Raw genomic sequence first — 144,179 nt, 5'->3', positions numbered from 1 at the left:
CTTGGAAGATCAAGGGAACACAGTATGCCCCTTGTCTATCATATCAATGGCCTTCCAGTTCCCCTGAGGGTTGTGGTTGCGTGTCCTCACAGGCTCAGTGAGATCACAGCCACATCAGGGACAACTTTCATCTAACATTCATAGTGCACCTTTCCTACCCCACCTTGTTCTGTTAAGTATTCTGAGTATTTGCAGGTAAAGCAGCTAAAATCTATTGAAATGGTTTCCTTCCATAGATGCACTGAAATAAAATCAGTACAGTGTTACTTCCATCTTGCAATTTTTATTTGCACTAATCTGTATGGCACATAATTGGCCTAATTATCCTAATGCTTCACATCAGAAATGTGTTTAATATGTCTTCATTCAACAATGAATCAGCTTTGCTGTGTCTAAAGAATTCAAAGTCAGACAAAGACTTGACCAATATCTGGCTAATAGGATCATTGAGAAAGTGGATTACTTAGTCCATAAATTTTTCAAATGCCAGTCCAGTTGGTTGAAACACATTCATAGATAATTTATTTTAGATTTACAGGCCTAAAAATTGTATATCAGAATATATTTAAGGAAATATTACTTTGGGAACTCAAAACCCACTACATATCAATGAAGAATTGAGGTTTGAAAAATCAGATTTTTCTTTATATATGTGTATGAAGATATAGCTGCATTCATAATAAATCTGAATGACTATCTCATTTTACACAGCCATGAAGCTTAAATTCAGTTACACAATTTTCAAAATATAAGTTAAAGCAAGCAAATTGATAAATAATGAAAAATACAGGTGCAAAAAAATGTAAATATCACTCAAAACAAAGTAAATATCACAGAAAAGCATATTTAAAATATCTCAAAAAGAGAATAATATAGAAAAATAAATAACAGGTATTAGTTATCCCCATATTTTACTCCTGTTTCATATTTTAATGTAAAGTTTATTCAGTAAAGCTTAATGTAATTGAATAAACTTTACATTATTATATAGGAACTGTAATATACATTTGTCAATTTAAATACAGCATGAAATAAAATTATGGCATTAATGAGAATAAAAATCAAGTAAAAAATTAATATGTACATATTTATCTTGGAGGAAATTCATCTCCTCAGTTAGCTGACTTTTCCACTACACTTGCTCTTCCATTTTAGGTTCTGTTAGTAAATTAAAAAAAAAAATGAACAATAGATTTTAAAAGTGAATTTGTGTAATAATAACATTAAAAAAAAGTACGAGAATATACCCCCCCTTTGTGTTTTAATTAACTGACATTCTTTGTACACTTTAAAACTATAACATTCTTGTTTTTTTCCCACTCAAAATAAATTGTGCCTTTTTGTTTCACAGCAACATCAATTAATATACTTGTAAATAAACAATATCTATTTTAGCAATACTTCAAGCCCCCTAGTTTACCCTTCTTTCCACCTTGGGAACAAAGAGTGAAGTTCTCACTTGGCAAATTTTTAATTTAAAATAACTTGCAATGTCATTTTGCATAGTTCATCCCAAACAGTTTCAGAGAATAAACAACTTTGTGTTTTTGTCTCTAGTAGATTAAGCCATGGTGTTGGCAAGAAAAACAAAGTGGTCTCTATTACTGATGTCATTCTCCATCCACATGACCTTATATGAATCATTTATACTATAACTTACCAAACCATTCTGTGCATCACTAAACAGTGCCTACAGCAGCCTATTCTTCCCAGTTTGGATTGTAAGTCGGCTACCATAGAAAAGCTTAGTGTTTGCAGTAGATTTTCTTTCACATTTTCCCATTAATTTTCATGGAATGTCCTTATCTTTATGGTTAAGATTGGTTGTATTAATATCCCTTTGTGATAAAAAATGATTGGGCCAAGGTACAGAACCCCTTACCCCCATTGTTCAACAGTCAACTGCGTCTGTAGGTTGTGTACTATCTCACTTTCAGGCATCCATTGGAGATCTTGAGACTGATCCCCTGTGGATAAGGGCATGGGGATGTGCTGTATTTGTAAGCTAAATCTAAGCCTGCCAGTTACATGACCCTGCAACTCCTGGGTCGGAGATGACATCATTACTTGTGTCACTGCAAGTAGCAAGAGTTTCTTGTTTGTGTCAGTTCTTTTTGCAAATATTAATGTTTTAGGGCATTTTGTTTTATACCTTTTATACGTGGTGCATAATTATAGCTAATATACATGGCGCTCTTTTGTATCTGTCAAGCTCTTTGTTCTATATACTGCATATTAAATACTTTATCACATTATATAAAATATTCTTTTATACTGAAGGGTAGTGGTTCTGAAATTCTTTGTTTCAAGATTTTTTTACATTCTTAAAAAAGTTTTAGAATGTCAAAGAACTTTTGCATTATATACATTGATATTTACTGTATTAGAAAATAAAACACAATGCTAAAAATATTCTTAATGAATTCGTTTTGAGATAACAATAATAACCCCATTCATGTTAATATAAATAATATAGGTTTCCTATTTTATTTTTTAGAGCATTTGTTTAAGAATTTTTAAATCTCTTTAAAGTGTGGCTCAATGAAAAGAGCTGTATGACATATCTGTTTTTCTTTTCAATATGTTTCAGTATGACAAAGAATAAGAAAATTCAGTCTCATCCAGATAAGGAGGAAAAGGGAGGTGTATTTCAACATTTTCACATAACTGTGAATAGATTTCTTTGGTACTATACAAATATTGACAAGTCATATTGGGTTGCCATGTGGAATCTGAAACCACACCCACAACCATTCATACTCTGTTATACTAAAATTCAATTATCCATCTTGCAGTTTGAATGCATTTTTTATTCATGCAAATTATAACACCATGACATTGTCATTTGAAAATTAGATGTCTATTAAGTTATGCAAATAGTCTAAATATTGCATTGGTATTAAGCAAATTAAGACCTTTGATTATTAATTGAATTTCGGGAAATTATTAGTATGCTCAGAAATTAGACAGAGTTATATTAAGTTTATTTTCATGAAAACATAGAATATCTGTGACTTGACCACAGGTATTTCCTACTGGTGCTTAAGTATTATGGATTGTATTCTTCATCCTTTATGTTCTTAAATAAAAAGAGAAAATTGTTCCTTTAAGTAATGTAGAACACGATAAATTATTTATGTGAGCTTATGTCACTACAGCAGCACCAAAGGTCACAGAAAAAAGTATCTTTAAGACTGAAACAACAAAAAAAAAATGTTTATGTATAGTTGAAGCTTCCATGATGATACTGGTTATACCTTGGATTTGGTTGGCATTCCAGTAAAAATAGGCTTGTTTTATTTATAGCAGTGCCCTTTGTGTACTGATGGTGCTGTTACACAGAGAACGTTTAAATAAATGTAGTCATAGAATCTTAGACCTGAATACAACCTCAGAGATTATCGAGGCCAACATTCTCATTTTGTGTGTGAAGAACCTGAGAAGTGAGAGATCATTTGACTTACTTAAATTAATAACTGGTTGGTGATACAGCTGAGACCAGAATATAGACCCAAGATTTCTGCTAAAGGTGTTACATTATTTTCCCCTCAACTAAGAGTTATGGTTGGTTTCAGTTTACTTTGAAAATGAGATAAGAAATTTGTGGTTATATATTTTATAAATGAATCAGATTAAAAATAAATCCACAGAAAAATTAGAAAAATAAATATCTATTTATATTTACTATAGTTATGGTTCTGCTAGTCCATGAGACTATCATTTCTTTTTATTTATAAATAAGGTATGACTGTATAAAATATCTGGTCTATAAGTGGAATTATCCAGATACCTGCCTGAAAAAGTTAATGTAAATCTGAAACTGCATTTTCCTTCAGAATCTAATTTCATTTATCATAACTTACAATAAAAGACAAATTCCTAACTTCTGAGTTTGGATTTGAATTAGCTAGATGTGACTGTTTGCTCCCATTCACCATTTAATAGAAACAGGCAAAAATGAAGAAAAAAATAAAAATGCGGAACAATAATTAAGTATTCACCATTTCCTTAGAAACTAACTCTTAATATAATTAATAAAAGCCAGATATGAAAAAAGCAATTTTTGAAGCACCTATCAATAGACCCATGAAAGATACCCGTTCATTGTTCCCACTGAATGTTAAGCCATAAGAGGATTGGGGCTGAGCTGTTTTGTGGAGCAGCTCTATAGTGTGGCTGAGACAATCTATTGCTCCTTGTTGGTCCATCTCCAAAATTACATCTATTTTGCATTCATTTAGAAGAAACGAGATGAGCAATGTACATGGAATCCTAAAAGATATAACCAACTACAAGTAAGGGCAGAGAGAGTAAGATGACTGTTAGCAGTATATTCTGTATACTTTATTTTCCATATTTCAATTCAAATACATAAACTGCAGACCATTTCACACCATACACAGAAATAAGATTCCCATGTCCTCATAGATTACTAACAAAGCAGAGGGGAAAAATACCTACTGAGCAAGGGAGGGTTAGCAGCAGGCCTGCATAATTGATACTTTTCTGTAAGTAGGTGGAGGGATATTAAGGAGTAACACATCAATATTTCTCATTTTCTCCATATAATAAGCACAGTTGTCTGCTGTGAATGAATGAAAGGAGATTGGGTATGGCACTTATGAAGATTCATTAAAGTTAAAATAATCATCATGGGGAAAGCACTGTAGCTGACCATGGAAAGTAGAGGGTTGGTGACTAGTACTGAAGGTTCTGTGGGTGTTTGAGACCTTGACTTACACTTAGGGAAAATTCAATATACCCATTTCACTACATTTCTACATCACATAGGACCAGAGACCAATAGCAGCTTTTAGTATGGTTTCAAGGTAAGGATTTTGCTTGGCTTTTGAAGAGAGGAGTGGAAGAGAATGCGATTCCAAGATACCGGTGCAGGGCAGATTCATGTCAGAAGTTAGAGCAGCAAGTAGGCTGATAACAAAGGGGCAAGGGGAGAGAGATAAACTGAGAGATTGGGGTTGACATATCCACACTACTATATTTAAAATCGATAACTAATAATAACCTACTGTATAGCATAGGTCTATAATGACCTATATGGAAAAAGAATCTAAAAAAGGGGGGATATATGTATATGTATAACTGATTCAATTTGCTGTACACCTGAAACTAACACAACACTGTAACTCAGCTATATTCCAATAATAATTTATTTAAAGGAAAAAAAAGGCTAAATAGACATTTTCAGAAATATAGAAAAAGGAGGTAGGCTGAGTGGAAAGGGAAGAAAATATAATAGAAGCAGATAACATGAAAGAAAATAAAAAGATTACATGTCTAGAAAGAAGACTTAAAAGAGAATTGTTTGGAGGTGAAAATGTGGAAATAATTTTGAAATCTAGATTTTGAATCTAATTTTTAAACATGGGGCCATAGGGAATTAGTCATGGGAGTTGAAGAAATAAATTAACTATGAGGAAAATTCCATATAGGTCATCTTCATGACAAAATAACTCCAGCCCTAGGGGGTGAGCCGAATAGTGAAGAAGCGCAAGAGCAGAGACGAATTTCTAGAGGATGTTGTGTCATAAGAAGGCTAGTGTTAAATTACAGATTCAAGAAGAGTGAGAAAACGTGTACTTTAAAGAAACATGAACATTGAAAATAAGCAGCAAAGTGATGTTGAGAAAGGGACCGTTGAATATCACAAGAATGCTGATCCCAACTTGGCTCTGAGGCAGATCAGGGATCCACAAGTGTCCAGTATCCAGTGCAGAGAGCTTCAGGAACTGATAATTCAAAGACTTCTTTTCTTTTTTCTCTTTGTTTTATTCAAAACAGTGGCCTGCTTTCCTAATTCCTTTCTCCAGTCCTTATAGTTAATTCAATATATTTTATCTCTCAAAATGCCCAAGAGTTTTGGTGATTTTCTTTGTTTTAATGAATAAAAACCGTGGGCAGTTTAGAAAGTTCAAAGTTTTGACTAGTAACTTAGCATTTGAAGATTTATCCTAGAGAAATAAGAAGATGTATTAGGTATAAATTATGTGGATGAATATTAGTTTGTAACATTATATATGCTAATGAAAATTTGGACATAATTTAAATATTAAGCAGCAATACAAGAATATATTATTTTATACCTATTTTGTATGATAAAATATAAAGCGTGACTTTATGATTTCACATAACATATTTTCAAAGTGTTTTAGTATAATATAAAATACTTAAATATTGTGTGAAAAAAGAATGCTACTAACAATATACTAAAAATAAAATATATTATGCCTGAATGTGATATATTCAAGGAATTGCACCAAAGCTACAAAAATAGTTTTCACTGGATGGTGTAATTATGAAAGTTATTATTTTCCTCTATGGGGTTTGACATTTTCCAAAGAACAGACGGGTCAAATTGCAAACAGCAAGAGGATAAAATTAACCTGTCTTTATCAATAATCACATTAAATGAAAATGGTCTAAACATTCTGATTAAAGGTCGATACTGTCAAATTGGTTAAAAAAGCAAAAATCAAATGTATGTTGCCTACATGTGGTTTAAATATAAAGACAAAAGTAGGTTAAAATTTTAAAAATATACGGTAATCAAGACTGTGGGATATTGGCAGACATATAGATAAGTACATTAGTGGAATTAAAGTCTAGAGAAAGCTGCATACATATTTGGACAACGGGTTTTGATAAAGGTGCAAAGGACTTTCAGAGGAGAAAGAAGTCTTTTCAAAAACTGGTGCTCCAGCAAATAGATATCCATATGAAAACAAACAAACAAACAACCCCACAACCTTTTTGTTTTACATCACACCATATACAAACATAACCTAAAATGGATCATGGAAAGAATTATAAAACCTAAATCTATAAAACTTTTAGAATGAAATATAGGAGAAAGTTTAATTTATTTATTTTTATTGAAATATAATTCACTTATAACATTTTATTAATTTCAGGTGTACAACATAATGATTCAACATTTGTGTATATTGTGAAATAATTACCACAATAAATCTAGTTAGCATCTATGATCTTTCACAGTTACAAAAACTTTTTCTTGGGATGAGAAATTTTAAGGTCTACTCTCGCAGCAACTTTCAAACATGTGATATAGTGTTATTAACCATAGTCACCATGCTGTGTGTTGCGTCCTCCATGACATTTATTTTATAACTGGAAGTTTTTACCTTTTGGCCACCCTCAACCACCCACCTTTGGCAACCACAAATCTGTTCTTTGAATCTATGAGCTTGTTTTTGTGGTTGTTTGTTTGAAGACTCCTCATAAAAGTGATAAAATATGGCATTTGTTTTTCTCTGACATATCATTTAACATAATACCATCAAGGACAACCCATGTTGTTACAAATGGCAAGATGTCCTTCTTTATTATGGCTGAATAATATTCACAGGATAAAATTTTATGACTTTAAATTAGGCAAAGATTTTGTAGACACAATTCCAAAAGCACCATCCATTAAAAACACATTGATAAAATAAACTTCATCAAAGCTGAGAACTTTTGCTTTTCAACAGATATTGGTAAGATAATGATAATACAATTCACACACAGAGAAAAACTACTTGCATATAAATATCTAATAAAGGACTTTTGATCAGAATATGTAAAACAACTCTCAAAATTCAATGACCAGAAGCCATTTCTAAAAATGGGCAAGTGTTTAAAGAGAAAATTCACCAAAAAACAATACTGAAGGCAAATTAGAACATGAAGGGATGCTCAACAGCATTAGAGATTAGAGAAATGATTGTACTTTAGAACTATAATGAGATCCTATTATACACCTATTAGAATGTCTATAATAAAACCATTTGCCAAATGTTGTGAGAATGTTGAACAAGTGGCACCTTCAGACACTCCTTGCAGGAATGTCAAGTGCTAAAGACATAAATCTTCATGTTGCTTTATTTTTGATAGCCAAAACTGGAAACAGCAAATGTATCCATCCAGAGATGAATTGAAAAACAGTTCTGGTATAGCCATACAATGGAATACTGTTCAGTTATAAAACAGTTTGAAACACTGGTATACAAACAACAAGATAAATCTCAAAATAATTATACTGAATAAAAAAACAAACAAAATAGAGTACATACATATGATTTTCATTACATAAAATTATGTAAATTGTAAACTAATCTATAGTTTATCTGGGAATAGTATGGGCAGAGGGTGGTAGGAGGGAGAGATTCTAAGGAGCTTAATGAAATTTTTGGTGGTGATGGGTATGTTCATCATATTGATTTTGATGATGGTTTTATGGGCTTATGCAGGTATAGAAGCTCATCAAATTGGACATTTTACATAAGTGCAGTTAACTTGTGTCAATTTTACCACAAAAACACTATAAAGCTTTGAAAAAATTAAAATGTCATAGTCATTGAAGTAAAATGCTACGTAGAAAAAAAAAAGCAATTTATTCTGGAGGTCAACTTACATGGCTTCTTTTTTATTACTCAATAAAATATAAATATAATTGATGTATAGTAAAATATAAAAAGAATTCTGATAAATCAAATCATATAGATAAACATTAAGTCTAATAAAAATGGTTAAATCAAAGACTAGCTTTCAAGCATACGATTACCTAATAGGATGTTTTGTATTAAATGCTTTCATTCAACAAACATTTCTTGAACATATTCTATGAGCTGAGTTCCTTAGAAGCACCTAGAATATTTTTCAGGGATTTAAGAATATAAATAACTAAAGATTCAATTATAAGATACTGTGTTGAAATTTGAAGTATGCCGAGGTTTATGTAAGGTGATAGAAGATCACAGTAATTTTTTTTCTACAAATGTTTTCCTATAAGCTCCAAGAATTGAATATCTGCTCAGAAATAAGTGTACCCAGATGAATGGCTTGAGAGACAGGAAACAAGCATGGCTTTCATTGAGACTAGGGAAAAAAGAAACCTTAAGCTAAATATGTTTATTAGGTTACATGGTACAGTGGTATGGAGTACAAAGGGGATTTATAAAGTCAAGAGTCATCAACACAGATGTTAAGTGAAATCATGAGACAGTATGAGTTGGTTCAATAGGATGTGTTAAATTAAGAATAGAAGACCACAAAGTTTAGGATTAACATATACATACTACTATATATAAAATAGATAACCAACAAGTACCTACTATATAGCACAGGGAACTATAGTCAATATCTTTTAATAACTTATAATAACCTGAATCATTTTTCTGTACACTTGAATCTAACACAACATTTTAAGTTAACTATACTTCAATAAAAAAAAAAAAAAAGAAGAGTACATAGTATAACCCTGAGAAAAGAAATATAATGATGGGACACAGCAAGTGCAGGTGGCAACAGAGATTGGATAGGGGTGATTAGAAAGGTAGGGGGGAATGCATATCTTCCAGAACATTGTACAACTACACACTATTTGCATATAAAGTATGCTACATATACTTTCAAAAGTTAAAAATATCTAATCTAAAATTTTAAATGTGTATTTATTTACATAAAAACCTACTTCCATGGATATATTTATGTCACTTGATAAGTATGTGCAGACATATAGAGCTTTCTTAGAAAATAAAGCATATTCTTTACTTAAAATAAGATCTGTATTCATATTAACAAATATGATCATGATTCTACATGATCCTAAATGTAAAATATCATTTTCCAAAGAGAAAAATTTAAAAAAAAATAACTTTTTCAAAATAAAATAAACAATACTAGATTCAACCCATAGTTTTTTTGAGAAAGTTGCAATGTTTTGGATCTTTGAGTATGTCACAATTCAGTCAGGTTTTTTTGTGAGATATAATTAATATTAAATTTGTTTTCTTTATGGTTCTTTATGTCAAATTATAATTATGGTTGCAGTGCTGTAAACTTTATTCAGAAATATGCTCCATTTACTAAAATAAGAAGCTGGTTTTTAAAAGAGGATTGAATTACCCCAAACACTCCATACACTCATTTGGCCCAGCAGGGATTTTAACAAGGATGTTCACATGATAATTATCATCTTCTTCCTGTTGGCAGATGCCTTATTTCAGAAATGTAGAATTTGTGATGTCCCCCGTGATATATTCTGTGCTTCTATTGTTGATAAAAAAGACTAAACATTTAAATTAAATTTAGAGAAATAATGACTCAAAGTTTAAGTACCTATATGCCAAATTTTAGGGAAAAGCAAATAAACACAACCAAGTTATAAATCATTCTATGGGGGATTTATGATGGAAACAATAAGCTGACTTTAACTATAGCTTCTCTGTTGGGTGCTGTGCTATAGAACAGTTATAATAAGTCAAGCAATGAATGAATAGAAATAGAATTACTTTAAATTCCTAAGGATAAGCTCCTGAGAATTATTTCTCTCTCACTGTGTGTACTTATACATGCACGTCTCTTTTTTCACTATGGATATTTTACACTTTATTAACTGTACCATATTTGCTTATTCCTGCAAACAAATCTCTGATCAGATGGATATTCGTGCTCTATTTTTTACTTTAAGTTTGTATATTATGTATTTGTACATACAGTGTTCAGTTTTCAGTACATTCTGCTACAAGAAAACTCTATTACCTGACCATCTTAGAAGAGCCTATGAAGTGTATGTTTTGTATTGCTAGGAACGTCATTTGCAATTTTGTAAACAACTGGAATATTATTAAAAATCTTGTATTTTCAAAATTCTAGAGTTCATTTTTAGGCTTATTAGAAATAACCTTCCTCTTGAATCATTGTTGCTAAATCCACTTTATGAAATAAATTTGCTCAAGAGGCAATCTAGGATGGGCCTGTACATATTTTTCACAACCAGTATAGTTTTTATTACCTCCATTTACACTAATCAAATTTTGTAAATTTTTAGGGAAAAAGTTTCTGGGAATTAAGCAAGTAAGGAAAGTAGTAGAAGAGAGAGCAGACTGGGAGAAGGACATGCAGTGACAAAGATATGAAGAAAATAACTTGAAAGAAATATAAGGAAAAACATCACCATAAATTATCTTTGAAATACAGTCATCTTGGTATTAAATTTTCCAGATACTTTGTGTGCATTTACCACAAAAGAAACTGGAATAGATACAAAAAGCTTAAGGAAAAGAAGACAAGAGAATAACTAAAAGGAAACAAAATTTAAAAGCTCATATCTCTGAAGTTTCCCTACAGATTTAACAAATACCTATTAGGTTGCTCTGTCTTACTAAGTTAAAAATACCATAAAAGATAAGCTTCTTGCTTATGCAATGCCTTGGATTCAGAAAGTTATAACAATTTTGTTACTTACTTTTCAACTTAATATCCCTCTTTACCAGGTAAACAGGAATAATTATTTTCTGGGAAAAATCATTTTCAAATAATTTGTTTCAAATTTTCAGTCAAGAAAATGATACTGTGTTAACTAAAGTAAGAACTATCAGAGACTTCAAGCAAGAGGTCTTTCTGCTCATCCTTTGAGTGGTGGACAAAGGGCCTAGCAGGTCAAAGTACTTTCTGAGTACTTTCTGAGAACGTTAGAGCAGGCAGATAGCTAGGTATGAGCAGAGAAATGGGGGTAGGGGCCAGGTGGTGCGAAATCATACATCTTGTAAACAAGTCCATGGAAAGAGAAAGAAAAGCAGGATCCTCCAGACTGACAGGAAACCACACATTTTGGGTGATAAGTGTCTAGGGGGCAGACAAAGAAAGGTGGGGAAAGGCGGGAAACTCCTGACTGTGAATGCAACCTGTTGCTCATTATATTACAATAAAATTAGCCTTGTAGATAAGAAGTACCCATCACGCACTGACCCCATGACACGTCTGATCTAAGCTAAATAAGGACAAAAATCCCTCCTCCTCTTGGGAAGATGGAGCTGGGACGAAAATCAGGGAACATGACCCCCAAACTCCTCTTTCTGCAGTGAATATTCCACCCTTTCATTTGTATGCCCCTCACAACCAGCTTGAAGAAGAAACTCAGGGCAGCATCTCCTCACCTGTCTACTCGCTCTTCCTCTGAGAGTGTGTTCTTGCTTAAATAAATGCTCACTTTACTTTCTTAACCTCCCTGTCTCATCTCCAAATTCTTTCCTCAGGAAGGCAAGAACCTCAAATTCACTGGGAACAAGAACAGTGCTTCCTCAGAGTGAAGAGGTCAGGAAAGGACACAGACCCTACCCACCATGTGAAAGTTTGCAGCAGAGTCAATGGAAAGAGCTTTGGGAAGTTCACCATGTGTGACTCACTTCCAATGCTTGTTCTTGAATGTGAGGATAGGAAGTGGAGAGAAACTTCACGATAGGAAGGTAGCAAGAAGTCAGGAGACAACGGGACAAAAGGGGAAATGCTGCATTATTCCTGATTTCAACGTGACTCAGATTCAGCGAAGGGCAGAATGCAGCCGGAGGGGGAAAGAGGTGTGCCCTGCACTAAATTATTATGTCAGGTTCACTGAAACGTGTTTGACTAGATGCACAGGCAATTACATATTCATTAATTGACAGCTGGCAGCCTACATAATTAGAAAAGACTGTCCCAATATTTCCATGCGATTCCGTTTGTAAACAACATCAAAACTTTGCTTTCTTTAGAGATATTTATAAGAAATAGAATAAAATAAAAAGAAATGCTCATGGAAATAAGGTGCTATTTCACACAACAAGACTTCATTTTTGACCCACTGTCAGAATGTATAGCAGATGAAGTGAAAAAGCAATGGACTAAGAATCGGAAGACCAGGGTTTTCATCTTGGTGTTGCTGTTAATTAACTATCTGACAAAGAACATCTCAGTGTCTTTGGATTTGAACTTTCTCCTTTGTAAAATGAGGCAGTAGTTGATCTCTCCTGTCCAGTGCTGAAAATCTATATACATTGCATTCTCTTTTCTAGCAGTATAGATAGATTTATGTTGACCTATCTCTGTGGGTTTTTCAGTTCTTTTGTGAGTACTGCTATGCTCCAGTTACCTTGACTGGCAATGTTTATAGGTATAGTCTGTGTGACAGAGGGACTCAAAATGATTCATGCAAAAATCAAAATCTCCACCCCTGCCAATTAGCAAAGGCCTCAGTCAATGAAGTCCTGTGCATACTGTGATGCCAATGATTCCTTGGGGATGTATTTCCATGAATGTCTGTTTGACCAAGAAAGAATGCATACACCGTGAAATAATCACATAGAATTTCAATAACATTTGGACAAAATACATTCTTTTGAGAGAAAAATTACAGCTTATATTGCTTCCTTTTTTCTTTATGATACAGGTAGAAAGATGAAAAAGATCAGTGAATTAAGGAGATTATAAATCAGCATCCATGAAGTTAAGTGTACTTCTGTGAGCTACAGTAGCATGCATAAATATGCCTAGATTTTAATAGCTCATCTGTGAGAGTGAATAGAGATGTTTATGTATACATGTTTATGTATACATTTATGTATAAATGTATGTGCATTTATATATATAATTATATATGTTATCATGTGTATTTTATATATATACACAAGTATATGATGGAGGACAGAAACACTATAATTGTCTGTTTCATTGACTATGTGATTCCAAGTTTTAGTTTCAGTCTTATCTCAAAATCACTGGTATGCCTGTGTCATGCTATCTTGAAATGTTGATATATTTTAGTAAAATTTTAATAAATGTGTTCAATTGTGCTGCATTTAACAATCTGAAAACGAAATGATTAGTGACAAATAAGGTTTTCAATAATACCTTTGAAATATGATACAAATAATGTAGTTTTGCCCTCTTATTAACCCATTTATCTAAGGCACATTGTTTAGGAGAACAAGGTCATGAATTTGAAATCAATGTGAACTTTATTCTGCTATGCAGTTACAAACTTTATTACTGATACCTTCAAAAGCTCTTTTTCAAAAGGCTTTCTTTTGTCTAATAAAAGACATTGTGAAAGAATGTGGATAAACTAGCAATAAATTTTCATGTTATGTATCAAGAATGATATACTAACAATGGATCAGTACTGGCATAAAATTCAAATTTACATATAAAAGACTGCATAGACCTTATGGTCCAACCCATTGTCTGTGGACCAGCCAAAACAAATTGTACTTCTCTTTTCTCTCCATTTTTTTCTACTTCACTCTTAGGGACTCTGTTATATAATTTAAAACATTTACTGCTCTGATATACAATTTGACTTGAAAAATACTGATCCAACCCAATCCTACTACAGATGAGTGTACTGAGATCTAGAGAGCTTAAGTAACTTTTGTCAACAACAAATTGGCACTTGCCATTGGCACTTGCCATCTACCTCTATAAGGATTAAATCATGTGTTGCTGCAGCTGCTGATTTTCAACCTCCCTGAAAGGAGTTCAGGTGGAGAGCAGAAATAGGCACTCTGTGCTCTGGGAAAACTGGCAGAACACGTCTTTAGATAGTTAGATATTTTCAGGAGGCAATTTTATTAGCCCAATTCTTATATCTCCTCATATCTAGAAAAACACTCAAATCCTTCATGGTGATGACTGCTCCTCGTGACTAGCAGAAAACTTCTGCAAAACAAATACATGCTTGATTGTATGTATGTACTCCCCCTTCACCAATGTCACATATATACTGACCTTTCCCCCTACCTCTTTGGAGCAGTTTCTCAGAACCATCTGAAATGCTGTCTCCCAGGCTATAGTCCTCATTTTGCCCCACATAAACCTTCATTCACACCTTTCACCTTGTACATTTTTTAGGGTCAACACTTTCTAGAATCCGTTTGTTAGTATCACAGTTGAAACCTAGGTCTCATGACTTCAAATGTAGTAATTATCTGTTAGACTTTGTATGGGCTAAAACCAAGACCGATTATTTTTAAAATGATTTTCTTTTGGTATAAATATTGTGAGTTTATTCAGGAAGTTAAAGCTGTAATTTTTATGGAAATTAGGTTCTTGCTCAGAAGATGAAATTAGTCAAGTGAGAAAGGAGAAGTTAAGGTTTTTAGCAATTGGAAACAGATCTAAAATTTAGAAACTTACCTGCCTAAATGTCCTAGAGAAGGTTCTCAGGACTTTTCAAGTAAGGAGCAGCACAGTCACCAGTCAACTTTAAAAAGGCAAATGACAATTAACAGAACCTTTTCCTTTCACAGACCCATGTATGTATAGGACTAACAAATGGAGACATAATGGGTGATCCTATTAAAGACGTAGGTAAATGAGCAGTAGGACTTTAAATGTCCAGCAACTTAAGTTTATGTTAAGTTCACAATTTGAAGGGACAGAGAGGTTTTAAATGGAATAGTTATATAAACAGAACAAATGCATAATATTTGACAAAGGAACACTTGTTAACTCCCAAGAACACTTTCATGTTGGCTTTTGCCCAATTTTGCACAATCTGGAGTCTGCCCCAAATGCCTCTCAGAGTATGTAACCAGACACTTTGAACACATATGAAGTATATTTAATTAGAACACTAAAATCTCTGCCTTCTGTAGTGGATTATCATAAAACCAAATATAATTAAAAACTCACTTTATGAGCATATGGTTAGGACTAAGTGTGTGATGATATAGACTTTCAATTTTTAACACTTTGTTTTGAAATAAACTTATGCAAAAGTCACAAGAGATAAAGTGAATGTTTAATGGCATCATGATAAATGAGCCTCATGCATTTATCTTCACACTGGGAACATTATTATCCATGTGACTGGTATATCAGTAGTCTGATGGTTTGAAAGGGATGTGCCAATTTTTGCTTCTGTGACACTCATTTTGCTTTTTAGCCCAATCCATTTATAAAAGGCCAACTATCAGTATGACATGCTGCATGTCATTTGGATTGTCTCCATGTTCAACCTCTGAGTTGATTCATGTTTTCATCTTAATGAGATAGAAGGCTATAAATAAAAATTGAAAGACCTTTTTTCCCTAAACCCTCTTTGCAAGATACTGGAGCAAGTATCCAGTCAAGTTGGTGCTTAACTAAAAGAATATAACTGTAGGAATGAAAAGTCTCCCCTGACTTTCCCCCAAAGCCAACTCTGTTGGGAGGTGGCAGCTTTCATAATAGTCAGGGGCGGCAGTGGGGTGCTGATATCTGGCAGGAGGTTGTGGTGCAGCCATGGAAGTTGCTCGAGCCAAGAGACTATCACAGTTGAGCCTGACCTGGTTTCACTGATGACAGACCAGAATTCTTCATGAGTAGGAGTAAGGAATTCCTTGGCATTCCTGAAAGGATTTGAGAGTGTTTTGTTGAGGATGAACATAAACAAAGTAGGGCCACAACCTATAAAATATAGGCTATTATTGGTAATATGGCACCATTTCAACAATTGGCTGTTAAAGACTACGGAAAATTGACTTTTAAATAATTTAATTTTCAAATGAAAACTTCATATCTTCCTGTATCAAACGCTCGACTCATGTGATGTTTTACTATTCTTAATCTTATGTGACAATATGTCCTGCAGCACCACCCCTTACCATAAGCCCTGGATAACTCATCTATTGTTGGGCAGTTCAGGAAAGCAGGACAGTGTAAAGCCTTATGTGGGATCCAGGGCAACAGTTTGAAATGTAACACCCTGGTTATTCTGGGCTTTAGGACTCGGGAGCAAATCCTTCAGAGTCTTTTGGTCTCACTGGGTCAAACATGCATTCTTCCAACTTCTCACTAGGGGAAAAAGTATTCCAGGCAATGTCAATTCCTGGGAGAAAAATGGAGACTTCTAATTTTTGAACAAAGTACAACATTTTAGAACAAAATTCCTGTGACGGCTGACATGGTGGAAATACTTACTAAATTCAGTCATTATTTTAAACTGCTTAAACATTTGAAGGGGGAATGCTAGTTTCATTAAATGCTGATGATTGGGAGAAAATTACCATTCACGAGACTAGTAATACATTTCTTTATTTGAGCATTATACCCAAAGAATTATTACTAACTTCCATTCAACTGTTGCCTCAAATTATCATACATCTTAATGTCCCATACTGACAATGCCTACAGGAAACTTCCTACCATAGCTAGTAGAATCCTACAATTTTTCTATGTAGCTATATGGCCTCAAGACATAAATTTAAGATTACCAAGATTCAGTTGTATTTATAAACAAACCTGTTTTTGCTGGTTGAACTTGTTAAAGCATTTAAGTGAATCACGCAAATTAATGAATTACAAGGAGAAAAAAATAGAGCTTTTATGTAAAAATGTTTTGAATGTGATAAAAGTGAGTTGTTAAAATATCTAATGAATGAGTATAACTAAAAAATTTTAAGTGAAAAAAAAGTAAAGGAATTCTGCATTTAATATGTCTTGTAAGTAAAGCATTAATTCATTTTTTAGACATTACAACTTGAAATCATAGATTTCATTTATTAAAGTTACATCTTTTTGTAATAAAGATAATAATAGAATTCTCCTTAAGCAAATTATATTCTAAGTTACAACTGTAGCCTCACACAACTAGGTTGGTTACTAAATATCAATATATTGATCAAAATATCAATATATATTATCATATATATTTTAATTCTAAAAACACATGGTGTGTTCTTATATTAATTGTTTATGATTTCCTGTTTAGTATCACTTTCAAATTTACTGACAAATTAACTATTTGAACCAATCACAAAAGTTAGGTAAGCCTAAAAATAGTTATTACGCAAGGCTTCTGCAATCTTGCTGTTATTGTTTATTTATTTGTTTTGCATCCAACATTATAGATATAAAGTAGGAAGATATGCCAGTCTATATTGAGCAACATCTCTTTACATTAAAGATATTAATTTTCTTATTTTTTAAACTAAAAACACTGAAGATCAATTGCAAAATACTTGGGAATGTTTACACTCACTGTTTGTATTATGGAGATTATTAATTAAGCAGATGATGAATTCCTAGTGTGATACCATATTTGCTTATCTTTTTCAGAATAAGATGAATTTGAAGAAAGACAAGAGAGGGACAAATCAATATGTAAGTCTAAGCACAGAGAAATAATGCTAACTAAAAAGTCACTGGAAAACACACAGCAGAGATGGGTCATGAAACTTAAAAGCTTTTGCACAGCAAAGAAAACCCTAAACAGCACAAAAAGACAACCCTAAGAATGGAAGAAAATATTTGCAAATGAAGCAACTGACAAAGGATTAATCTCCAAAATAAACAAGCAGCTCATGCAGCTCAATATCAAAAAAACAAACAACCCAATCCAAAAATGGGCAGAAGACCTAAATAGACAGTTCTCCAAAGAAGATATACAGATTGCCAACAAACACATGAAAGGATGCTCAACGTCACTAATCGTTAGAGAAATGCAAATCAAAACTACAATGAGGTATCACCTTACACCAGTCAGAATGGCCATCATCAACAAATCTACAAACAATAAATGCTGGAGAGGGTGTGGAGAAAAGGGAACCCTCTTGCACTGTTGGTAGGAATGTAAGTTGATACCGTCACTATGGAGAAGAGTATAGAGGTTCCTTAAAAAACTAAAAATAGAACTACCATATGACCCAGCAATCCCACTACTGGGCATATACCCTGAGAAAGCCATAATTCAAAAAGTGACATGTACCACAATGTACATTGTAAGCTCTATTTACAATAGCCAGGACATGGAAGCAACTTAAGTGTCCATCAACCAATGAACGGGTAAAGATGTGACACATATATGCAATGGAATATTACTCAGCCATAAAAAGAAACAAAATTGAGTTATTTGTAGTGAGGTGGATGGACCTAGAGTCTCTCATACAGAGTGAAGTAAGTCAGAAAGAGAAAAATAAATACCGTATGCTAACACAAATACATGGAATAAAAAAAATGGTTCTGATGAACCAAGGGGCAGGAAATGAGTAAATGCACAGATGTAGAGAATGGAGTTGAGGACATGGGGAAAGGCAAGGGTAAGCTGGGATGAAGTGAGAGAGTGGCATGGACATATACACACTACCAAATGCAAAATAGATAGCTAGTGGGAAGCAGCTGCATAGCACAGGGAGATCAGGTCAGTGCTTTGTTACCACCTAGAGGGGTGCAATAGGGAGGGTAGGAGGGAGATGCAAGAAGGAGGGGATATGGGGATATGTGTATACATATAGCTGATTCACTTTGTTGTACAGCAGAAACTAACACAATATGGTAAAGCAATTATACTCCAGTAAAGATGTTTAAAAAAAAAAAACAAAAAAACACACACACAGCAGTTAGGTAAGTGAAAAACATAACAAATGAATAAAACACATGCAGTTTTAAGATTCAGGATTCTATTTTGAGATTCAGGAATAAATGAATAATTGTCCTAAAAATGAGTTGGAAACACTTTAACTTCATATCATAAAATTGAAACCAAATTTGGATATATGTAGTTTTTAATACAAACTTGTTGCAAAAATGTTACTGGCTCTGACATCCTTGTCCACCTCCTGATTTACTGGAAAACCTACACAAATAATTGTTCCATAATAAAGAAGAAACAGGATGTGCTCTTTTTATTCCATATTTTATGTACCAAAGTATGGTGGGAAACTCCTCACAAAAGCTCTGGAATGAAAGCCCTCTAAACCACACTATAACTCTGTGGATAGTGAAATGACAAAGTAGTTTAAGACTACTAAGCAGCACTTGGAGGGAAAATCCTTCAAACATTTTCCTTATGGATTTTTAACTCCCTAGAACATTTGGTTTGGATTCTACAGTACAAAACACTGCAGAATATCGTTATCTCTTTTGTTTGAAGCCAATGCAGCCACACTGTCATGTTTTAGTTGACTGACTCAAGTTGTAATTCAGTTTGAGCATGGCTTTTGCAGGAAATCTGGGGCAAAGAAGAAGATGGTGATGAGAAGTCTCCTGGAAAGGTGAAAGGCCAACACACAGAGGATCAAACAGGCTTTGTAAATAACTTCACCAAAACTTCTGTATGAGAAACAAAATAGTAATCTCCACAATCCTAGCATATTACATTTTCTTCTCCCAGGCAGATAAATAACTTTTGTTTAGTAAATGTTCTTAAGGAATACTTTCTAATACTGTTTTTAAATTATTACATATGTGTCAGAGAACAAACTTGAGAAATTATATACTATAAATTTAACATTTGCTCTATTTCCCTTCTCTTTTACAAATAATTTTGTTTGCCAAACAATATAATATTATAAATATTAGGATGATGTCACAAAATTACATATAGTGAAATAATAAATAAATTATATATATATATATATACACATACATATACATATACATATATATGTGTATATATATATAGTTCTCAGTATATGGTTCCTGACAGAGAGCTCCTAAAACCCTTGAAAATAATGGTGTTAGGAGAATCATTTTGTCTAACATTTAGTCTTTGACCTCAGTCTTGACACAGAACTCCTAACACCTTTGTAATTTCCTGAGTGATAGGAGCATTGGGCACCATGCTCCTAAATCCCTTGGAAATTCCAGGGTGTTAGGAATATCTTTGTTTTAATGAGGTGACTCTTGGTGAGCTCTTGGATGGGGGCTGGTCACCAGAAAGACCAGCCACGAATAGAAGCTTGGGACTTTCAACCTCATAGATGATGAAGCCTCCATAAAAATTCCAATAGTACGGGTTTGGGGAGCTTCTAAGTTGGTGAATACATCCACATAATGGGAGGGTGGTGCACCCTAACTCCAGGGGGACAGAAGATCTTTCACTGAGGACATTTCCAGACCCTGCCCTATGTATCTCTTCATGTGGCTGTTCATCTGCATCCTTTATCACATCCTTTACTGTATCATTAACCAGTAAAAATAAGTAGGTGTTTCCCTGAATTCTGTGAGTTATTTTAACAAATTATTGAACCCACAAAGGGAATCATGAGAGCCCTGACTTATAGTCAGTAGGTCATAAATAGAGGTGACAACCTGGAACTTCCAGTTAATAAGAAATAACATTTCTGGTTATTTCACAATGTGTAAATGTAATTTTTGTGAAATTGTCCTAGTATTTATAATAGTAAATTTTTTGGCAAAAAAAAAAAATCTTTGTAAAATAAAAAAAGGGAAAGAGATCAAATGTTAAATGGATAAAATTGAGGGTATTCTTGTGGGACTGAGCCTTTAACTTGTGGGATCTGATGCTAACTTCATATAGATGTGTCGAAATTGAATTGAATTATAGGACACCCAACTGGTATCCCAGGAGAACTGCTTGGTGTGGGAGAAACCTCCACATATTTGTTTACCAGTGACAGAGATCCTTTGTTTGGCCAAACTTTAGGCAGGCTCACAAACCTTTTCCTATGCCTATCAGTACACTTACTTCCTTGTAAAATCCAGCTTTAACAAGAAGCCTGCTAAGTCAGTTTAACCAGAACCCCCAACCCTCAATATCTGATCACCTTTGATTTCTGATCAATTTCCTCATTCTCCATCATTGCCCAGGCCTGGCTTCAGCAAGAATCCTGTTAGGTCAGTGTAGACAGGATTCCCCTTACCCCTGATTTTTCCTCTGAGTAAATTTCCATTCACTGACCCCCACCCTAACGCTTGGCTGTAGATTCCCACTTGCTTGTGCTGTTTTTGGAATTGAGCTTAATCTTTCTACCACTGTGAAATCCCACTGCAGTGGTCCCTATCTACCATGATGGTCCTAAGCAAAGTCTGCCTTACCATCTTTAACAGGTGCTGTTGAATCCTTTTCTTTAACACTGGAAGTGTTAGCAGTGTTCTGTGCTAGCAGTGAAAGGAAAACACACAGGAGTGTTTTTTTTTCTTTTGCACAATTATATAGTTGACTCAAGTTTCAATAATTAAAGTGAATTAAATGTTTTTAATTCATTTTTGTTATGTAAGTTTAAAGACTGTACCAACATGGCAAATAGGTCACAGAGAATTCTCCATTAAATGTACTAGTTTATCTACTTCAGTAAAACCCAAGCATTCACAGAAGAATTTAAAATGTTTAGAAATATCATTGAAGAAAAAACTTATGTAGTCCACACATAGTGTATGTGAAAAAGTTAAGTAGCAAAGCCCCAGGCTACTACAGCTGGCTTGTTGGTAGGGTGCATGCCTTATGGTGTCATTAAACAACTGACATAGAATCAATTACTTCTGCCCAGTAGGAAGACTTCTTTTGAGCTAACCTCCAAGTTATTTTCTTCTCACAACTCGTAAATTCAGATCCCTCCTACTACTGCCCTAGAGCTGGGTAAAGACAGGATGTAGAGCAGAGATTTAACACACAAGGACAGTGTATTCCTGTCCATCCAGGAGGCATTGGTGAAATTTTGATGAAAGCTCCTGAAGGAGAGCAAACCTAACATTTCTGCATTGCATGGATCTCTGCAGAATGATATTAGGAGAAGCAGTAACTAGGGATTTGACATGCATTTAATGAAGACTCCATTTGAATCTTTGTTAAAAGATTAGCAGCTGAATTTTAAAATAGTTGTCTCATGAGATGAAGAGAATTAACATCCACAATGTATAAAAAAACCCAACAAATCACTGAAAACAAGTCATCCTGTAGACAAATATCAAATTATATGAACTAAGGTGTCAATCTTATTAGTAATCAGAAAAGCAAGAAAGGGTGGGGAGAAACATATTGAGATATAAATTTATACTCCTTAAGTATAACATTAATTTAAAAGAAAGTAAACAATATATTGGAAAGGTTTTGAATAAATGGAAACTCTCATACACTGTTGGGGAAAGGGTAAATTAGTACAACCACTGTATAGTGTGTTAGAGAATTTCTAAGAGAATTTAAAATGTTTCTAATGTGTGAATAAGCTTTCAGTTCTAGATATATCACCTACGTAAATGTTTACAAATGTGCCATAGAAAACCGTTATAGGAATGTATATTGGATCACTCTTTGTAAAGAAGAAAACTGGAAAAAAAAAAAAGTCTATCTGATGGGATGTAGATATATTGAGAGGTATATTAATAAAATAAATTATAATCCAGTAGTTAAAGTAAGTAAATGAAGCCCCTCTGTATCAATATGGATATAAATACCTAAAGATAGATGAGACAAGGAATTATGTAATAATAACAATTTATGTAAACTTAAAGACAAATCTTGCAAACTATTCCATATAATTAGATTCATTAAGCATATATTTGGAAAGACAGGGGTGAAAATGGACCAAGGAGGGTAATGGGGGAAATTTCTATTTTTTTCTTATTTATTTAAAAGCCTGAAGCTAATATAATACATATTTGTATTTACTATTTGTGGCTGTTTACATAATTAGTGGATTATAATCTTTATATTTTTATTTGTTTGAAAATTAAAACATTTATATTTAGATTGTATACTGTAATTTGTTAAAGAATGAAGAAAATCTGAAAAAAATAAAGTGAAAGGTAAGACATTTTCAGTTATGCAGATTCACAATGGAAGGTTTGTGGAAGAAGGGAAATTTAGTGCACACGAAAAAATAACACCACCCCCCAAAACTATTAAATGAGCAATATACATTTTGAATTAGGAGACTAATGTCCTAGATCATTTCACAATCTATCCTATCAGTCCATTCATGAACAGAAGAGCTTTTGTATGATGTTACCTGTTAATAACGCAAATGTTGTTTGCTTAACCATAACTATACATTTAATTTGGAAATAGTTATAGAATTACTAAGTCATTCTAATCAAGTTTTGCTTTGATTTTAAATGTTAATATTAAAAACTGACTGCAATAAGATGCATGTATGTGAACAAGAAGTATTTAAGATGATATTTAATCAATCAAACTATCTGTCCTACTCAAATTCTATAATAGGATTTATGTTTATTTCGATCCAAGGAAGAATTTGAAACTGGCTAAAACATAACATGTATGCTATTGGGTTATTTAATAACATAACTTGAAATGTAAAATGTATAATGACAGTTTCATGATATTATATATTTGCCCACAATTTCTAAGGTTCAGTGTTGTAAATTAAGGCAAGAGTTGTTGAATTATATCATATTTGTCTTGATAGAAAAAAATATTTTTTAGAATTCCCTTCTTGCCATAAGATACTGCCAGTAAGTCAATGGAATTAATTTATTTATGACACATAACTCTTTGAAGAATAACTGAAGAAATCACTGACTCGTCTCATCCTTTTAATTTCTTTAAAGTCAACTATTATCTTTATAAAGTGACAAAAGGAAAAATATGACAGCAGTAAAATGATTTATTTTATTGCACTGTTGGTCAGCTCACAACAAAGTGATTCTGTAGATATGAAGATGCAGAAAGAGCAGAATTATAGGAAATCAAAGTTGTAGTTCAGGACACATAGAAAACATATTTCAAGAAATATACTAGACAAGGCAGGCTTCAAAAATACTGTGAGATGCCATGAATATCAAGGGCAATTTATAGAACACGTGGGAAGTTACATCTTTAAACCCTTTTTATTTGTGTCAGTTCATCTTTTTCCACCTCAAGTTCCTTTGAACACATTTCCTAGTATGGTTTTATTATTTTCCTCATTTGCTAAGGATCAACTGCAGTATTCTAGGAAACTGGAAAATGTCTTTTTTGTATTTGTTCAAAAGATATAAGAATGAATTTATATACCCATATTTTGTCTGGAAAGAAAATAATAGAAATTCACTTTTGTACATTTTGAAATTGAAAAGTTTATATCACTCCTACCTGGGGCGGCAAGTCAGTTACACATACTTGTGACACCAGTGTTTCTTCACATGCTTGATGATTAGTCAGAAACACCACAATGAAATGATTATTGTCTCACATCAAGAAGCCACAATAAGAAAGATAATATGGCACAGATGTGTCTTGCTATAGTAATAGTGATGGATCCACACTGTGCTCTCTATGCATTTTTGCCATACTCCTCTAGGGTTCTAACATATTCAGGAGAAGCAAACCTACTACATTACATCAAGCCATCTTTAAACACATTGTCATCCACTTTCCATCTCTTAACAGTATCTTAAGGAGAACCTTTAGCTTCCTGGTCGCATTCATTTACTAAAAGGTAGTTATTGAAAAATACCATTAAATATTGCACGCAAGAACTGTGTGATGTTAATATTTCAACAAATATTTGTTTAATGAATGTTCATCAAGTCAAGTGCCAGGTTTGTGAATCAGCCAGACATGAATGCCATACTGATAAAACAAAACTTAGCACGTACTGTCACAGATTCTTAAGGAGAATCTTAGGAATGGAGATTACTTTCAGAAAAAAAAATAATAAAAAGCTACAATTGCCATCATCCTGAGTACTCTATAGTACTGAAAGCAATACATTCAGTGGGACAGGATCCAGCCAAAACTTGTTAGTATTATACCATAACTTTACTACAGAAACTTAGAGTAAACATTAGAAACCACAGTTTATCCATTTTCCTGTTGATGGACATGTGTTTTGTTTCCGTATTGTGGGTACTATAAATAAAGTTGCTGTGAACATTTCTGTACAAGGCTTTTTATGGACATAAGCATTATTTTCACTTCCACAAATACCTAGAGTGAAACATCTCAATCATGTGATAGATATATGTTTAACTTCAAACTGTCAAATTATAGTTGTACCATTTTACACATCCACAATGATATATTACAGTTTCAGTAACTGCACATCCTTGACAACACTTGGCATGATCAATCTTTACTTTTAGACATGCTGATAGGTGTGTCATATTATTTTGCTTTCCATTTGCATTTTTTAATAAATAATGTCACAGAGCATCTTTCCTTCTGCTAAATTGAATCCGTATGTCTCCTTATATGAAATATCTGTTAACAACTTTTGCCCATTTTAATTTGGTTATTCGTTTCATTGAATTTTTAAACTTAAAATATTCTGCATAAAACTAATTTATCAGCTATACAATTTACAAATATTTTTGCATATTCTTTGAATTATACTGTCATTCTCTTTTTTTTAATAACTTTATTGGAGTATAATTGCTTTACAATGGTGTGTGAGTTTCTGCTTTATAACAAAGTGAACCAGCTATACATATACATATATATATCAGCTATATATATCAGCTATACATATACATATATATATAAATATATATATATATATCCCCATATCTCCTCCCTCTTGCATCTCCCTCCCTCTCACACTCCCTATCCCACTCCTCTAGGTAGTCACAGGCACACAGCTGATCTCCCTGTGCTATGTGGCTGCTTCCCACTAGCTATCTATTTTATATTTGGTAGTATATGTAAGTCCATGTCACTCTCTCACTTCATCTCAGCTTACCCTTTCCCCCGTCCCGTGTCCTCAAGTACATTCTATAAGTCTCTGTCCTTATTCCTGTGCTGCCCCTAGGTTCTTCAGAACCTTTTTTTTTTTTTAGATCCCATATATATGTGTTAGCATGCAGTATTTGTTTTTCTCTTTCTGACTTCCTTCATTCTGTATGACAGACTCTAGGTCCATCCACCTCACTACAAATAATTCAATTTCATTTCTTTTTACGGCTGAGTAATATTCCATTTTATATATGTGCCACATCTTCATTATCCATTCATCTGTCAATGGATACTAAGGTTGCTTCCATGTTCTGGCTATTGTAAATAGAGCTGCAATGAACATTGTGATACATGACTCTTTTTGAATTATGGTTTTCTCAGGGTATATGCCCAGGAGTGGGATTGCTGGGTCATATGGTGGCTCTATTTTTAGTTTTTTAAGGAACATTCATACTATTCTCCATAGACTCTGTATAAATTTACATTCTCACCAACAGTGTGAGAGGGATCCCTTTTCTCCACACCATCTCTGGCATTTATTGTTTGAAAATTTTTTGATGATGGCCATACAGACTGGTGTGAGGTGATACCTCATTGCAGTTGTGATTTGCATTTCTCTAATGATTAGTGATGTTGAGCATCCTTTCATGTGGTTGTTGGCAGTCTGTATATCTTCTTTGGAGAAATGTCTATTTGGGTCTTCTGCCCATTTTTGGATTGGGTTGTTTGTTTTTTTGATATTGAGCTGCATGAGCTGCTTATATATTTTGGAGATTAAGCCATTGTCAGTTGCTTCATTTGCAAATATTTTCTCCCATTTTGAGGGTTGTCTTTTGTTCTTGTTTATGGTTTCCTTTGCTGTGCAAAAGCTTTTAAGTTTCATTAGGTCCCATTTATTATTTTTGTTTTTATTTCCATTTCTCTAAGAGGTAGGTCAAAAAGGACCTTGCTTTGATTTATGTCATAGAGTGTTCTGCCTATGTTTTCCTCTAAGAGTTTTATAGTGTCTGGCCTTACATTGAGTCTTTAATACATTTTGAGTTTCTTTTTGTGTATGGTGTTAGGGAGTGTTCTAATTTCATTCTTTTAGATGTAACCAGTTTTCCCAGCACCACTTATTGAAGTGGCTGTCTTTTCTTCATTGTATATTCTTACATCCTTTATCAAAAATAAGGTGACCTGGGCTTTCATCCTTTTCCATTGATCAATATGTCTGTTTTTGTGCCAGTACCATACTGTCTTGATTACTGTAGCTATGTAGTATAGTCTGAAGTCTGGGAGCCTGATTCCTCCAGCTCTGTTTCTCTTTCACAGGATTGTTTTGGCTATTCAGGGTTGTTCTTTTTTCATACAAATTGTGAGATTTTTTGTTCTAGTTCTGTGAAAAATGCCATTGGTAGTTTGATAGGGATTGCATTAAATCTGTAGATTGCTTTGGTTGGTATAGTCATTTCACAATGTTAATTCTTCCAATCCAAGAACATGGTATATCTCTCCATCTCTCTGTGTCATCTTTAATTTCTTTCATCAGTGTCTTATAGTTTTCTGCATACAGGACTTTTGTCTCCTTAGGTAGGTTTATTCCTAGGTATTTTATTTTTTTTTGTTGTTGCACTGGTAAATGGGAGTGTTTCCTTGAGTTCTCTTTCAGATTTTTCCTCATTAGTGTATAGGAATGCAAGAGATTTCTGTGCATTAATTATTTATCCTGCTACTTTACCAAATTCATTGATTTGCTCTCGTAGCTTTCTGGTAGCATCTTTAGGATTTTTTTATGTACAGTATCATGTCATCTGCAAACTGTCACAGCCTTATTTCTTCTTTTCCTATTTGGAGTCCTTTTATTTCTTTTCTTCTCTGTTTGCTGTGACTAAAACTTCCAAAACTATGTTGAATAACAGTACTGAGAGTGGACAACCGTGTCTTTTTCCTGATCTTAGTGAAAACGATTTCAGGTTTTCACTATTGAGAATGATGTTGGCTGTGGGTTTACCATATATAGTGTTTATTATTTTGAGGTAAGTTCCCTCTATGCCTACTTTCTGGAGGGTTTGTATCATAAATGGATGCTGAATTTTGTCAAAAGTTTTTTCTGCATCTGTTGAGATGATCATATGTTTTCTTACCTTCAGTTTGTTAATATGGTGTATCACACTGATTGATTTGCATATATTGAAGAATCCTTATATTTCTGGAATAAACCCCACTTGATAATGGTGTATGATCCTTTTAATGTGTGGTTGGATTCTGTTTGCTTATATTTTGTTGAGGATTTTTTCATCTATGTTCATCAGTGATATTGGCCTGTAGTTTTCTTTCTTTCTGACATCTTTTTCTGGTTTGATATCAGGGTGATGGTGGCCTGTTGAATGAGTTTGGGCGTGTTCCTCCTTCTGCTATATTTGTGAAAAGTTTGAAAACAGTAAGTGTTAGCTCTTCTCTAAATGTTTGATAGAATTCACCTGTGAAGCCAGCTGGTCCAGGGCTTTTGTTTGCTGGAAAGTTTTTAATCACCATCTCAATTTCAGTGCTTGTGATTGCTCTGTTTATATTTTCTATTTCTTCCTGTTTCAGGCTTAGAAGGTTGTGCTTTTCTAAGAATTTGTCCCCTACTTCTAGGTTGTCCATTTTATTGGCATAGAGTTGCTTGTAGTAATCTCTCAAGATCCTTTGTATTTCTGCAGTGTCAGTTGTTACTTCTCCTTTTTCATTTCTAATTCTATTGATTTGAGTCTTCTCCCTTTTTTTCTTGATGAGTCTGACAAATGGTTTACCAATTTTGTTTATCTTTTCAAAGAGCCAGTTTTTAGTTGTATTGATCTTTGCCATTGTTTTCTTCATTTTTTTTCATTTATTTCTGATCTGATCTTTATGATTTCTTTCCTTCTGCTAACTCTGGGGTTTTTTTTGTTCTTCTTTATCTAATTGCTTTAGGTGCAAGGTTAGGTTGTTTATTTGAGATGTTTCTTGTTTGTTGAGGTAGGATTGTATTGCTATAAACTTCCCTCTTAGAACTGCTTTGCTTCTTCCCATAGGTTTTGTGTCATTGTGTCTTCATTGTCATTTGTTTCTATGTATTTTTTTGATTTCCTCTTTGATTTCTTCAGTGATCTCTTGGTTATTTAATAGGGTATTGTTTAGCCTCCATGTGCTTATATTTTTTACAGATATATTCCAGTAATTGATGTCTAGTCTCATAACTTTGTGGTCAGAAAAGATACTGGATATGATTTCAATTTTCTTAAATTTACCTAGGCTTGATTTGTGACCCAAGATATGATCTATCCTGCAGATTGTTCCATGAGCACTTGAGAGGGAAGGGTATTCTGATTTTTTAGGATGGAATGTCCTATAAATATCAATTAAGTCCATCTTGTTTAATGTATCATTTAAAGCTTGTGTTTCCTTATATATTTTCATTTTGGATGATCTTGCTTGTCCATTGGTGAAAGTGGTGTGTTATGCCCCTTGCTATGATTGTGTTACTGTCAATTTCCCTTTTTATGGCAGTTAACATTTACCTTATGTATTGATGTTCTCCTATGTTGGGTGCATAAAGATTTACAATTGTTATATCTTCTTCCTGGATTGATCCCTTGATCATTATGTAGTGTCCTTCTTTTTCTCTTTTAATAGTTTTTATTTTAAAGTCAATTTTGTCTGATTTGAGAATTGCTACTTCAGCTTTCTTTTGATTTCCATTTGCATGGAGTATCTTTTTCCATCCCTTCACTTTCAGTCTATATGTGTCCATAAGTCTGAAGTTGGTCTCTTTTAGACAGCATTTATATGGGCCTTGATTTTGCATCCATTCAGCCAGTCTTTGTCTTTTGGTTGGAGCATTTAATCCATTCCCATTTAAGGTAGTTATAAATATGTATGTTCCTATTACCATTTTCTTAATTGTTTTTGGTTTGTTATTGTAGGTCTTTTTCTTCTCTTGTGTTTCCTGCCTAGAGAAATTCCTTTAGCATTTGTCGTAAAGCTGGTTTTGTGGTACTGAATCCTCTTAGCTTTTGCTTGTCTGTAAAGGTTTTAATTTCTCTGTCGAATCTAAAAGAGATCTTTGCTAGGTAGAGTAATCTTGGTTGTAGGGTTTCCCCCTTCATCACTTTAAATATGTCCTGCCACTCCCTTCTGGCTTGCAGAGTTTCTGCTGACAGATCAGCTGTGAACATTATGGGGATTCCCTTGTATGTTATTTGGTTTTTCCCCTTGTTGCTTTTAATATTTTTTTTGAATTTAATTTTTTGATAGTTTGATTAGTATGTGTCTTGGCATGTTTCTCCTTGGATTTATCCTTTATGGTACTCTCTGCATTTCTTGGACTTGATTCACTATTTCCTTTCCCATATTAGGGAAGTTTTCAATTATGATCTCTTCAAATATTTTCTCAGTCCCTTTCTCTTTCTCTTCTTCTTCTGGGAACCTTATTATTTGAATTTTGGTGCATTTAATGTTGTCTCTGAGGTCTGTGAAACTGTCCTCAATTCTTTTCAATCTTTTTTCTTTAGTCTGCTCTGCAGTAGTTTTTTCCACTATTTTATCTTCCAGGTCAGTTATCCATTCTTCTGCCTCAGTTACTCTGTTATTGATTCCTTCTAGAGAATTTTTAATTTCATTTATTGTGTTGTTCATCTTTGTTTTATTTGCTCTTTAGTTCTTCTAGGTCCTTGTTAAATGTTTCTTGTATTTTCTCCATTCTATTTCTGAGATTTTGGATCATCTTTACTATCATTACTCTGAATTCTTTTTCAGGTAGACTGCCTATTTCCTCTTCATTTGTTTGATCTGGTGGGTTTTTACCTTGCTCCTTCATCTGCTGCATATTTCTCTGTCTTTTCATTTTGCTTAACTTACTGTGTTTGGGGTCTCCTTTCACAGGCTGCAGGTTTGTAGTTCCTGTTGTTTTTGGTGTCTTCTCCCAGTGGCTAAGGTTGGCTCAGTGCATTGTGTAGGTTTCTTGGGGAGGGGACTAGTGCCTGTGTTCTGGTGGATGAGGTTGGATCTTGTCTTTCTGGTTGCAGGACCACCTCCAGTGGTGTGTTTTGTGGGGTCTGTGACCTTATTATGATTTTAGGCTGCCTCCCTGCTAATGGGTGGGGTTGTGCTCCTGTTTTACTAGTTGTTTGGCATAAGGTGTCCAGCACTGTAGCTTTCTAGTTGTTGAGTGGAGCTGGGTCTTAACATTGAGATAAAGGTCTCTGGGAGAGCTTTTGCTCTTTGATATTACATGGAGCTGGGAGGTGTCTGTGGACCAATGTCCTGAACTCGGCTCTCCCACCTCAGAGGCATAAGCCTGACACCTGGCCAGAGCACCAAGACTCTGTCAGCCACATGGATTTTACTTGTCAAATTCACACAATGGCTTCCACATTATTTTTTGGGTCTCAGTTCTCAGTAGCTCACCAGCGAAGTTCATCTGAATTGAGAACTCAACACCAGACACTTTGCATAAAGTCCAATCCTAGCAAAGGACTTGTTTCAAAATTTAATCAATCAGGTAACAGTGTGACTGAACAAAGGCTCACTGTCAGAAAGTCACAGAAGCCAGTACTATCTATAGTCATTCTCTTAACAGTGACTTCTATTGTGCTTTTGTTGGTATATTTTAAATATATTTTTCTAACTCATCTTACAGACATTTTCTTAAAATTTTTCTAGAGTTTTTAGAGTATTATTTCTTAAATTTAGGACTCAGGTTCATTCTGAATTTATTTCTATATATTTATTTCTAACATAAAGATTAGGGATAAATTTCTTTTATTTATTTATTTTTTAAAAAAATTTTTTTGCATATGCATATCCAATTGTTCCAGAAATATTTTTTGAAAGATTAGGTTTTATTGTCTTTCCACCTTTGCTGAAAATCCATTTTCCAAATACATATGGGTCTATTTCTGGAATCTCTATTCTGCTTGCTGGATCTATTTTGGTGTCAGTAGCAATTTCTTCATAATTATAGATTAATAAATAGTCTTGAAATCAGGTAGTGTTAGTCATGCAGCTTTCTTCTTCAAATTATTTTGTCTATTCTAATTTATTTGTATATTCATATAAATTTTAAAATCACAATGTCAATTTCTACCAAAAATAATTACTTGAGTTTGATTGGGAATACACTGAATCTTTATATTATTTTGGGAAAATTGACATCTAAACTATATTGAGTCTTCCATTCCATGTACATAGTTTGTCTCTCAATTTATTTAATTCTCCTATAACTTCTTTCAGCAATATTTTGTAATGTTCAGTGTAAAAATCTTGCATTTCTTAGTTTTTATTTATCCCTAGGTATTTTACATTTCGGATAATATCTTAAAATGACAATACTTTATTCATTCAATCTCCAACTGTCTCTTGTATGTAAAACACATACAAGTGATTTATTTTTTTGTGTACTTATCTTATATTCTGCAATCTTGATAAACACACCAGTGAATTCTAGTAACATTTTAGTAGATTACAACATCTTTTCTGTTATATAGATTATCATGTTGTCTGTTAATAAAAACATTTTTTGTTCTTTATAGTTTCTTTTTTTTAGTTATCTTTAATTCTTTCTTTTATTGAAATATAGTTGATTTACAATATTATGTTATTTTAAGTTGTACAGTAAGGTGTAAATTTACATATTTTTTCAGATTATTTTCCTTTATAAATTATTACAAAATATTGAATATATTTTCCTGTGCTATACAGTAAATCCTTGTTGCTTATCTTTTTTATGTATAATATTTTGTTTCTGTTAATCTCATACTTTTAGTTTATCCTTCCTCCCACCTTTCCATTTTAGTAACCATAAGTTTGTTTTCTATGTCTTTTTCTATGTGGAAAATGCCTGTTCGATAAGTGGTGTTGCAAAAACTGAATAGATGCATTCAAAAGAATGAAACTGGACAACTTTCTCATACAAAAATAAACTTAAAGATTTAAATGTAAAACCTCAAACCATACAACTCTAGAAGAAAACTAACATTCATGTTGGTCTTAGCAATACTTTTTTGGATCTCTCTCCTCATGCAAGGGAATCAAAAGGAAAAATAAACAAATGGGACCTAATCAAACTTAAAAGCCTTAGCACAGGGAAGGAAATCATCAACAAAAGAAAAAATAAATTTCCCTACTGGATGGGAGAAGATGTTTGCAAATAACTTATCTGATAAATGGTTTATATCCAAAATATACCAAAAAAACTCATACAACTCAACATAAAAAACAAAACAAAACAAAACAAAACAAAAAACAATTAAGAGGTGAGCAGAGGACCTAAATAGACATGTTTCCAAAGAAGACATACAGAGGGCCAATAGGCACATGAAAAGATCCTCAACATCCTTAAATGTCAGAGAAATGCAAATCAAAACCACAATGAGATATCACCTTACACCTGTCAAATAGCCATTATCAAAGAGACAACAAATAACAGTGCTGATAAGGATGTGGAGAAAGGGATCCCTCACACACTGCTGGTGAGAATATAAGTAGGCACAGCCAGTGTGGAAAACAGTATGGAGGTTCCTCAAAAATTAAAAATAGAACCACCATATGATACAGCAATTTCACTCCTGGGTATTTTTCCTAAGAAAAATAAAACACTAATTCAAAATGATATATCCACCCCGTTGTTCAATGCAGCATTACTTATAGTAGCCAAGATATGAAAACCACCTAAGTTCCCACTGATAGATGAATGGATACAGTCAAAGTGGTATATATATATATACCTCATATATTATATATATACAACATATATTTTATATATATATATATATATATATATATATATATAATGGAAAATTACTGAGCCATAACAAAGAATAAAATGTTGCCATTTGTGACAACATGGATGGATCTAAAGTTTATTAGACTACACAAAATACATCAGACAGGGAAGATAAATACTGTAAGATTTCACTTGTATGTGAAATCTAGAAAACAATAAACAAATGAACAAACACAACAAAACAGAAACAGACTCATAGATACAGAGAAAAAACAGATGGCTGCCTGAGGGGAGGGAGGTAGGGGGGATGAGAGAAATAGGTGAGAGAGATTAATAGGTACAGACTTCCAGTTGCAAAATAAATGAGTCACACATATGAACTTACAGTGTGGGGAATTTGGTCAATAATTATGTAATCTCTTTACATGGTGACAGATGGTAACTAGACATTGTGGTGATCATTGTGAAATGTATAGAAATATGGAATCAGTATATTGTGCATCAGGAATTAACATTGTGTTGTATGTCAACTATATTTCAAAACCAAGCAAACAACGAACTCTTAGAAAAGGAGATCAGATTTGTGATTATTAGAGGTGGGAAATGGGGTGAGAGGAACTGGATGAAGGTAGTCAAAACATACAAACTTCCAGTTATAAACTAATTAAGTCCTAGGAATATTGTGTGCAACATGATTACAATAATTAACACTGCTCTATATTTTATATGAAGGTTGTAAAAGAGAGTAATTTCTAAAAGTTCTTGTTACAAGTGACTTTTTTTTCTATTTACTTTGTATCTTTATGAGATGACAGATGTCCATTAAACCTATCGTTGTAATCATTTCATAATGTATGTAAACCAACTCATTATGCTCTACACCTTAAATAAATATGGAATAAATTTTATTATTTATTTATTTTATTCTTCCAATAATAATGGTAGAAAAAAACAGATTGTACAGAATTTATACTATTTTTCATTAAGTATTTGGTAGAGTTCACCACTTAAGCTATATAATCCTGAGTTAAACACACACACACTTATACATATTGTATAAAATCTTAAGTGACCTGGACAACCAAAACAATCTTGAAAGAAGAAAGATCATTGACCTCAACTTATACCTTAAAAAACTAAAACAGAAGAACAAAGGAAATGAATGACAAGGAGAAGAAAGGAAACAATAAGGGTCAGAGTAGCAATAAAATAAAACAAAACAAAACTGAGAAAATTTATGAAATCTTGTTCTTTAATAATAACCAAAGATAAAAATAAAGGTCATTCTTTTGCACGTAGATATCAAGTTTTCCCAGCACTGTTGAAAAAACCATCCTATCCCCACTGAATGCTCTTGTCACCCTTGTCAAAAACCATCTGACTATATATGTGAGGACTTATTTCTCGGCTCTTCATCTTGGTCTATATGCCTGTCCTTATGCCAATAGCACACTGTTGTGATTACTTTAACTTTGTGGTAAGTTCTAAAATCAGGAAGTGGGAGTCTTCCAACTTTGTTCTTCTTTTCCAAGATTGTTTTCGTTATCCAGGGTCCCTTAAGATCCTATATCAATTTTAGGATGATTTTTTAAAAATCTCTGCAAAATTATCATTAATTACTCAAAAGTACACAATAAACAAAATAAATTCCTTAAATGAAGGCTTGGACATTGAAACTGAAACCACACTTCAAAGGAATCATAATGATGTAAAGAAGAAAGATTTGTAAAGATGTTAGATTTATAATACAACAGATGACAGATTGAAGAGTAAAAGTCATTTTAGTTGATATATTCTAGTAAAATATCTTCTCTTCTCTAGACATGCGCTGTGGATATGTCAATTTGAAGCTCTGTTACAACTGGAGAAAAAATAAATAAATAAGGGATGAATTCATAACATTTGTTATATTGACTTAAAGCATTTTAAAATGTAGAACCTTCTTTTTGATAGCTTGATCATATTTTACTTGGTGAATCTGAGCAAATAAATATACAGAACTCAGCATACCCTAGTAATTACCAACATTCCTAGTATCATACATTTTCCACTACTCCTGAATTTCTCTGTCATTGAGTAATATAATTACTATACTAGATGTTCTTTATTTTCTACAAGTTATTCTTCATCTCCTGCTTTGCAATGCAGTTGAAAATATGTTGATACATTAAAAAATGCTCAATGTAAAATGCATACATCCCAGTTGCTTATTTTTAAGAGCAAATTATATTTCTATGATTTCAAACTGTGTGAGTCAACTTATACGGATTATACGAGGGCTATGCTTTTACCATCAAAATAAAGAGAATGATTTAGCATACTAGAAATTAGAAACAGAAAAATGTAAAGTTCAACATGAATATGAGGTTTAATTCTGTTTCTTCAGTTCATAGTTCTATATATGTTTTTAATTTTAATAGCAATTATTTTAATAATTTCCCTGAGAAAGTTTATGTTCTGTAACTTGAAAACTTTGACACATTTTCACTTGCTCCTATTCTGGAAACTCATAAATTGAACATATGTAAAAGAATAATTTTTTTAAATTCAAAATTTAACCAGATATGTCCTTAAGCCACTTGAGACAGATGAATTGTTGATATCTGAGTTCTTCTTTTCTCAATTTTTTTTGAAATTTAGTATCCATCAGAAAAATATATGAGGTTGTTGGACTGTCATATCTAATGTGCCCTTCTTGCTGTCTCTGTATTCTTCTGTGACATTAACTTTTTGTAGCTTTTATGTGGCAAACATACTCTAACAAGCACAAGTTTTTGCCTTATTATAGGGGAGGCCAAATGGATAAAGTTGAGACATTTTGCCCCTTTAAAATTAATATATTTTATTTTAATACAAAATGGACTAACTAGTTGCCATGAAAATGTACATAAATGATATCTAAATTTCAAGGTCATTTTTTTATGATGCAGCCATTTCAAAATATCTATCTATGAGTTTAACACTTACATACAGACAATCAAAAGATAAGATCATAAATATAATTCTGGAAGAATCAGTCAGCTCTTAAGAGAATGTAGGATTTTCTCTGCTTTAGCTGGGAAAGAACATAATCAAAAGAAAAAATATATCATTTCATTGTGATTAGAAGGCAAAAGAGATTTTTTAGAGACCAAATAAAACCTAAACCAATACAAACCTTCACAAACAGAGTTAGACAGGACTGTCCCTAACTGGCTTAAAGATGCAAGATTTAAGATTAATCACTCAACTTGTGTTTCCCTAACCATCTCCTCCACACATTCTTCATCAAACCTAGCAACCCAGAGAAATAGAAATGAAGCTAGCTATCTAGCTACCTAGATAAATGATAAAATATGTGTGTATGTCTATAATTAGTAGATATATAGTATAGGTAAATATATAGAGTAGATATATACATATATAATGTGTGCATATAAAATTTGAGTTATTTGATTATAATCAACATCACAGGTGCCTGTAAAAAGGGTTTAAAGTCTCAAATATAGTAATATATGCACTTTACTCTGCCTTGATGACTTGGGACTGATGGTGAGTATGGATCACCTAGTGGTGAAGAAGCCGTGTGTGTGTGTGTGTGTGTGTGTGTGTGTGTGTGTGTGTGTTCTCTAGATTTGTTTTCAGGTCCACTAGAAGATCTCTTTTAGCCTATTTCCCACTTCCTTAATGAAAATTCTCAAGACTCCAGTAATTGCAGTAGTGAGAGACCAGGTTCTGACTCTTTCTACCTTAGAGAAAACTTCTACATTTTGAAACATACCAAAGCTGAGCTTAGTCAAGGATTAAAACCTCTTGCATGTCAGGCCTGTACAACATCATCTCAGAGATGAAACCAGAGAATTAAGTGAAGGACATGAGAAAAAATGTTATCAAATCAACATTGGTTTAATCTTATAAAAATTCTTCTTGTATAATCAAAACTAAAAGTATTCCCATGATTGACCTCTCACAAACTTGTATTAAAAATTGTGACATTAATAAGCAATAAAATAATTTTGGTAGTTTGTCTTTTAAACAAAGAAAGCTTCCCCCATATTTCCTTGATCTCCAACTGGTCCATTCTTCCATTGTCCTCCCCTGCCTATGGTTTGATCTGTTTATATGGACTGGATCATATATACTCCAACAGAGTCCTAGTAAAAGCCAGTCCTGTTGTCATTTTCTCCTTTGTCTGGGACCCCTGAATTTCCACTTTTGAAAAATTTTGCAAGAGAGACTTTTGCAGCTCTAGGTTGGGGGAAAATTTACATGAGAAAGGGAATGTATTTTTCTTGTTGCAAACCTAGCTGTACAATATATCATTTGCACCTCTGGCCTTATTTGTTAGCATCATTGCTACTAGACATATGTACAATATCAGTATGCCTTCCAATTTGGTCAACTTTCTCCTGGTATTTCCTTAGGAATATAAAGTCAATATACGTTATCTTAAACTTACACTGAGATTTGTGTTAAAGATGACCTACAAATTATTTTAAAAGGAAAACAAAGAAAACTAATATTTTGAAGAAGTGTGTGTGTGTGTGTGTATGTGACTTTCAGTATGTGTGTGAAAGTGTGTGAAGCAGCAAAACACTGCATCTGCAAGGTATTTTTTGTTTGTTTGTTTGTTTATTTTTAACCATTCTAATGACAAAAAGAGAGAAAATATTTTATATTCCTTCAAACTTGCATTTTCATATCTTTATAAAAACAGCAAGCCTGAATCCAGCTGTATATTCAGGTCATCTTTAAAGTTTGGCCAAAAAATGGAGCTGTAATTTGGCAGGTGGTCCTCAAGATTCTTCAATATTTGTAAATGTATCCTCCATTTTCAGGGTATAATTCATTTGAAAACAACAATAAGAGTAATACTACATATCATCTTTCTCATGTCTAAGTTTTAAAAAGAATAAACTAATTCATTACTCTGAGATTATAAATGGGGTGCTTTCAATTCCCAAGCATTTTACTAATATTATACTAATCTTAAATTAAGAGTTTTATCTATGTTTATTTTAGTAGGTTGCCAGTAATTTTAATTATTACCTTTAAATATTAAATTATAGAATTGAAATACTTAAATCCTTATCTCTCCTGTTTTGCATATGATATGATTCTAAACTAGTTTTTAGATATAAGCTCTGAATATTCTCATCAATTGAATCTTGAAATATTCCACAGCAAATGAATAAACCACGTTGTATTAAGATTGAGAGAACATCTCTTCAGATCAATCAATTTGCTACTAAAATGTGTCCTGTGATAAAAGTAAATCATTCTTAAGACATAACTATGTTTAAAAAGCATACTTGAGAAAATAAAGAACTATTCCATTTTCTGCTTTCAAAGTTTGAATCAAAGCTAAACACTTTCTGGAGTACTAGGCATTCTGGCAGAACTCTACAGGAAGTGTCTTCTGCAGTTAGTATCACACTCAAATGACCACTTTCTTTTACAGCACTTTAAACTTTCATCCTGAAAATAATGATATTAACTCAGTCAGTGAATTTCTGCTTGTGCTTTTAATCGTTCTGACATCTCTGAAAAAAAACTTGCACATAGTTTTCAAGAATTTAATGGTGTGTCTGTAGTACAGTTTCACACTAATTGCTTTAGACTACTACTATGACTTGTATATAGAAACACATATATGAAGAAGACATTCAGTTTCTAATTAAGCAGTCCATGTTAAGGCTGTCTGCCAGATGTGAATTAGTCTTAAGGGCATTTATAAAGTGATATTGCTTGCAGAATATTTGTGGTCATATCCTCATAGTTGGAGAGTTATTTAGCAAAGATCTGGCACAATTTTTCTACTACGAGCAAGCAAGTTGCTTGCTTTGCTTATTAATTTTTGGTGGTTTTTAACAACTACATGGGGGTATGTATTCATGCTTTAGCCCTGAGGAGTAATCCTAATCAAAGAATTTTAGAAGAGATAATCAAAGGCAATGTTGCATAGCTACTGTGAAAGGAAATTTCTAGCAGGTAGGAACTTTCTAAGCATTTCAACATGAGGATTAGACCACCTAAAATGTGGTTGATTTGGCTATAGTTTCCATTTTCTTCCAGAGTCAGAAAACAGACTTATAAATCCAAAAGGAACTGGAAAGCTTGATTATATATATATATATATATATATATATATATATATATATATATGTATGTATGTATCTATCAATCATCTATCTATCTATATCTCCAAAAATCTTTTTCAATAGCCTGCCATTGATATTTTCAATTTTACCATTTATATGTTTATTCTTCTTACCCCTTAAATTATTCCATGCCACCCCAGTGCTGGGCAGGTTTTATCGGAGAAATAATATTGAGAAGAATAGAATATATAGCAACTCAATGTGGAATGAATTGGTTTGACAGGAAGAATTAAGAGTGACATTGGTGAGTTGGGCAAAGGGGGCAAAGACAGTAAATTACAAAATGAGTGGACTTGGAAATTGAATTAAAATTTTACCTTTTTTAAAACTTTGCTCAAAGCACTCTTCACAAGTGAATAATAACAGCCATTACTGAGCAATCATTTTAAACAGATTAAAACTGCATTTTAATACTAACCAATAAGATTTTAAGTCTATAACATTACTTTGTATTAATGTAATTAAAAACAATTTATATTGAATATTGATTGATTGATTGAAAGCATTAAAAGCACCATACTATTCCTACTATAATTAATTTAAATAAAAATAATTTTACTAATACATAACTTTATAATTACAGAAATTTATTAAGAGTATATGGTAAAAGATAGATACAAGTATTAAGATTTAAAGTTTATATGAATTTAAATTACTTTAAGTATAATAGACCATATTAAAATAAAATGTATTTTTGCAAAATTTACTGATTACCAATTGAAAGTCAAGTCAAATTGTGAAATTGTTTTGAGAGACATATATTTTAATTTTGAAAATTATTTCTTGTGTAATATTAAGAAGAAAGTAATCTGTTAGAAAAAATCATATTAACTGTTATTTATTTTAATAAGTGAAATATTTATTAAAAGGTAAAAATGATCTAATTAAATGTATTGATAACTTTTCTTTAATTTTTTACTCTCTAGTTTAAATTTTTTTGTATCATATGACGACTTACTTTCTATTTCATTTGTTTTGGTAGTCACTGTGAATATAACTTAAAACTTAGAGACCTTTACAATTAGAGATTTTTGTCATAGTAGTTGTCTAATACTTATGAGCTCTCTGCCCTTTGAACTGACTCATCCACACTATATTTCCTCCTTATTTGTGAACATAAAATATGAAAACAAGCAAATAAGAGGTCTCTTATTCTTTCTAATAGTTTGTGTGTGTGTGTGTGTATGCGTAATCAATAATGCTTTCTACATATAATATATCACCAGTCAACAGACATAATTCTACTTCTTCCTTTCTGTATAGATGTCTTTTATTTATTTTTCTTGCCTAATTTCTCTGGCTAGAACTTCCTGTACTATGCTGAATAAAAGTAGCAAGAGTGACCATCCCTGACTTCTTCCTGATCTTAGAGAAAGATTTATCATATTTTTACCACTGAGTATGATGTTAGTTGTGGGCTTTTCATTTATGGACTTTATTATATTGAGATAAATTTATTCTATACTTAGAAAATTCTGTAAAGGTGCAGGATATAAATCAACATACGAAAATTAATGGTATTTCTATACACTAACAACAAACTATCTGAAAAGGAAATTAACAAAAAATAATCTCATTTACAGTAATATAAATAAGAATAAAATACTTAGGACTAAACTTAGCCAAAGAGGTGAAAGACTTGTGCTCTAAACACTACATGATATTGATGACATAAATTAGACACACATAAATGGAAAGACATCCCATATTCCCAGATTAGGAGATATAACTGTGTTAAAATATCCATAGAAAGAAATCTACAGATTAAATGCAATCGCTATCAAAATCCCAATGACATTTTTTATGTAAATAGAAAAATCCTAAAAATCATAGGAAACCACAAAAGACCCTGGATAGTCAAAGCAAACTTGAGAAAGAAGTGGCATCGTACTTCCTGATTTCAAAGTATAATATGAAGATATATTAATAAAAAGAGTATGACACTGGCATAAAACAGACATATAAACCACTGGAACAGAATAGAGAGCCCAGAAATAAGCCCATGTGTATATGCAATCATCTGGCATTTGACAAGGTGGTAAGAATATACAATGGGGAAAGGATAGTCTTGTTAACAAATGGTGTTCCACATACAGAAGAACACACTACACAGAAATATCAGCTCAAAATAAAGACTCAAATGTAAGAATTATAACTGTAAACTCCCAGAAAAAACATGGGGTAAAAGTTACAGTTACACTATGATTGAAACAAATGACATCATGCTTAACATGGATTTGTTAATAAAATGTATTACATGTGAGTGTTATCTAAGCCTATCATAGAATTTCTCTATTTCAGTGACTGGTGACATTGTAATCAGCAGTGCTGATCAAGGTGGAATTTCTCTTCATTATTGTTTCTTTTACAGTCATCAGTGTGTAAGTTATTTTGATTGCTCTTTTCTTCACAACATTCTTTGAATTTCCCTCTTCCTATTTTTTTCCTCACTGGTTAAGTTAATCTGATTCCTTCCTGGATAACTCTATTTGTTATAATTTACAATATAGTATAATACCCACTGTGTACATAGGCTTGTACATTACTTGCTGCACTCTCCCAACAATAGCAAGAATATTATGTCTGCCTGCAAGTCCCTTTCACATCCATTCATTGTCATCATAACTTTTCCTATATTTAAACTCTCCAGAGTTTCCCTGCAATCCCTTGTCTTCCTTCATTTAATCTAGCAAGATCAGCTTTTCACAAAAAAGTATTCTAGAGGAAGTTATATCTAGAATGTGCAAGTTTGCTATAAAAAAAATTGTCAGTAGGTATTTATATTTATAAATATAAAAAATGAACAAGTATTTTTTTTCTTTATTACAAAGACATTAATATGCTAATACACATAGTAAACATTTAAATAGAAGGAAGGGAAGAAAGCAAGTAGCTATTCCCAAAATAATTTGACTATGGAGATACTTCAACTCTCTTTATACCAAGGCAAACAATTTGGGAATTGCTCACTTAAATCTACACAGACCGAATCTCTATTCCTTTATCAATTACACGTGCAGTTTATAATATTTGGTTTTAAAATTTGCCCCGAATCTCTCTTTATGTACTTCTATGTGTGCATGTGTGCATACATGTGTGTGCATTAGTGTGTATGCTAGAGAAAAAAACAATTCTGCCAACTGAAGACCCTTTCTCACCAATATGGGAAAGAGAGAAAACATAACGTATTATTCGATTGGCTTTAACAGACATGCATGCATATAAATTAACATGAAAGTGGCCATGAAGTTAAGACAAAATGTCACAGGTATCATATAGCAAAGCAGAAGAAAGAACAATGACTTCTTTATCCTTGACAAACAAAAGGGGCTCCCTCTTGTGACAATATTCTGTAAGTCTTCTAAAAGACCCCCGAGCTAATTCCAAAGGTATGTTTTTACAAATCTAGAGGGTGAGACAGACTCTAGAATGTTAGATAACCCTTGGAGATATGTCTTCATTGTAAGAACTCGAAACTAAGTTTATCCCTAGAGATATCTGTTTTTTTTTAAAATGAAAATTCAAGATTTACTCTGTCTCCGAGGAAAATTCTAAAAAAGAGGGGAAGTGGAAGGTAATTTCTTTGTCCTTACATATTTCCTATTCCACAGGTTTTAAACTCAGCAAAGTAAACTATTCCTTGATTTTTTTTCATATTCTTGCCTAATTATACTATTTCTGAATATTCTACTGTCTTGAGCACTATTTTTCACCCAGTACAGTGCTATATAGAGTGGGTCCTTGATAAATATTGTTCAATAACTCACTTAAATAAGTCTCATCAAAGCTCTAGAATAAAAATTGCTCTGAAATCTCTAAACATAATATAGATGAAAAGTACATCATTGCCACATTAATAGTGAGAGAGTGCATTTCTCATGATATTGGATATAAAGTGTCAACAAATTGATAATAGAGATTAATTCAACAAATGAAGTTTCTATACAATATATTCTAGATGAAACTTACACATTGCAGTATCACCAGTATGTCTCTTAGAGTGAATTAAATTATCCAATAAAATATATTTAAACTGAATCCATTAGACATTATGTTGGGCTAAAGAAACACTAAATAATTTTCATGTTTTCTATGCTAAATGATCTGTTCTTTATAATTTAATTAATATAAGAATGTACCAGTTGTCAATACATTTAGTTTGCTGATGATACAAGGAAACATTGGACCAAGAAACAAGCAGTGAAATTAAAAATAACTGTGTTCTTATCTTCTATGTAGCCGCTAAGACAAGATACTACGAATGTTTTAGAATTGTGATTATAAACGCTGCTAGCGCATCCATAAAATTTGTGATGCTTTTAAATTTTGAGCAAAGAAAATGGATTTGAGGCCACTCACTTTTCAGGCAGTGAAGAAAGGGGAAAATTTTGAGAGACGTTTTATGTAAACGAATTACAGAAACCTAACTTCTCCTTTGATTACAGTCACAGAGGTGACTGAATTGACTGAAAAGTTGTCACGTATTTTAAAGGAACACAAATGTTATTACCCAGAAGTATAACAACAACAAATGAAATAAAAAGAGAAATTAGAAACTCCAAAACCTAAAGTTGATCCCAAACTGCACAGTTATTATCAGATTCTTGTATTCTACATCCACATAACCATTGTAAGAATTGATATCAAGATTGGAACTCTTTAGGAATGCCATGAATGACTTATTGCTCTATGAGATTACGGAGGGTAATGGAGCATTAGCAGTAGTCCATTCTGATGTTTTACATTAGTATAACCCGGTAAAGTGTCCTACAAGTGGCTGAGTATAAAGGACCTTAAGAAGAAAGGCAGTGTAACTACTCACAAATATGAGGCATTTTTCTGGAATTTTCATTGCCATTTAAGTAACACTAAGATTATTCCCTGAAACTATTCATATTTATGAATTAATATGATTATGTCTATTGTCTTTATACTATTTTGTTGAAAGTTATGATATCTAAGTATTTGTCATTATTTTACTTCCTTTTCTCCTTTGGGTTGTTTATTAGTTAACAACATCAAGGTTTTTTTTTTTTTTGTCCTGTTAACTGTCAGAAGGTGAAGAGTTTGACTTCTGATGCTATTGGGAGCAAGATTCAGTTTACATTGCAATTGACCTTTCTGCAGATCTTCATGGAAGAAAAGAAAAAAGAAATTGTGGAGAATATCATCAAACTGATTGAAAAAATAAAATCCCTTTGATGGATTCCACTTAAAATAGAAATAGTATAAACTGAGCATCAGAGAATATGTAAATACTTGATTTCTTCTTCAGCAAATAGAGTTCAACTGCAAATTGTGCAGCAGGCCCTCTGCTAAATGGTTTAAATATGAAAAGAAATAAGGTGCAAAGAGCAATCTGTATTTTCAATGCAAACCAAATTAGGGCATGTGAGTGGGAGATAGACCTATAAAACAGATAATTACTATTCAATGTGCTAAGTACAGTAGTAAAGAACAAAATGCTAAGAAAAATATTGAAGGAGGCTAAATATGTATGAGGATTGTGGGGAAGGAGCTCCAGGGGAAGTTATGTCAGAAATGACCTGTAAAGGTAAAAAAGAGTTTCCCAGTCAGAGAAAGTACTGAGGAGAAAGTAATTCCACAAAGAGAGTTAACACACCATACAGAAATATGAATTGATTTTTTTAGAAAAGCCATAGGAGTAGTGAACTTGTAGCCTTCTTAGAGGGCTCAGAACTTAATCTCTAAGAGATTTCCAAATGTGCAGAGAATTTGAACCAGAGTGTTCATGATGACAGACTCTACTTTGGATTTTTTTAAGGCACCAGGATTTCAACGCATCAAACTTTGTATTCCTATTCATTTCCTCAGAGCCACAGAGATCTCTTCTACTGAACTACAGTGTTCTGGAGATATTTTAAATTTTATTTTGTTTTATTTATCCATTACTTACTGAGAAAGCAGCCATTCCTGAGGGCAAATGGTGGTCCAACTTTCTTTTATTTGTTTTTTCTTCTGAGTAAAGGATTCAGCACAGGTAAGATTATATTGAAGAATTTTAAAATACAGACTTAAAAAGTTGCAGTCAATGAGAACTTTCATTAAAGTTTTAACTCCTTTAAAATTAGTAAAACTTCCAATTCTCAACATATGTGAGTACCGAAAGAAACCATGAGTCATATTGAAAGTTAGTTTTGAACCACAATATATTATTATTGAATACCAGAGATTATAACTGAAATATTTAAAGTGTTTGTCTCTGAGATATTGTGATTTCAAAGATATAAAAACCAGTGTCTATGATTGTTTCTGATCAGGAGAATGTGCATATTCTACTAAATACAGATCTAAAAGAACTAAGATTATTTTCTGAATTTCAGACATGCACATAAAAACTAAATATGCATGATAGTTCTTCTTTCTCTGTTAAATAACTCAGATGTGAATAATATAGTGCTAGCATTTGTAACATGATTTAAAATGCAATTATTAAATTACCAACATTTAAGAAACAATATGCATTAAAATTTAGTTGCATCAAGAAAGAAGAACACAAGTAAAAAACTGATAATGTATACATCATCATATTAAAATATATATCCTCTATTTATAGAAATTATAAATATATTTAAAAATAGAGTACGGCACCTCAATAAAATGGGTTTGCAGTATAATCCTCCTTAATGGAAAAAACAAAACCCCAAACAATTATTACACTCCTCTTTGGCTAACTTGCTAAATAAATGAGACAAAAGGTTTTACACAATTCAAAATAAAAATGTTTCTTATTTAATTAAATTCACTTTAAATAAAAATACAACCAGCATAAACATATTATCAGTTTGGTGAATTTGCATAATTTTCTCTTTTGAAAAATAGCACTTACTAATACAGTATATAATTTGTTTAAACATTTATTAGTTAATTTTTATTAAAATCTATTCTTTTTACTTAGTAATATTACTTATTATTTTTAGAAATAGAAAATTTGTAATACACACAAAATGAGCAGTGTAGGTATAGAATATATTCAACCAAAAAAGAAAAATGTAAATATGAATATCTGTTCTTCAATCTAATCTTCTGGACTCTGACTTAATCAAGTATGCTCTCTGACACAAATTATAAAGCATTCAACTCCACTCTGTGAGAAACATTTCAAAGACAAATCTGTCCATGAAAAATATTAGCTTAGTAAATACCTTTCTATTAAGGTATGGGTGATATACAGTGTTAAGTAAATACTTGAATATATTCTTCTAAAAATTCAGTTAACACAAATAAAACTTCCTTTATGGTTGACAACTTACACTTTTCAAACAAAATCTAATATCTAGCCAACAAAACATAGCTAAATTTAATTTTCACTAATATAAACAGTAGTTCAATCCCTTTTAAAGAACTTACCTCTTCATGAACACAATTTTCTAGTCAAAAGTATAAATAATTAAACAAATTAAAAATTGAAATGTTTATTTTTATTCTTTTTCCAAAGATCATTTTGTTTTTTGAGACACAGTATGAGAAAATTTTTAGGCATTTTTCTAGAGTATCTCATGTTTAAATGAGTTACGTTGGGTTTAACTCTTAACCACCCTACAAGGTACATGGTTTTAATCGTCCTACTTTAGAAATTAAAAACTACAACTTTAAGAGATTAGACATAATGCCAAAGACACATGGATTTATAAATGGTGGAAAACATACAGTCAAAACCAGTTTGTTTTAATTTCCTTTTTTATTTTTTTTAAGCACAGGCTTGGCAATGAAATAAAAAAAATGTCTCCCTAGGGAACAATTTTGGACTAAGTATGAAACATTGTATTAACATTTTTTAAATTGCACGTTTTTCTTGAAGATGGGCTTATTTTTTATTGTTTTCTGGAAGATTCCCATAAATCATTTATATTTGGAAAGCTGATTTAACATCATAATCACTTTCTTGTCCCCAAGAAACTTCTTCAAAACTAGTAAATTCATCTTTGTTTAGTTATGCTTTTATAGATTAAATGGCTGCTTTTATTTGACAAATTAAGCACTTCAGAATTTATTAGTGGGTCTTGGTTTTAATGGTGTGGTTTCATTGCTGTTCTCTCAGTGCTCATGTAAAAAAGGAATATCTTTGAGCTTTGAAATAAGGCTGAAAAGTTAAAATGTTGATCATATTATGAAGGAAGACATTTAGTAAATAAGTAAGATTTTTAAAGTGAACAATGACATCTTTTTAAGTTTTTTCTTTATAGAAACAATTTTTATATGAACAAAATGACTAAAAGTGCTACACATAAAATAATCTAACATTGATTAAATTCATATGATGAATTAAATAGGCATATCTTATTAGACGTCATGAGTTGAAATCACAATTAAACCTGAGTTTGGAAATATACCTAGTGTAACAAACTTGATTCCATATTGGATCTCTTCCTTTAGCTCTAACCTCTGTGTTCTGTTGCCTGTTCTTAGTCAGGCTCTGCACCTTTGTAAAAGAATGTCACCTGTAGCCTGAAATATACAAGATAGCTCATTCTCAAGGCTCTGACCTTTAAAGTTATACACTTTTTCATTTATATAGAAATAAAAAGTTACAGAACAGAGAATAAAATTAGTTTTGTTGGAAGTTTACAGGAACATTGTGACCAGACATATGTGGACAGCTGCAAGAACAAAGGATTCAACACCAAGAAGTTTGAAGCAACCAGCTACACTCCCCCCAATTTTAGTATTAATATATAATATATATAGTATTAATTTAAAAGAAGCCTGAGTTCTACCTCAGGTAAGATTGTTTTTGGGACACTAGTCCACCAACTTCTTGGTCTGTTAGCTTTCTGAATAAAGTCACTATTCATTGTCCCAACTACTCATCTCTTGATTTATTGGCCTGTCATGTGCTGAGCTTGGCCTCTGTAACACCAGGACTAAGGGGTAGCATAGTGACTATGAAGCAGCATTCCTGAAGTATGAATCCACAGAAGGCAACTTTTCTAGTATATCCCCTTCCTCATCCACCAATGTTAAGTGGTCAAATAAGTTTAGGAAACACAGCAAATAAAAATTCCTCCATGATGATCATGTTACCATAAGCATATTAGTGATTCTGGAAATGCTCATAGTTGGTTTATTTTGTTGTTGTTTTTTTAACTTTAACTATACTTAAATCAAAATTATTTGACTATGTAATTTTTTAATTAATCACATTCTTAAATTTGTATCAATATATTGTGTTAAAACCCTTTTAAAAATGTTGCTATGGAGGGGACGAGGGGAAGATGGTGTAAGAGTAAGACGCGGAGATCACCTTCCTCCCCAGAGATACACCAGATATACATCTACACGTGGAACAACTCCTACAGAACACCTACTGAAAGCTGGCAGAAGACCTCAGACCTCCCAAAAGGCAAGAAACTCCCCACATACCTGGGTAGGGCAAAAGAAAAAAGAATAAACACAGACAAAATAATAGGGACAAGACCTGCACCAGTGGGAGGGAGCTGTGAAGGAGGAAAGGTTTCCACACACTAGGAGCCCCTTCGCTGTCAGAGACTGAGGGTGGCAGAGGGGGGAATCTTCAGAGCCATGGAGGAGAGCGCAGCAACAGGGGCGTGGGGGGCAAAGCAAAGAGATTCCTGCACAGAGATTGGTGCTGACCGGCACTTACTAGCCCGAGAGGCTTGTCTGCTCACCCGCCGGGGCAGGCGGGGCTGGGAGCTGAGGCTCGGGCTTTGGTCAGAGTGCAGGGAGAGGACAGGGTTTGGTGGCGTGAACACAGCCTGAAGGGGTTAGTGCACCATGGTTGACTGGGAGGGAGTCTGGAGAAAAGCCTGGACCGGCCGAAGAGGCAAGAGGCTTTTTCTTCCCTCTTTGTTTCCTGGTGCATGAGGAGAGGGGATTAAGAGCTCTGCTTAAAGGAGCTCCAGAGATGGGTGCGAGCCATGGCTAATAGCGCGAACCACAGAGACAGGCATGAGACACTAAGGCTGCTGCTGCCGCCACCAAGAAGCCTGTGTGCGAGCACAGGTCACTATCCACACCCTCCTTCCGGGGAGCCTGTGCAGCCTGCCACTGCCAGGATCCCGGGATCAAGGGACAACTTCCCCGGGAGAACGCCCAGCATGCCTCAGGCTGGTGCAATGTCACACCAGCCTCTGCCGCCGCAGGCTCGCCCCACACTCCGTGCCCCACTACCGCCCCAGCCTGAGTGAGCCAGAGTCCCCGAAGCAGCTGCTCCTTTAACCCCGTCCTGTCTGAGCAAAGAACAGACGCCCTCCGGCGACCTACACGCAGAGGCGGGGCCAAATCCAAAGCAGAGCCAGAGGGAGCTTCAAAGGGAGCTGTGAGAACAAAGAAGAGAAAGGGAAAACTCTCCCAGCAGCCTCAGAAGCAGCGGATCAAAGCTCCACAATCAACTTGATGTACCTGCATCTGTGGAATACCTGAATAGACAAGGAATCATCCCAAATTGAGGAGGTGGACTTTGATAGCAAGATTTATGATTTTTCCCCTTTACCTCTTTTTGTGAGAGTGTATGTTTATGCTTCTGTGTGAGATTTTGTCTGTGTAGCTTTGCTTCCACCATTTGTCCTAGGGTTCTATCTGTCCGTTTTTAGTTTGTTTGTTTGTATGTTTTTTAAATTTTTTTTCTTAATAATTATTTTTTATTTTAATAACTTTATTATATTTTATCTTACTTTATTTTATTTTACCTTATCTTCTTTTTTTCTTTCTTTTTTTCCTTCTTTCCCTCCTTCCTTCTTTCCTCCCTCTCTCCTCCTTTCTTTCTTTCTTTCCTTCTTTCTTTCTTTCATTCTACTTCTACTAATTCTTTCTTTCTACATTTTCACCCTTTTATTCTGAGCCATGTGGATGAAAGCTCTTGGTGCTGCAGCCAGGAGTCAGTGCTGTGCCTCTGAGGTGGGAGAGCCAACTTCAGGACACTGGTCCACAAGAGACCTCCCAGCTCCACATAATATCAAACAGTGAAAATCTCCCAGAGATCTCCATCTCAACACAAGCACCCAGCTCCACTCAACGACCAGCAAGTTACAGTGCTGGACACCCTATGCCAAACAACTAGCAAGACAGGAACACAACCCCACCCATTAGCAGAGAGGCTACCTAAAATCATAATAACTCCACAGACACCCCAAAACACACCACCAGACGTGGACCTGCCCAACAGAAAGACAAGATCCAGCCTAATCCACCAGAACACAGTCACTAGTCTCCTCCATCAGGAAGCCTACACAACCCACTGAACCAACCTTAGCCACTGTGGACAGACACCAAAAACAACGAGAACTACTAACCTGCAGCCTGCAAAAAGGAGACCACAGACATAGTAAGATAAGCAAAATGAGAAGACAGAAAAACAAACAGCAGATGAAGGAGCAAGATAAAAACCCACCAGACCTAACAAATGAAGAGGAAATAAGCAGTCTACCTGAAAAATAATTCAAAATAATGAGAGTAAAGATGATCCAAAATCATGGAAACAGAATAGACAAACTGCAAGAAACATTTAACAAGCACCTAGAAGAACTAAAGATGAAACAACAATGAACAACACAATAAATTAAATTAGAAATACTCTAGATGGGATCAATAGCAGAATAACTGAGGCAGAAGAACGGATAAGAGACCTGGAAGATAAAATAGTGGAAATAACTACTGCAGAGCAGAATAAAGAAAAAAAGAATGAAAAGAACTGAGGACAGTCTCAGAGACCTCTGGGACAACATTAAACACACCAACATTCGTATTATAGGGGTTCCAGAGGAAGAAGAGAAAAGGGAAGGGACTGAGAAAATATGTGAAGAGATTATAGTTGAAAACTTCCCTAATATGGGAAAGGAAATAACCAACTCCAGGAAGCACAGAGAGTCCCGTACAGGGTAAATCCAAGGAGAAATGCGCCAAGACACACATTAATCAAACTGTCAAAAATTAAATACAAAGAAAACATGTTAAGAGCAACAAGGAAAAAACAACAAATAACACAGAAGGGAATCCCCATAAGGTTAACAGCTGATCTTTCAGCAGAAACTCTGCAAGCCAGAAGGGACTGGCAGGACATATTTAAAGTGATGAAGGAGAAAAACCTGCAACCAAGTTTACTCTACCCAGCAAGGATCTCATTCAGATTTGATGGAGAAATTAAAATCTTTACAAACAGGCAAAAGCTGAGAGAGTGCAGTATCATCAAACCAGCTTTACAACAATTGCTAAAGGAACTTCTCTAAGCAAGAAACACAAGAGAAGGAAAATACCTACAATAGTGAACCCAAAGCAATTAAGAAAATGGGAATAAAAAACATACATATCGATAATTACCTTAAATGTAAATGGATTAAATACTCCCACCAAAAGACACAGATTGGCTGAATGGATACAAAAACTAGACCCATATATATGCTGTCTACAAGAGATCCACTTTCAAACCTACAGACACATACAGACTGAAATTAAGGGGATTGAAAAATATATTCCATGCAAATGGAAACCAAAAGACAGCTAGAGTAGCAATTCTCATATCAGACAAAATAGACTTTAAAATAAAGACTATTAGAAGAGACAAAGCAGGACACTACATAATGATCAAGGGATCAATCCAAGAAGAAGGTATAACAATTGTAAATATTTATGCACCCAACACAGGAGGATCTAAATACATAATGCAAATACTAACAGCCATAAAAGGGGACAACGACAGTAACATATTCATAGTAGGGGACTTTAACACCCTCACTTTCACCAATGGACAGATCCTCCAAAATGAAAATAAATAGTGAGACACAAACTTTAAATGATACATTAAACACGATGAACTTAATTGATATTTATAGGACATTCCATCCAAAAACAACAGAATACACATTTTTCTCAAGTGCTCATGGAACATTCTCCAGGATAGATCATATCTTGGGTCACAAATCAGGCCTTGTTAAATTTAAGAAAATTGAAATTGTGTCAAGTATCTTTTCAGACCACAATGCTATGAGACTACATATCAATTACAGGAAAAGATCTGTAAAAAATACAAACACATGGATGCTAAACAATACACTACTTAATAACAAATTGATCACTGAAGAAATCAAAGAGGAAATAAAAAAATACCTAGAAACAAATAACAATGGAGACATGATGACCCAAACCTATGGGATGCAGGAAAACAGTTCTAAGAGGGAAGTTTATAGCAATACAATCTTACCTTAAGAAACAAGAAACACCTCGAATAAACAACCTAAACTTGCACGTAAATCATTAGAGAAAGGAGAACAAAAATACCCCAAAGTTAGCAGAAGGAAAGAAATCATAAATATCAGATCAGAAATAAAGGAAATAAAGGAAATGATAGCAAAGATCAATAAAACTAAAATCTGGTTCTTTGCAAAGATAAACAAAATTGATAAGCCATTAGCCAGACTCATCAAGAAAAGAAGGGAGAAGACTCAAATCAAAAGAATTAGAAATGAAAAAGTAGAAGTAACAACTGACACTGCAGAAATACAAAAGATCATGAGAGATTACTACAAGCAACTCTATACCAATAAAATGGACAACTTGGAAGAAATGGACAAATCCTTAGAAATACACAACATGCCAAGACTGAATCAGGAAGAAATAGAAAATATGAACAGAGCAATCACAAGCACTGAAATTGAAACTGTGATTAAAAATCTTCCAACAAACAAAAGCCCAGGACCAGATGGCTTCACAGGTGAATTCTATCAAACATTAAGAGAAGAGCTAAAACCTATCCTTCTCAAACTCTTCCAAAATATAGCAGAGGGAGGAACACTCCCAAACTCATTCTATGAGGCCACCATCACCTTGATACCAAAACCAGACAACGATATCACAAAGAAAGAAAACTACAGACCAATATCACTGATGAGCAGAATTGCAAAAATCCTCAACAAAATACTGGCAAACAGAATCCAACAGCACATTAAAAGGATCATACACCATGATCAAGTGGGGTTTATTCCAGGAATGCAAGGATTCTTCAACATACGCAAATCTATCAACGTGATACACCATATTAACTTATTGAAGGAGAAAATCCAAATGATCATCTCAATAGATGCATAGAAAGCTTTTGACAATATTCAACGCCCATTTTTGATAAAAACCCTACAGAAAATATGCATAGAGGTATATTTCCTCAACATAATAAAGGCCATATATGACAAACTGACAGCCAACATCGTACTCAATGGTGAAAAACTGAAAGCATTTCCACTAAGATCAGGAACAAGACAAGGTTGCCCACTCCCACCACTCTTATTCAACATAGTTTTGGAAGTCTTAGCCACAGCAATCAGAGAAGAAAAGGAAATGAAAGGAATCCAAATTGGAAAAGAAGAAGTGAAACTGTCACTGTTTGCAGATGATATGATACTATACATAGAGAATCCTAAAGATGCTACCAGAAAACTACTAGAGCTAATCAATGAATTTGATAAAGTAGCAGGATACAAAATTAATGCATAGAAATATCTGGCATTTCTATACACTAACGATGAGAAATCTGAAAGTGAAATCAAGAAAAGACTCCCATTTACCATTGCAACAAAAAGAATAAAATATCTAGAATAAACCTACCTAAGGAGACAAAAGACTTGTATGCAGAAAATTATAAGACACTGATGAAAGAAATGAAAGATGATACAAATAGATGGAGAGATATACCATGTCCTTGGATTGGAAGAATCAACATTGTGAAAATGACTCTACTACCCAAAGCAATCTACAGAATCAATGCAATCCCTATCAAAATACCATTGGCATTTTTCACAGAACTAGAACAAAACATTTCACAATTTGTATGGAAACACAAAAGACCCCGAATAGCCAAAGCAAACTTGAGAATGAAAAATGGAGCTGGAGGAATCAGGCTCCCTGACATCGGACTGTACTACAAAGCTACAGTAATCAAAACAGTTTGGTACTGGCACAAAAACAGACATATAGATAGATCAATGGAACAGGATAGAAAGCCCAGAGATAAACCCACATACATATGATCACCTTATCTTTGATTAAGGAGGCAGGAATGTACAGTGGACAACAGAGAGCCTCTTCAATAAGTGGTGCTGGGAAAACTGGGCAGGTAGATGTAAAAGTATAAGATTAGATCACTCCCTAACACCATACACAAAAATAAGCTCAAAATGGATTAAAGACCTAAATGTAAGGCCAGAAACTATCGAACTCTTAGAGGAAAACACAGGCAGAACACTCTATGACATAAATCACAGCAAGATCCTTTTTGACCCACCTCCTACAGAAATGGAAGTAAAAACTAAAATAAACAAATGGGACCTAATGAAACTTCAAAGCTTTTGCACAGCAAAGGAAACCATAAGCAAGACCAAAAGACAACCCTCAGAATGGGAGAAAATATTTGCAAATGAAGCAACTGAGAAAGGATTAATCTCCAAAATTTATAAGCAGCTCATGCAGCTCAACAAGAAAAAAACAAAGAACCCAATCCAAAAATAGTCAAAGACCTAAATAGACATTTCTCTAAAGAAGATATACAGACTGCCAACAAACACATGAAAGAATGCTCAACATCATTAATCATTAGAGAAATGCAAACCAAAACTACAATGAGATATCTCACACTAGTCAGAATGGCCATCATCAAAAAATCTAGAAACAATAAATGCTGGAGAGGGTGTGGAGAAAAGGGAACACTCTTGCCCTGCTGGTGGGAATGTGAATTGGTTCAGCCACTATGGAGAACCGTATGATGTTCCTTAAAATACTACAAATGGAACTACCATATGACCCAGCAATCCCACTACTGGGCATATATCCTGAGAAAACCATAATTCAAAAAGAATCATGTAAGAAAATGTTCATTGCAGCTCTATTTACAATAGTCCATTGATGGAAACAACATAAGTGTCCATCATTGGATTAATGGAAAAAGAAGATGTGGCACATATATACAATGGAATATTACTCAGCCATAAAAAGAAATGAAATTGAGCTATTTGTAATGAGGTGGATAGACTTAGAATCTGTCATACAGAGTGAAGTAAGTCAGAAAGTGAAAGACAAATACTGTATGCTAACACATATATATGGAATTTAAGAAAAAAAATATCATGAAGAACCTAGGGGTAAGACAGGAATAAAGACACAGACCTACTAGAGAATGGACTTAAGGATATGGGGAGGGGGAAGTGTAAGCTGTGACAAAGCGAGAGAGAGGCATGGACAAATATACACCACCAAACGTAAGGTAGAAAGCTATTGGGAAGTAGCCGCATAGCACAGGGAGATCAGCTCGGTGCTTTGTGACAGCCTGAGGGGTAGGATGGGGAGGGTGGGAGGGAGGGATACGCAAGAGGGAAGAGATATGGGAACATATGTGTATGTATAAATGATTCAGTTTGTTATAAAGCAGAAACTAACACACCACTGTAAAGCAATTATACTCCAATAAAGTTGTAAAAAAAAAAAAAGCTATGCAGACAATATCTCACACAGAAGCATACACATACACACTCACAAAAAGAGGAAAAGGGGAAAAATCATAAATCTTGCTCTCAAAGTCCACCTCCTCAATTTGGGATGATTCCTTGTCTATTCAGGTATTTCACAGTTGTAGGCTACATCAAGTTGATTGTGGATCTCTAATCCACTGCTCCTGAGGCTGCTGGGAGAGATTTCCCTTTCTCTTCATTGTTCACACAGCTCCCGGGGTTCAGCATTGGATTTGGCCCTGCCTCTGCATGTAGGTCGCCGGAAGGCGTCTGTTCTTCACTCAGAGAACGAAGAAGCAGGCCCTTCCCTGGTCAAGCTTCAGATCAGAACCCAGAAGTGGCCAACGCTTTGGTTACAGCCTTATGATACTCCAATAGAGGACACAGCTAAGCCTGTATTTACCCACACTCCTGACTGATAGAATCTCTGAGATAATAAATGAGTATAACTTTAAGCTACCAAGTCTGTGGTAATTTATCATACAACATATAGAAAACTAATACAATAAATAATGCATAGTATTTGTTTCCTGGCTGAAAGTTCCATGTTGACTCGTTTCAATTTTCTCTTTATTTCCTCTCATAATATGATTCCCTTCATGTGCCGGATTTGATCATCCACCTGCAAATTCTCTCCAAACTCAATTCACATGGAAAATCTCTTTATACTTTTCCCTAAGATGGGAGAAAGAACTATCAGTACTATTATAATAGACTTTGCTAAAATAATATGCATAATCATATAAAGTTGAACAATTCTATGTTTCTTTGTTTTGTTTTGTTGTTGTTGTTGTTGTTTTTTAACTTCAGGACATTTCAAATCCTATAATACACTAATATGCATAGAGTTCTCCAACAGGGAAATATATAATATTCAGCACATCGTGAAATTCTCTGATCAAGGGATCCCCTCAAAGAACCCAGGAACAGTTCATGGGATACTGTGGTGCTTAGACCAGTTTAAGAAATATAGGTCCAGATTTTCTGTTGGTCACCATATTAAAGCAAGCAATAAATAGTATTGTAATAGGGATGAACAAATCTGACTCTACACGGGATCTGTTTCTTTTTACTTTAACCTTTTATTCTACAGTAAGTCCCCTACATATGAACGAGGTCCATTCTGAGAGTGTGTTCATAAGTTCAATTCATTTGTAAGTCCAACAAATTTAGCCTAGGTACCCATCTAACACAATCAACTATAGAGTACTGTACTGTAATAAGTTTATAATACTTTTCACACAAATAATACATAAAAAACAAACTCAAAAAAGTTACTGACTGGAGTTACTGACTGGAGGAGGGAGAGGAGGTGGGAGATGGTAGAGCTGAAGGATTGTCAGCAATAAGAGACAGAGGGCAAGCTGCAATTTCACTCATGCCTGACATTGATGGCACAGGTTCTGGTTCTTTGCTGGATTCAATTCTATCTACATTCTTGAAAAAAATGATCCAATGATGTTGGAGTAGTGTCCTTTTTCTTCTCATAGATGACACGGTAGCACTGGATTGCATTCTGAACGGCTGCTGCAACCTTCATGTACTGTTCTATGTTCAGGTCCTGTGCCTCAAAAACTAACAGTGCCTCCTCAAATAAAGAAAATACCCTTGCCATTTCCTGCAGTGTGAATCTCTTCAATTCTTCAGTTACTTCTTCTTCCTCTTGTCTCTCTTCATCCTTTCTCTGGGCCTCCAATTCCATCAAGTCTTCATTAGTAAGCTACTCATGTTACACAGTAAGGAGTTCAATGAAATCCTCTTGCAGATCTAGCTCCAGCTTCTCGTTGAGGGTCACTAAGTTGCAGAAGACCTCTTTAGACTCCTAATCTGCCTTCTCAAATCCATGAAAATTGTGAACAAACTGCAGGCAATGTTTCCTCTAAACCCCATTCCTGGTGATGGCCGTAACACCATGCCAAGCAAAGTCAATGTCCTTTATGGCCTTGTAGATGCTATAGTCCTTCCAAAATTGTCACAAGGTTGTTCCTGATTTGTCACTCATGCCTGATGAAAAGTGTGATGTAAATATTTCTTGAAAATCACTATAACTCCCTGGTCCATAGGTTGGATGAGTGATGTAGTATTTGGTGCCAGATGCACTACTTTGACATTGGGATGAAAGTCATCCATGAATGGGGGGTGGCCTGGAGCATTGTTGAGCAGCAAAAGAATGTGGAATGGGACGACCTTGTCCAAGCAATATTTCTCTACTTCTGAGGTAAAGTGGTTGAAAAACCAGTCCTGGAAAATGGCTTGTGTAACCCAGGCTTTGCAGTTACTCTTCCACACAACAGGAAGAGAGCACTTAGCTATGTTTTTAAGTGTTTTTGGGTTCTCTGAATGATAAACTGAGAGGCTTCAGCTTCATATCGCTGGAAACACTGCTACCAAACAATAGAGTTATCCTATCCTTCGCTGCTTTACAGCCCGGCATCAACTTTTCCTCCTTACTGATGTAACTTCAGTCTGGCATCTTCTTCCAGTACAGCTGTGTCTCATCCACTTTAAAAACCTACTTGGGTAAATACGAACTTTCATCAATAATTTCTCAAAGTGTTTCATGAATTTCCCAGGCAGCTAACATAGCTGAACTCACTGCCTCTCCACTTACTTTTACTTTGTGAAGGTTGGCTCTATCATTGAACCGATGAACCAGCCATAGCTGGCATTAAAAATGCACCTTCTGATTCTTCACTGTGTTTCTTCTTCAAGTCTTCATAAAGGCTCTTAGCTTTCTCTTGAATTAGCATTAAGCTGAGCAGGACTCAGTGCTGATGTTGCTCCTGCATCCGCACACCAAGAAGTTTCTCCATCTCCTCCATCACTTTTCCACACTTCTTCAATATTATTGTCAATGTCATCGGCACAGCATACTTCACATGTTCCATGATCTTGTCCTTGTTCATTAGAATCGTGCCAATGGTAGAACAATTCATGTTATAAGAATGAGTGACACCTACCATCTTTTCAACTGGCTCCACTCTCTCAATTATTGTCACTTTTGTTTCCATCGTTATCGCCTGGCACTTCTTAGCAGTATCAGCTCCATCACTGGTGCTTTTATGCTTGCTTCTGGACTTCCTGGGCTTGAAATAAAGATACTGTACTACTGTACTCTATACAATACTATATAGTAAAGTACACAAAAGCACAACCACCTGTAGAGGATGCACACACATGATAATATATGCCAGACACATGAACTAACTTATTTGATTGGACATGCAAACACATGTTCCCATCTTTGAAAGTTTGTAACTTGAAGGTTTGTATGTAGGGGACTTACTGTACTGCTTTTGCTACAAGTTAAGAATGCCTATAGCCTGAAATATACAGGATAACCCATTCTCAAGGCTCTAACCTTTAAGGATATAACACTTTTCCATTCATATAGAGGTAAAACATTGCAGAACAGAGAATAACATTTGTCATATTGGAGGATTACAGGAACATTGTGACCTCAACTACCTGGAAAGATGCAAAAACAAAGGACACTTGCACCAAGAAGCTTGCAACAAACAACCATGACCCTCCCTCATCTTGCGTTTAAAAATACTTTGACAAAACCCTTTGGGAATTCAGGGGTTTGGGGCACAAACCACCCATCTCCTGGCATGGCCGTGCAATAAACCTTTCTCTGCTCCAACACCAAGGCTTTGGTTTGTTTGGCCCCATTCTGTGTCAGGCACATGAACTTGTGTTCAGTGACAGTGTGAAATATGAAAGTAAATTTATTCTTCTCCCATAGAGCAAATTATCCATAAATGAGAAAAATCAGGCTAACTTTTATTGAAATTCTACTATGGGCCAGGCCCAGTGCTAGGCTGACTGCACTGATTAGATCATATCTTCTATGATGAGATATTTTAAGGAGATATTATTCCCACTTTACCAACTTTAGACTTTGAATATCAGTGGAATGAGGGACTTGCACAAGGTCTACATCTCCCAAGTGTCACACGTGGATTCAGACCCAGCTAGTCCTGAATCCCAATTTCACATTCTCACCACATAATTCTTTTTACATTTCAAAGGAAATGGACAAGTACATCTATTTTGTTTGTGAAGAAGAGCACTTAATCAAGAAATTATGTAAATATCGACTGCTTAGTCCCATTTGGCAAATGAATATAGTTTCATTTGTATAATTAAATGATAGTTAAAAATGCACTAAAATCCATAACATAGTTCCGGTTAACAATCAGTATTTCCTTGATGTCTTCTGAGAAACAAGCCATCATTTACTGATAATTAATTATGTTTTGTGCCTTTTGCACTACTTAACTAGGTTTTCAAATATCTCATATTAAAGTTTGGTTGTATACTAAAAAAAAAAAAATTGGCAAATCAATATTAAGAGAACTTATCAAAATGCCCACCTGCCTTTCTTCAAACTTAAACAGGTAGACAGAACAGCCCCAAGTAGCACGTATCTGCTCAAGTGTTTTCTTGGCACCTTTTCCCCAGGATAAATTTGGGAAATTTGCTGAAGAATACCCATCCTAAACTCAAGATTCAACAAAATCTGCTGTACTATGTTTAAATTTAATGTGAATTTTGAATTCTTATCCATGTTGATTTCAGTGTAAAATGTTTAAAACTATCTCAAGACAAACACTGTTGTAATTAGTCTATTGATTTGAAAATTTGGATAAGTTGAAGAGAACTGAACACACATCTCAAGATAAACATCCTGTTAATTTCTCTTTTCTGTCTTCAGATAACAATATTTGAGATAAGAGACTCCTGCAGATAAGGAACACAAAAAGCTAATATTTCCTCTCACTGCTTTATGAGCTGTGTCAAGATAACTTAGGAAATCTATTGCAATCCTACCATTAATAAAAAAAAAAAAATCATGATACTGTTAATAAAATGTTTGAAAAACAAATGCATTGTCTTTTGGAAAAGATATGTCACTAATTTCATACTGTGGAGTAAAAGAATATCTGATTCATTGATTAGTCTATTTCCTATCCCAGGGGAAACTGAATCCAATAACTTTTTTTTTTCAGTGAGGGTGGATGAGTAATGATCTTTATTTTAACACCAGTTTTCCTTCCATGGAAACAAATTGAGAGCTTTGGATGACTCATAGATCTCATTAGAAACTGTTAACCAACTATCAAACTTCATTTCCATTGCAGAGGCCCATTCACAACAATTCATTTTATTCTGAGCTGTCTCACATTTGATGATTTGTGCTGTGCTCTTGAAGAAATATCTCCTAAAGAAGTTGAATTTGAAATATTTCCTTAATAAATAAAGTAAAAAAATGTATGTAATTTATCTGAGTTTTAATAATATGCCTTAAAATTTGTAGTCTAAAATGAAAAATTGAGAACTTTTGGACAAGAGAGTATAATACGTTCATCCATAAATCTCTGCCAAATACATGAAATCTATGAAAATGATAAAGTAAAAATATATCTGAGTTACAAAAAAATATCCTTGGGATTTGTCAAAGCAAAAATTGCGCTGGACAAAGTTAAATAGACAAGGAAAACTATTATTGGCAATAGGGGAGAGAAATCAAAATGTTGTCTGAACTCAACTATGCTAAAACAAAGGGCTGGAGAATGCTCCCTGGGGTTGGGGTAGGTACATTCTGGGCCTTCTGGGTTTGTTAAGTGGCCTTACCCAAAGGGAAAGCAATTTTCTTGTAGCTTTAGGACAGGAGATAGTTTTAGAACTTGGGGTGAGGAGTGCATCAAAGTCATAAATTCTATCTCCCACACAGACTGGGAGATGAGGGTAGCTTCCTCAGTGGCTGAATTTCAAGGGTTTGGCTCGCAACTACTTGAGGAACATTGTCCTGGACTGTGACATTTTCAAGAGGCTTTTAAAAGTACTTACATTTCAAAAGGACAGATAAAGAATTTACAGGAACACGTTTTCTGAAGTAAATGATTTTAAGAAAAGAGAGGAAGAAGCCTCTGTATTAGGCCATCTGGATTCTGTAAGGGCCATATGAGAGAGAGTCGGGGCCTAGAGGTAAGAAGAAGTCTGTCTAATGTGACTCAAGCTGAGGAAAGCAACAAGGCCTACCGGGTCAGCCTAAAAAGGAAGAAGGGATTGTTCTTGAATCCATGGGCCAAATGGACCCAGATTCAAATGACTAAGAGAGGTTTGATTTCAGAAGGAAAATGGGGCTACAAGTGCTTCACGTAGGATGTGTTCTGAGTCAGCACCACTACTTTATACCAGGGCTGCATAAAATGTAGTCAGTTGTTGGTCATCACTCTTTCTGGATCTAGGAAGGACAAAAGCCAGGCAGAGAATTAAATCCAGGAAGTGAAGAAAGACATCTACAAGTCTCTGACTAGACCTGCAATATTTCCAAGACCACCTTGGGATAGGAATCTTGATTGACCTTTATAACACCACATTCTGAATGGTGGATAGGGGACTAGTAGTATACAACGACAAATCAAAAAGAGAACAAGCAAACAGACCATTGGAAATTAGTGGAAAAATGACAAAAAGAAAAAATAAATTCCATTCACTGTGTTTCAGACACTAGGATAATATAAGAGAGAGAAAAAGACCAATGAAATTTAACAGAGCTCCCCAAAGCAGATTCACACACAAAGCAGGGAATTAGGTTTAAGATTGCTTTAGAGGGGAGCTGTGATTTAGAAATTCAAATAGGGTGGTTGAAAAAGCCTCAGGGAGGGGAGAATATAACCTTTGAGCAAAGATATGAAGTAGGTTGAGAAGCTAGTCCTACTGTTCTCTGGGGCTGAGGAGAAGAGGAGCACAGGTGAGAAGAAACAACAAGTGCAAGGGTTTCAGGAGAAGCAAGGAGACCATTGTGGAGTTTGGAAGATGAGATCAGAGTTAAAATTATTAATTTGTGTAGGGTTTGTAAGGATTTTGGCTTAAAGAAAGTCTTGAGCAGAGGAATTCCATGATCTGATTTACCTTTGAAGAGAATCATTCTAACTGCTGTGTTGAGTCTAGATGGAAGGCAAGCCAAGTTCAAGGTGGAATGGGAGAGGAGGGTCAACTTCATTAACCCAGGTGAGCAATGATGGTGATTTGAACCAGACTATTGCTTGCAATGTGCGAACATGGTTTCATATAACATATAAGGAGTGAAAAACTATACCATCATTGCAGAAGAATAGGACACAAAATGCTGGTCATATTCCCCTGGATTAGTGTCTGGGATGGGCCACCAAGTGAGGTTACTTGGCTTTGTGAAGGAAAGAATTCAAGAGCAATCCATGGTAAAATGAAAATAAGATTATTTATATAGATACACAGGCCATAGGCAGAATGTGATCCATCTCAGAAGGTGAGAGTGGCCCCAAAACATAGGGTGGCTAGTTTTTATGGGTTGGGTAATTTCATAGGCTAACAAGTGAGAAGATTATTCCAACTATTTTGGGTAAGGGGGTGGAGATTTCCAGGAATTAGCCCACCACCCACTTTTTGGCCTTTTATGGTCAGACTTGGAACAGTCATGGCTCCTGTGGGTGTGTCATTTAGCTAAAATATTATAATGACTGTATAATGAGAATCAGGTCCACTGGAAGTTGAATCTTCTGCCATCTTGGGCCTAATCATTTCTAACCAATTTTTGTCATATCCTGTTCTTCCTGTTCTTCTCAAAGGCTATGCCATTCTTTTAATGGTTGTGCTCTGCCCCCTTCCTTCCTGTCTCACTATTTCATCAATTATCACATGTTTTCATATTCAGCTATAAGAATCAGCACCCCCTTAATTTTCCATTATGAAGAGAAGTAAATCTCTTTAAATGTAAACAATTTCTTACTAAACAATCCAATAATTTCCTTTCATTGTATAACTAAATTTTATTTTTTATTTGTTAAAAACATATTTTTCAAAAGGTGAAATGGTGACTCATAGAGAGACAAAATGAATATGCTTTAAGAGATTTTAACTCATTATTAATTAGAAAACAAATAAGATGTTTCAAGTTCAAAGGAGGAATAAAAGAAACAAAAACTAGTATGTAATATAGAAATAATTAAAAAATAAACATCATACTTTTTTTAGAGAGGATGAAGTCAATTGAAATTCCAGTATTTGGAATTTTATTTGCACATCTATAGAAAATACTATAATTATCTACAATTTACAAGATTATAAATTAGATTAAAGGCATCAAAAATCTAGGATAAGATAACCTGGAATGGTATGCTCTAAAAAATACATATATAGTTTTCCATTAAAGACACCCAATATTTATTTTTTGAATTCCAAATCTCTGTACAATTCCAGAGAGTGATATAGCTTAAAAGCAATTCACCGAATCATGGTTAGCGATAGTAATTTATAGAATCAATTTAGAGATAAAAAATATGACACCCAGAACAATCCCAATACTAGATCACTAATAAAAGGACACATACCTACAACCCATACCTATGCCAATACTTTGTTACCCCCCTGTAAATAATTAAAGCCCTTTATGGCGGCTCCTAGTTGTATGTGGTCAAAGTGAGTGAACTCTGACTTCAGATTATAATAATGTCCTTATTGGTGTCAAGCAATTATTCTTGACATTAACAAATATATATCCAATATGACAGAAGGCAGTAAAAAGTATTTTGCTGAAGAACACCAACCAGAAGTCAAGGTATTCTTTAAATTCAGTAGTTAAAGTGCTACATTGTGGTTCTCTAACATCTGAATTATCACTTAATTATATCTAGAAAGGTTTTCTAAAAAAGAAATTCAATATTTCTCTTCAGTGAAAAAAATCTCACTTATTTTTCCTTAGATGTGATTATGCTTCCCTGGTTTCCTGCAAAATAAAAGTAAACTCTTATTCTTAATCTATTTATTATAAAATTCTGGATCATCTTCTCTCATGTCCTAGTTCATACTCACTTCTAAATCACCCACCTATCATTTCTCTTACATTTTACTCCCAAACTGTGGCATTGTTATGTGATTTACAGTGCTTATGACCCTATCAAAACTATTAATGTGTCTTCTGCTAAATATTTTCCTTTGGAAAGCATCAAATTTTTCTATTTTGCATTTTCTTTTGAAGAAAAGACTTTTTCTTTAAAGTAGTGGTAAGAGATATCAGGCTTTGGATAAGGGTTTCAGTAGAAGTTTTGAAAGGAAACTTAGAGGTTTAGTGCAGTCACTGACATGTGATTCTTGATTCAGGGTCATGAGAAATAAATGTAACAAAAAAAAAAAAAAAACTTACACTTACTGAATCACAGAACATTGTGAGTTCAGACAACAAACCAGCCAAGAAACCTCTCTAAGTCTGCCTGGATTTAGTAACTATTATTTATAAAATTAAATAACATACCAACTAGACATTGTGTGGAGTAAAGAGATATAATTGCTAACTGCTATTATTCAGACTGCTTGGATAATTCTGGTCAAGAAACTCTCCCTGACAACAAAACGTCCTAAACCATAATTGGTTAGCATTCTTTATAAAGGGTCAAAGACTATTTGCTTATGACTTCAACTCATTGGATGATATTTCTGTAGAATCACAAAAAGTGAGTCTTTTAGATTGTCTGATAAAATGTATCATTTTAAGGAAAAAGAAACTAAGATACAAAGAGATTAGAAGCAGCTCTAAAGGCATAAAATGAATGGTGATGATAAGGAATAAAGTGGACAATAAGTGTATAGTACTGTATAAAGGTTATCTGAATCAGCTCTACATTATAAATATATACATATGTGTAAAAGTAGATATGTATCACATATGTGATGTTAAATGTCATGCTCTCATAATATAATTAAATCTGAAATTACCTATGAATAATACAAAATCCAACTAGCTGAATAATCCAAATAGTTATTTCAGTTTTCCCCTTTTAAATTGTTTAACTATAAAATCACATTTTTCATAAGATTCTGATATGCTACACCTGAATTCCTCAATCTGTTTATATTTTTACAAATGAGTTTGATATTTTACTCGTTAGAAATAAAGATAATTTACTAGAAAAAATCAAATATATATTGTACATTCATAATATAAATCTGAACAGTCCCTTGGTTTCTGTGATTTGAAATATTTCACAGTGACATGAATTTTTGTAAGTAATTGTGTCCCCCAAGCCAAAGAATTATAAAACATAATTTATATTTGGGAAAATTTTAGCTAAAGTAATAAGATTTCATAGGATAAATAAATAATGATGGATATTGAGGAAATGAATGGTTTTCATTTAACAAAATTAAACTTAGCACTTTGTGTATTGAGGAAGAGATTGGGGAAATGTCACATATTAACCACCCTGGAAGGTACCTGGAAAATGCTTCTTCTTTTCTGAAACACATGCCCACATAACATTCAAAGGTGATGTTCTGTTCTCTGCTCTGCACATGGCCTCATTTCCATGGCTGCCTTAGCACCAGGGAATCAGACAGAGCTCGAAGATGGATGGGGGAAATCAAGTGATGAAACTGAAAAGGCACATGCTCCGGAAGGAAAAATAATAGTCTGCTGAAAAGAAATGAAATAATTCATTTGCAGAATGTTCAACACACTCTTTATTTCTTAAATTCCTTGACATTTTAAAACGGTTGTTCAAGATGCAAATGTAAAATATTACAAAATGGGAATATACATTTGTCATAAACAGAGATGAATAAAATGATGTGTGTTTGTGTTTTTTTCAGTACGTAACATGTCCTCCCCAAAATTAAAATTGGTCTACACCTTTATAGTAAACACATATATGGGGGAACATGAAGCTTCCTTTCAATTGTCTTGAGAGCAATAGGGAAGACTAATCTTTACTTTTCTGCATGCACATTTGTACATATTAATATGCTAAGAGTTTCTAAGACTACCTTTGCTAAGTAAAATGAAAGCAGGAAATTGTAACTAATGAATGCTGAATCTACCTTAATGTTACATATTTTAATTGTACAAGATTTTAATGAAAGAACAAAATAGCCATAGTCTGACGCTGTTTTGTGTCTGTACTTGGTTCAAAGTTTTATGTAAAAATGATACATTTAGGAATGCCTAGCAAGTAGCCCCATCCCCCTCAACACACATAGACAAAATATTGTCACTAGAGGGTGGTGTTCTATACTATGTAGTAGGTGTGAAATGCTTTGTAAAGGGAAGATAGCTCTAGGTTTTTATTTGTTGTGGCAGTTATTATACTGTTTTTGTCATAATGCTTTTGTTTCTTCAAAATTATTAATATAGTAGGTACATATATTTGGGTAGGGACTTACCTTTTAATTACATAACTCATTGCTCATTTATTATCTAGATTTATCTTGTGAATAAAATAGTTCTTTCAGGAATTAGAGATAACTTGATTCTTAAAAAAAATAAATATTAAATCCCTCTATTTTAATTATTTTTTCAGGGTAAAGAGTTAATATAACAACCAATTAGAGTAGGTAGCAAAAGAGTCTTTGTCTTATTCCTCCCTATCTCTGTCATTTCCTTCCTTCCTTCCACTGCAGCTTTCTTTGATCAGAGTTTACATGGGATATCCTTTTTTTATTCTTTATGTTAACCTACTTATGTCATTACATTGGAAGTGAGTTGCTAAGGGACAGAATATTGTAAGGCAATAGTTTTGTTTTTGATTTGTTTTGTTTGTTTATTTCTAGCCATTCTGAAAATCTTTGTCTTTTAATTAATGTGTTTATGATCTATACATTTAATGTATTTATTGATCTATTTTGATATATATCTTCCATTTATTACATGTCCTTTATCTGTTTCCTCTAGTTTTTGTTCCTATATTTACTCTTTCCCACCTTATTTTGGGTTATTTGACATATTTAATATTTCATTTTAATTTATCCATTTTTATTACATCTCTTTGTATTATTTTTATTGCTTTCTGTTGACCCACAATATGGACAACTAATTTTTCAAAATCTACTTAGAATCAATAATTTATCACTTAAAGTGGAATTGTAAAAATTTACCACCATACAGACCACTTTGATCTTTCTTTTTATATTATAGGTATCATATATTATAGCTGCATACATTAAAAGCTACATCAGTTATAGATTTTGATTACAACTAAGGAATATAATTTAAGAAGTTTAAAAGAGAATACTTTATTTTATATATCCAGATAGTTACCATCTTTGCTGATCATCCTTCATTCTGATGTTTCACAATACTTCCTACTTATCATTTAAGTCCCATCTGAGCAACTTCCTTTAGCAATTTTTAGGACATGTTTATTGGCAACAAATTATTTTATTTTTCTGTCATCTAATAATGTCTTTATTTCATCTTCTTTCCTAAAAGTTATTTCTATTGGATATATAATTCTACATTAATGTTCTTTTCTTTCTGTAGATTAGCCATTGTTTCCAATTTCTTGTGACATACCTACAGTCACACTGTTCCCCTGTAAATAATGCTTTATGTTCTCTTGGTTATATTCAGGATTATTTTCTTCTATTTAAACTTTTTGATTGTGATGAGACAGGGAATGGGCTTCTTGAGTTTATATTGTTTGAAGCTATATTTAACTAATTTTTATTGGAGTACAGTTGCTTTACAATGTTGTGTTAGTTTCTACTATACAGCAAAGTGAATCAGCCATATATATATCCCCTCTTTTTTGGATTTACTTCCCATTTAGGTCACAACGGGGTACTAAGTAGAGTTCCCTGTGCTATACAGTAGGTTCTCATTAGTTATCTATTTTATACATACTAGTGTATATATGTCAATCCCAATCTCCCAAATCATGCCACCACCACCACCCCTTCCCACATTGGTGTCCATATGTTTGTTTTCTATGTCTGTGTCTCTATTTCTGCTTTGCAAATAAGATCATCTATACACTTTTTCTAGATTCCAAATGTGTTAATATATGATATTTCTTTTTCTTTTCCTGACTTACTTCACTCTGTATGACAGTCTCTAGGTCCATACAAGGCTCTGCAAATGACACAGTTTTGTTCCTTTTAATGGCTGGGTAATATTCCATTGTGTGTGTGTGTGTGTGTGTGTGTAAATATATATATACCAACTCTTCTTTATCCATTCCTCTGTTGATGGATAATTAGGTTGCTTCCATGACCTGGCTTAGTAAATAGTGCTGCAATGAATATTGGGGTGCATATGTCATTTTGACTTATGGTTTTATCTGGATATATGTCCAGTAGTGGGATTGTTGGGTCATATGTTAGTTCTATTTTTAGATCTTTAAGGGACCTCCATAATGTTCTCTATAATGGCTGTATAAAATTACATTCCCAGCAACAGTGTAAGAGGGTTCCCTTTTCTCCACATCCTCTCCAGCATTTATTCTTTGTACATTTTTTGATTATGGCCATTCTGACCAGTGTGAGGTGATACATCACTGTAGGATTAATTTGCGTTTCTCTAATAAGTAGGGATGTTGAGCAGCTTTTCATGAGTTTGTTGGCCATCTCTGTGTCTTCTTTGGAGATATGTCCAGTTAGGTCTTCTGCCAGTTTTTCATTGGGTTATTTGTTTTATTGATTTTGAGCTGCATGAGATATTTTTATATTTTGGAGTTTAATCCTTTGTCATTTGCAAATATTTTCTCCCATTCTGTGGGCTATCTTTTCATCTTGTTTATAGTTTCCTTTGCTGTGCAAAAGTTTTAAGTTTAATTAGGTCCCATTTGTTTATTTTTGTTTTTATTTTCATTACTCTAGGATGTGGGTCAAAAAGGATCTTCCTGCAAATTACCTGAAAGAGTGTTTTGTCTATGTTTTCCTCTAAGAGTTTTCTAGTGTTTGGCCTTACATTTAGGTCTTTAATGTATTCTGAGTTTATTTTTGTGTATGGTGTTAGGGAGTGTTCTAATTTTAGTCTTTTAGATGTAATTGTCCAATTTTCCCAGCACCACTTACTGAAGAGTCTGTCTTTTCTCCATTGTATATTCTTGCCTCTGAAATCAAAGATAAAATGACCAAATATGCATGAGTTTATCTCTGGGCTTTCTATCCTGTTCCATTGATCTATATTTTTGTTTTTGTGTCAGTACCATATTGTCTTGATTACTGTAGCTTTGTGGTATAGTCTGTAGTCAGGGAGCCTGATTCCTCCAGATCCATTTTTCTTTCTCAAGATTGCTTTGGCTACTTGGGGTCTTCTTTGTTTCTATACAAATTGCAAAATTTTTTGTTCTAGTACTGTGAAAAATGTCATTGGTAGTTTGATAGGGATTGTGTTGAATCTGTAGCTTGCTTTGGGTAGTACAGTCATTTTCACAATGTTGATTCCTCCAATCCAAGAACATAGTATATCTCTCCATCTGTTTGTATCATCTTTAATTTCTTTCATCAGTGTCTTATTGTTTTCTTCATACAGGTATTTTGTCTCCTTAGGTAGGTTTATTCCTAGGTATGTTAATTTTGTTGTTGTTGCAATGGTAAACGGGAGTGTTTCCTTAATTTTTCTTTCAGAGTTTTCATCATTAGTGTATAGGAATGCAAGAGATTTCTGTACATTAATTTTGCATCCTGCTACTTTACCAAATTCATTGATTAGCTCTCATAGTTTTCTGGTAGCATCTTTAGGATTCTCTATAGTATCATGTTATCTGTAAAGAGTGACAGTTTTAATTTTTCTTTTCCAATTTGGATTCCTTTTATTTCCTTTTCTTCTCTGATTTCTGTGGCTAAAACTTCCAAAACTATGTTGAGTGCTAGTGGTGAGAGGGGGCACTCTTGTCTTGTTCCTGATATTAGAGGAAAAGTTTTCAATTTTTCACCTTTGAGAACAATGTTGGCTGTGGGTTTGTCATATATGGCCTTTATTATGTTGAGGTAAGTTCAATCTATGCCTACTTTCTAGAGAGTGTTTATCATAAATGGGTGTTGAATTTTGTTGAAAGTTTTCTCTGCATCTACTAAGATTATCATATGGTTTTTATCCTTCAGTTTGTTAATATAGTGTATCACATTGATTGATTTGCATATGTTGAAGAATCCTTGTGTTCCTGGGATATATCCGACTTGATCATTGTGTATGATCCTTTTAATGTGATGCTGGATTCTCTTTGCTAGTATTTAAAATGTTGAGGATTTTTGCTTTTATGTTCATCAGTGATATTGGCCTGTAGTTTTCTTTTATTGTGACATCTTTGTATAGTTTTTGTATCAGGGTGATGGTGGTCTCATCAAATGGGTTTGGGAGTACTCCTCCCTCTGCTATATTTGTGAAGAGTTTGAGAAGGATAGGTGTTAGCTCTTCTCCCAATGTTTGATAGAATTTGTCTGTGAATCCATCTGTTCGTAGGTTTTGTTTGTTGTAAGAATTTTAATCCCAATTTCGATGTTAGTACTTGTGATTGGTATGTTTATATTTTCTATTTCATCCTGGTTCAGTCTAGGAAGGTTGTGCTTTTCTATGAATTTATCCATTTCTTTCAGGTTGTCTATTTTATTGGTGTATCATTTCTTGTATTAATCTCTCATGATCTTTTGTATTTTTGCAGTGTCAGTTGGTACTTCTCCTTTTTCATTTCTAATTCCATTGGTTTGAATCTTCTCCTTTTTCTCTTGATGAGTCTGGCTAATGGTTTATCACTTTTGTTTATCTCTCAAAGAAACAGCTTTTATTTTTATTGATCTTTGCTACCATTTCTTTCATTTATTTTCCATTTATTTCTGATCTGAACTTTATGATTCCTTTCCTTCTGCTATCTTCAGCTTCTTTTTTTGTTCTTCTTTCTTTAACTGCTTTAGGTGTAAGGTTAGGTTGTTTGAGATTTTTCTTGTTTCTTGAGGTAGGATTTTACTGCTATATGCTTCCCTCTTAGAACTGCTTTTGCTGCTTCCCATAGTTTTGGGTCATCATGTTTTCATTGTCATTTGTTTCTAGGTATTATCTGATTTCCCCTTTGATTTCTTCAGTGATCTCTTGGTTAGTTATTAGTGTATAGTTTAGCCCCCATGTGTCTGTATATTTTACAGATTTTTTTCCTGTAATTGATATAATAGCATTGTGGTCTCATAGCATTGTGGTCAGAAAAGGTACTTGAAACAATTTCAATTTTCTTAAATATACCAGGGCTTGATTTGTGACCCAAGATATGAGCTATCCTGGAGAATGTTTCATGAGCTCTTGAGAAGAAAGTGTATTCTGTTGTTTTTGGATGGAATTTCCTATAAATATCAATTAAGTCTAACTTTTTTAACGTATCATTTAAATATTATGCTTCCTTTTCTATTTTCCTTTCAGATGATCTGTCCATTGGTGAAAGTGTGGTGGTTAAGTCCCCTACTATCATTGTGTTACTGTTGATTTCCCATTTTATGGCTGTTAGCATTTGTCTTATATATTGAGGTGTTCCTATGTTGGGTGCATAAATATTTACAATTGTTATATCTTCTGTTGAATTGATCCCTTGATCATTATGTAGTGTCCTTCCTTGTCTCTTGTAATAGTCTTTATTTTAAAGTCTATTTTGTCTGATATGCGAATTGCTACTCCAGCTTTCTTTTGATTTCCATTTGCATGAAATATCTTTTTCCATCCCCTCATTTTCAGTCTGTATGTGTCCCTGGGTCTGAAGTGGGTCTTGTAAACAGCATATATATTCATCTTGGATTTTTGTATCCATTCAGCCACTCTATATCTTTTGGTTGGAGCATTTAATCCATTTTCATTTAAGGTAATTATCAATATGTATATTCATATTACCATTTTCTTAATTGTTTTGAGTTTGTTAATGTAGGTCGTTTCCTTTTCCTTTGTTTCCTGCCTAGAGAAGTTCCTTTAGCATTAGTTATAAAGCTGGTTTGGTGATGTTGAATCCTCTTAGCTTTTGCTTGTCCATAAAGTTTTAACTTTCTCTGTCAAATATGAATGAGTTCTTTACTGGGCAGAGTAATCTTAGTTGTAGGTTTTTCCCTTTCATCAGTTTAAATATGTCCTGCCACTCCCTTCTGGTTTGCAGAGTTTCTGCTGAATGATCAGCTATTAACCTTATGGGGATTCCCTTGTATGTTGTTTGTTGCTTTTCCCTTGCAGCTTTTAATATTTCTTCTTTGTTTTTAACTTTGATAGTTTGACTAATATGTGTCTTGTTGTGTTTTTCCTTGGATTTATCCTTTATGGGACTCTCTGGACTTCCTGGACTTGATTAACTATTTCCTTTCCCATATTAGGAAAGTTTTCAACTATTTATTATCTATTGAAATACTTTCCCAGACTCTTTATTTTTCTCTTCTTCTTCTGGAACCCCTATAATTCGAATTTTCATGCATTTAATGTTGTCCAGAGGTATCTCAGACTGTCCTCAACTCTTTTCATTCTTTTTCCTTTATTCTGCTCTGTGTTGGTTATTTTCACTATTTTATCTTCCATGTCACTTATCCGTTCTTCTACCTCAGTTATTCTGCTATTGATTCCTTCTAGAGAATTTTCAATTTCATTTATTGTGTTTTTCATCGTTGTTTGTTTGCTCTTTAGTTCTGGGTCCTTGTTAAATGTTTCTTGTATTTTCTATATTTTATTTTCAAGACTTTGGGTCATCTTTCCTATAATTACTTTGAATTCTTTTTCAGGTAGACTGCCTATTTCCTCTTCATTTGTTTGGTCTGGTGGGTTTTTTTCTTGCTCCTTTATCTATTACGTATTTCTCTGTCTTCTTATTTTCTTAACTTACTGTGTTTGGGGTCTCTTTTTCCCAGGCTTCAGGTTAATAATTCCTGTTATTTTTGGTGTCTGCCCCCAGTGGCTAAGGTTGGTTCAGTGGGTTGTGTAGGCGTCCTGGTGAGGAGGGGACTAGTGCCTGTGTTCTGGTGGGTGAGGCTGGATCTTGTCTTTTTGGTGGGCATAACTGTGTCTATTGGTGGGTTTTGGGGTGTTTGTGAACTTCGTATGACTTTAGGCAGCTTCTCTGCTAATGGGTGGGGTTTGTTCTTGTCTTGCTAGTTGTTTGGCATGGATTGTCCAGCACTGGAACTTGCTGGTCATTGTGTGGAGCTGGGTGTTAACCTTGAGGTGGAGATCTCTGGGAGACCTCTTGCTGAGTGATATTACATGGGGCCAGGAGGTCTCTGGTGGTCCAATGTCCTGAACTCAGCTCTCCCATATCAGAGGCTCAGGCCTGACACAGGGCTGGAGCACCAAAACCCTGTCAGCCACATGGCTCAGAAGAAAAGGGAGAAAAAAAAGAAATAAATAAAATAAAATAAGGAGAAAAAAATAGAAATAAATAAAATAAAGTTATTAAAATAAAAAAATTAAAAATATTATTTAAATTAAAAAATTAAAAATAATAAGTAAAGGAGAGAGCAACCAAACCAATAAACAGATCTACCAATGATAAGAAGAACTAAAAGCTAAACTAAAATAACCATAGGAATCTGAAAGTTGTCAGTTGCATTCAGCAAACCCCAAGTCTGCAGTTCCTCCCAAAGTCCACCACTTCAATTTTGGGATGATTTGTTGTCTGTTCAGGTGTTTCACAGATGCAGTGTACATCAAGTTGATTGTGGAGATTTAATCCGCTGTTTCTGAGGCTATATGGAGAAATTTCCCTTTTTCTTCATTGCTTTCACAGCTTCTGGAATTCAACTTTGGATTTGACACTGTCTCTGCATGTAGGTCGCCCTCTGGCATCTGTTCTTTGCCCAGACATGAGGGAGTTAAAGAAGTGGCTGATTAGGGGTCTGTGGCTCACTCAGGCTGGGGAAAAGGGAAGGGTACAGAATGCGGGGCGAGTCTGCAGTGGCATAGGCCGGCATGATGTTTCAACAGCCTGAGTTGTGCCCTGTGTTTTCCTGAGGAAGTTGTCCTGGGATCATGGGAACCTGGCAGTGGGGAGCTGCACAGGTTTCTGGAAGGGGATGTGTGGATAGTGACCTGAGCTTGCACAAAGGATTCTTTGTGGCTGCAGCAGCAGTATTAGAATTTTATGCCCAGCTCTGGTGTCTGAGCTGTTAGCCATGGTTTGTGCTTGTCTCTGAAGCTGGTTTAGGTGGTGTTCTGAATCCCCTCTCCTCATTCCACCCAAAACAATGGTCTCCAGACTTAGGCAGCTCCAGACTTTTTCCTGGACTCCCTCCCAGCTAGCTGTGGTGCATTATCCCCCTTCAGGCTGTGTTCATGCCGCCAACCCCAGTCCTCTCCTTGGGATCCGACCGAAGCCCAAGCCTCAGCTCCGAGCCCTGCCCACCCCAGCAGATGACCAAACAAGCCTCTCGGTCTGGTGAGTGCTGGTTGGCATTGATCCTCCATGTGGGAATCTCTCCGCTTTGCCCACTGCACCCCTGTTACTGCACTCTTCTCTGTGGTTCTGAAGCTACTCCTGTCACCCATCCCCTGTCTCCACCAGTAAAGGGACTTCCTAGTGTGTGAAAACTTTTCCTCCTTCACAGTTCCCTCTCAGAGGTGCGGGTCCTGTCCCTATCCTGTTGTCTCTGTTTTTTTCTTTTGCCTTACCCAGGTATGTGGGGATTTTCTTGCCTTTTGGGAAGTCTGAGGTCTTCTGCCAGTGTTCAGTAGGTGTTCTGTAGGAGTTGATCCACATGTAGATGTATTTTTTATGTATTTTTCAGAAGGTAGGTGATCTCCACGTCTTACTCCTCTGCCATCTTGAAGGTCCTCTCTGGTAGCATCTTTAGGATTTTCTATGTATAGTATCATGTCATCTGCAAAGAGTTACAGTTTTATTTCTTCTTTTCCAATTTGGATTCTTTTTATTTCTTTTTCTTCTCTGATTGAAGTGGCTAGGACTTCCAAAACTATGTTGAATAATGGTGGTGAGAGTGGACACTTTTGTTTTATTCCTGATGTTAGCGGAAATGGTTTCAGATTTTCACTATTGAAAATGATGTTTGCTGTGTGTTTGTTGTATATGGCCTTTATTATATTCAGGTAAGTCCCCTATATGCCAACTTTCTGTAGAGTTTTTATCATAAATATGTGTTGAATTTTGTCAGAATTATTTTCTGCATATATTGAGATCATCATATGGTTTTTATTCTTCTGTTTGTTAATATGGTGTATCACATTGATTGATTTGCATATATTGAAGAATTCTTGCATCCCTAGGATAAATCCCACTTGATCATGTTGTATGATCCTTTTAATGTGTTGTTGGATTTATTTTGCTAGTATTTTGTTGAGGATTCTTGCGTCTATGTTCATCAGTGATATTGGCTGGTAATTTTATTTATTTGTGATATCTGTGTCTGATTTTGGTATCAAAATGAAGGTGGCCTTGTAGAATGAGTTTGGGAGTGTTCTCCCCACTGCAATTTTCTTGAAGCATTTGAGAAGGATATGTGTTAGCTCTTCTCTAAATGAATGATAGAATTCACCTGTGAAGCCATCTGGTCCTGGACTTCTGTTTGCTGGAAGATTTTTTAATCATAGTTTGAGTTTCATTACTTGTGATTCATCTGTTCATATTTTCTGTTTCTTCCTGGTTCAGTCTTGGGAGGCTGTCATTTTCTAAGAATTTGTCCATTTCTTACAGGTTGTCTACGTTATTGGCATCTAGTTTCTTGTAGTAGTGTTTTATAATCCTTATTACTTCTGCAGTGTCAGTTGTAAATTCTACTTTTTCATTTCTAATTTCACTGCTTTGATTCATTTTTTCTAGGTATTTTTTAAATTTCCTCTTTGAGTTCTTCAGTGATCACTTGGTTATTTAGTGGCATATTGTTCAGACTCCATGTGTTTGTGTATTTTACAAATTTTTAATTTTCCTGTAATTGATTTCTAATCTCATAGTGTTGTGGTCCAAAAAGATGCTTGAAACGATTTCAATTTTCTTAAATTTATCAAGGCTCAATTTGTGACTCAAAATGTTATCTCTCCTGGAGAATGTTCCATGTGCACTTGAGAGGAAAGTGTGTTCTGCTGTTTTCGTACTCAATGTCCTATAAATATCCATTTAGTCTATCTGGTCTAATGTGTCATTTAAGGCTTGTGTTTCCTTATTCATTTTCTGTCTGGATGATCTACCCATTGGTGTAAGTGGAATGTTAAAATCCCCCACTATTATTGTGTTACTGTTGATTTCCCTATTTATGGCTGTTTACATTTGCTGTATGTATGGAGGTGCTCCTATGTTGGGTGCATAAATATTTACACTTGTTATATTTTCTTCTGGGACTGATCCCTTGATCATTATGCAGTGTCCTTCCTTGTCTCTTGTAATAATCTTTATTTTAAAGTCCTATTGTCTGATATGAGTATTGTTACACCAGCTTTCTTTTGATTTCCAGTTGCATAGAATATCTTTTTCCATCCCCTCACTTTTAGTCTGTATGTGTCCCTATGTCTGAATTGGGTCTCTTGTAGACAGCATATATAAAGGTTTTGTTTTTGTATCCATTCAGCCAGTCTGTGTCTTTTGGTTGGAGCATTTAATCCATTTACATTTAAGGTAATTATTGATATGTATTTTCCTATTACTATTTATTTAATTGTTTTGGGTTTGTTTTTGTAGGCCTTTTTCTTCTCTTGTGTTTCCTGCCTAGAGAAGTTCTTTTAGCATTTGTTGTAAAACTGATTTGGTGGTGCTGAATTCTCTTAGCTTTTGTTTGTCTGTAAAGCTTTAGATTTCTCCATGGAATCTGAAGAGATTCTTGATGTGTAGAGTAATCTTGGTTGTAGGTTTTTCCCTTTCATCTCTTTAAATATGTCTTGCCACTCCCTTCTGGCTTGCAGAGTTTCTGCTGAAAAATCATCTGATGACCTTATGGGGATTCCCTTGTATGTTATTTGTTGCTTTTCCCTTGATGCTTTAAATATTTTTCTTTGTATTTAATTTTTGATAGTTTGATTAATATGTGTCTCAGCATGTTTCTCCTTGGGTTTATCCAGTATGGGACTCTCTGAACTTCCTGTACTTGATTATTTTCTTTCCCACATTAGGGACCTTTTCAACAATAGTCTTCAAATATTTTCTCAAATGCTTTCTCTTTCTCTTCTTCTGGGACCCCTATAATTCAAATATTGGTGCAGTTAATGTTGTCCCAGAGGTCTCTGAGACTGTCCTCATTTCTTTTTATTATTTTTTTCTTTATTCTGCTCCACAACAGTTATTTCCTCCATTCTATTTTCCAGCTCACTTATCCAATCTTCTGCCTCAGTTGTTCAGCAATTGATTCCTTTGAGTGTATTTTTCATTTCAGTTATTGTTGTTCATCACTGATTGTTTGTTCTTTAGTTCTTCTAGGTCCTTGTTAAACATTTTTTTTTAATCTTCTAAGTCCATGTCTCCATTCTATTTCAGAGATCTTGGATCACCTTTACTATCATTACTCTGAATTCTTTTTCAGATAGGCTGCTTATTTCTTCATTTACTTGGTCTTGTGGGTTTTTACTTTGTTCCTTCATCTGCAACATATTTCTCTGTCATCTCACTTTGTCTGTCTTACTGTGTTTATGGTCTCCTCTCTGCAGGCTGCAGGGTCCTAGTTCCTCTTGCTTCTGTTGACTGCCACCTGGTGACTGAGGTTGGTCCAGGGGCTTGTGTAGGCTTCCTGGTGGGAGGGACTGGTGTTGGCACTCTGGGGTGTGAAGCTGAGTCTTCTCCTTCTGATGGACAGAGCTGCATCATGTGGTGTGTTTGTGACTAAATTTGCTTAGTACAATTTTAGGCAGCCTGTCTGCTAATTGGTGGGACTGTGTTCCTGTCTTGCTAGTTGTTTGGCGTGAGGTTTCCAGCACTGGAACCTGAAGTCAGTTGGTTGGAGCTTGGTCTTGGTGTTGAGATGGCTACTTCTGAGAGAGCACACACCAATTAATATTCCCTGTGCCCAGAAATTCTCTCACGGTCCAGTGTCCTGGACTCTACTCTCGCAATCCTGAGGCCAGAGATCCAGGCCTGACCCCTGGCTGGGGAACCAAGAGACCACAAGCCATGTAGTATGGTCAGAGAAAAAAGAAAGAAAAGAAAAAAAAAAAGTAAAAGAAAACAGACAAAAAACCCAAGACAAATAGCAAAAATAAGAACAAACAGCAAAAACAACACACACACAAAGAAAGAAAACAAGGGCTTCCCTGGTGGCGCAGTGGTTGAGGGCCTGCCTGCCAATGCAGGAGACATGGGTTTGTGACCCGGTCCGGGAAGATCCCACATGCCGCGGGGCGGCTAGGCCCGTGAGCCATGGCTGCTGAGCCTGTGCATCCGGAGCCTGTGGTCCACAATGGGAGAGGCCACAACAGTGAGAGGCCCGTGTACCGCAAAAAAAAAAAAAAAAGAAAGAAAGAAAACAAACACAGCAAATTCAAGACAAATGATAACAAAAACAAACAGAAACACACAAAGAAGTAGACAGAAAAGAAAAAGAAAGGAAAAAACCCAAGAGAACAAACAAAAGAACTCAAAAATGAGAACAATAAATAAGGACTAAACTAACAAAAACAAAAGAAAAATGAAAAATAAAACAAAAACAGAAGGCAAACTAAAAAAAAGACAAAGAAAATATAAAACACATTAAAATGATAAAAAAGAGTAAAAACAAGAAAAAGCACAAAACAACAAAAATGTAAAGTAAAATAGAAAAAAAAGGATATTAAAAAAATAAAAACATAAATAATGAAAATAAAAAAAAATATTAAAAAGAACAACACCAACAACTGAACAAAGTGAAACAAACAAAAAAACGAATAATAGTAATAAGTATATTTTCCTGGGGCCTCCTCTGTCAGTGTCCTTCCTCCCACAGTGAGCCACAGTCAACTGCTGCCTCTCCAGGAGGACCTCCAATACCTCTAGTTAGGCCTCTGGACCTGCTGTGGTCACTGCAGGGTCAGCTCAGACTCTGACCTGGCCCAACTCCCTCCTGTACTTGCCCCGAAAGTCCACTGCTGCTAAAGTTAGACCAGTCTCCATTTGAAAGCACCCATTGTCTATTCAGATCTTCCACAGACACAGGATTTTCCAAATCAATCACGGGGATTTAATCTGAGGCCTGTGCAGCTGCATAGAGAGATTTCCGTCCTCTTCTTTAATTTCACTGCCCCTGGGGCTCAGCTTAGCTTTTCACCCCACCTCTCCCTGTGTGCCACCCTCAGGTGTCTGTTTCCCACCCAGGTGAGAGGGAGAAAAAGAAGCAGCTGATTGGGGCACACTTACTCACTCAGGTCCAAGAGGGTTATAGCAGTCACAACTGGGGTGTGCCCGAAGTGCCTGCTGCAATGGGGACCAGCAGGCAATTACAACAGACTGGGGTGTACTCTCTCTAGTAGGCATCCCTCCCACTGCCCACAGACGCCAAGGAAGCTGGCAGGTGGGCAAAGGGGTTGCAATGGCAGCCCTACTTCTTGTGTGTCACTCAACATTGACACTTTGCTTCTATGGTGTCCCAGGCTTTTTCCACAAACTTTCCCATTGTGGAGCTCCTTACTCCTGTCCCTTCAGGCTGTCTTTTCACAGCCAACAGCTGTCCCCTCCCTGGGTCCATGTTTCAAGCTCCACTTTCCAGCACCCAACTCCCGCTCCACAGTAGGAAACAAACAACTCAGGCTGGGGTGCACAGGGCTGCGGCACAGACCATGCACACAGTTCTTACTTTGTCCTGCCTTCCATAGACCATTCACTGCATTTGATTCCCCAAAGGTCCCTTTCTGTCCCAGATGATTTCTCCACCATGAGGGTGGTTTTCTGAGTGTGAGGACCTCCCCTCCCTTCAGATTCCTGCCATGGTTGCTGGTCCCTTCTTTGATTCCTCTTTTTTTTTTTTTCTTTCATCATACCCTGTTACAAGGGGATTTTTCTTGTCCTCTTAGGTGTCTGGAATCTTCTGCTAATGTTCAGCAGCTGCTCTGTGAGAACTGTTCCATTTGTAGATGGATTCTTGATGTACCTGTGAGGAGACACAAATTCTGTGTCCTCCTATTCTGCCATCTTGACTCCTCCCCCCATTTGAAGTTTTCTGAGCTCTTTGAATCTGTTGGTTGTGTGTTATCCCCAAACTTAGGAATTTTCTGGTATTATTTCTTCAAGTATTATTGGAACCTTTCTCTTCTCTTTGTAATTGACCTGGTTAGTTTCAGGCTGCAAATCACAACCCAACTTCTATAGTGTAATCACAATGTTCGTTCAGTTTTCAAAGACTTTGCAGTGCCATTTGGATCTGTCCTTTGCATATACTGCCTATGACTCTGAGCCTAAGTGGTTTCTGTTAGTTCAGTTCTCTGTCTTTGGTGTGCTAGTTAGGGTCAGATTAATACATGCATAGCTTGGGGGTGACCTTTAAGATTTCATGAAAAATATCATGGGATTGTATTCCAAATACCACCCCTTTGTGTGGTTTCAAGTTCCCTGCAGCTCGCTTTTTGTTTCTCCAGCCAGAAATCTGAAGGTTTACTTATTCCACTCTGTGGCACACTTCTGTAATGTCCCCTGCATTCAAGATCAAGCAGTGGGATACAGAGAGAGAAAAACAAAAACAGGTATTTGTCCTACATTCATGAGTACCACTTGTGGGAGGAACGGTTCTCTCCCTCAGGGTTTCAGCTCCTATAGACTTCAATTGCATCTAAGCTTCTGCCAACATTGCCATGGGAGATCAGAGAGAAGAAAAGCATGGTGGTGGGGTCGTTCCTGCACTTTCTCCTAGCTGGCTTCTCCTGGAGCTTTCTCTGTCCATGATCATACTGATGTCAGAATTTCAGATTGTTTCATATACTAGCTAGGGAATACCAGTGGGCAAAGAATGGTAAATTTACCACTGGTTCTGTGGCATTTAGAATTCTGGTCCTTTGTTCCAAACTTCCTGCTATTATTTATTTTTCAGAGTACTCAAATAACTTATTCATGCATTCTGTCCAGATTTTACGGTTACCTTCAGTGGAAAGGCAAGGTGGTTTATGTTTATTTTATTCTACCCTGAACTGGGCAAGCATCAATAATTTAGATCAATAATAGACAAAAATTTCAGTTTTGTCTATTAATAGCAATTGTTATGTTCTAACTGATACATTATGCTGAAGTCCATGATATATGTATTTTATTGGCTACATTGTTCCTTTAATTAGTAACCAGTACATGCAAGTATTTCCACATTTGCCTGTGGGATTTTATGTCATCCCATAGCTATCTGATAAACTCTCAGTCAGGCTCCTTGTCACCTGATGAGTTTTTTGTTAAATTTGGGTTTATGGATGTCTCTCTTCCTTTTTGAGTCACTCTGTGAGTCATGACCCTTGCCATTTTCTTGTATGTCTATTACCTGGTTTGGGGAATTTCCTAATTAATAATTGATTACTACATACCAAGGTAAAGAGTACCTTACTGTAATTTTTAAAGTAGGACTGTTCAAGATTTCTAACTTCTTAGGTCATTTTTGTAATTTCTATTTTATTTTCTAGGAAATTTCAGTTTCATGTATGTTTTCAAGTTTAATGACACACTAATAATAACATCTCATTAGCTTTTAAACCTGGTTTAATAAGAAGAATTGCCTATGCCTATATTTCATAAATTTAGTGCCCAGTACTGTTCTAAGTATTTTGCAAACTATAACATATATACTTAATCCTCATGACTAAAGATTAACAATGTGCAAGATAGGTACTGTTGATATGATTCTCCCAATTTTAGAGATTGACACAGCTGTTGAATGGTAGAGCCAGGCAGTCTGGATTCCCAGCCTGTGATGTTTCTAACTTACCACCTGTTTATTACTGGATTAGGTGTTCTTCAATATCTCATTTTTCTTTGTCTGAGATTATTATTCCTCTTTGTATCTCTGTTTTGTGAAATAATGTATTTGATCTTATTTCTCAAAAAGAGTAAACTATTAATTATCGTGAATTTTTTTTTCAATTTGAAGACTGGGTTTTAGTTCTGAAAGATATTTTTAAAAATCCTTCAATAGCAACTCTTTGAGGACTGTCATTTTTATTATTAATATCCTTATCTTTCTCTCTGTTTAATAATCTTTCAATGCTGAGAAGTGCAACATTAGAGTGGCTGGGAAATATTTGCCTCTGAGCTGAGATATGTAGAAAAAGCCCCAGGTTAACTGTCCTCTATGGATGTAAGAGGCTATCTGCTTCACTTCTCATAGACTGAGTAATTAAGTTTATCAGTGACTGGGTTCCTTTGGATCCTAATCACAGCAGGATTGAGGATTACCTCCACAGATCATTCAAGGGGATGATACAGATGGACCTCCTTAATTTGTGATGAAATATACAGATCTCTTTTCATAATTTAAATGAGAGGGAAACCTTTGTTTTCTGTGGTTTTCCAGTTCTCTCATTGTACTGTAAAGAATGAGGGCCATCCCCTGGAATTTATCAGAATAAAAGAGGCATTAAGAATATTATCTAAGCTAAAAACAAGCATGCTTACATCTTTTGCTTGTTATTTCAAGGAGAGAGACACAGTATGAGAAGGATTCAGGAATGTATGTTCAGGCTGCATCTTTCCAGAGTCCACTATATTCACATTACTTTTTGCAAAGTATTTTTCTGACCCTCTTAGTTCACACTTAATATAATAAAAACTATTAAAAGTAGCTTCTTAGGCTTTCCATTACACATTTTACATTTTGAAATGCAAAATGTATTGCACTGTATTTTTCAAAAGTTTATGCTGTGAAACATTCACACATTGTCTAATGAACTATCCATTTATTTGCTCTTCAGTGTAAGAAGTAAAGCTAAAGAAAAACACTGTAAAGCAAAATTATGTTTTGCAACATTATGAGGCAAATTTAAATATTACTGTATAATATTCAAGATAGTGAGTTTATCATGCAGGAGTCAATCATAGAAATAGAACCACTAGAAATGATAGAGCTATGGAAATTATACAAAAGACTTGTAGTTATATAACTGTAAGGTGCTGATAACACTTTATAGACACCTGTTGTTTTTGCTTTTAGTTTTGGGTATGGATAGCAGGGAGGACTTTCAGGAAAGAAAGATGGACATAAAATGGAGGACAAAAAGGGCAAACTGGAACCCATGAAGACCAGCTAGAATCTGCACTAGTCTCCCAGTCTCCAATTTTGATGATCAGGTGACATGCTAGAGAAACTGATGCCCAGGACTTGCACAAAATGAAGATCTGGTGGAAGATGAAGGAACTATGGGCCTGGCTGTGTCCCAGGCCAACAAGGTAAGCCAGCAAATCTGCAACAATATGTGTTAACTACAACAGTACCAGGTCCTGCACTGCCCTTCTGAGCCTAAAAACAACTTGGCTGCTGCTTCCCTTTTGCCTTCCATATCCCACACAAAGTGTACCTTGTGGTGCATGTGATCTAAAAAAAGGAACTGGAAAACCTAGTACAAGCTCTGCTCAGTTGACCCAGTGCAGTTAGGTCCACAACAATGAGTAAGAGAATATATATTGGTCAATGGAGTTTTAAAAAGAAGTTATTGTAAAAGCCTATATTTACTCTAAAAAGCACCATAAAATATAAAATCCTGAGGAGTAACTATATCAGTGTACTAATGTGAGCTATTATATTCCTTAAAAAATATATTACTACATCAACAATTATATTCAGGAAAGAAAAACATGCTGCTGAGTGTATTTCTGAACTATATTAGGATTTGAGCACTCTGTGCCCACTATGATTTTTTTTTTTCAAATCTGGATTTTTTTTTCCTGATAATTCTTTCATGTCTTTAAAGGATAATTTCAGTACAGTCATGTAGAAACCATAATTTCATTAAAATATTTTTAGCAGAAGTAATCAAAAACTGTCTAGAGGGATCATAAAGTGCATACTTGTTCCAAAAAAGGTGACTTTGTTCTGTAACAGAAAACAATGATCTGAAGTTTAATCAAAATTACACACCTAATGTGGTATGAGAGTACTTTGCAAAACCCAAGTGCAAGAAACAGAATCCAAAGTTTATCTTACATTTTTTCACACCTATTTAATGCTCATTAAGGATCATGAAATATAATGTTAAATTGATTCAGCACTAAAATTCTATGGTGCTTTTCAAACTAATATAATGATAATGTATTATTCAGATTTTCGGTTTCACTGACACTGAAACAAAATGAGAGTAGAAGTTATATATTTTCTTCCTTGAAATATTAAAATGCTAGATAATTCCACTAAACATTATAGTATCAGAATAATAAAGAAATTAAGCCAAAATTAGAGTATTATTATTTTAAGTAGTGTGATGTTTTACTAATGATATAAAGTTTTGACCTGCATAATGAACTATTCTAAAAAGAACCAAATGTAAATAACAACAACAACAACAAAACAATAAAAACCTGTGTTTGTTTTTAAGCAGTGAGGAGCCTTTAGTCAATCACTGTTTGTCTTTATGTTTCTGCATTTTGTCCAGTCTCACCTTACTCTAGACTTCTTAACTAGACCAGGGGTCAGCAAAATAGAAAGCACAGATCCAAAGCTTTCTCACACATTTTTTGTATAGATCGCAAGCTAAGAATATATTTTACATTTTTAAAGGTTGTTTAAAAAATAAACCACAAAACAAACAGATCACAAAACAAAGAAGAAGATGCAACAAAGTTCATATGTGACCCACAGAGCCTAAAATATTTACTACCTGGCCATTCACAGCAAGTTTGTCATTCCCTGGACTGGACTGTAAGTTCTTGGACATCATGACATATATACTGTGATATACTTAGCCTAATACATGCTTGAAACATAATGAATACTCAATGGATTTGTTGAATTTGTGAAAGCTTACCTACCTTGTGTTCACTAGTATGGGAGAGTCACATCAAGTCTGGAACTAATGATACATAGCTGTCTAAAAAGTTCTCAAGTGGCAATTACCAGTACATTGCATGAAGGCGCTTGGACATGGATTGTGTGACAAAATAGCTATGGTACTACAAAGCTTATACTGCCCTTTCTTTAATATACAGTTGTTTTGGAAACTGTCTTCCTAGCTACAGTTTCTATTTCTTACCCAGACTGCTATGTAGATATGGACTTGGGACCAGCTCTTATTTGAGTGAGCCAGATTTCCCTTTTCCCTGCAGCAACCAGAATACAACACACATACACATGTGCACAATGCATAACTCAAAATGTTATGTCATGAACTGTCTGCATGTAGCAAACTGCATCTCAAAACAACTCATCTAAATATATCATTTGACCAACAGTGCCATAAGTGTATATGTATTCAGCTGAAACAAAAATAAATTGTACATAACAGATCTTCCTCTGGCAGAATCACCAGGGATGTGTAGCATACAAGTTGAAAACTACTGCCATGGACTCTCTAATTTACTGCCGCCTACTTGACTCCAGAGTGCTTATTATTATTATGCAATTATAAAATTTATGATTAAGAGGCTATTTTTTAAGAGTAAAAAATTAAGTTGAGCGCTTCCCTGGTGGCGCAGTGGTTGAGAGTCCGCCTGCCAATGCAGGGGACGCAGGTTTGTGCCCTGGTCTGGGAGGATCTCACGTGCCGCGGAGCAGCTGGGCCCGTGAGCCATGGCCGCTGAGCCTGCATGTCCAGAGCCTGTGCTCCGCAATGGGAGAGGCCACAACAGTGAGAGGCCCGTGTACCACACACACACACACAAAAAATTAAGTTGAACTGAATATCTAAAACAACAACAGCAACAACAACAACAAAAACACTATATGTAATTGATTGAGAGAAACGGGTAAAATGAGTGACAATCTTTAACCCAGTTTACTTTCTCTCTCATTCTTTTTTTTTTTTTTTTCTGACCAGACCTCTCTGAGGCATTGTTTTAATATCAAACTCAAGAAATCCATTACAGTTTAAGATATTGAGCATGATTTTTACACTAAAAGATTGTCCTCTTAAAAGTATTCTTTCCAGTGCTGCCACAGTAAGTAGAAGTACTTCAATATATATGGGCTTAAAAGAATGGTGGGACCCTACAAAAGTGCAGTACCGGAGGCAAGAACTTGCAGGTCAGTCTGCTGGTGCAGTGGATGTTATTTGCTTACCCCATGACCATTTACTCCTCTTTCCTGCTAAAAGTGCCTTGATTTTGTTTAAGAAACAGGTTGAGATCTCTTGATCTTAAGGAAGTTAAATCACTTATTAGCTCTCAAATCATCATCTGTCTAAACTTGTATGGGTTGTTGCATATCATCTGGTAATGTGATGTAACATTTTTTTTCTGGTACTTTCTAGGACGACTTTCTTTCCTATTAATAAAGAGTGGCTAAAAAAAGGCTGTGTTTTTGTGGTGCCATTTTCTGTTTGGATATTTGTGTGTGTTCTGATGCCTTTTTGTAGCCACCTGTTGATCGACTTGGGCTCCAAAAGGCAAAAGTATTGCATCAAATAGTTCCTTAACATAAGGACCATTTTTTTTTATAAGGACCGTTTTAAATTTTATTTCTTCTGGAAGTAAGAAAGCCAGGTTACTTCCACAACATTCCAAAATTGTGAGCTACTTCAAAAGCATATCTACTATCAGTATAGATACTGGCCCCTTCGCCCCTAGTTAAAGTACAGGCCTGTGTAAGAGTGTATAATTCAGCTTGTAGGGCCAAAGTAACAGCTATAGTTAAAGATGCTGTCTGAACAACATTGAAAGGAGTTGCAGTAGCATACACAACACAATATTTGTTAGTCACCTTTTAAAATAAGAATCATCAGTGAAATTAAAGAGTTATGTGAGGAGCAGTTAACAAAAGGTAAGGCTGCTGGCTGAGAAATGTTGAGTGTGACGAGAATGCAGTAGGTTTTCTACTGTGTGAGGCACAAAAATAAAGGGAATTCCACAGTGATTCTCTCAGTAGCCTTAACCAAAATGGCAATGGCTGTAATGGCTCTAAGGCAAAGGGGGTATCGTTGTGCCACAGGGTGCAGGTTGATGGTGATCTCTATGATTAGAGATGAGTTAACACAAGGGCATTCCCTTCTTTTTCATATACAAAAAAGAAAAAAAAGTGGATCTGATAATTGGGATGCCCAAGAGGAGGTGGGTTCACAAATTCTACTTCAAGTCCTTAAAGTCTATGTCATCAGGTTCTTCACATAAGATTGGGTCAGGTTGTTTTTCTTCAGTAAAATATACAGTGGTTTGGCTATAAGACTGAAATTTGGGATTCTGTTTCAGCAATAACCAACAGCCAGAGAAAACCTTGCAGTTAGGTCTTAGTTTTGGGTTTTGTTTAACTTAGGACACCATGAAGTCTATCTGGATATAGGGGTAGCCTTTGTTCTAATACCACGTGCCCTCAATTTTAAACATGAGTTTGGAAAACCTGCAATTTTTCTTTGCCAGCCTTATGTCCCTTTAAGGTTAAAAGCTTTAGCAAGTGAGGAGGCTTGGTAAGGAGCTTAAAGAAGTCATTCACATACTGCAAACAAAGTAGAAGCCCTAGGGAACTTTGCATAATCCAGATCAGCATTCAGGATCTGCAGGAAATAAGGACACTCAGTAAAACCCTGGGGCATTACTATCCAGATGAATTGTTTTTCTTCTAATGTAAAGTCAAAAAAAGGTATTGACTAGCTTTATCAACTGGAAAACTAAAGAATGCTCTGCATAAATCAATTACAATAGAGAATTTGCTTTTGTTCGCAATGGATGTTAGTAGCAGCCACAAGGCTTAGGGACAACACGGTGTTGAGGGATAATAATGTTTATTGTTTGAGGTCCTGGGAAAATGTCCTCCCTCAGCCCTTTGGTTTTCTCACTGGTAAAATGGGAATATTACGGGGAGTAGTACAGAAGATAATGAAACCTTGAACCTTATAATTTCTATTATGGGCCTTATGCCTTGAAGGGCTTTTCTGCCTCTTGATTGGAGGAGTGCTGTGAATTTTGTCAATAGCAGTTGGAAATTTTGGCCGTAAGAAGGTTGGTAGCTGACTCAATAGAAACAAATGATCATTGTTCCTGAATAAGCTCTAGTACCATCAGAGAGAGAGAGGGGGAATAATAAACATCAAAGTGTCATTTAATTCACCTAGTTGATTACTTTGATGATTACTTTCAAGTTCCAGAATTATTTCCCTCTTTTGGGAGAAAGACATTTCTGAATGATACTTCCTTGAGAAGTCTTGGCCTAGATGGATAGGGTTGGAGGAACTAAGGAGGAAAGGGTGTGTATCTTTCAAAGGACCTAAACAAAAGGGAATAGGTGGACAGATCCCCACTATTGGAACTCTGAGGCAGGGGCTATTTTATAGTAGTGGGATTGAGAACCAAGAGTGTGTCACTGGTGTCAATTAGGACTAGAAGAAATTCATCCCCTATCTGGAGAAATGTTCCTCCATGCCAATTATGAAGGAATATTGTGAAGAGATGCTGCAATTCCTTGAAGTCCATCACTGAGGATTGGGAGGACTTTGGAAAGGCTGGTTAAAGGGCTGGAGGTGCCTAAAGTGCTTGAATTTGTAACAATCTCTTTTCCAGTGTCCTGGTTCTTTGCAATAATAGCAGAAATGGAAGTGTTTTGGTTTCACTTAGGGGCCTCAATTTGCTGGAGTTGGAGATTAAGAATTTTGGCGGTCTTCCATTGTGCTCATCTAGAGTCTGGTTTGCCAGCTTAACTAAATCTGGAGTAGATATAGTTTCTGATTCCATCTTATTAGAAGGGACAGTTTCATGAAATTTTTGTGTGCAAACTTGAACTTTGTTCTAATCAGCAGGCTTTTCAAAGCCTTAGGAATTGCTCGATGAAGTCCTTATATTATGGTCTCTCAATTGTCATTCTAGAGAGCTTTCAGGATTTTCCCAATTAACAGTTTTCATCCAGTGCTGGGCCTGACTTTTACTGATAAGCATATGAAGTAGCTGATATAAGTCAGAGAAACCATGTTGATATGTTTGAATGACTATATTACATTCCTCAGAAAACCTGTGAGGATCTCCAATTACTTTGGGAAAATCTTTGACTATAGCTCGTGGTTCAGCATTGGTCCAGGGAACATAAGAAATGAAGGGTGTAGTCTTTGGATCTGCAGGTTCTGATAGGTTCAGAGGAAAAGGAGGTGGGGAGAATTTCAGAGAAAAAGTGAAGTCCGGTGCAAGAATTATTATGTGGGAACTGAGGGTCTAGAGGAGATGTAGGCAGCATAGACGGGAGAGAGGAGGATAGTGCTAGAGGGGTCTTGAGACAAAGAAACCAGAGAGGAAGAGCCTGAGGCTTCAGAGATCTTTTCTCTCTTTTATCATTAACTATTTTCCCCAGTTAATGTTAAGATCTTATTTTTCAGTAATTTTAGACTCCTGATAATATGTCAAGCCTCAAAATACCAATTGAAACAGGCATTCCATTCAGTTTTGGAAAATTTAGAGCTATGGTTGTCCAATTTGGTTGCAATAAAAGTAAGTTCCGGGCTTCCCTGGTGTCACAGTGGTTGAGAGCCCACCTGCCGATGCAGGGGACACGGGTTCGTGCCCCGGTCCGGGAAGATCCCACATGCCATGGAGCGACTGGGCCTGTGAGCCATGGCCACTGAGCCTGTGCGTCCGGAGCCTGTGCTCCGCAACGGGAGAGGCCACAACAATGAGAGGCCCGCGTACCACAAAAAAAAAAAAAAAAATTTCCTCACAAGGGCCATTGATATTCTAAATTGCCTTTGGTCAGGTCAGTCCATTTGGTTAGAAATGCACCATGATTTTCAAACATAAAATGGGTTGGGGTCTCTGTAGCAGACATGCCCTCAAAATATTTATATAACTGGGATCTTTCTCCTCAGGTTTTTCTCTAGCATAAAAGAATAATTTTCAAACAGCTGAAACAGCTCAAATATCCTGCAGCCCTAATACCAGCCAGTTCTAAGAGAACAATCTGGTCCCAGACCAGCCAGGCCAAAGGCTGCTCATCACAGTTACAATAGAACAGCCCGTATTCCAAAGGAATGGGCTGAAAGTTGAAGTGGCACAGTGCCAATTAAACAACCCCTATTTCAAAAAGAATGGGTGGAAGGAAAGCCAGATTCAGATGAACAGCCTTATTTCAAAATTCATGCCAAAGCGCCAAACAAATACTCACATGTGGAACAAGGTCTTAGCCAGAAAGAATAAAACCTTAAAAAGATCCCAAATAAAACCTTGGAGAACTTCAAACTGTAAAAATGGCAGAAGGTCAGATTCAGGAGGAAAACTTACCTACAAGTCCCAAGGTCAGTGAGAAAAGCAGTGAGCACAGTGGGCTCAGTGTAGGTACTGTACCTATTTGCTTACCAGCCTCAGATTCCTTGGGGGTCCTCTCTGGTCCCCATACAGGCCACCATAAAGTTGATCTAAATCAAATAGCCTGACAGTTATTTCTCCAGCAAAAATGGGTTTATTCTGTATCAGCAAAGAATTGCAATTCAAGGTCTGCAACCATGGTGAGCCATGTGAAAATCCCCTGCAAAAATATAGAGGAGAACACTTTTACAGAAAGGAAGTGGGAGGGCTAAAGTAAACAAAGAGTCTATGGCTTTTCATTGGCTGAGTTGTAACTATCTCATTGGATGAGCTTTTGCCAGGAAAGAAGAGGGAGTCTTTCTTCTTCCTTTTGGGCTCTACTATCATTGTAGAACATACTCCCCTTTCTGGTTTCCTGGTTACATATTTAATTGACATATAGCACTGTGTATGTTTAAGGTGTACAGCACAATAGCTTGACTTATGATTATCACAGAAAGTTTCTTAAACAGCCATCATTTCACGTAAAAATTTTAACAAAGTTAAAGAAATAGAAAAAGAAATTTTTTCTTGTGATCAGAACTCAGGATAACTGTCAACAAATTGCATGTATAATATAAAGTGGTATTATAACTAGTATGTTGTATAATACATCCCTAGTTCTTATCATCATATAACTAGAAGTTTGTGCATTTGACAACCATCATTCATCTTACTCTTACTCATCATTACTCTTCCTTCCTCCCCCTGCCACTGATAACCACACACCTGACCTTTTTATCTGTGAGTTCATTTGTTTGATGTTTTTGAAGTATAACTGGCCTACAATACTATGTTAGTTCTTCTTACATAACATGGTGATTTGGTATTTCTATACAGTTCAAAATAATAACCACAATAATTCTAGATATGATATGTCATAATACAAAGACATTACATAGTTATTAACTATATTCTCCATACTGTACATTTCATACCTGTGATTCATTTATTTTGTAACTGAAAATTTTATTTTTTTTGCTGTACGCTGGCCTCTCACTTTTGTGGCCTCTCCTGTTGCAGAGCACAGGCTCCAGACGCACAGGCTCAGCGGCCATGGCTCATGGGCCCAGCCATTCCACGGCATGTGGGATCTTCCCAGATTGGGGCACGAACCCGTGTCCCCTGCATCAGCAGGCGGACTCTCAACCACTGAGCCACAAGGGAAGCCCTGTAACTGAAAATTTGTAGCTCTTAATGTCCCTCACTAAATTCTTTCATCTGCCCACCACCTTCCTGGCTGCCAACAACCTGTTTCTTCTCTGTATCTGTGACTGCATTTATTTTTTGTGTGTTTGTTTGTTTTGTTTTATTAGATTCCATACATATGAGAAATCACACAGTATTTGCTTTCTCTGACTTATTTCACTCAGCATAATATGCTCTTCATCCAACCACAATGTTGCAAATGGCAGAATTTCATATTTTTTAATGGCTGAGTAATATTCTGTTATGAATATATACCACATCCTCTTTATCCACTCATCAGTTTATGGACACTTAGGTTGCTTCCATATCTTGGCTATTGTAAATAATGCCACAATGAACACTCGGGTTGATGTCAAAAACTCTTGAGTTTTCAGTGCCAAATCGAATCTTGGAGACTGAGATTTAGCTGAAGTAGAAAAGAATAGCTTTATTGCTTTCCCAGGCAAAGGGGGACACACAGGCTCCTACCTCTCAAAACTCTTTCTGAACCCAGGGGGATTTGGTGAGGGGTTTTATAGCAATAGTTCAAGGGTGGGGTTGCTGACAAGATTAGGGTGTGTGCAGGGCCTGCACTCCTTTAATCTGGTCTCAGGCAATCTGATGAGTTTCTGTGGTTCCTTTAATCTGGCCCTGGGTGATCTTCTTGAAGAGCTCCTCTGGTTCCTTTAATCTGGAATGAAGAATGCTGACATCTTCCCTTTGTTGGAGATTGTATTTCTATAAAAAGCTTAAAGATATTGTTATGTGTAATCTTTAAGGCAGAACCAGGACCCTGCACCAAGGCGGAACTATTGTTTCTTGGCTACTCCTCCCTTGTTTCTGCATGCCCTCCTTTTCCTGATTAGCAACTGTTCAAATCTGCCCTTTGGAACTCAGGGAAGGTCATGGAGGCTGGGGTCTATTCCTTACAAACAAGAAATGGGGAACAGAAATTCTTCCATGCCCAGGAGCCCTACAGGTCCTGCTTGGTTTCAGGGTACACATTTTTTTTTGTGGAATTAGTGGTTTTGTTTTCTTCAGTTATATACCCAAGAGTGGAATTGCTGCTTCATATGGTAGTTCAATTTTTAATTTTTTGAGGAACCCCCATACAGTTTTTCATAGAGGCTGCACCAAGTCACATTCCCACCAACAGTGCAAAATTTATCTCTTCTCTCCACATCCTCACCAACACTTGTTATTTGTTGTCTTTTTTTGTTTGTTTGTTTTCAGTACGCAGGCCTCTCACTGTTGTGGCCTCTCCCGTTGCGGAGCACAGGCTCCAGACTCGCAGGCTCAGTGGCCAGGGCTTACGCATCCTGCTGCTCCATGGCACGTGGGATCTTCCCGGACCAGGGCATGAACACGTGTCCCCTGCATCGGCAGGCAGACTCTCAACCACTGCGTCACCAGGGAAGCCCTATTTGTTGTCTTTTTGATGACAGACATTCTGAGAGCTGTGAAGTGATATCTCATTGAGGTTTTGATTTGCCTTTCTCTGGTGATTTGTGTGATGAGCATCTTTTCATGTGCCCATTGGTCATCTGTGTGTCTTCTTTGAAAAAATTGTTCGTTTAGATCCTCTGCCCATTTTTAATTGGATTAATTGTTTCTTGATTTTGAGTTGTATGAGTTATTTTTATATTTTGGATATTAACTCCTTATCAGATATATTGTTTGCAAATATCTTTTCCTATTCAATAGGCAGAATTTTTGTTTTGTTGATAGTTTCCTTCATTGTGCAAAAGCTTTTAGGTTTGATTAGGTCTCATTTGTTTATTTTTGCTCTTGTTTCTCTTGCCTGATGAGACATACACAAAAACAAATATTACTAAGACCAATAGCAAACAGCATACTGCCTATGTTTTCTTCTAGAAACTTTGTGATATCACATCTTACATTTAGGTCTTTAATCCATTTAGAATTTATTTTTGTGCATGGTGTGAGTAAGTAGTCCAGTTTGATTCTTTTGCATGCAGCTGTCCAATTTTTCCAACATCTTTTATTGAAGAGGCTGTCTTTTCTTCATTGTATATTCTTGCCTCCTTTGTTGTAGATTAACTGCCCTTATAAATGTAAGTTTATTTCTGGCCTCTCTATTCTGTTTCTTTGATCTATGTGTCTGATTGTGTGCCAAAATCATAATGTTTTGATTACTGTAGCTTTATAGTATAGTTTGAAATCAGAGAGCATGATTTCTCTAGCTTTGCTCTTTCTTAAGATTTTTTTGGTCTTTTGTGTTACCATACACAATTTAGAATTACTTTTTTCCAGTTCAGTGAAAAATGCCATTGGTATCTTGATAGGGTTTTCAGTGAATCTGTAAATTGTTTTGGGTAGTGTGGTCATTTTAACAATACTAATTCTTCCAATCCATGAACATTGTGTATCTTTCTGTCTGTTTGTGTGGCCTTCAATTTCTTTTATTAGTGTTTTATAGTTTTCCAAGTACAGTTCTTTTACCTTCTTAGATTTATTCCTAGATATTTTATTCATTTTCATGTAATTGTGATTGGGATGGAGCCTAGTTCTGAGGTGGGTGATTGTGGGGCTGGGGTCCCAGATCTAGTTTCTGCCTGCTGGTGGGCAGGGCTTATTCTTGGCATGGATGGTTGCAGAGTCTGGGGTCTTCCAAAGCTTGTGTTGGCCCACTGGTGAGTGGGGCTGGATCCAGTGGTGACTTGCAGAGGGTTCCAAGGTGTCCTGGAGCTGGTTTCAGCCTGCTGGTGTATGGGACCTGGACCTCAGTGTCCCAGAGATAGTGTTGGTTCAATAGTGGGCAGAGCCAGGTTCCTGGGGCTGTTTCCAGGGCCCTGGGGGCCCTGGAGCTGTTGTTGCCCTGCTGGTGGGCAGATCCTGTTTTGACAAGACTCACTTCTGGGTCTAACGTATCCCAAAGCTGGTATTGGCCTCCTAGTGGGTGAGACTGTGTCCCAGGTTGCTCTTGGGTCTGGTGTCGTCCTAAGGTTGTGCAGAGCTGGGTCCATGGATCTCTGGCTGCAGAGCCCTGGGCTCCCAGAGTTGATGTTTTGGCCTACTGGTGGGTTGGGCTGGGGGTTAGGATGTCCTTCAGCTGGTGTCTATGAACTGGTGGATGAGACTGGTCCTAGGACTAGTGCTGGCCCACTGGTAGTGAGGCTGGTTCTCAGGGTCTCTGGCTGCAGGGACTTGGGGTTCCTGGGGCTAGTCCCATCACTGGTGTACAAGGCCAGGTCCTGGACCTTCTGTTGGACAGGGCTATGCACCAGGCAGCTGTGGTCTCAGGAGGTCTTCAAGCAGCAGGCTTGCTGGTGGGAAGGGTTGTGTCTCCACCTAGACTACTAGTTGTTTGACCTGTGGCATCTCAGCCTATAGGCTGGTGAGTAGGGGCAGGGCTGGAGCCCTGTGCTAATAAGCTAGAGAGAGGATTCCAAAATTGTCCTTGCAGGCATCAGTGTCCACATGGTATATCAAGCTCCCAAACATGAGTGCTACCGGTCCTGTCCCCAGGTGAGCAGCAATCTCCTTCTGTCGTGCCAGGAGGCTCTCCAAGATCAGCAGGTAGGTCTGACATAGGCTCTTTTCAAATTACTGCTTCTGCCCTATATCCTGGAGCATGTGAGATATTTGTATGCACTCCTGAAGAGTGGAGTCTCTATTTCCCACAGCCTCCTGGCTCTCCCAAAAGTAAGCCCCACTGGCCATCAAAGCAAAATGTTCTGAGGGCTCATCTTCCCAGTGTAGGACCCCTGGACTATGGAGCCTGATGTGGGGCTCAGACCTCTCACTCCTTGGGGAGTTTCTCCTCAATTGTATTTACCCTCCTGTTTGTGGAACACATATCCAGAGGTGTGGGAGTTGACTATACTGCATCTTTGCCCCCCTGCCTGTCTCCTTGTGGTTCCTTCTTTATGTCTTTAGTTGTACAAAATATTTTCTTCTAGTCTTCCAATATTTCTCAATAGTTGCTTTGTAAATAGTTGTAAGTTTGGTGTGCCTCTGGGAAGATGTGGTCCATCTCAGCCACACCCTCCTGATATTATTTTAATTGAGGTTTCTGTTTATTAAATTTGACATCTTCTAAGGAAATACTGAGATATATGTCAGCACATGTACATTCCTGGTTTAATGAAGTTTTATATTTCACTCACTGGAGGAAGATGTAAAATGATTGCCTGTACAGTAGAAATTATATATGGTCATTACCTAGGTTTCTGCACATTTCCATTATTGAAAATTTAATAGTGCCTGAAAAATTTACAAAATAATGGTGACTCCAATAATATAGTCGTTTATATTTATGGAAGGTGATATGATAGGGATGATATCTGGTAGATTATTTATTTCATTAAATACTTTCAAAAGCAGACACTCTCTGTGATTCTTCTCGCTGTGGTCTCACACTCCAAGGTTTCATTCCATTGCCTGGTGCCTCAGTCTGCTCTGTGTGTGCATTGAAAATTGAATTACATGCTTCACTTTGATATATCAAATTTGCTTCTGAACCTTTTCTTTAGGATTAACCTATTTTTAATGCTCACCAAACTGTAAGTCAAGAGAGAATTTTTCCTGAGCTCAATTTAAGCCTGAGTGCTGTCCATTCAATGTCCAGACACTGACTTGACTGGTGGAGGAAAAGGTGGGATCAAGACAGAAATGGCAGAATCTGACAGGACAAAATATACTTTCTATAAATTCTCATTTATATAAGTATCTGCAATGTATATCATCAGACATATTTCAGGCTATTTCAGTGCAGAATATGGATTTGGCATGGAATTATATTTTTTAACAAATAAGAAGGAAGAGAATACTGCATTATGTGAAATGAATTATATTGACTAAATTTCCCATCCAGTTGTCATGACAACCCTCATATTTTCCATAACGTGTAGACTATTGAGTGATGAACAAGATGCACTTCACAAAAAGGTACTAACATTCTGGGAGACATCTTCCATTAAAAATCTTTGAGGGGACCACAGGATTACTATGCTCCAACAAACAACCTGTTATCCTTATGCTATTCCTTTGGATAACAAAATAGGTGAGAAAAGCATGAAAAACAGCCAGTAATATCAGGGTTCAATAATATATTCTTTAATGTCAGTTACTTCAAACATCAGCAGATGCTCGAGTCCTGTCTATGGACTCTGCGACTGCTGTTGTCCAGCTAATGCTGAATATCTGCAGTGACTGAATTCACCACTTTCTCAGTGTAAATACACTGAAAATTAGAACACTCTCCTAAAGTCATCTCCCTTTATCTTTCACTTATTTTTCTTTCTTTTGAACCTCAAATGACTTGTTTCAAAATTTAGATTTATCTGGCATAGTAATCCATTGATGAGTTTTAAGCACATTGGTGATGGTGATCTATATTGTCTTTTGGTGGGAATCTGTATTGTTTCCTTAATTAGCTGGAAACAATACTTGAAGGTGAAGCCTTACTTCTAACATGTTAGTATAATCTCTAGTATGGTTCAGAAGACATTTTATTAAAAAAATAAAGTAAAATATTGACCTGACTTTATATGATTAAATATTTTGCTGTAAAAGTTCATCTGATGTATCTTTCAAAGATTTTAATCAGTCAGCTCTTTTGTTATCAGATTCTATGCATTTTATGTTAGGTAAATCCGAAAGACATGCCTGTAGTTTCCAATATAAAACATCAACCACTTTAAAATCTTTTATGTGCAAAAAGTTTTAGATTCTACACCTGGGAAAGTTTTGGACTCTTCAGTACATCTGTAAGACAGCTTGACCTCTGCCTTAGAATATGTAAATTGTTGAGAAGACCAATTAAAGATAAAATCTTTTAAAATCATACTTCTCTCTGAGCAACCATTTGCAAAACTTCAGCCTCTGAGCATACAGACTCTGGTAAGTTCAATGTGTCGACTCATTTTATGTGTCTGGGAAGTAATTCATATCTACATGGAGTTACAGAATCATTATTCTATTGTGACAATTCACACTCCAGAAGACAAAGCTACGTCCTGGCACAAGGTGTATGAAATTTCTGCCTACACAAAACAAGCCAGAGTACATGGCAGAAAACAGACCTCACTCATGAACAATAAATCACAGCACATACTTGCTACTAAATCCTGAAAGAAAGTCTTTTATGGTGCCCTTTAATAAATAGCTCTGTTAGACACACAGAAGATAGGAATGAATTCAATACAGTAATTTATTGTCAAATTCATTGCCAGAATATGTAAGCAATCATGGGAACACTACCAAGACCAAGACTCTGTCCTTACTCTGTTTCAAGCAGGTGACACAGGGGAAACTACCTACTACTTTGTTTTTCATGAACTGTGTTTCCATGTTTGTCAAATGTTGTAGGAGGTACATCAAAATAAGTGAAAATATTAACTGTGCTATGTGTAGATTTCTACATTTTTAATAAGTAATGTGAGAGTTAATCTTATTTGGCATATCTGAACCAGTTAATTTTGTTGATTTGTATGCAGAGTTAATGAGGTCAAAGTTCTGATTTAAATCTCCACAGGAGAGCAGTTAGCTTCACACAGTGTCCTAGTGCCATAAATTGAACTTGGCCATAATCCTGAGCAGCTATAGCTCAAATATCTGCTCTGGATCATAATGGAAACTACATAAGGTTCAAACTATCTCTGCTTATGGAAAAAAAAATGTACAGTCTCCTATCTAGGCCAGGCTCTCCATATAATTTTGAAAGTGCATTTATCAAGTATTTTCTAAAAGAAGTATTTTAGTATTTTTTATTTCACTGTATTATTTTCCAGTTTATCTTATTAAAGAATAAAAATGCGGGCTTCCCTGGTGGTGCAGTGGTTGAGAGTCCGCCTGCCGATGCAGGGGACACGGATTCGTGCCCCGGTCCAGGAAGATCCCACATGCCGTGGAGCGGCTGGGCCCGTGAGCCACGGCCACTGAGCCTGCGCGACCGGAGCCTGTGCTCCACAACGGGAGAGGCCACAGCAGTGAGAGGCCCGCGTACGGCAAAAAAACAAAAAAAAAAAAACAAAAAAAAGAAAAAGAAAAACAAAAAGAATAAAAATGCATGCTTACTTCACACATTTATTATAACATCTTAGTGCATTATTTTTAATTTACTTGATATTTAAAATATATTTCCTAATTTAAAACATTAACATTTTATTAACTTCTTAGGTAAATACATGTGAGGGTTCTTGGATTACATAACCTATATAGACACAATAAATGATTTGTAACGTGTTCAGGCATCTTTACTCTCACACATAATCAATTGCTTCATCTTCAAAAAGTAGAGCCATTGTGTATATCTTTTTTTTCTTTAAGCATCTTTATTGGAGTATAATTGCTTTACAATGGTGTGTTAGTTTCTGCTTTATAACAAAGTGAATCAGCTCTACTATACATATATCCCCATATCTCCTCCCTCTTGCGTCTCCCTCCCACCCTCCCTATCCCACCCCTCTATGTGGTCACAAAGCACCGAGTTGATCTCCCTGTGCTATGTGGCTACTTCCCACTAGCTATCTATTTTACCTTTGATAGTGTATATATGTCCATGTCACTCTCTCACTTCGTCCCAGCTTACCCTTTCCCCTCCCCGTGTCCTCGAGTCCATTCTCTACATCTGTGTCTTTATTCCTGTCCTGCCCCTAGGTTCCTCAGAACCACTTTTTTCTTTCTTTTTTTTTTCTTTACATCTTTATTGGAGTATAATTGCTTTACAATGCTGTGCCAGTTTCTGCTTTATAACAAAGTGAATCAGTTATACATATACATATGTTCCCATATTTCTTCCCTCTTCTGTTTCCCTCCCTCCCACCCTCCCTATCCCACCCCTCTAGGTGGTCACAAAGCACCAAGCTGATCTCCCTGTGCTATGCAGCTGCCTCCCACTAGCTATCTACCTTACGTTTGGTAGTGTATATATGTCCATGCCACTCTCTCGCTTTGTCACAGCTTACCCTTCCCCCTCCCCATTTCCTCAAGTCCATTCTCTAGTAGGTCTGTGTCTTTATTCCTGTCTTACCCCTAGGTTCTTCATGAATTTTTTTTTTCTAAAATTCCATATATAAGTGTTAGCATACGGTATTTGTCTTTCTCTTTCTGACTTACTTCACTCTGTAAGACAGACTCTAGGTCCATTCACCTCATTACAAATAGCTCAATTTTGTTTCTTTTTATGGCTGAGTAATATTCCATTGTATATATGTGCCACACCTTCTTTATCCATTCATCCAATGATGGACACTTAGGTTGTTTCCATCTCCAGGATATAGTAAATAGAGCTGCAATGAACATTTTGGTACATGACTCGTTTTGAATTATGGTTTTCTCAGGGTATATGCCCGGTAGTGGGATTGCTGGATCATATGGTAGTTCTATTTGTAATTTTTTAAGGGACCTCCATACTGTTCTCCATAGTGGCTGTACCAATTCACATTTCCACCAGCAGTGCTAGAGTCTTCCCTTTTCTCCACACCCTCTCCAGCATTTATTGATTCTAGACTTTTTGATGATGGTCTTTTGTTTGTTTGTTTGTTTGTTTGTTTTTAAGATTCTGTATATATGTGCTGGCATACGATTATTTGTTTTTCTCTGACTTATTTCACTCTCTATGACAGACTCTAGGTTTATATCTTTTGACTCAAGAAGTATCATCCAAAGAAACTAAATATTAAATTATGCCTAACTGGTATCCATCTTTCTCATATAAAATATACATTCTAAAAATCCTCCTATTTCATGAACAATAAGCGTAGAGTTTTATACTTATGTTCTCCAATAAAAAGAAAGATATTGTAGAATTGTGTTTTGGCCACCAAATCCTTCCTTTTCAGAAGGTTAGAGTGCTTACATTTCTTACTCTTAAAATTATTATGCGTTCCTCATTAGTATTATACATAACCTTATTTGTAAATGTTGCATTAAAAAAAAGATTATTAGAGTATGCCTACCAAGGAAAAGTAAACAGAATGGAGACTTCAACTCTCTTTTGTTTTTCAAATTTTATATAAGTTATAATGCCCACATGCTATCACAAGTGAACAATTGTTAAATTTTTTGCTATGTTTTCTCTGATAATCACAACTTCTGTCAAAAGCATTATATTTGCCTTTTTAATAAGGAAGGTGTTCTACCCCCTCACCTCCAAAGGAAAGAAGAAAGAAAGAAAGAAAGAAAGAAAGAAAGAAAGAAAGAAAGAAAGAAAGAAAGAAAGAAAAAAGAAATAGTTGAGCACCTTCTATTTATTTTCAGATTTTATTCTCCAGCCTACCTAATGTATTTTGGGATCTAAGTGCTTCCTTTTCTTGATTTATAAGCAAATTCTCTCTGATCCAAGAATAAGAAGGCTGGGTAGAATGGCCAGTCAACTAGTTAAACATCAAATAATGATCATAATCATAATGGCAATAATACCAAATAGCCCCTGATGGTTTCCTAATTGACTGTTAAAAACTGGAACAGAGTGTATCAGTTAGATTTTATTAAATTACATAAACCTGGCATACATAAATCTAAGGATTAGGAGAAAGACCCCAAATTTCAGCAGCTTGGGACAGTAAGAGTATACTGCACTCACTTAGAACCTATTTCTAGCCTGGAGAACTAACCCAGACATACTCCTTCAGCTGTGGCCTCAGCATATAAGACTCTACAATCTTCAAGAGCCACTTTAACAAAGGGGCTTCCATGATTATGTTAAAGTAACCAGACTACCCCCCAGATGGAGTCCCTCATGCTAAGGCTCTTGTTCAGCAAACCAAGACTTAACTAAGTTTTTACACTCTGCTCTTCCTGAAAAGGAAGGCTTAGGTCCTGCTCTGTACAAGTTACCTAACCAGGTTCTAAGACTTCCCTTTGCTCCAGTGTAAGAAAAGTAATGCTGCCTTAACCAACAGAAAGTACCTAGTACAAATTCCTTGATCCTGCTTACTTTGGTCTGTAAAAATCTCTCACCTTGTACAAGTCTTTGGAGCTCTTTTCTATCTGCTAGATTGGATGCCACCCAATTCATGAATCCTTGAATAAAAGCCTACTAGGTCAGTAAATTGTGGAAATTTTTCCTTTAATGATAATTATGGCACCAGCAATTAGACTCTTGAACGATGCTGAATTTCATCCAAGCCTTGGGATCCTAGAAAATATGTACAATTGAAGAAAGCCCCTATACCTTGTGTTCCCGAAAACAGCTTACTGCAAAGGAATACCCTTTCCGAATGATTTAGATAAGATTCATGGATACCCCCTTGTTTATAACATGAACTCTCCAAATCCCCATTCTTCACCTCATAAATGAATAGCTGAACTGTTTGTCCCACTGATCAACTGGAACAAAATGCTTGTTAATCAAACTTTAGTTAGAATTCTGTCCTCCCTCCGGGCTCCTGAACTTGACCATCCTCAGCCTCAGCCAAGATTCAGCACCTCCTTAAATACACAGGGAGAGGAAGCTAGCCTCAGGGTAAAGCATTCTCTGGGCTGCTATCTTACCTTGTCCCTGTCATTCATCCCACCTCCCCACATTCCCTTTCTGTTTACTCTTCCCTATAAAACAAACTTAATCCTTTTGCCTAACCCTTGAGATACTGGCGTCTCTTAGGGTCTGAATGTCTTCCCTATTGTAATAATTCCCCTTCCCCTATTGTCATGGTCCTTCTACCCGCTTGCATAAGCCTTTCTTATTAAGTCTCTCCTTACTGAATCTGGGCTTGCTTTTTTATTTGACAGCTTCTATTAAGAACTTGCATATTTCAACTCTGATCATGTTCCATTGGACAAAGCAATTTGCATGGCCATGCTTGACCTCAAGGTCAGGAAAATGCCATCTCCAGTGGTCCAATTTTTACTTCCTTTATGGCATTCACAACAAAATGTGTGAAAAATATCTGTATTTAAGAAGAGATGAAATACCCTCTCATTGTGACTCTCACAAAACTGTAACCATTTCTGAAACAAAAACTTAACGTTGGTTTTTGGTCACAAGACTTCTGTTCTAATATCATGATATTATTTTAAGCTTTATTTAGAGCTACTTCAGTTTTCTCTCAAGTTTGGCAGTTTTCTGTCATGCTACTCAACATAATACCATGGTACTCTAAATTTAAAAATTTAGAGGTCCTGTTGAATGTAATTTAATAATTTTCTTTCATAAGGTCACTGACTACTATTCATCCAAACAATGATTTTCCAGATAGTAACTAAATGAAAGACTAAGATTATGTCACTTTATCATTATTTGTTTTAAGAATCACAAAAGTGCTTATATTCTAAATGTAATAATTTAGATTAGGAGTTAGCAAACTACAGCCTGGGGACCAAACTGAGTCCACTGTCTGTTTTTTATAATCTAAAGTTAAAACTGCTTTTTAAAAAAATATCTGTATATATTTTAAAGTGTTGTAAGACAAAAACCAAAGGAAAAAAATAAGGACTAAACTGTATGTAACACACAAGTCAAAAAATTTTACTGTTTGTAAAATAGTTTTGCTGACCCCCAATTTAGATAATTATATATCTGAGTCATGAACAAGATTGATAGTAATTAATTTAGATTTATTTTTATATTTTATGAAAAATATAGTTTATTGAAAGATAAAGATAGATGGCAAATATAAGTTACCTGTCATTCTTAAAATGTTTGGATTAATTCATTCTTAGATTTTTTTTTTTTTTTTTTTCTGCGGTACACGGACCTCTCACCGTTGTGACCTCTCCCGTTGCGGAGCAACAGGCTCCAGATGCTCAGACTCAGAGGCCATGGCTCACGGGCACAGCCGCTCCGCGACATGTGGGATCCTCCCGGACCAGGGCACGAACCCGTGTCCCCTGCATCAGCAGGCGGACTCTCAACCACTGTGCCACCAGGGAAGCCCCATTCTTAGATTTTAATTCTACATAAATGTTATACATTACCCACTACCTTGATTATAGTAGTTATTTAAATTGCCAGTAGAAATATATGACTCTCCTTAAAAATATTAAATACATATATAGTTTAATTTTTTAAATGTAAATGTTAGAATATTTCAAGCAAAATATTGATAAGTGAAGATAGATACATTTCATATATTTTGAAGCTTTCCTCTGTTTCTGATCACTTTTGTCTCATCAACAAGCCTCACTGAGAAGTAAACAAACACTGTATTTTAAGTGTAATACATTTTCCCTGGGCTCAATTATGCCACTAGATGGCGCATTTAGCACTACAGAGAGCTCTTGAATTAAATTCATGGGTTTTGTTTTGGTTTGGTTTGGTTTACTTTAATAGATTTTAAAGGGGAAAGATATAAAAAGTGTGACAAATAACATTTTCCCTACACTTTTATTGACAAAGTCATCTCAATAATATTTGAGTACTTTACAGCCAAAAATTATTTTTAGGCTACCCAAATTGATATGCAAGGTGAAAGATTAGACTTTATCAAAAGAAGAATGGCAATGATGTTGTAAATTGACTTTTCAGTGACATTCTTCATTTCCTCTGATCTGATACATGTGCCAACATCAAAGTGTGTTTGTGAGGTTTTGAGGATGAAGAAATACTGCTACCATTAACATTAGAAAATGACAATTTTTAACAATGATAATAGAGTCTCTATGAGTTGGCACTCATGAAAAGGATAAAAGAAAGGTGAAAAAGAGGGACAGTTGTACCTTAATGGAAAGGAAGCAGCAGTGGATATTCCCTGTCCCTGCATAGCTCTAGAAATAAGAATAGTGTTGCACAGAGTTCTTTCAAGTGCCTGGCCCTGCAGAGGTTAGCACAATGGCTGAGAGCCCATATAGGTCCAAGCCACAGGGTCGAACAAAAGCATACTGTGTACCATTCATTAGTCCCCATTTTTAACCCATTGTCTTCATCCTGAGAAACAATATATATGTTTAGGAGGACAAACAGGAATCAAGCTTCTGAAAGATGGCTTGTGTCCAGGTTAATTTATACAACTCCAAAACTTAAGCTTCACCAACTTACTAAAGCCCATCATTTAGCCCTATTACAATGTGCAGCTGCTTAAATGAGATTGGAAGCAATTTTGCCACATGATGCTGATGTCAGTTAAAAGCTGAGTATTAATGGCATGGAAAAACATCACATGGGTGCGTCCACTGTGTTGATCCGCATTTCCCAAATTCTAATGGATCCAATGCACAGAGGCTCAGCTCATTGGCCTAAGAAGTGGAATTCAGACCTATTGACTATTACAGACACGCATGTATATGAGGGGAAGCATTGGAATTAGAACAAGAATTAGATTTTTTTTTCCTCCCTTGATAAAGCCAGGAAAATTCTGAATGAAGACTTTCAGCAAGGCAGTATGCAAAACTGCCAAGTGTGAAAATGATTACAAATGACAGCTTATTTGGCAAAGCACTAACCAGAAAGGATTTCCAGTTTCAGAACTATGTTGTACGATAACATGACTCCACCCAAATCAAGTAGAATTCCAAACCAAAGGATGATGATTGCTTCAATATTTATTTGTGAATGACAAAAAGACATTCAAAAGGAATATTCCTGGCACAAATAGTTGCTTTCAAGAGTTCACTGAAAAATATTACTTTAACATAAACTGTATATATGGTATATGGCAGGCCACTATAAGATGACAAATAGCTATTTGGGGAATAATTATATTTAGGTAAGTATAATTATTTTTTTACTGAGCTTTGAGAACTATTTTGTGGTTTGTTCATCTCTAAAGGATTAAAACTATTCAAGTTTTACAAATGTTCTCAGCTGTTTTGCAGGACAGCTTTATAATGGGCTCAACTACCTTGAAATTGTTATTACTTTTCTTCTTTTAAACTTGTTGATTCAGGCCAACTATCAAGTGAAAATGGTGATGAATTAAGACAAAATTGTTTAATCTTAATAATTTATGAGTAGTAAAAGTCATTTAGGAAAGGACCTATGACTATACAGTATAGAAAAAATAGATATATTCCCTAAATACGAACATTATGCTCTGAAAAAATCTCGGCAGTCAGTATTTATTCTGTCAATTGGCATTTTACAAAGTTGATCTGGGAAAGATGAGAAAGAAAAAAAATCAGCTGATCAGATTGTGACCATATGACTTTGTCAGGGATAAAACTCATCACTTTACTTGGGTGAGATAATTTAATTTAGATATTAGCATAAATTATTAAATTGAAAACGTTCTTGGTTGTTTGTCAGATTGGACAAGCTTGGAAGAAGAAGCATTTGGAAGTCAAAAGGCCTCAGTTGAAATTACAACTTCCTTCCTGGCTACTTGATGTACATCATTTACCTCAGCCCCTGAGCTCTCACTTCTTCATGTATGAAATGGAGATAATGAAGTCATGTCACAAGTTTATTGGGATTATATGATATGGATTGCTTTTAGTTTTCATTATTAGTAACAGTAGTAAAGGTTAATATTTTCACTTTGAAGATATATTTTTAGTGTTCCGCATGTTTTGTTTTAGTATACTGTTGGCTAACATAATACAAGTGTTTCAGAATCTGTAATAGATATGGAGATAAGAAGTCTGAGGTTTAGCTTCAGTTGCCAAATATATATGTGCAAATATGTTCATAACAGGCAAAGCTAAGCGCAGTGCAGTCTGCCTTATTTTCCTTCCAAACACAGGGCCCATATTTATCATGTGCTTCCTGAAATATATAGAAGCAGGCTGGGTCCCAGGGTGTTATTTTTAAGAAGTCTAAAAGCATACTCAAAACATACACATTTCCAATTATAGGTCTATAAATCCATTCATCCACTCATTCATCCAGTTGATATATTAATTCTGGAGCTCTTTTCGTGGCTTTAAGATATGAATTGATTTAACATTATTTTTATATTCCCTCACCTTTATTAGTCAAAATATTACTTAAACTATAAATTACAAAGGCAAAGTAAAATAGATAACAGGTGTGATAATCTAAACTATGGGGCATTAATAAAACAACAAACAGTTTTTTTTTTGTCCTAGATAATGAATTGTTATTAATACATCTGACATAACTAAACAACTAATGGTCTCTACGGTTTATCTTTTCAAATTTAGAAAATTTTCTATTTGAAGTATCATTGAAAGTTGTCATTTGGAAACTGACATAATACATTCTAACAGATTAAGACTCTTACAAAAGTATATTATTGACTTCCTTGATATAATTGCCTCTTCATAGCCATTGCAATCATTCATGTAAACATTTATTTGGGGAGGCATCAAAAACAGATTATTTACCTAGTGAAGCATGACAGCTCTAGAGGATTTACTGTGTTCATTGCTACAATTGTCACAAAAAGCTGTTAATTCACAAGCACTGCTACCCGATTTTACATTTAAATATCTATCATTCCCTTCATTAAATCAAAGAGAAGTCAACTCTGTATGGAGCTAAATCTTAGACTTATTTTGAAAAGGTTAATATAAGAGGGACAAAATTCTGCAGTAATGGCATTTTCGAAAGAACATTTTAATTTAAATACCTTTCCTTTAAAAAATAAGAGCGAATATTTAACAATACTTGACAGGATGTACTTAATATCTCATTTTTGAAAAAGAACATATAATTTGGAATAAGTGCTTTCACATATCTTCTAGTTAAAACTTCTATAATTCAGGCTCAAAAATATAAATGCAATATTAAGTGAGGGACTTCTCAGATGTGTAATGTCACTGAATACCTGCCACATGTGTGGCATGCTTTTCAAGTTAGAATGCTATTGAGTAGATGTTTCCTTTCTCTCCTTAGAAAAGCTTCTGGCTGCTTTGGTGGGAGATTGTAAAGTGTGGATTGAGTGATTCATATTTAAAAATGACAGAATGTTCTTTTGTTTGTTCTTTGCCTGCTTGCTTGCCTTCTTATCTATTTGGGATAATAAGGGAAAACTATTCCATTGTTTCTTTTCATCAGGTGATAGAGATTAATAGAGGATAGGTAAGTAGTCACGTAGGTAGGTAGATAGATAGATATCCTGCAATTAGTTGATAAATGTACTTTTATCTGTAGCAAATATATTTGGAAGAAAAAACAAACTTGTTCTATTCTTTGCAAAATGAACATTTTTAACTGCTAAAACCAAAATCTGCATTGAATATTTAAATTCATTTCATAATTTTCAACGTTTTTTCTGAATAGATTATCTAAGATTCCTACAAGCTACTATCATTCTCTCCTGTAACAATGAGTGCTCACTCAGCACTTACCTGACCCACTGATGCCATGCATTCACTTTAGAGGACTTATTCTCATTTTGTTTTTCCCTCTATGGGTTCCATCTTTTCCTGGCACCAACTACAGCCCCTAAATTCTGGCAAAGGTACTGAGGACCCTATTCTGAGTATCATGACATCAACCCACCAACCCATTAGTCACAACTCTTCTTTGAGCTTATTATTCCAATATGCAAGGATGATAGAATTTTCTTCCAACCTCCAAATATTTTGAGAGAATTAATAATACAAAATGCATAAAACATTCTAAAAAGCTTAGAGAAACTAGTTGGTACAAACTGTTAATTTTAGTTTCGAGAACATTGAAAATGCCCTTTGGCATAAGTGTAAGGCACCATTTAATATTAATTATATAGCCTGACTGCTTTGAGACCTCTTGGTGGCATCATAATGCACTATCATAAGTGAAAGGATTTGTAGACTATAAAGCTTTATTCAAGTATAAGTGGCATTAGAATTATAAACAATACTTTTTTTGTTTTTATGGTAGTAGTTCTGTCCCTTTTGTTTTAAGCTGAAATAGTTGAGGGAGACTCACAGACTATATACATCTATTCAATATAACTAATATCAATTATATTTTATCAAGAGTCTAACATAATTTCTTTCCTTATTCATTTGTTAAACTATATTACGGGGAGAAAAGTATAAGCTTGATTTATATTCAACTATAAGCATTTTAAAATAAATGTATAGATTATATATATACTAGAATAAATATACTGAGACATTTAATTTTACCTTTAATATGTGGGTGGTTTAATACATGAATGTTTATCTATGTATTAAAAGTAAAATTAGATGTCTTAGAGGATATATGTGCATTTTTGCAAATTTCATTTGCTCTCATCATATAACTCTTGTTCATTTTTTGTTTTGACCCTGAGAATTCATATTGCCTGTCTGCAAGATAGGAGACTTCTTCCTTTTATGCTTTTTTTTCAGTATAACTTGATTTTCTGTCCAAGATATTGTCACTGGCCTAAAATCTATGCAATGTTGGAGCAGGCTTGTACACATTGCTTCCCAAGTCTGTGTGCAGTGACATCTCATTGGAAGCTTGCAGTCAACAATGGTGGGGAATTTACCCCTCAGAAACTGACAAATGATAGAAATCAGAATTTGTTCCTTATGGAGAACTTGTTAAACTTTTCCTTCTACACCACTGCCTGCAACTGAAATTCATAAGCACCTGTTCCCACATTTCAGATGTATACAGAGTGCCTATGAAAACAGGTGATGTACTTTCACTGATAAACGAATGCTAGACAATACACATTTACTTTATGTATACTACATGGAAAGAACAAGGGGGCAACATATAAAGGTATTTCAAGACTTCTATAGGAAATACAGAGGTATAACTTTTAACAAGTTTTCTCTACAGGAAGATAATGTATTTTCTTATCCATAATTTTTGAAAGAAGACAAGTGTTAATGTGGCATGCAAATTTGTTGACACTGTCCTCTCCCATGTTTTCTGATACAAGAAACACCCTGCAGTCTAGCAGGAGGGAGACAGGAGAACTTCCTTCTATGAAAGCTATTGCTCTTGCATCCCAGTGTGCCTGTCCTAAGCATGGAACACAATTATGCAAAACTCAGGGGGTCCATACTAAAAAAAATAAAAACAAACAAACAAACAAAAGTATCTCTTCCCTTAAAACTGCTTCATATTCTCTACACCTCACTTTGGCAAATGACCCCATCATACCCACCCCTAATCCCATGATCTGGTCCAAAAACGTTTCCTAACACCACATTCTGTGTCTTAACCTCAAATTCTCATCACTAGCCACACGAAAGCTACCCTGTTGACAGTACTGAACCAGAAATTTCTAGGGGCTCACTTATAAAATGAAGTCTAATTTTGCCAATTCTCTGTTTGGAGTCTTTCCAAAGCTTTACTGTCTATCGCCTGAAACCTAAAATCCTTAATAGCTAAGACTGAAATAGGAAGGAGGCAGGTCACAACCTTTAAAAGAATGACATAGTGGGCTTCCCTGGTGGCACAGCCGTTGGGAGTCCGCCTGCAGATGCAGGGGACATGGGTTCGTGCCCCAGTCTGTGAAGATCCCACATGCTGTGGAGAGGCTGGGCCCGTGAGCCATGGCTGCTGGGCCTGCGCGTCCAGAGCCTGTGCTCTGCAATGGGAGAGGCCACAACAGTGAGAGGTCCACGTACCACCAAAAAAAAAAAAAAAAAAAAAAAAAAGAATGACATAGCCATTGAGGATACAACATAAACTGGTTAGAACAAAATTGGTCCAAGATGGTGGACAAGTCAACTTCCAGTGGATTTTGAGCCTCAGTATGCGTTCATTATAATACATCAGAACCCTAAATGACACACCTACATGTGCCATGACCGTTTCAAGGACACCCATAAAAGTCCAACAAGGGGGCAGTGGCCCAATTCCTGGAAATCCTTCCCCAAAATAGCTGGAATACTCCTCCTACTCATTAGCCTATGAAATTACCCACCCCTATTAAAACCGACAGCCCCATACCCTGGTGTCTCTAACCTTCCAAGATGGCCCACATCCTATGGAGTGTGTATATGCCTGAATAAACCTTCTTTCACTTTACTATGGCTCACTGTTGAATTCTTTCCCATGTGAAGACAAGAACCCACACTTTACGGCTGTGCCGGGGATTCGTTTGAGACCTGAGACATGACCACCCTCTCACGCCCCACTCTCTTTCCTGAAACAAGACCATCCTTGGCCTGCTTCTACTTGTTTCCTAGGTGTATTCCCGTCACTTCCTGCCCATTGTATTCAGTATCTCAATTATGCTAGACTATCAATAGCATGTTCTCTAGCTTTATTTTTCCGCTCTTACAACAACTTATACCATTTCTATGCCCTGTAAGTGGGATAATTCTTCCATCAGAGAATCTGAATGTGGTCATTTAGATGCTGAATCACACATAGCCATTACTGACCTCCATCTGGAAATGCTTTGAATGTTTTATCTTACTCATCTGTGAAATCTTTAAGGGCAGAAATCACAGATACTCAATTTTATGGACCAGTATCCAGCACACAGTACCACTTCATAGATGTTTGCTAATGAACAAATATATTTGCCATACTATTTATAAAAAGTACTTTTTGAATATAATAACAATAACAAATTTCTTTTCCTATTCCATGTAAAACATGAGTCATCTGGTGAGATCTGTACTAAGACCAAGGGCAGATAGTGAGATATTTCCTTCAAACAACTCAGTTTGGAGAAGAAGGGGAAAATTAGTAAGACAGAAAGAGGTAGATTTTGGCAAGCTGATAAGGCCTTCTATTTTAGCAAATAATGAAGGCCCCAAGAACATTAAATATTCTTTTTCAAATTTAAATATGATTGATGTACAAGATATCTTCACTTTAGGTGAACTACACAGTGATTCGACAGTTACATACATTATGATATGATCACCACAACAAGTCTAGTAACTACCTGTGACCATACACTGTTATTACGATGTTATTGGCCTTATGCTGTAGTTTACTTATCCATGGCTTATTTATTTTGTAATTGGAAGTTTGTACCTCTTAATCCCCTTTGCCCATTTAGCCCAGCCACCATCTCCCTCCCCAACAACAACTACCTGTTTGTTCTCTGTATCTCTGAGTCTGATTTCATTTTGTTTTGTTTGTGTGTTTGTTTTATTTTTTAGGTTCCAAATATAAGTGAGATCATTGGTATTTGTGTTTCTCTGTTTCACTCAGCATAATACTCCCTAGATCCATCTACATTTTCACAAAGGGCAAGATTTCTTTTTTTATGGCTAATATTCCTCTGTGTGTGTGTGTGTGTCACATCTTTTATCCATGTACATTTTGTCTGCTTCCATATCGTGGCTGTTGTAAAATGTTACAATGAACAATGGGGTGCATATATCTTTTTGAAATAGTGTTTTTGTTTTCTTCAGGTGAATACCCAGAAGTGAAATTCCTGGATTATATGGTAGTTCTACTTTTAATTTTTTGAGAAACCTCCATACTGTTTTCAATAGTGACTGCACCAATTTATATTCCCACCAACAGAGCACGAGGATTCCCTTTTCACCACATCCTCACCACACTTGTGATTTGTTGTCTTTTTGACAATAGTCATTCTGACAGGTGTGAGGTAGTATATCATTGTGGTTTTGATTTGCATTTCCCTGATGATTAGTGATATGAAGCATCTTTTAATGTGTCTGTTGGCCACCTGTGTGTCTTCTTTAGAAAACCTGTCTGTCCAGGCTCTCTTCCTATATTTTTGATTGGATTGTTTGCTTTTTGAGTTGTATGAGTACTTTGTGTATTTTGGGTGCTAACCCCTTATCTAATATATCATTCACAAATATTTTCTACCATTCAGTGTTCTGCCTTTTAGTTTTGTTGATGGTTTCCTTTGCTGTGCAAAAGCTTTTTAGTTTGATGAGACCCATTTGTTTATTTTTCTTATGTTTCCTTTGTCTGAGGAAACAGATCAAAAAAAAAAATATATATATATATATATATGTATATATATATTACTAAGATCCATGTCAAAGCGTGTACTCCCTATGTTTTCTTCTAGAAGTTTATAGTTTCAGGTCTTACATTCGAATCTTTAATTCATTTTGAGTTTATTTTTGTATAAGGTATGAGAAAGTTGTCCAGTTTCATTCTGTGGCTTGTAGCTGTCCTGTTTTCCTACCACCATTTATTGAAAAAGCTGTATTTTCCCCATAGTGTATTCTTGCCTCATTTGTCATAGATTAATTGACATAGGTACATAAATTTATTTCTGGGCTCTGTATTTTGTTCCTTTTTCTATGTGTTTGTTTTTGTGCCAGTACCATACTCTTCATTACTGTAGATTTGTAGTATAGTCTGAAGCCATGGAGTGTGACGCCTCCAGTTTTCTTCTTTTTTCTCAAGATTGCTTTGGCTATTTTGAGGTCTTGTTCTGTATAAATTTGTGGTTTATTTGTTCTAGTTCAGTGAAAAATGCCTTTGGCATAATGATAGGGTTTGCACTGAATCTGTAAATTGCCATGGGTAGTATGGTTGTTTTAAGAATTTAATCTTCCAGTCCATGAACACAATATATCTTTCCATTCATTTGCATCATCTTCAGTTTCTTTCATAAACATCTTATAGTTTCCAGAGTACAGATCTTTTACCTCAATGGTCAGGTTAATTGCTAGGTTTTTTAAATGTAATTGTAAATTGGATTGTTTTTTTCATTTTTTTTAATGATAGTTCATTATTAGTGTATAGAAACACAACAGATTTATGTAAAGTAATTTGGTATCCTGCAATGTTACCGAATTCATTTATTAATTCTAATAGTATTTTAGGGGAGTCTTTAAGATTTCCTATGTATAGTATCATATCATCTGCAAAGAGTGACAGTTTTACTTCTTATATGGATGCCTTTTATTTCTTTTTGTTGTCTGATTGTTGTGGCTAAGACTTCCAATACTATGCTGAATAAAAGCAGAAAGAGTAGGGATCTTGTCTTATTCCTGATATTATAGGAAATGCCTTTCAGTTTTTCACCATTGAGTATGATGTTAGTTGTGAGTTTGTTGTATACAGGCTTTATTATGTTGAGGTATGTTCCCTCTATATCCACTTTTTTGAGACATCAAATATCCTGATATATAGACTCCAGGGCCATATTTAATAATCTCATATTAGCCATTTTTTTTCAATTTGCTCCTTTTTTGTTAGTATACATAATTGATATTTTGATTTCATGATGATCAGTTTTTCAGAAATTGAAAATATATTATTCTTATTTAAATATAACATAGGTTGCACCTCCTTCCTTCTACATTGTCATTTAAAACACCTAAATTATTTTACATGAGTTGGAGATTATTACATATATTAAATCCATGGAAAGCTTCACATTTTTAAATTATCCTCCAGCTGAGAGAATCAAATTAGAAGTTTCCTTATAACAGTCAGAAGTTACATTCAAAAGCCTACCCTTATGAAAGTGAATAATCACTTATTGTGGACAGCCCAGGGATGCCTTTCCTGTCTATCTTCCCAACACACACAGACTGTAATGAAACTGAAGTGAAAATCTGACCAAAACTGCAGTTATACAAGTTTTTCCCTACAACATGATTACTTCAGTTAGTTTGTTTGGGTGCTTTAGTGTCGTGCAGAGTGAAAATTGAATAGTAATTTTCGGTAAAGGTTATGACAAAGCAAAGATAGACTGCTAAGGGAAAATTTTAAAACAAGCTGAAAGAACCAAAGACAAAAGTCCATGAACATTCAGAAAGAAAAATTGTGACTCCTAATCTTACAATTATTGTCCTGCCACTGATGACTACAGTTTTTGTCATTTGATTTTGTGGAATAACCCAATGTAGGTTGAAGTAGTAAAATAATGCTTTATACTTATTGTAAGCAAATTATTCTGATTGATAGCCATCTCTGTTTTTGGTTACAACTAACAACCTCTATAATTCTAATCTCTTTTTGTAATTTCCACATTATAATTTTTTTCAGTCTCTCTCTCTCTCTCTCTCTCTCTCTCTCTCTCTCTCTATATATATATATATATATATATATATATGTATATATGAACAGGCTCAGTGGCCATGGCTCACAGGCCCAGCCACTCCATGGCATGTGAGATCTTCCCGGGCCGGGGAACGAACCTGCATCCCCTGCATTGGCAGGTGGACTCTCAACCACTGCGCCACCAGGGAAGCCCTCAGTCTATATATTTATATATATATATATATTTTTAATTTTTTTTTATTTTTTTACATCTTTATTGGAGTATAATTGCTTTAGAATGGTTAGTTTCTGCTTTATAACAGACTGAATCAGTTATACATATACATATGTTCCCATATCTCTTCCCTCCTAACCTTCCTATCCCACCCCTCTAGGTGGTCACAAAGCAACGAGCTGATCTCCCTGTGCTATGCAGCTGCTTCCCACTAGCTATCTATTTTACATTTGGTAGTGTATATATTCCATGCCACTCTCTCGCTTTGTCACAGCATACCCATCCCCCTCCCCATATCCTCAAGTCCATTCTCTACTAGGTCTGTGTCTTTATTCCTGTCTTACCCATAGGTTCTTCATGACATTTTTTTTCTTACATTCCATATATATGTGTTAGCATACGGTATTTGTCTTTCTCTTTCTGACTTACTTCACTCTGTAAGACAGACTCTAGGTCCATCCACCTCATTACAAATAGCTCAATTTCATTTCTTTTTATGGCTGAGTAATATTCCATTGTATATATGTGCCACAACTTCTTTCTCCATTCATCTGTTGATGGACATTTAGGTTGCTTCCATCTCTGGGCTATTGTAAATAGAGATGCAATGAACATTTTGGTACATGACTCTTTGAATTTTGGTTTTTCAGGGTATATGCCCAGTAGTGAGATTGCTGGGTCATATGATAGTTTTATTTGTAGTTTTTTAAGGAACATCTATACTGTTCTCCATAGTGGCTGTACGAATTCACATTCCCACCAGCAGTGCAAGAGTGTTCCCTTTTCTCCACACCCTCTCATTTATTGTTTGTGTTTATTGTTCCTAGATTTTTTGATGATGGCCATCCTGACTGGTGTGAGATGATATCTCATTGTAGTTTTAATTGCATTTCTCTAATGATTAATGATGAGCATTCTTTCATGTGTTTGTTGGCAGTCTGTATATCTTCTTTAGAGAAATGCCTATTTATGTCTTCTGCCCATTTTTGGATTGGGTTGTTTGTTTTTTTGTTATTGAGCTGCATGAGTTGCTTATAAATTTTGGAGATTAAACCTTTGTCAGTTGCTTCATCTGCAAATAATTTCTCCCATTCTGAGGGTTGTCTTTTGGTCTTGTTTATGGTTTCCTTTGCTGTGCAAAAGTTTTGAAGTTTCATTAAGTCCCATTTGTTTATTTTTGTTTTTATTTCCATTTCTCTAGGAGGTGGGTCAAAAAGGATCTTGCTGTGATTTATGTCATAGAGTGTCCTACCTGTGTTTTCCTCTAAGAGTTTGTTAGTTTCTTGCCTCACGTTTAGGTCTTAATCCATTTTAAGCTTATTTTTGTGTATGGTGTTAGGGAGTGATCTAATCTTATACTTTTACATGTACCTGTCCAGTTTTTCCAGCATCACTTATTGAAGAGGTTGTCCTTTCTCCACTGTATATTCCTGCCTCCTTTATCAAAGATAAGGTGACCATATGTGTGTGGGTTTATCTCTGGGATTTCTATCCTGTTCCATTGGTCTATCTTTCTGTTTCTGGGCCAGGACCATACTGTCTTGATTACTGTAGCTTTGTAGTATAGTCTGAATTCAGGAAGCCTGATTCCTCCAGGTCCGTTTTTCATCCTCAAGATTGCTTTGGCTGTTCAGGGTCTTTTGTGTTTCCATACAAATTGTGAAATTTTTTGTTCTAGTTCTGTAAAAAATGCCAGTGGTAGTTTGATAGGGATTGAATTGATTCTGTAGATTGCTTTGGGTAGTAGAGTCATTTTCACAATGTTGATTCTTCCAATCCAAGAACATGGTATATCTCTCCATCTGTTTGTATACTCTTTAATTTCTTTCATCAGTGTCTTATAATTTTCTGTATACAGGTCTTTTGTCTCCTTAGGTAGGTTTATTCCTAGATATTTCATTCTTTTTGTTGCAATGGTAAATGGGGTTGTTTTCTTGATTTCACTTTCACATTTTTCATCATTAGTGCATAGGAATGCCAGAGATTTCTGTGCATTAATTTTGTATCCTGCTACTTTATCAAATTCATTGATTAGCTCTAGTAGTTTTCTGGTAGCATCTTTAGGATTCTCTCTATATAGTATCATGTCATCTGGAAAGAGTGACAGCTTTACTTCTTCTTTTCCAATTTGGATTCCTTTTATTTCCTTTTCTTCTCTGATTGCTGTGGCTAAAACTTCCAGAACTATGTCAAATAAGAGTGGTGAGAGATGGCAACCTTGTCTTGTTCCTGATCTTAGTGGAAATGCTTTCAGTTTTTCACCATAGAGGAAGATGTTGGCTGCTGGTTTTTCATATATGGACTTTATTATGTTGAGGAAAGGTCCCTCTATGCCTACTTTCTGCACTGTTTTTATCATAAATGGGTGTTGAATTTTGTCGAAAGATTTCTCTGCATCTATTGAGATGATCATATATTTTTTCTCCTTCAATTTGTTAATATGGTGTATCACGTTGATTGATTTGTGTATATTGAATAATCCTTGCATTCCTGGAATAAACCCCACTTGATCATGGTGTATGATCCTTTTAATGTGCTGTTGGATTCTGTTTGCTAGTATTTTGTTGAGGATTTTTGCATCTATGTTCATCAGTGATATTGCCTGTAGTTTTCTTTCTTTGTGACACCTTTGTCTGGTTTTGGTACCAGAGTGATGATGTCCTCGTAGAATGAATTTGGAAGTGTTCCTCCCTCTGCTATATTTTGGAAGAGTTTAAGAAGGATAGGTGATAGCTCTTCTCTAAATGTTTGCTAGAATTTGCCATTTTGTCCTGGGTTTTTTTTTGTTGGAAGATTTTTTTTTTTGAGATACACGGGCTTCTCACTGTTGTGGCCTCTCCCATTGTGGAACACAGGCTCCAGACGTGCAGGCTCAGCAGCCATGGCCCACAGGCCCAGCCGCTCCATGGCATGTGGGAATTTCCCAAACCGGGGCCAGAACCCATGTCCCCTGCATCAGCAGGCGGACTCCCAACTACTGTGCCACCAGGGAAGGCTTGTTGGAAGATTTTAAATCACAGTTTCAATTTAAGTGCTTGTGATTGGTCTGTTCATATTTTCTACTTCTTCCTTATTCAGTCTTGGCAGGTTGTTCATTTCTACGAATTTGTCCATTTTTTCCAAGTTGCCCATTTTCTTGGCATAGAGTTGCTTGTAATAATCTCTTGTGATCTTTTGTATTTCTGCAGTGTCAGTTGTTACTTCTCCTTTTTCATTTCTAATTCTATTGATTTGAGCCTTCTCCCTTTTTTTCTTGATGAGTCTGGCTAATGGTTTATCAATTTTGTTTATCTTTTCAAAGAACCAGCTTTTAGTTATATTGATGTTTGCTATCGTTTCCTTCATTTATTTTTCATTTATTTCTGATCTGATCTTTATGATTTCTTTACTTCTGCTAACTTTCAGGGTTTCTTGTTCTTCTTTCTTTAATTGCTTTCGGTGCAAGTTTAGGTTGTTTATTCAAGATGTTTCCTGTTTCTTAAGGTAGGATTGTATTGCTATAAAATTCCCTCTTAGAACTGCTTTTTTTGCATACCGTAGTCTTTGGGTCATCGTGTCTCCATTGTCATTTCTTTGTAAGTATTTCTTGATCTCCTCTTTGATTTCTTCAGTGATCACTTCGTTATTAAGTAGTGTATTGTTTAACCTCCATGTGTTTGTATTTTTTACAGATCTTTTACTGTAATTGATGTCTAGAGTCATAGCGCTGTTGTGGGAAAAGATACTTGATATAATTTCAATTTTCTTAAAATTACCAAGTCTAGATTTGTGATTCAAATATGACCTGTCCTTGAGAATGTTCCATGATCACTTGAGAACAATGTTTATTCTTTTGTTTTCGGGTGGAATGTCCTATAAATATCAATTAAGTCCTTGTTGTTTAATGTATCATTTAAAGCTTGCGTTTTCTTATTTATTTTCATTATGGTTGATCTGTGCATTGGTGAAAGTGGGTGTTAAAGTTCCCTACTATGAATATGTTACTGTTGATTTCCCCTTTTATGGCTGTTAGTATTTGCCTTATGTACTGAGGTGTTTCTATATTGGGTGCATAAATATTAACAATTGTTATATCTTCTTCTTGGATTGATCCCTTGATCATTAGGTAGTGTCCTTCCTTGTTTCTTGTAATAGTCTTTATTTTAAAGTCTATTTTGTCTGATATGAGAATTGCTATTCCAGCTCTCTTTTGATTTCCATTTGCATGGAATATGTTTTTCCATCCCCTCACTTTCAGTCTGTATGTGTCCCTAGGTTTGAAGTGGGTCTCTTGTAGACAGCATATATGTGGGTCTTGTTTTTGTATCCATTTAGCCAGTATGTGTCTTTTGGTGGGTGCACTTCATCCATTTATATTTATGGTAATTATCGATATGTATGTTCCTATTTGCATTTTCTTAATTGTTTTGGGTTTGTTATTGTAGGTTTTTTCCTTCTCTTGCGTTTCTTGCCTAGAGAAGTTCCTTTAGCATTTGTTGTAAAGCAGGCTTTGTGGTGCTGAACTCTCTCAGCTTTTGCTTGTCTGCAAACGTTTTAATTTCTCCATCAAATCTAAATGAGATCCTTGCTGGGTAGGGTAATCTTGGTTGTAGGTTTTTTTCCTTCATCACTTTAAATATGTCGTGCCACTCCCTTCTGGCTTGCAGATTTTCTGCTGAAAGATCCGCTGTTAACCTTATGGGGATTCCCTTGTGTGCTATTTGTTGTTTTTCCCTTGCTGCTTTTAATATGTTTTCTCTGTATTTAATTTTTGATAGTTTCATTAATATGTGTCTTGGCATAATTCTCCTTGGATTTATCCTGTATGGGACTCTCTGTGCTTCCTGGAATTGATTATTTCCATTTCCATATTAGGGAAGTTTTCAATATAATCACTTCAAATATTTTCTCAGTTCCTTTCTTTTTCTCTTCTTCTTCTGGGACCCCTATAATTCGAATGTTGGTGTGTTTAGTGTTGTCCCAGAGGTTTCTGAGACTGCTCTTAGTTCTTTTCATTCTTTTTTCTGCTCTGCAGTAGTTATTTCAACTATTTTATCTTCCAGGTCACTTATCCATTCTTCTGCCTCAGTTATTCTGCTATTGATCCCTTCTAGAGTATTTTTAATTTCATTTACTGTGTTGTTCATAGTTGCTTGTTTCCTCTTTAGTTCTTCTAGGTCCTTTTAAATGTTTCTTGCATTTACTCTATTCTATTTCCAAGATTTAGGATCATGTTGACTATCATTATTCTGAATTCTTTTTCAGCTAAAGTGCCTATTTCCTCTTCATTTGTGAGGTCTGATGGGTTTTTACCTTGCTCCTTCATGTTCTATGTGTTTTTCTGTCTTCTCATTTTGCATATCTTACTGTGTTTGTGGTCTCCTTTTCTCCAGCTGCAGGTTCGTTGTTCCCGTTGTTTTTGGTGTCTGTCCCCAGTGGCTAATTGTGGTTCAGTGGGTTGTGTAGGCTTCCTGGTGGAGGGGACTAGTGCCTGTGTTCTGGAGGATGAGGCTGGACCTTGTCTTTCTGGTGGGCAGATCCACATCTGTTGGTGTGTTTTGGTGTGTCTGTGGTCTTTTTATGATTTAGGCAGCCTTTCTGCTAATGGATGGTGTTGTGTTCCTGTCTTGCTAGTTTTTTGGCATAGGGTGTCCAGCACTGTACCTTGCTGGTCGTTGAGAGAATTTGGGTCTTGGTGTTGAGATGGAGATCTCTGGGAGATTTTTGCTGTTTGATATTAAGTGGAGCTGGGAGGTCTCTTGTGGACCAGTGTCCTGAAGTTGGCTCTCCCACCTCAGAGGCACAGCACTGACTCCTGTCTGGAACACCAAGAACCTTTCATCCACAGGGCTGAGAATAAAAGGGAGAAAGGGTAGAAAGAAAGAAAGAAAGAGCATAAAATAAAATAAAATAACTATAGAGCTTCCCTGGTGGTGCAGTGGTTGAGGGTCTGCCTGCCGATGCAGGGCACATGGGTTCATGTTCTGGTTCGGGAAGATCCTACATGCCACAGAGCGGCTGGACCCGTGAGCCATGGCTGCTGAGCCTGTGTGTCAGGAGCCTGTTCTCCACAATGGGAGAGGCCGCAACAGTGAGAGGTCCGCATATTCCAAAAATAAATAAATAAATAATAATAAAATAAGGATTAAAAAAACAAAGTTATTAAAATAAAACATATTTAGAAAAAAAATTTTTAAAGTAAAATAAAAAAAGAAACTAAGAAAAATGGACGTACAGAATCCTACGACAAATGGTGAATGCTAAGCTATACAGACAAAATGTCACACAGAAGCATACACATACACACTCACAAAAACAGGAAAAGGGGAAAAATAATATATCTTGTTCTCAATGTCCACCTCCTCAATTTGGGATGATTCATTGTCTATTCAGGTATTCCACTGATGCAGGGTACACCAAGTTGATTGTGAAGATTTAATCCACTGCTCCTGAGGCTGTTGGGAGAAATTTCCCTTTCTTTTCTTTGTTCTCACAGCTCCCGGGGTTCAGTTGTGGATTTGGCCCCACCTCACATGTAGGTCGCCGGAGGGCGTCTGTTCTTCGCTCAGACAGGACGGGGTTAAAGGAGCCACTGATTCGGGGGCTCTGGCTCACTCAGGCTAGGGGGAGGGAAGGTTTCAGATGCTGGGCAAGCCTGAGGTGTCAGAGGTTGGCATGACATTGCACCAGTCTGAGGCACACCATGCTTTCTCCCAGGAAAGTTGTCCCTGGATCACAGGAACTTGGCAGTGGCGGGCTGCACAGGCTCCCAGGAGGGGAGGTGTGGACAGTGACCTGTGCTCGCACACAGGTTTCTTGGTGGCTGCAGCAGCATCCTTAGCGTCTCATGCCCATCTCTGGGGTCTGCACTGATATCCACGGCTCATGCCCATCTCTGGAGCTCCTTTAAGCAGCACTTTTAATCCCCTTTTCTTGTGCACCAGGAAACAAAGAGGGAATAAAAAGTCTCTTGCCTCTTCGGCAGGTCCAGACATTTTCCCGGACTCCCTCCCAGCTAGCCATGGTGCACTAACCCCTTCAGGCTGTGTTGACGTTGCCAGTCCTCTCCTTGCGATCCGGCTGGAGCCTCAGCTCCCAGCCCCAGCCTGCCCCGGAAGGTGAGTAGACAAGCCTCTCGGTCTGGTGAGTGCAGGTCAGCACTGATCCTCTGTGCGGGAATCTCTCCACTTTGCCTTCCGCACCCCTGTGGCTGTGCTTTCCTCCACGGCTCCGAAGATCCCCCCTCTGCCACCCGCAGTCTCTGCCCATGAAAGGGCTTCTAGTGTGTGAAAAACTTTCCTCTTTCACAACTTTCTCCTGCTGATGCAGGTCCAGCCCCTATTCTTTTGTCTCTGTTTTTTCTTTGGCCCTACCCAGGTACGTGTGGAGGTTCTGCCTTTTGGGAGGTCTGAGGTCTTCTGCCAACATTCAGTAGGTGTTCTGTAGGAGTTGTTCCACGTGTAGATGTATTTCTGTTGTATCTGTGGGGAGGAAGGTGATCTCCACGTCTTACTCTTCTGCCATCTTCCTCCTCCCCCGATACTATCATTTTTGAACATTACCTTTATCCTTCTATTTGAGCCTTTATTTATTTTTTTAAAATATATTTTTTAGAACTGGTTATCATTCATGGACTTGTTTGTTGGATTGGTTAATCTCTTCCTTTTTTCTTCTTCTTTTTTTAATAATATATATTTTTTAATTTTTTGTTTTAATAAACTTATTTTAATTAATTAATTTATTTATTTATTTTCTCCCTTTTCTTCTGAGCCTGTGGCTGACAGAATCTTGCTGCTCCAGCCGGGCGTCATGCCTGAGCCTCTGAGGTGGGAGAGCCGAGTTCAAGACATTGGTCAACCAGAGACCACCTGGCCCCACATAATATCAATTGGCAAGAGCTCTCCCAGAGATCTCTGTCTCGATGCTAAGACTCAATGACAAGACAGCTAGAGTGCTGGACAACCCATGCCAAACAACTAGGAAAACAAGAATGCAAACAAACCTATTAGCAGAGAAGCTGCCTAAAATCAAACTAGGTTCACAGACACCCTAAAACACGCCAGCAGATGGTGTACTGCTCAACAGAAAGGCAAGATCCAGCCACATTCACCAGAAAATAGGTACCAGTTTCCTTCACCAGGAAGCCTACACAACCCACTGAATCAACCTTCATCACTGGGAACAGGCACCAAAAGCAACGAGAACAGTGATATTGCAGCCTGAGAAAAGGAGACCCCAAACACAGTAAGTTAAGACAAACGAGAAGACAGAGAAATACACAGCAGATGAAGGAGTAAGATAAAAACCCACCAGACCAAACAAAGGAAGAAGAAATAGGCAGTCTACCTGAAAAAGAATTCAGAATAATGATAGTAAAGATGATCCAAAATCTTGGTAATAGAATGGAGAAAATACAAGAAGTTTTTAACAAGGACCTGGAAGGATGAAAGAGCAAACATTGATGAACCACACATTAACTGAAATTAAAAATTCTCTAGAGAAATCAATAGCAGAATAACTGAGGCACAGGAACGGATAATGGACCTGGAAGATAAAATAGTGGAAATAACTACCACTGAGCAGAATAAAGGTAAAAGAATGAAAATAATTGAAGACAAACTCAGAGACTTCTGGGAAAACATTAAACACACCAACATTCAGGTTATAGGTGTGCCAGAAGAAGAGAAAAAGAAAGGGTCAGATAAAATATATGAAGACATTATAGTTGAAAACTTCCCTAATATGGAAAGAAAATAGTCAATGAAGTCCAGGAAGCCCAGAGAACTCCATACAGGATAAATTCAAGGAGAAACACACCAAGACAAATATTAATCAAACTAATAAAAATTAAATACAAAGAAAAAAATATTAAAAGCTTCAAGGGAAAAGCAACAAATAACATACAAGGGAATCCCTATAAGGTTAACAGCTGATCTTTCAGCAGAGATTCTGCAAGCCAGAAAGGTGTGGCAGGACATATTTAAAGTGATGAAAGGTAAAAAAACTGCAGCCAAGATTTTTCTACCCAGCAAGGATCTCATTCAGATTCCATGGAGAAATTAAAACTTTTAGAGAGAGGCAAAAGCTATGAGAATACAGCACCACCAAATCAGCCTCACAACAAATGCTAAAGGAATTTTTCTAGGCAGGAAACACAAGGGGAGGAAAAGACCTACAATAACAAACCCAAAACAATTAAGAAAATGGTAATAGGAACATACATATCAATAATTAACTTAAATATAAATGGAATAAATACTCCAACCAAAAGACAAACACTGGCTGAATGGACACAAAAAGAAGACCTGTATATATGCTGTCTACAAGGGACACACTTCAGACCTAGGACCACATACGGACTGAAAGTTGGGGGATGGAAAAATATATTCCACACAAATGGAAATCCAAACAAAGCTGGAGTAGCAATGCTTATATCAGACAAAACAGACTTTAAAATAAAGACTAAAACAAGTGTCAAAGAAGGACACTGCATAATGATCAAGGGATCGATCCAAGAATATAACAATTGTAAATATTTATGCATCCAACATAGGAGCACCTCAAAAATAAGGCAAATGCTAAAGCCATAAAATGGAAATGGAGAGTAACACAATAATAGTAGGGGACTTAAACACCCCACTTTCACCAATGGATAGATCATGCAGAAGGAAAATTAAAAAGGAAATACAATCTTTAAATGACACATTAAACAAGGTGGACTTTATTGATATTTATAGGACATTCCATCAAAAGAACAGAATGCACTTTCTTCTCAAGTGCTCATGGAACATTCTGCAGGATAGATCATATCTTGGGTCGGAAATCAAGCCTTGGTAAATTTAAGAAAATTGAAATGGTGTCAGCTATCTTTTCCACCCACCACAGTATGAGACTAGATATCAATTACAGGAAAAAAATCTGTAAAAAATACAAAAAAATGAAAGGTAAACAATACACTGCTAAAAAAAACAGGAGATCACTGCAGAAATCAAAGAACACTTAGACAAATGACAAGAAAAACACAACGACCCAAAACCTATGTGATGCAGCAAAAGCAGTTCTAAGAGGGAAGTTTATAGCAATACAATCCTACCTCAAGAAACAAGAAATATCTCAAAGAAACAACCTAATTTATGCCTAAAGCAATTAGAGAAAGAAGAACAGAAAAACCCTAAAGTTAGCAGAAGGAAAGAAATCATAAAGATCAGATGAGAAAGAAATGAAAAAGAAATGAAGGAAATTATAGCAAAGATCAATACAACTAAAAGCTGGTTGTTTGAGAAGATAAACAAAATTGATAAATCGCTAGCCAGACTCATCAAGAAAAAAGGGAGAAGACTCAAATCAACAGAATTAGAAATGAAAAAGGAGAAGTAACAACTGACACTGCAGAAATACAAAGGATCATGAGAGATTACTACAAACAACACTATGCCAGGAAAATGGGCAACCTGGAAGAAATGGATAAATTCTTAGAAAAACACAACCTTCTGAGACTGAACCAGGAAGAAATAGAAAATATTAACAGACCAGTCAAGAGAATGGTAATTGAAACTGTGATTAAAAATCTTCAAAGAAACAAATGCCCAGGACCAGATGGTTTCACAGGTGAATTCTATCAAACATTTAAGGAAGAGCTAAAACCTATCCTTCTCAAAGTCATCCAAAATACAGCAGGAGGAGAAACACTCCAAAACACATTCTATGAGGCCACCATCACCCTTATACCAAACCAGACAAAGATGTCACAAAAGAAGAAAACTACAGACCAATATCACAGATTAACATAGATGCAAAACTCCTCAACATTTTAAATACTAGCAAACAGAATGCAACAGCACATTAAAAGTATCACACACCATGATCAAGTAGGGTTTATCCCAGAAATGCAAGAATTCTTCAACATATGCGTATCAATCAATGTGATACACCACATTAACAAATTGAAGGAGAAAAACCATATGATCATCTTAATAGATGCAGAAAAAGCTTTCAACCAAATTCAACACCAATTTATGACAAAAACCCTCCAGAAAGTAAGCACAGAGGGAACTTAACTCAACATAATAAAGGTCATATATGACAAACCCACAGCAAACATCATTTTCAATGGTGAAACACTGAAATCATTTCCAATAAGATCAGAAACAAGACCAGGTTGCCCATTCTCACCACTACTAGTCAACATAGTTTTGGAATTTTCTGCCACAGCAATCAGAGAAGAAAAATAAATAAAAGGAATCCAAATCAGAAAAGAAGAAGTAAAGCTGTCACTGTTTGCAGATGACATGATACTATATAGAGAGAATCCTAAAGATGCTACCAGAAAACTACTAGAGCTAATCAATGAATTTGGTAAAGTAGCTGGATACAAAATTATTGCACAGAAATATCTTGCATTCCTATACACTAATGATGAAAAATCTGAAAGAGAAATTAAGAAAACACTCCCATTTACCATTGCAAAAAAAGGAAAATAAAATACCTAGGAATAAACCTATCTAAGGAGATAGAAGACCTGTATGCGAAAAGTGTAAGACACTGATGAAAGAAATTAAAGAGTATACAAACAGCTGGAGAGATATACTACGTTCTTGGATTGGAAGAATCAAAATTTTGAAAAGGACTATACTATCCAAAGCAATCTACAGATTTAACACAATCCTTATCATACTACCAATGGTATTTTTCACAGAACTAGAACAAAAAATTTCACAATTTGTATGGAAACACAAAAGAACCCGAATAGCAAAAGCAATCTTCAGAAAGAAAAACAGAGCTGGAGGAATTAGGCTCTCTAATTTCAGATGATACTACACAGCTACAGTAATCAAGACAGTACAGTACTGGCAGAAAAACAGAAATATAGATCAGTGCAACAGGATAGAAATCCCAGAGATAAACACACACACATATGGTCACCTTATCTTTGCTAAAGAGACAAGAATATACAATGGAGAAAAGACATCTTCTTCAATAAGCAGTGCTGGGGAAACTGGACAGCTACATGTAAAAGAATGAAATTCGAACACTGCCTAACACCATACACAAAAATAAACTCAAAATGGATTAAAGACCTAAACGTAAGGCCAGACACTATAAAACTCTTAGCGGAAAATATACCTACAACACTCTTTGACATAAGTCACAGCAAGATCCTTTGTGACCCATCTCCTAGAGAAATGGAAATAAAAACAAAAATAAACAAATTGGTCCTAATGAAACCTAAAAGCTTTTTCACAGCAAAGGACACCATAAACAAGACGAAAAGACAAACCTCAGAATGTGAGAACATATTTGCAAATGAAGCAACTGACAAAGGATTCATCTCCAAAATTTACAAGCAGCTCATGCAGCTCAATATCAAAAAAACAAACAACCCAATACATAAATTGACAGAAAACCTAAATAGACATTTCTCCAAAGAAGATATACATATTGACAACAAACACATGAAAGAATGCTCAACATCACCAGTCATTAGAGAAATGCAAATCAAAACTACCATGAGGTATCACCTCACACTGGTCAGAATGGCCATCATCAAAAAATCTACAAACAATAAAAGCTGGAGAGGGTGTGGAGAAGAAGGAACCCTCTTGCACTGTTGGTGGGTATGTAAATTGATACAGCCACTATGATTATGGTATGGAGTTTCCTAAAAAAACTAAAAATAGAATTTCCATATGACCCATAAATCCCACTCCTGGGCATATACCCTGAGAAAACCATAACTCAAAACAGCCATGTACCACAATGTTCATTGCAGCTCTATTTACAATAGCCAGGACATGGAAGCAACCTAAGTGTCCATTGACAGATGAATGGATAAAGAAGTTGTAGCACATATATACAATGGAATATTACTCAGCTATAAAAATAAAGGAAATTGAGTTATTTGTAGTGAGGTGGATGGACCTAGATTCTGTCATAGAGTGAAGTATGTCAGAAAGAGAAAGACAAATACCGTATGCTAACACATATATATGGAATTAAAAAAAAAAAAGTTTCTAAAGAACCTAGGGCCAGGACAGGAATCAAGACACAGACGTAAAGAATGGACTTGAGGACACAGGGAGGGGGGAAGGGTAAGCTGGGACAAAGTGAGAGCGGCATGGATTTATATACACTACCAAATGTAAAATAGATAGCTAGTGAGGAGCTGCCACATAGCACAGGGAGACCAGCTCCTTGTTTTGTGTCCACTTAGAGGGGTGGGATGGAGTCATGTGATAGGCAGGGTGGGAGGAGATGCAAGAGGGAGGGGATATGAAGATATATGTATATGTATAGCAGATTCACTTTGTTATAAAGCAGAAACTAACACACCATTGCAAACTATTTATACTCCAGTAAAGATGTTAAAAAATAAATAAAAAATATAACACAGATAGAGCTATAGCTATTGATATAGCAGTTTTTATGCTTACAGACATTTTATTCAGTAAATGTGAACTGCTGAAAATTTATTTGCCAGTGTAGCCTCATTAAGATAAAAGTGTCTCTTCCTGAACTTGTGCTTCACAATAAAGCTCTCCTTTTGCATAGCCTTCAGAGGAACTATACAGAACTTCTTCCTCCTAACTATACAGAACTTCTTATTCAATTGTGGTTTGCTTTTGAGAAGAAACATCCCCTTTACTTTTCAAATGAGTCCCCTGAAAATCTTCAAACAGACACACCTTTCTCTGCCAGTTCTACTCTGTGCTGCATGTACTAACCAGCCACCAAGTAGTCATTGGGGAGGTGACCTATTGGAATACAGCCCAGTCTTAAGGTAGAAAAAAATAATGGCCCAAGCTTCTAGTGTTCTGTACATGGACCTACTAGGCTTTTCATCTTGAGAAATTGAGTACCAATACTTAGTACTGACTAAGAAAAATAGAGAAAATATGTGAGTTAAATAAAGTCAGAAATTATAGTGGGTATTTAACCACCAACCTCCAGAAATCAAAAGGATTTTTAGATAATACTATGAACAATTTTATGCCAACAAATTGGACAATCTAGATTACATGGACAAATTCTTAGAGACACATAGATTACCAAACTGACTCAAGAAGAAATGGAAGATATCAAAAAGACCTAAAACAAGCAAAGAAATTGAATCAGTAATCAAAAATTGCCCAACAAAGTATATCTCATGGTAAGATGGCTTTACTAGTAAATTATACCAAATATTTAAAAAATAAACACTAACCCTACTGAAACTCTTCCAAAGAAATAGAAGAAAATCTTCATAACTTATTTTATGAAGCTATTATTACTCTAACACCAAAGCCAAATATATCACAAGGAAATAAATCTACAAATTAATAGTTCTTATTAAAATAAGTGAAAACATCTTCAAAACAACACTAGCAAACTGAATCCAACAGCATATTAAAATGATTATATACCATAACTGAGTTAGATATATCCCAGCACTGGAATTCAGAATCCCTGTAGTTCTAAGTAAGATAATCAATCAGTATAACACACTTTATTATAATGAAGAAAAGAAACCACATGGTCATTCAATCGATGCAGAAAAGACATTTGACAAAATAAAATACGCTTTCTTGATAAGAACACTTAGAAACCTAGGAAGAGATAGAAACTTCCTCAAACAGATAAAAGGCATTTATGAAAAACCCACAGCTAATATCATGCTCCCCCTAATATAAGGAACCAGACAAGGATCTTTTACCACTGTTATTCAACACTGTATTTGAAGCTCTAGCCAGAGCCATTAGTCACAAAAATAGAAATAAAATGCATTCAGAGAAAATCTTTGTGACATTGGATTAAGCAAAAGTTACTTAACTGTGACATCAAAATCATGAATAGTTGACTTCATGAAAATAAAACAAAAAAATATACCCTTCAAGACACACTATTAAGAGAATGGGTAGAAAAGTTATAAAGTGAAAGAAAATATTTTCAAATTATATACCTGACAACTTTTGTCCAAAATACATGAAAGAACTCCCCAAAGTAAGCAATAAATAATAAATACCCCAACATAAAAATGAGTCAAATATTAGAACAGGCATCATACCAAAGACGATATACAAATAACTAACATCTACAAAGATAACTACAGGAAAAGATTCACAATATGTCATTAGAAAAATGTTTACTTAATTATAAAAAATGGCAAGATGTGGAGGAACCACTTCTCCTATACATTTCTTGTGAGAATGTGAAAATGTACAACCACGTTGGAAATATTTTGTCAGTTTTTAAAATAGGTTAAACATGCCTGAACTTTATGACCTAGGCATTCTATCTTAGACATTTACTGGAGAGGAAAGAAAGAAAATATCCATATAAAACATGTACACAAATGTTTTTACCTCTATTTTTAATAGTTCCAAACTGGAGACAATTTAAATACCCATCAAATGGTGAATGGTGTCAAGAAATATAAAGAATTTTTGCCCTAATTTCAAGCTAAAAGCTTGCCTGCCACAGTTTCATGGATGCTAGCCAAAGACATGAAACTTGCAGGTCAGAGACAACAGCTATAATTACCCAGAGCTCAACTAGCCACATGAGTTTCATGTTTACATCTATTTCCCAGATGCAAATTTAGCCTGCCTTTGTTTAAGTTGGATGGCTATGTATCATGAGCAACAAGGAGTCTAACATAGAAGGTGATACCAGGAAAGCAATGTTGAAAGTGACATTCTTAATCTAAATTGACTGGCCTGACTAGAGGAAATTGCTTCATCAAGATTAGGAGCTTGGTAGTCATTAGCTTTGGTTTTATTGACTGTTCCTCCTTTGGGAATCAGAGGGAAGAGTTTATTACTATCATTCAAATGGGAAAAGTGTAAAGAATTGTAAGTGAAGTTGTACCATCTTCTTATGCTCTATTTTACAGAACAATGCTGTAGTAATTCAGATAAGAAATAGCAAAAGAAGTAAAATCAAATTGCTAAATGATGTTAGCCACTAGAAACCTGAAACATGAGACCTGAACTGTAAACCCTTACATATAGGAAGTTCAAGATCTCTGGTCAATTGCCATAATATTACCAAGAAAACAAACAAACAAACAAAAAACATTTGCCTTTGATCAAGGTGGAATATAGAAGTACAAAAATGAAGTTCTCAATGAAGATCCAAAATTGAGGAACATAAGAGAATGTCATTGTCCATATATTATATGAAGAACTTGTAGGCAAATATATAGGGAAAGTGGTTGAGCAGTGAGAGATGGAGCAAATAAATAGAATGGTAGAATATAAAGCACTTGTAAGGCTCTGATGACTTCTGAAATGCCCATCCAGTCACTAAGGATGAGTTAAAATATTTCTTAGGATACACACTTGATTTAGGGTAGATTCAAATGTTAATGGAGTAAGTTGATTACAGATATTCCTCACATTTTACCAGGCATACCTGTCCAATATTCTATTTTAGTGCTTGCAGTTGTAAACATGTGAACATCATAAACTTGCCATTCTAACTGGGGAAATGAAAATATTTTGTTGTTTTAAAGATAACTTTAACAATAAAGACTTTAAGAAAAACATTTTTATTGGAGTATAAATGATTTACAATGGTGTGTTAGTTTCTGCTGTGTAACAAAGTGAATCAGCTATACATATACATATAGCCCCTTATACCTCCCCTCTTGTGTCTCCCTCCCACACTCCCTATCCCACCCCTTTAGGTGGACACAAAACAGGGAGCTGGTCTCCCTGTGCTATGAGGCTGCTTCCCACTGGCTATCTATTTTACATTTGGTATTGTATATATGTCCATGCCACTCTCTCTCTTCGTCCCAGCTTACCCTTCCACCTTCCTGTGGCCTCAAGTCCAGTCTCTACATCTCTACATTCCTGTCCTGCCTGTAGGTGCTTCAGAACCATTTATTTTGATTCCATAGATATTTGTTAGCATACGATATTTGTTTTTCTCTTTCTGACATACTTCACTCTGTATGCAAGTCTCAAGGTCCAACCACCTCATTAAAAATAACTCAATTTCCTTTCTTCTTATGGCTGAGTAATATTCCATTGTATATATGTGCCACGTCTTCTTTATCCATTCATCTGTCGATGGACACTAAGGTTGCTTCCATGTTCTGGCTATTGTAATAGAGCTGCAATGAATATTGTGTTACATGACTCTTTTTGAATTATGGTTCTCTCAGGATTTATGCCCAGGAGTGGGATTGTTGGGTCATATGGTAGTTCTATTTTTAGTTTTTTAAGGAACCTCCATAGTGTTCTCCAGATTGGCTGTATCAAGTTACATTTCCACCAACAGTGCAAGAGGGTTCCCTTTTCTTCACAACCTCTCCAGCACTTACTCTTTGTAGATTTTTTTGATGATGGCCATTCTGACTGGTGGGAGGTGATACCTCATTGTAGTTTTTTTTTTCTTTTCTTTTTTCCGATATGCGGGCCTCTCACCATTGTGGGCTCTCCCGTTGCGGAGCACAGGTTCTGGACGCGCAGGCTCAGCAGCCATGGTTCATGGTCCCAGCTGCTCCGCGACATGTGGGATCCTCCCAGACTAGGGCACGAACCCACATCCCCTGCATCGGCAGGCGGACTCTCAACCACTGTGCCACTGGGGAAGCCCCTCATTGTAGTTTTGATTTGCATTTCTTTAATGATTGGTGATGTTGATCATCCTTTCATGTGTTTGTGGTCAATCTGATATCTTCTTTGGAGAAACGTCTGTTTAAGTATTCTGCCCATTTTTGTAGTGGGTTGTTTGTTTTTTTGATATTGAGCTCCATGAGCTGTTTTTATGTATTGGAGATTAATCCTGTGTCAGTCACTTTGTTTGCAAATATTTTCTCCCATTCTGAGGGTTGTCTTTGCATCTTGTTTATACTGTCCTTTGCTGTGCAAAATTTCTTAAGTTTCATTAGGTCTTATTTGTTTATTTTTGTTTTTATTTCCATTTCTCTAGCAGGTGGATCAAAAAGGATCTTGCTGTGATTTATGTCAAAGAGTGTTGTGCATATGTTTTCTACTAAGAGTTTTGTAGTGTCTGGCCATACATTTAGGTCTTTAATCAATTTTGAGTTTATTTTTGTGTATAGTGTTAGGGAGTGCTCTAATTTCATTCTTTTACATGTAGCTGTCCAGTTTCCCCAGCACCACTTATTGAAGAGGATGTCTTTTCTCCTTTGTATATTCTTGCCTCCTTTATGAAAGATAAGGTGACCATATGTGTGTGGGTTTATCTCTGGGCTTTCTATCCTGTTCCACTGATCTATATTTCTGGGTTTTTTTGTGCCAGTACCATACTGTCTTGATTACTGTAGCTTTGTAGTATTTTCTGAAATCAGGGGACATCATTCCTCCAGCTCTGTTTTTCTTTCTCAAGATTGCTTTTGCTACTCGGGTTCTTTTTGTGTTTCCATACAAATAGTGAAATTTTTTGTTCTAGTTCTGTGAAAAATGCCATTGGTAGTTTGATAGGGATTACATTAAATCTGTAGATTGCTTTGGCTAGTATATTTATTTTCACAATGTTAATTCTTCCAATCCAAGAACATGATATATCTCTCCATCTGTTTGTAAAATCTTTAATTTCTTTCATCAGTGTCTTACAGATTTCTGCATACAGATCTTTTGTTCTTTATTTAGGTTTATTCCTATGTATTTTATTCCTTTTGATGTAGTGGTAAATGGGAGTGTTTCCTTAATTTCTATTACAGATTTTTCATCATTAGTGTATAGGAATGCATGAGATTTCTGTGCATTAATTTTGTATCCTGCTACTTTACCAATTCATTGATTAGTCCTTGTAGTTTTCTGGTAGCATCTTTAGGATTCTCTATGTATAGTATCATGTCATTTGCATACAGTGACAGTTTCACTTCTTCCTTTCCAAGTTGGATTTTTTTTTCTTTTTCTTCTCTGATTGCTGTGGCAGAAACTTCCAAAACTATATTGACTAATAGTGGTGAGAGTGGGCAACCTTGTCTTGTTCTTGATCTTAGTGGAAATGGTTTCATTGTTTCACCATGAAAATGATGTTGGCTGTGGGTTTGCCATATATGGCCTTTATACGTTGAGGTACGTTCCATCTATGCCTAATTTCTGGAGGTTTTTTAAATCATAAATTGGTGTAGAAATTTGTGAAAAGTTTTTCTTCATCTCTTGAAATGATTATATGGTTTTTATCTTTCAATTTTTTAATATGGTTTATCACATTGATTGATTTGTGTATGTTGAAGAATTCTTGCATTCCTGAGATAAACCCCACTTGATCATGGTGTATGATCCTTTTAATGTGTTGTTGGATTTTGTTTGCTAGTATTTTGTTGAGGATTTTTGCATCTATATTCATCAGTGATATTGGTCTGTAGTTTTCTTTTTTTGTGACATCTTTGTCTGGTTTTGGTATAAGGGTGATGGTGGCCTCATAGAATGTGTTTGGGAGTGTTTCTCCTCCTGCTATATTTTGGATGACTTTGAGAAGGATAGGTTTTAGCTCTTCCTTAAATGTTTGATAGAATTCACCTGCGAAAACATCTGGTCCTGGGCATTTGTTTGGAAGATTTTTAATCACAGTTTCAATTTCAGTGCTCATGATTGGTATATTTATATTTTCTATTTCTTCCTGGTTCAGTCTGGAAGGTTGTGCTTTTCTAAGAATTTGTCCATTTCTTCCGGGTTTTCCATTTTTTTGGCATAAAGTTGTTTGTAGTAATCGCTCACGATCCTTTGTATTTCTGCAATGTCAGTTTTTACTTCTCCCTTTTCATTTCTAATTCTGTTGATTTGAGTCTTCTCCCTTTTTTTTCTTGATTAGTCTGGCTAATGGTTTATCAATTTGGTTTATCTTCTTAAAGAACCGGCTTTTAAGATGTTATTGCTATAAACTTCTCTCTTGCAACTGCTTTTGCTGCATCCCATAGGTTTGGGTTGTCGTATTTCATTGTCATTTGTTTCTAGGTATTTTTTGATTTCCTCTTTGAGTTCTTCAGTGATCTCTTGGTTATTTAGCAGTGTACTGTTTAGCCTCCATGTGTTTGTATTTTTTTTACAGGTTTTTTTCCTTTAATTGATGTCTATTCTCATAGTGTAACAATCTGAAAAGGTACGTGATACAATTTCAATTTTCTTAAATTTACCTAGGCTTGATTTGTGCCCCAGGATATGATCTATCCTGCAGAATATTCCATAAGGACTTGAGAAGAAATATATGTTGTTGTTTTTGAATGGAATGTCCTCTAAATATCAATTAAGTCCATCTTGTTTAATGTACCCTTTAAAGGTTGTGTTTCCTTTTTTTTTTCCTTTTGGATGATCTGTCCATTGTTGAAAGTGGATGGATGTTTATGTCCCCCACTATTACTGTCTGTTTCCCATTTTATGGCTGTTAGCATTTGCCTTATGTATTGATGTGCTCCTATCTTGGGTGAATACATATTTACAATTGTTACATCTTCTTCTTGAATTGATCCCTTGATCATTTTATAGTGTCCTTCTTTGTCTCTTGTAATAGTCTTTCTTTTAAATTCTCTCTCTTCTGATATGAGAATTGTTATTCCAACTTTGTTTGGTTTCCATTTGCATAGAATATGTTTTCCCATTCTCTCACTTTCAGTTTCTTTGTGTCCCTATGTGTGAAATGGGTCTTCTGTAGACAGCCTATATATGGTCTTGTTTTAGTATCCATTCAGCCAGTGTATGTCTTTTGGTTGGAACATTTAATCCATTTACATTTAAGGTAGTTATTAATATTTATGTTCCTATTCCCATTTTCTTAATTGTTTTGGGCTTGTTATTGTAGGTCTTTTCCTTCTCTTTTGTTTCCTGCCTAGCAAAGTTCCGTTAGCTTTTGTTGTAAAGTTGATTTGGTGGTGCTGAATTTTCTTAGCTTTTACATGTCTGTAAAGATTTTAATTTCTCCTTGGAATCTGAATGAGATCCTTGCTGGGTAGAGTAATCTTGGTTGTAGATTTTCCCCCTTCATCACTTTAAATATGTTCTGCCACACCCTTCTGGCTTGCAGAGTTTCTGCTGAAAGTTCAGCTGTTAACCTTAGGTAGTTTCCCTTGTATGTTATTTGTTGCTTTTCCCTTGCTGCTTTTAATATTTTTTTCTTTTTATATAATTTTTGATAGTTTGACTAATACGTGTCTTAGATATTTCTCCTTGTATTTTTCCTGTATGACACTCTCTGTGCTTCCTGGACTTGACTATATCCTTTCCCATATTATGAAAATTTTCAACTATAATCTCTTCATATATTTTCTCAGTCCCTTTCTTTTTCTCTTCTTCTTCTAGGACCCCTATAATTCGACTGTTGGTGCATTTAATGTTGTCCCAGAGGTGTCTGAGACCGCCCTCAATTCTCTTCATTCTTTTTTCTTTATTCTGCTCAGCTGTAGTTTTTTCCACTATTTTATCTTCCAGGTCCATTATCCATTCCTGTGCCTCAGTTATTCTGCTATTGATTCCTCTAGAGAATTTTTAATTTCATTTATTCTGCTGTTAATTATTGTTTGTTTGCTCTTTATTTCTTTAGGTTCTTATTAAATGTCTCTTGTATTTTCTCCTTCCTATTTCCAAGGTTTTGGATCATCTTTACTATAATTACTCTGAATTATTTTTTCAGGTAGACTGCCTATTTCCTCTTCATTTGTTTGGTCTGTTTGGTTTTCATCTTGCTCCTTCTTCTGCTGTGTATTTCTCTGTCTTCTCATTTTGCTTAACTTACTGTGTTTGGGGTCTCCTTTTCCCAGCCTTCAGGTTCATAGTTCCCATTGTTTTTGCTGTGTGCCCCCAGTGGGTAACATTGGTTCCTTGGGTTTTTTAGGCTTCCTGTTGGAGGGGACTGGTGCCTGTGTTTTGGTGGATGAGGCTGGATCTTGTCTTTTTGGTGGGCAGAACTGTGTCTATTGGTGTGTTTTGGGGTGTCTGTGAACTTAGTATGATTTTAGGCAGTCTCTCTTCTAATGTGTGGGATTGTGTTTCTGTTTTGCTAGTTGTTTTGCATGGGTTTTTCTGTACTGGAACTTGCTGGTCATTGAGTGGAGCTGGGTCTCAGTGTTGAGATGGAGATCTCTGGGAGAGCTCTTGCTAATTGATATTATGTGGGGCCAGGAGGTCTCTGGTGAACTAATGTCCTGAACTTGGCTCTCCCACCTCATAGGCTGAGGCCTGACACCTGGCCAGAGCACCAAGACCCTGTCAAGCACACGACTCAAAAGAAAAGGGAGAAAAAAATTAAAAAGAAAGAAAGAAAAATAAAATAAAAAGTTATTACAATAAAAAAACTATTAAAATACTATTATAAAACAGTAATAAAAAGAAAGAAGGAACAGAGCAACCAAACCATAAACAAACCCACCAGTGGTAACAAGCGCTAAAAACTATACTAAAAAACAAACAAACAATAGACAGAAACCCTGGAGAAATGGTAAAAGTCAACCTATATAGACAAAATCACACAAAGAAGCATACACATACAAACTCACAAAAGGAAAAAGTATATATATGTATATATAAAAAAAGGAACAGAGCAACCAAATAATTAAACAAATATACCAATGATAACAAGCTCTAAATACTAAACTAAGGTAAACATAACACCAGAAACAAATTAGATACAGAAAGCCAACCCTAAGTCGATAGTTTCTCCCAAAGTCCTCACCTCAATTTTGGGACGATTCATTGTCTATTCAGGTATTCCACAGATGCAGGTTCATCAAGTTGATGTGAATCCACTGCTCCTTAGGCTTCATGGAGAGATTTCCCTTTGTCTTCTTTGCACAGCTTCTGGGGTTCTGCTTTGGGTTTGGACCCGCCTCTTCAGGTAGGTCGCCCTCTGGTATCTCTTCTTCACTGAGACAGGAGAGGGTCATGGAATGGCTGATGAGGGGTCTCTGGCTTACTCAGGCCTGGGGGAGGGAGGGGTACAGATGTGGGGCGAGTCTGCAGTGGCAGCAGAAGCTGATGCGTCATTGCACCAGCCTGAAGCCACCGTGCATTCTCCCGGGGAAGTTGTCCCTGGATGACGGGACCCTGGTGGTGGCGGGCTGCACAGGCTCCAGGGAGGGGAGTTGTGGAGAGTGACCTGTGCTTGCACAGAGGCTTCTTGGTGGCTGCAGCTGCAGCCTTAGAGTCTCATGCTCATCTCTCTTATCTGCGCTGATAGCTGTGGCTCGCACCAGTCTCCTGAGCTCGTTTACTCAGTGCTCTGTATCCCCTCTCCTTGTGCACCCTGAAACAATGGTCTCTTGCCTCTTTGGCAGCTCCAGACTTTTTCCCAGACTCCCTCCCAGCTAGCTGTGGCTCACTAGCTCACTTCAGGCTGTGTTCACGCAGCCAACCCCAGTCCTCTCCCTAGGATCTGACCTCTGAAGCCCAAGCCTCAGCTCCCAGCCCACACCCACCCCAGCAGGTGAACAGACAAGCCTCTCAGGCTGATGAGTGCTGGTCGGCAGCAATCCTCTGTGTGGGAGCGTCTCTGCTTTGCCCTCCGCACCCCAGTTGCTGCGCTCTCCTCCATGGCTCCAAAGCTTCCCCACACCTGCCCACCAGCCGTCTCTGCCAGTGAAGGAACTTCCTAGTGTGTGGAAACCTTTCCTCCTTCACAGCTCCCTCCCAGAGGTGCAGGTCGCATCCCTATTCTCTTTTTTTTTTTTTTTAACATCTTTATTGGAGTATAATTGCTTTACAATGGTGTGTTAGTTTCTGCTTTATAACAAAGTGAATCAGTTATACATATACATATGTTCCCATATCTCTTCCCTCCTGTGTCTCCTTCCATCCCACCCTCCCTATCCCACCCCTCTAGGTGGTCCAAAAGCACCAAACTGATCTCCCTGTGCTATGTGGCTGCTTCCCACTATCTATATTACGTTTGTTAGTGTATATATGTCCATGCCACTCTCTCACTTTGTCACAGCTTACCCTTCCCCCTCCCCATATCCTCAAGTCCATTCTGTAGTTGGTCTGTGTCTTTATTCCTGTGTTACCCCTTCTTTTGACTCTGGTTTTCCTTTTTTCTTTTGCCCTACCCAGGTATGTGGGGAGTTTCTTGCCTTTTGGAAAGTCTGAGGTCTTCTGCCAGCGTTCAGTAGGTGTTCTGTCAGAATTGATACACATATAGATGTATTTTTGATGTATTTCTGGGGATGAAGTTGATCTCCAGTTCTTACACCTCTGCCTTCTTGAAGGTTCCCCTCTATCTGTATTTTAGAGTGATTCCCCCCTCAAATAGGAAGTAACGCTTCAGCTTGATGAGAGATCACCTTGATCTCTCTTCTTTTCCAGCATGGTGATCAGAAGCTCCCTCCTCCTCTTACCCAAAAGGGAACAATTTAAATGGGCAAGGAAATAAGGTGGGGAAATAGGTGTGTAAGGACAAAGAAATACAAGGCCAATTAACAAAGCCAGAGCCCAGCTATCAAGTCGAGGGCATCGGGAGAGAGCTGCTGATGTAGCCAAGGCCTTCCTTCTCATCACAGGAACTGGACACACAAGCACCACAGTGCCTGAAGAGTAATTGCTCCTGTGCAAGTATAAGTTAGCTGGATGAGCAAAATGTCTTGACTCACCATTCCCCATTCTGCCCTGTCCTTTCTTTATAGTTGGAATGCTATCATTGACCCTAAGATAAGGAATTGACTAATCTTCCTATCTGTGAGTCCACCTATGATAGTGCAATTTGTGTACTTTACAGAGGTACCCAGCTGAAGGGATGGTGGAGGACTGGCATATACCATGACACTACGTCTGTGAGTGCAGGGACATTTTATTCTTTGCAAAAAGGCTTAATCTATTCACTAAGGCACACTCTTGCTGACCTGGACCCACTAAAAGGGATCACCCTTTTCCAATTTTCTTAAAGATACTCTGCAGGTTATCTGCATGCATATTTGCATATGCGTATACCCAAGTGTACATAAACACACTTTCATTAGACTGAGAGAGGGATAAAAAAGAGTAAATGCTATTTTCTGTTCTACTGATGAGCACTACAAATACCTTAGACTCCTTTGTAATTTGAAATTGGGTGGCCAATGAATCCAACATATAACTATAATGTTTTTAATATTGTAAGTGAAAGCTTGAGCTATAAGAATGGTGGAAAAGTAAGATTTTTGTGGTTATTATGTCTTTAAATGCCTTAATATTGTAAACTATAACCTGTCTTTTGGATCCAATTTCAAAGCAAATAATATTTGTCTAACCCTAAAAAATGACTAGGGAAATCAAATAGCATGCAAAAAAGTTTTGAAAAATCTGCATTATATATGGTATATTACTACTCTGAACTGGACTCCCGGTCTTACTACTAAGCCACATTCATGTACTTTGGCCAGATTCAGCCTTAAATTCCCAACTTTTAATTGTAGCATATTAGTTTACTTGTCTATGGTGAACACTCCTTTTTTCTTTTTTCGGATTTATTATGTACCACTGGATTCCACATCGTGAAGTGAGCCTAAGGTGGTGCCATATCTGATGCTTTAAATTACATGAAAATGAAAGGGCTTATTCCATGCTATTCTCTTGCACATGTGCATGCCTCCAATCTTCAAATAATTTGCTTAGATTCTGTGCTAAGCATGGAATGAGGGGGGAAAGGTTCTCTGGAAAATAACTGAAATTAGCATAGTTGCTACCTTCATACTGATTTGCAGATTTTCACTAATAATCTCTTTATTTCACTTCATTGAATAAAATCAGATTTAATATATCTTCCTCTGGTTATTTTGTTCTGTATCAGAAACAAAATCACTTAAAACATTTGAAAGTGAGAACATTTTTAAGTTGTAGTGAATGTGACTTGACACCACGGTTAAGTCTGTAGCCCACACACAAAAAATCAATCCAGTAAATAAAGTTAGTATAAATAAATCCAACTGACTGTCAGATTTTGTTAAAAAATTGACTTCTTAATAGAAATTTTTTTATTGAGCATTATGAAATCTCAACTATCATATTTACTTCATGGAAATATAATAATGTATGGTAATTCTATAGTGGAAATTTTGGATTAGCTCTATTTGTAATTTGTCATTATAAGGCTAACTTAAAAAGAACTTCCTGCCTATGACATATTTTTAATTGTTGATAAAGAAATTTTCTACATTGCTTTCTAGATTAAATTAATTTCACATTCAATACAGACTCACCTTTTTTAAAATTAAAACTATGATTTGAAACATATTTTACTATAGAAACTTTTTTCACATTTTTCTTTATCTTCCCTTTACTTGTCTTTCCTTACTGGGAACCTGAATGAAATAGAAACAGTTATGTTCAAGCTGTATTTCCCAATGAAATATTGTAACAGTTATTAGTCATCACAAAAAGTTCCAAACACTACCAGCCACAAGTGATATCTTTCACTTTTCTTTTGATAACAAAGATTATTTATTTCAGTTAACTGAACCTTAGCTAACCAACATGAGCAATACTAATGCATCTTTGATAATGTATTTCTTGTAAACAAAATCCTTCATTTAAACGAATGAGTTTATTTTCATGTTATTTCATGAGGGCTCTTAGCTTCATTATTATTAAAAACCATAAAAGTACACATAGATTGCAAAGAACAATTTCTCATATAGGTGAATGTGATGAGAAGTGTTTTCCCAGAGTTACCACATGCTTGTTTGTTTGTTTCCCAAATATACATGTCTTAAGGGTATTTTGTAAAAATATATTTTCTAAAGATCTCATCTTTGGAGAATAAATTCTAATTTCTCTATTTTTAAATTATTATTATTTTAAATTTTAATAAAGTATAGTTGATTTACAACGTTGTATTAATTTCTGCTGTACAGCAAAGTGATTCAGTTACACACATATATACATTATTTTTCATATTATTTTCCATTATGGTTTATCACAGGATATTGAGTATAGTTCCCTGTGCTATACAGTAGGACATTGTTGTATATCCATCCTCTATATAATAGTTCACATCGGCTAATCCCAAACTCCCAATCTATCCCTCCTTTACCCCACTCCCTCTTGGCTACTGTAAGTCTATTCTCTATGTCTGTGAGTCTGTTTCTGTTTTGTAAATTCATTTGTGTCATATTTTACATTTCACATATAAGTGATATCATATGGTATTTGTCTTTCTCTTTCTGGTTTATTTTGTTTGGTATGATAATCTGTATGTCCATCCATGTTCCTGCAAGTGGCATTATTTCATTATTTTAATGAAGTTATTATCTTTATGGCTGAGTAATATTTCATTGTGTGTGTGTGTGTGTGTGTATATATATATATATATATATATATATATATATATATATAAAATCACATCTTCTTTATCCATTCCTCTACTGTTGGACATTTAAGTTGTTTCCAGGTCTTGGATATTTTAAATAGTGCTGCTATGAACATAGGGATGCATGTATCTTTTCACTTTATAGTTTTGTCTGGGTATTTAATTTCTCTATTTCTAATGGTATCAGAGGGAGGGAGAATATAGATAATTGAATCAAGCATTTATCTAAAAGTCTTCATTGAATTATCTCACCTATACTTTTTTTGACAATTGCTAAATAATTAAAAATAGATCCATTTAAGTTTCTATCTATATTAGGGTAAATTAAAGCAATTCACAAATGTAAAATGGCCCACATATAACATGTTTATTTCTCACTCAGGCAGTAGATGAAGATGGATGTTGTTTGTTGCTGGTAGATGGTTCCCTTCCAACTAGTGGGTCAAGGACCTAGCCTACTTTTCCATCTTACATTTTCACCATTCCCTTGGCCACCGGGTCTTCCACATCTGGTCAGCTGAAGGGGAATGAGGTTTTAGCTGAGGTAAAAAAAATCTTCATTAAAAGCCTTTGTCTAAAAGTGTCATACCTCAATTCCTCTCATGTTCCTAGGTGAAGTATATGTAAGAATTACAAATGGCATGAAATTATGTACCCAGATAGAAACAAAATTTGAACAGCTATCTGTCTCTACCTTATAATCACACCCATGAGTTCAGATTCTAAGATATATAATGGGCAGAAGCAAAAAACTGAAAGTACAAGATGAATTGAAAGCTGGATCAATAATTGAATTGCCATTTGCAGCAACATAGATGGACTTACAGACTGTCATAGTGAGTGAAGTAAGTCAGGCAGAGAAAGAGAAATATCATATGATATCACTTATATGAAGAATCTAAAAAAATGATACATAATGAACTAATTTACAAAAAAGAAACAGACTCACAGACTTAGAGAACGAACTTATGGTTTCTGAGGGTGGGGGGAGATGGGTGGGGGGAAAGGATAGTTAGGGAATTTGGGATTGACACGTACACACTGCTATATTTAAAATAGATAACCAACAAGAACCTGCTGTATAGCACAGGGGACTCTGCTTAGTATTCTGTAATAACCTAATTGGGAAAAGACTTTGAAAAAGAATAGATACATGTGCATGTATAACTGAATCACTTTGCTGTATACCTGAAACTTAAACTACATTGCTAATCAATTACACTCCAATATAAACTAAAAAGTTAAAAAAAAAATTGAATTGGATATCTCCCTGAATAATTCAAACTTTATTTTTGAATGTATGCATTTTAATTTTAGATAA

Source organism: Pseudorca crassidens, chromosome 13 (genome assembly GCF_039906515.1).
Source record: "Pseudorca crassidens isolate mPseCra1 chromosome 13, mPseCra1.hap1, whole genome shotgun sequence".
NCBI classification, from domain to species: Eukaryota; Metazoa; Chordata; class Mammalia; order Artiodactyla; family Delphinidae; genus Pseudorca; species Pseudorca crassidens.
This window is presented reverse-complemented; position numbering follows the sequence as displayed.